This window comes from Anomaloglossus baeobatrachus, chromosome 10 (assembly GCF_048569485.1).
Source record: "Anomaloglossus baeobatrachus isolate aAnoBae1 chromosome 10, aAnoBae1.hap1, whole genome shotgun sequence".
NCBI classification, from domain to species: domain Eukaryota; kingdom Metazoa; phylum Chordata; class Amphibia; order Anura; family Aromobatidae; genus Anomaloglossus; species Anomaloglossus baeobatrachus.
Genome location: NC_134362.1, coordinates 81,459,936 through 81,604,114, shown reverse-complemented (window position 1 = coordinate 81,604,114; position 144,179 = coordinate 81,459,936). Strand labels below are relative to the sequence as shown.

At 45.5% G+C, this 144,179-nt stretch overlaps 1 protein-coding gene across 1 annotated transcript; it reads left to right on the top strand.

The window, feature by feature from the left end:
* Window positions 1-32,361: 32,361 nt before the first annotated feature.
* Window positions 32,362-132,915, top strand: LOC142254362 (uncharacterized). The gene is made up of 3 exons (XM_075325408.1): window positions 32,362-32,581; window positions 32,777-35,489; window positions 132,781-132,915. The coding sequence occupies exons 2-3, from the start codon at window positions 32,982-32,984 to the stop codon at window positions 132,913-132,915; spliced, it is 2,643 nt and encodes an 880-aa protein (XP_075181523.1). The 5' UTR covers window positions 32,362-32,581; window positions 32,777-32,981.
* Window positions 132,916-144,179: the final 11,264 nt, after the last annotated feature.

The window sequence follows — 144,179 nt, the reverse complement described above, 5'->3', positions numbered from 1 at the left end:
TGCTGGTGTAGCGCGGGCACACCTTTCTTAGAGAAGTAGTGGCGACTGGGCATCTGGTACTGGGGCACAGCGACAGACATAAGGTCTTTAAAATCCTGTGTGTCAACCAGGCGGAAAGGCAGCATTTCGGTAGCCAAGAGCTTACAGAGGGATAGAGTCAACCTCTTAGCTTTGTAATGGGTCGCAGGAAATGGCCTTTTATTTGTCCACATCTGAGGGACAGAGATCTGGCTGCTGTGTGTAGACGGTGTTGAGTAGGGTGTCCCTGGAAAAATGCAGCTTTGTGAGGAAAGTGCAGGCGTAGACATGATGTCGCCTTCATCCAACGTTGGTGCTATCGATGTCTGAGAGAGCTGTACACACGTACTTGTTTCCCCTTCCAAACCAACTGACGACCTACCAAGCAAACTGCCTGTTGCGGTTACAGTGGTGGAAGTTGTGCATGGAAAACCAGGTGTGACAGCTGTCCCCACAGTCCTAGAAGATGAAGAGCGCGCGGATGCACTAGAAGGGGCAGGCGGTGGATGGTTCGCTCCGATAGGCCGCATTGCAGCACGGTGAGCTTCCCACCGGGACATATGATATTTATTCATGTGATTTATTCATGGAAGAAGTTGTCAAACTGCTGAGGTTTTGCCCTCTACTAACAGAATCATGACAAATTTTACAGATCACATAATTTGGGCGATATTTTGCTATGTCAAAAAAGGACCAGGCTAGGCAAGGCTTAGAGGGCATGCGACCTGCTGATCCACCCCGACTAGTGCCCAGAGGCACAGTGGTGGCTGAGGATGCAGTTGTAGACGTGCTACCAGTACTCCAACTCTATCTAGGAAGGCGCAAGGTAACTTCGTCGTCAGTTGCATCCTCCTCCACCGTCTCTGTTGACCTCCTCGAGGGCCTGACTGTGGGTTGACAGTAGGTGGGATCTAGAACTTCATCAATTGTTGTGTTTGCACTCCCCTCACCCTCAGACCGAGCCTCTTCTTCCCCTGACTGAATATTTAAGTTGTCATCCCAATCTGGTATCTGCGTCTCATCGTCATCAGTATGTTCCTCATTGTCTATAACAACAGGTGTTACAGTTTGTGAAAAAGGGTCAACATTATGCTCAGAAACTTGGTCCTCACGGCCTGAATCTGAGTCACAAAGGTTCTGGGCATCACTGCAGACCATTTCCTGGTCTGTACTCACTGTAGCTTGGGAGCAGACCTCTGATTCCCAGGCTATAGTGTGACTGAACAGCTCTGCAGACTCAGACATCTCAGTTCCACCATACTGTGCAGGGCGGATGGACACTTCAGAGCTGGGAGAAAGCAAGTTTGATTGGGATGACAGCTCAGAGGACTGGTGTTTTTTGGATGCGGTAGTTGAGGTGGCAGAGAGGGAACTTATTGGACCACTTGAGATCCATTCAAGCATTTTCCTTTTTTGGCCATCATCTACCTTTGTTCCAGTTGTTCGTGTCAGTAAAAAAGGGAGCACATCGGATTGTCCACGGTAAGTAGTAGACATCTTACTTTTGCTGAAAGATGGTCTATCTTCAGCAGATGTTAATGGAGCTTTGCCACCTTCCCCACGGACAAACCCTTTTTTTCCTTTTCCAACACGCCTCTTCCCCTTTCCACCAGCATCTGTCATTTTGCCACTCATTTTGATTGCGGCAAGATTGTGCACTTAAAATGTGGTAGTAAAAATTGAGAGGTGGTGGAGATTTCAGCGGTGGTCTAGCTTTATTAACAGCAGAATAAACAACAATAATTATCCCTGACAATGCAACTACGGCCTTTAAACTGCAGCAGTGTTTGCTAGTATAATGGCTTACTAACAATGAGTTTGAGTGTGCAATGCAGGCAGACGTGCTGCAAATATCTTTGCACTAGTGGGACAATACAGAAATCCAACAGCCACCTTTATGATGCCACTAAGTTCACTCAGTGTTTGCTAGTATAATGGCTTAGTAACAATGAGTTTGAGTGTGCAATGCAGGCAGACGTGCTGCAAATATCTTTGCACTAGTGGGACAATACAGAAATCCAACAGCCACGTTTAGGATGCCACTAAGTTCACTCAGTGTTTGCTAGTATAATGGCTTAGTAACAATGAGTTTGAGTGTGCAATGCAGGCAGACGTGCTGCAAATATCTTTGCACTAGTGGGACAATACAGAAGTTCAACAGCCACTTTTAGGATGCCACTAAGTTCACTCAGTGTTTGCTAGTATAATGGCTTAGTAACAATGAGCTTGAGTGTGCAAAGGGCAGGAGTGTACAGTACCAGGGTTGTGGGTCTGGGTAGAGGAAAGGAAGCCTGCCTTTCTATCCCTCCTAATGGGGAAATGCAGCGAGGAAATCCCTGACCTTAGCTACACAGACGCTGTCATCTTGTGTAGCTGTTAAACTCTGTTTTCACGGCCCTGACTGTCACCTATGGCTCTGACCCTGCCGGTATTAGCCCTTAAAAGGACTGATAGAAACTTCTATCCCTATTCTGTACAGTGCTGTGTATAGAGCGTACACAGCAGTATCGGAGATAGGAGCTGCGCCAGCGGTGACTGACACCAAGGACGCAGAAGGCAGATAATGGCGTGCTGGAGGAAAATGTCCGTTTTTTTAATGCAGGGACATGTGACATGTCACACATGCCGTTGCTTCTCTGGCTAAAAGTCCACTTAGCTGTGTGTGTGTCTGGGATTGGCTGACATGCTGGCCCGCCCCACTACACGCGTGCGCTTAGGGAAGGAAGACAAGGAAAAAAAAAATGGCGATCGCCATTATCCATACAGCAGTGATCTGAATGCGCTGTTCCCGCACACTATACGCTGAAATTTCATAATAGTGTGAGTCACAGAGTGACTTACACTATTACAGCGGAAAGCCAGCTAGTAATTAGCTGGTCTTTTTGCTGCTAGAACCGTTCTCGAACGTATCTAGAACTATCGAGCTGTAGCAAAAAGCTCGAGTTCTAGTTCTATCTAGAACAGCCCCCAAAATCACTCGAGCCGCGAACTGGAGAACCTCGAACCGCGAACCGCGCTTAACTTTAGTTACGTTCCGTTTTTCGGGTCCGTGTTCCGTTTTTATGTCTGTTTTTATGGTACGTGTGGTATCCGTGTGAATGGCGTATGCTAGCCGTGTGTACATGTGGAATGTCCTTGTGTGCGTGAGATACGTAAGTGACATGTACGTGTTTTGCTCGTGTGGAATGTCCGTGTGTGATGCACAATGACGTTGCTATATGCCCGCTGACAGCAGACACAGCGTCGCGCGATGAGAATTAACGGGTGAACTTCATCCGACTTCATTGTCATCCCGCGGCTCTGTCTGTGTCACGTACTGATTAGCGGTCACCTGTGAAGGGCTCACCAGTGACCGCTAATCCCCAGAGTGACTGAAGAGCAGCGCGATTAGCGCTGCTGTCACTCAGGTTACCCGCGGCCAGCTGGATCCTTCACCCGAGACCGCAACTCACCTGTGACTTCATCGCTGTCACTCGGGCAACTTGCTGTCACAGTTGGAGGATCCAGCGGTGGCTGCGAGTAATCTCAGTGACAGCACAGCTGATCGCGCGGCTCACCTCAGTTGCTGCGTGGAGCTCACAGGAGCAGCGGTGCTCTACTGCAGCTCCTGTCACCTTCATGTAGCAGAGCTGAGAGCGTCGCGGGACCTTCATGGATTACGCCGGAGCTGGAGGGGTTTTCGGGGCTTAATAAAGTGGTGAACGAGGGTGTTTTTTTTGTGTGTAATATTTCAAATAAAGGATTTTTCGTTGTGTGTGCTTATTTTCTTTACCTTACAGGTTAATCATGGAAGGTATCTTGGGGGTTAATCATGTTATGATTATTCTTGGACTTAGTGGCAGCTATGGGTTGCCATTAACTCCTTATTACCCCGATTGCCAACGCACCAGGGCAAATTGGGATGAGTCGGGTACAGTCCGGGACTGTCACATCTAATGGATGCGGCCATTCCGGGCGGCTGCTGGCTGATATTTTTAGGCTGGGGGGCTCCCCATAACGTGGAGCTCCCCATCCTGAGAATACCAGCCTTCAGCCGTTTGGCTTTACCCTGGCTGTTATCAAAATTTGGGGGAACTGCACGCCGTTTTTTATTAATTATGTATTTATTTTTTTACTGCTCGATATAGACACGCCCACCGGCAGCTGTGATTGGTTGCAGTGAGACAGCTGTCACTCAGCGTGGGGGCATGTCCCACTGCAACCAATCATAGGCGCCGGTGGGCGGGGAAAGCAGGGACTACCAGATTGAATAATGAGCGGCCGGATTTTTCAAAATAGTAAAAGCCGCCAGAGTTTTTTTAACAGTTGAGCAGCGCCACGCTGGTGATCGGGGAACGGTGAGTATGAGAGAGGGGGGACACTGACCAACAGACTGAGAGAGGTACAGATAAGACAGAGAGACCAACCGACAGACAGAGAGAGGGACCGACCGACGGACTGAGGGAGATTGACTGACATACACAGAAAAAAAAAGAATGACCGACATCGCTTCAAAAAAGCACACAACGTACACGGACCATACGGAGATGCATCCATGCTCACGGACCCATAGACTTTCATTGAGTGCGTGTGTGCGTGTTCCATGCAGAAAACGGACATGCATCCGTGCAATACGGATACACAAACGTATCACGCACATGGACACATGGACCTAATGGAAAAACGCACGTGTAACTCCAAACATTGAATAACATTGGAGTACGTGTGTCCGTGTCTCCGGTACATACAGAAACGGACCAAACACGCACGTGTTTCACGGACGTGTGAAGGGGGCCTAAGCCCTATTTCACATGTCAGTGAAAAACACAGACTTTTTCACTGCTGTGTTAAAAAAGTAAATGTCCCTCCATGTGCCGTGATTCACGGCACACGTGGGTTATCCATGTGCAATCCATGATCCGTGATTGCACATAGAGATAAACTCACCTAACCCCGCTCCTGCTGTCTGTGGTGCTAAAGAGTCCAGCGATGTACCGTCCGGCCGATGCTGTCTGACCTCTGCAGCTACTTCCGGGTTGGCTGTGCCTGTATAAATGCATATGCATGACCGTAATTGGCCGGGCAGGAAGCTGCACAGCGCAGAGGCAGAACACAGCGTCGCTGGAGAGGGGTGAGTTTAAAAGGCTTTTTATTTTCGATGTCCATGTTTTTCTGTTACTTGTTTTATGGATCACACCATATAGTGGGACATCAGTGATGCCAGAAAAAGATGGATATGTCTCCGTGCGGAGCCCACGGACATGCGTTTACGCTGCATGGAGACATGGTCAGTGAAAAATCACTGATGTGTGCACAGACCCATTGATTATAATGGGCCTGCGTATCTCCATGATTCTGGTATGTATAAAAAGTAGCGCATACGTACCAGAATCACTGATGTCTGAAATAGGCCTAAGGCCTCTTTCACACATACGTGCCTCTGGTACGTGTTTGGCAGTTTTCTCACGTACCGGAGACACGTACACACGTAGACCTAGGTATTCCTATGGTTTTGGACACACGTAAGTATTTGCGCACGGAACGTGTGTCCGTTCCGTAGTTACGTTTGTCTGTGTGCTCCACACGCCGACATGTCCGTTTTCTCTCCGGCATCATGGGTGTCACACGGAACGCAAATGTGTCACACATAATGCAAACCGACCACACGGATGTGTTCCGTATGACATGCACCAGAGAAAAGACGTGTATGTGCGAAAAAAAACCAAAACTTTACTCATCTTCTCCAGCCCTGCTGTCTCTGCCGCTGCTGTCACTTGCTCATTGAATATTCACTTCACTGCGGCTGGAAGCAGCAGTAGCGGGGAGTCTGCAGAACTGGAGACCGAAGATCAGCACCACGGACAGCAACGCCAGGGACAGGTGAGTAGAAAGTTTCCATTCTCCGTGTGTTATTACGGATAACAGACGGAGAACACACGTAAGCCATAAACATGGCTCACGGAGGGCAAAAGCACCTTTGACACGTCAGTGAAAAACGTGCGTGGTTTTTAACGGACGTGTGAAAGAGGCCTAAGAAATACTTTTTAATTAGTAAATAAAAATTTGTTACTTGATATATAATTTTTGGGGACTTCACTGACGTCTATGTAGGATCTACAGTTAGATCCAGAAATATTTGGACAGTGACACAATTTTCGCGAGTTGGGCTCTGCATGCCACCACATTGGATTTGAAATGAAATCTCTACAACAGAATTCAAGTGCAGATTGTAACGTTTAATTTGAAGGTTTGAACAAAAATATCTGATAGAAATTGTAGGAATTGTACACATTTCTTTACAAACACTCCACATTTTAGGAGGTCAAAAGTAATTGGACAAATAAACCAAACCCAAACAAAATATTTTTATTTTCAATATTTTGTTGCGAATCCTTTGGAGGCAATCACTGCCTTAAGTCTGGAACCCATGGACATCACCAAACGCGGGGTTTCCTCCTTCTTAATGCTTTGCCAGGCCTTTACAGCCGCAGCGTTCAGGTCTTGCTTGTTTGTGGGTCTTTCCGTCTTAAGTCTGGATTTGAGCAAGTGAAATGCATGCTCAATTGGGTTAAGATCTGGTGATTGACTTGACCATTGCAGAATGTTCCACTTTTTTGCACTCATGAACTCCTGGGTAGCTTTCGCTGTATGCTTGGGGTCATTGTCCATCTGTACTATGAAGCGCCGTCCGATCAACTTTGCGGCATTTGGCTGAATCTGGGCTGAAAGTATATCCCGGTACACTTCAGAATTCATCCAGCTACTCTTGTCTGCTGTTATGTCATCAATAAACACAAGTGACCCAGTGCCATTGAAAGCCATGCATGCCCATGCCATCACGTTACCTCCACCATGTTTTACAGAGGATGTGGTGTGCCTTGGATCATGTGCCGTTCCCTTTCTTCTCCAAACTTTTTTCTTCCCATCATTCTGGTACAGGTTGATCTTTGTCTCATCTGTCCATAGAATACTTTTCCAGAACTGAGCTGGCTTCATGAGGTGTTTTTCAGCAAATGTAACTCTGGCCTGTCTATTTTTGGAATTGATGAATGGTTTGCATCTAGATGTGAACCCTTTGTATTTACTTTCATGGAGTCTTCTCTTTACTGTTGACATAGAGACAGATACACCTACTTCACTGAGAGTGTTCTGGACTTCAGTTGATGTTGTGAACGGGTTCTTCTTCACCAAAGAAAGTATGCGGCGATCATCCACCACTGTTGTCATCCGTGGACGCCCAGGCCTTTTTGAGTTCCCAAGCTCACCAGTCAATTCCTTTTTTCTCAGAATGTACCCGACTGTTGATTTTGCTATTCCAAGCATGTCTGCTATCTCTCTGATGGATTTTTTCTTTTTTTTCAGCCTCAGGATGTTCTGCTTCACCTCAATTGAGAGTTCCTTAGACCGCATGTTGTCTGGTCACAGCAAAAGCTTCCAAATGCAAAACCACACACCTGTAATCAACCCCAGACCTTTTAACTACTTCATTGATTACAGGTTAACGAGGGAGACGCCTTCAGAGTTAATTGCAGCCCTTAGAGTCCCTTGTCCAATTACTTTTGGTCCCTTTAAAAAGAGGAGGCTATGCATTACAGAGCTATGATTCCTAAACCCTTTCTCCGATTTGGATGAGAAAACTCTCATATTGCAGCTGGGAGTGTGCACTTTCAGCCCATATTATATATATAATTGTATTTCTGAACATGTTTTTGTAAACAGCTAAAATAACAAAACTTGTGTCACTGTCCAAATATTTCTGGACCTAACTGTATGTTGGTGTATATTGGTTCAGTGGACCTGGTGATATATTATTTGTTTTCTGGAAAGAAGCATCTAATTCTAGGTGTTCTTTGTATATTTGGTCGATTTGCCTGAACAAAATCACAAATTATTTGAGTTTGCCAGGTCATACAAATTTCTTAAAATTCAAGATGAATTTCATTGGTATGAAATTGATTTCCCTATCTTTAATTCCTTGATAATAAGCTGATCATGAAGTGTCCCCTGGGCAGCAACCAGGTGTAAATTGTGTCTAAAGGCCACTTCACACATAATGAGATCGTACAACGAGATCGTTACTACGTCACAGTTTCTGTGACGCAAGAACGACTTCAATTGCGATCTCGTCATGTTTGACACGTACCAACGATTCACCCCCTGCTGCGAAATCGCTGATCGATGCCGAACAGCTTGGGCCATTTTTGGCTCGTTGGAGTCCTGCTGGGCTGCATGAATCTGTATGTTTGACACCCTATTTACGATTTCGTTGACGACCTAGATGAGATGCACGAAGGCGTGTTGTTGCGTCCCCGTTTCCACGCCCCTTCTGCGCCCATTGGTTGGCTCTGAGAACAATAGTGTGTAGTTACGTCGCCATTTCCGCGCCCCCTCTCTGCAACGATTGGTTAGCAATGAGAACACTATTGCGCTCTGATTGGGTATCGCTTCATGCTTTGTTCCCTTTTGAGTCTTCTAGGAGCAAACCTGTGACTACACCCAGATTCATTCGTGCTTTGTTCCCGCTTGCTTGGTTTTCGGATCAAAGCTGCATCTTCCCTCATTCGTTCCCGAGCGTGTCGCTGTATTACAGATTCATTCGTGCTTTGTTCCCGCTTGCTTGGTTTTCGAATCAAAGCCGCATCTGCACTTGTATATCCCTCATTCGTTCCCGAGCGTGTCGCTGTGAGGATCGAAACTGCGATTATTAATAGATAGCATAGACGGCTGCATTTTCTGGACGTGGTAAGTCATTTTCGTAAAGTCTATGTTACTTGTTCCATGTTTTTGTTATAGTATGGAAAGTATTTGTGTTTATAGATAGTAATTATTTTTGCGGATCATGAAAGTGGTTGGTTGTTATCTGTATACATATTGCCTTTTGTGCGTCCATCGTCCTTTTATGTGTCCTTATCTAGTATTGCTGGTTATTTTGTCTCTCTGCTATAGCCGCCATTTTGTTTCTCTGACACAGTTACAGCCGCCATTTTGTTTCTCTGACACAGTTACAGCCGCCATTTTGTTTCTCTGACACAGTTACAGCCGCCATTTTGTTTCTCTGACACAGTTACAGCCGCCATTTTGTTTCTCTGACACAGTTACAGCCGCCATTTTGTTTCTCTGACACAGTTACAGCCGCCATTTTGTTTCTCTGACACAGTTACAGCCGCCATTTTGTTTCTCTGACACAGTTAGAAGTGGTGCACTTCTATGGGGGCGGCCATTTTAGTGTCTCTTTTACACCCCCCCAAAAAATGTGATTGGTTTATAGCAACTTTTCTCATCTTTACATGTTTTTTTGCAGTGTGGACAACATGAACGACATGCAGCGTGTTGTGCTGGGTGCTGCATTGATGTTTGAGGCCGGTCGGCTACGTGAAGTGGAACAGAGGCGTTCCAAACGAAAGCGCCGCATGTGGACCAGAGAGTGGCTGCAGAAGAGGTACAAATACTCCCACATGCAACTGCTAAGAGAGCTGCAGGAAAATAATCCTCAGGATTTCCGCAATTTTCTGCGGATGTCAGAAGAATCATTTAGCCTTTTACTCGAAAGAGTTACGCCAATTATTCAGCGCAAGAATACAGCGATGCGTGCTGCCATCCCGGCAGATGAAAGATTGGCAGTCACGCTGCGTTTCCTGGCCACCGGACGCTCCCTGCAAGACTTACATTTTTCTTCTGCAATTTCAAGGTCCCTGCTCAGCGCTCTTATTCCGGAGACATGTAGAGCAATTTTCCACAGTCTGCGTAACTACATTGAGTTCCCCAAAACTGTGGAGGAATGGCAGAAGATTGCCACCAATTTTGAACACCTTTGGCAGTTCCCAAACTGTGGTGGTGCTTTGGACGGGAAACATGTGCGGATCACTCAACCACTGAACAGCGGCTCCTATTTTTATAACTATAAGGGCTATTTCAGCATCATCCTAATGGCCCTTGTGAATGCCAATTACGAATTTATTGCTGTTGATGTTGGCATGAATGGCCGGGTTTCTGACGGTGGGGTTTTAGAACACACAGGCTTTGGTGAACGTTTGCAAAATGGTGAACTGCATTTGCCCCCCAACTCTGACACTACCGCAAACCTTAACTTTGTATTTGTGGGCGATGAAGCATTCCCACTTCATCCCAATCTCATGAAACCATTCCCCCAGAAAAGTCTAACAGCGGAAAGACAAAGGTTCAATTACAGATTATCAAGGGCACGCAGGGTTGTGGAAAATGCCTTTGGGATAATGGCAAATCGCTTCCGCGTTTTCCACACACCAATTAACCTGAGTCTACCATCAATAGACGCAGTTGTTTTGGCCTGTTGCGCCCTTCACAACTTTCTTCGACGGCGAGATGCTATTACGTACTGTCCAACAGGCTTTGTAGACTCTGATGACTTAAATGGCGAAGTGGTGCTTGGCGAATGGCATTCTGAAGATCCCGCAATCGCAGGACTTCAACCATTGGCGCCCGGCAGAAATACCGATGATGCGAAGGCCTGTCGAGAAAAGTACTGCCAATATTTTAATGGTCCTGGTGCAATTACGTGGCAGCATTAGATAAACTTGTATTGAGCACATTTATTATGCTGAGTTTTATTTTCTTGTATTGATTTGTTTTAGAAACTTCCCTTCTTAATTTTAAAATATATGGTTACTTGTATTATGTTCATCACATTTATACTAATTTTAAAATATATGGTTACTTGTATTGTTATGTTCATCACATTTATACTAAAATGTCATTTTTGCAAAATGATTACTTTAATAAACAGTTGTTTTAACTTTCCACAAGATTTGTTTGTCATTCATTCACTATTAAGGGCTACTGTGGGGAGCAGTACCACCATTGCTGCCGTTACATCACCCCCGGAGGCCCCATACAGCAGCGGCGGATTAAGGTGGCGTCACGAATATAAAGTACAATCACCCCCACTGAAGCCATGACTCCGGCAACCACTTACGACCCCCAGACTAGTCCGGCCCGGCACCGGGTGTCATCACCGCTATCATTGGGCCTCCTGCTCCGGATCGCACATTGAGAGTGAGCGTAGCGAACAACAGCGTGCCAAAATATGTGCCAAACCAGTTGATTTCAACCACATATTACATATGGGTGCACTAAGAAGAAATTGCACAATATATTTTATGGTGAATTTTATCTTGATACCATAGTAGAAATGCTCAATGGTATGACTAAAATTTGTTTTTGGGTTTAAAAGTAAAATGTTCACTTTTAACCTCAACATTGCTTTTCTTTAGGTAAAACCCTGCAAAGGTTTATTTACTTCCTCAATTTGGCGTCCAGCTGTATGATGAATACATCATTTAGGGCTCTTGTACAATTTTGATTTCCATGTACCAATGCAATAAAAAAAAAAAACACACAAATTATGAATATGAAGCCTTATATATTTTCATTTGGGGTTTTTAAACGGGGACGTTTGTGCGTCCCCGAAACCTTCAAACGACATCTCTTTTTCGATTTTTTATAATTGTATGTGCGCTCGCAGTGTGTGATACCACGACCCCTTGACACAGCATTTGCGTCATGGCGCGATCTCATTTCTGCAGCAAAGATCATTCTGATTTGTTAAAAGTGCGTCGCACTTTCACCTTCAAACATAGCATTTGTAATATTTCACAAATCAACAATCCAGCCATGGCCGAAGATGTAATATCGGCGGCCATTGGCTGGAGCAGGATCAACAACGTCCACCCCAATCTGATTGGAGCTAGCGTTCACGTGACGCTATCCGTCGAATCAGATGTGAAGAGGCGTTACCGCGGGTGACGCAACTGCGTTTGCTACGTAGACACACCAGCGAACAATGGCGGCACGCAGGAGGGCAACAGCTTGGGGAGAGGCGGAGGTCCGGTACCTAATTAGAGAAGTGGATGCTCGCGATTATGATTGCCGTGAGGCGCAAGAGCATCCACTTCTCCATAAGAAAGCGGTATTGCGCAGGATCCAACGTGGGTTGAGGAGGAGATTTCATTTGGAGCGCACCTGCGCCCAGATCCGCAAAAAATTAGCGGATCTGCGGTACCGCTCCAGTGCCCGGATCTCTGCCATACAAGCAGAGTTACAAAACCAAGGTAGGCGCAGATGAGTGTGCCTTGGCAACGTATAATGGTGTTCTTAAATATATATCTATTTATATATATATATATATATATATATATATATATATCTATATCTATCTATCTATCTATATATATATATATATTTATTATAAAAATAAATATATAAATATATAATACATATATAAATAATATATATATATCTATATATATATTTTTAAATTAAATATATATATAATTCATATTAATTATATATAAATATAAATATAAGAAAATATACATATATAATAAATATATAGATTTAAATGTATATATTTATGATATATATATATATCCTTTTACTTAATTAAAATTATATATATATAATTTATTTTATAGATTGATAGATTATATATATATATATATATATATATATATATAATACATATAAAATATATATATATATATATATATATATATATATATATATATATATATATATATATATATAGATAAAATTCTAAAAATATATTTAGATATATATAATAATAAAAATAAATATATACATATAATATATATATAAATAATATATATCTATATATAATTATAAAAATATATAATATATTAATTATATATATATATAATTATAAAAATAAATATATACAGATAATATTTAAATAATAAATATATATATATTTTAATGTATATATATTTATTATATATATATATTTTTTGTTTTCTTTTAAATCATTAAAAGTATTTATATAATATATCGATCTATGTAATAGATCGATAGATAGATTATATATATATAATATGTAATAGATATATATATATGAGATCTATTGCATTGAACGATAGATAGATTATATATATATATAGATTATATATATATATAGATTATATATATATATATATATATATATATATATATAATATGTAACAGATCTATAAATAGAGATCTATTGCATAGATCGATAGATACACCGACACTTGTGGTACGGGCTAATTACACTGACACTCGGGACACAGGGAAATTACGCAGACAGTAGGCTCTCTACACCAAGATTTCCCATGAACTGACAACCCTCTATCAGCACACAGTTTTCATATGTTCTGATATTCCTCTTGTCCTTGGCACCCAGCTTCGCCATGCTTGGCAAAACATCATTCCCTCACCACCCAGCTTTTCCCATATCAGAGAGAGCATGGCAAAGCCAGGTGCTGTGGGTAGTGGGTCTTTTTCCCTCAGCACAAAAAAATTCCATCTCCTGCTTGTATTTTTGTCCCCCCTCATATCTAGTTCTCCAAATACAATATTGGCCCCCACATAGCCTTCCATATAGTATAAAGGGTTCCACATAACCCTTCAGATATTAGAATGCATCCCATAGTCCTCCATGAACTGTAATGAATTTCCTAGAGTTCTCCATGAAGTTTCATTCACCCCAGAGTTCTCCATATATTATACTGCACCACATAGTCCACAATGTGTTCAAATTCACCCCCATAGTCCTTGTATAAGGTAGGCTACGTAGTCCGCCATATATTTCAATGTACCCCCCACAGTCCTATATGTATCATAACGCAACCACATTAAACTTTATATTTTCTTAAGAACCCCCAGAGGAGCAAGGGGCCGCAGAGGAGGGAGAGCATGTGCCCGAGCCCCCGGTGGATCTACAGCCACCAGAGGAGGAGGAGGAGGAGGAGGAGGAGGAGGAGTACCACCCACAGGGGCCACCGGCCGGATCGCCCCCCGGTAATTTTTTAATATAACATTAACGCCATATAAAGTACAAAACAAAAAGCTGTTGAGTACTATAAAGTGTTTTTTGTTATCATAGATGCGAGTCCAGGCTCCATAAGTGAGTCTGTATCGGACGAGGGGGATAACCGTAAGTCATGAATCTCCTACTTTGTAATAATAAGCAGAAATAAAAATTATGATTTATTAATTTTACCATTCCCTCCATAGGCATACCCACTTTGGCCGAAATCATGTCCTCCCAAAGAAGGATTATGTCGGCCCACAGGAGGCTGATGGCCAGAGTGGAGCGGCATGCGGCGCTGCTGGCCCGTTATGTGGCTGGCCAAGGGGAGGGCAGCAGCAACTAACCTTTTTTTTTTTTTTCTTGTTATTGTATACATATACATGTGTTATAAAAAATTTGAAATTGATATCTGCTGTTTGGTATGTCTCATTGCATAAAGCAAGTTAACAGCTATCACCACTCACAAACTCACCACTCACAAACATCATATTACATGTAGGCATCTGTATAGATGCACCAATCCCATTATCCACGAGGGGGTGACTAGGCTTTACTGGTTGTTTGCTGTACATGAGTGTGGGGGTTGTGTGGTGGTATGCCAATGAGGGTGGAGTATGGTACAATCTCTGTAACTACCGTGTTTTGCCAGGGCATCACAACCATATGCTGAATTAAGTAACGCAGGCAGCAAGATTGAACCAACATAAATTTATTATTACAATGAAAATATAACAATCAATTAAAATTAATCTCAAATAACAAAACAACAACAATAACAAAATTTAGTGGCCGTCTTCATATTGGTTGACATATTCAGGCCGGGTGGGAGATGACAGTTGGCTTAAAAATGAATCATTTGAATACCTGGGATAATGTTGGGGGGGGAAACTGTGGGGGGGGATACTGTGGGGGGTGGTCAAGCTGCAAGCGTGGTGGATGCATCCTGTTTGGTGTACTTTGCAGGGGCTGGCGAGGAATCCATGTCGAAGAATGATGGGGCTGGTTTAACTTGCATATCGTGTCATTGTCATCAAGTTCTCCTCGGCCTGCCTTTCTTAGGACTTCCAACATCAGTCTTTCGGCTTGCTCCCTCTGTGTGGAATCCAATTTGCAGAGTCTGTCCGATGCAAATGCGGCAAAGCTATCCACTGGAGTGCTTTTTGGCTGTGATAGCAGTTGGGTTGCCAAAGAATAAAATTCAGCCGATGTCACAGGGGTGTTGGCCTTCTTTTTGCGTAACTGTCTTCGCCGCATTTCACCAGAGGGTGCAGGTGCCTCATTATCCTCCACAATAGGCTCACTCGATGTGGTGGGGTTCTCATTCAATTGGGGCCTCACCATATCTGTCTGAGGGTTCTGCGGGAACAGAAAAATAAATGTTAATTAAAAGTCATACATTAATAGTTAGTAAATTTAATTAAAGTGTGACAAAATTGTATTGGAGTGTACTTATCTGAACTGGAAGGGATAACATTTCCAAACTGCACAATAAATCATGGTAACAATAAGTTACTATTTTGTGTTCCTCAATGGCATGTACATAATAAGTTTGAATACTATGTAACGTGAAGCAAATAAGGTACTTACATCTACAACAGCGGAGGTGTTGTCATCGATCGCGATGTCATCGTTTTCAATGTCTGCTTCCAGGTCTACGTTTCTTTGGTAGGAGCTTTCCATCATTCGTGGTAGCTCCTGGTCCCTTGTGAATTCCAGGAGATTGAAATACCACAAGGGAGAAACATATACCTGGTCAGTGCCGGCCCCTGACTTTTTTGATTTGTCCACCTTATTTGCTTCTTTCTTATATACAGTCCTCAAGCCTTGTATCTTCTTTTTTACTACTTTGACATCCACCGCCTCGCCTCCACTGTGTTTTTTAAAAAGCTCCACCAGTTGGGCATAGGCGGCTTGTTTTTTTATTCTGTCTGAATATTCTGTGCATTTGATTATACACAAGCAGGGCAGTGATTTATACAATTCCAGCAGCTCACGCACAAAGTCTTCTTTGTTATAATAAGCCATCTGAAATAAAGAATGAAAAATTTATATGTAAACATAAAAGAAGTTGCAATAAACCGATCACAATTTTTGGTTATGGTGTGGCAGAGACTAAAATGGCCGCCCCCTATGTGTGGCAGAAACACAAAATGGCGGCTGTAGCTGAGAGACAAAAGATGAAAAAAATCCAGCACTCAAAGCATTCAACTGAAATTGTTTTATATTTTATTCATGGATCTGTGTAATTATTAAAGACGTTTCGGTCATCCGACCTTCATCAGTTTACACAGAAAAGGTTCTGTAGACAGTATGTGACATTGACTGCAGACCGGGACGGGCAGCTTTTTCCTCTGGTCCAGCTTTTTCATATATTTCTACAGAACCTTTTCTGTGTAAACTGATGAAGGTCGGATGACCGAAACGTCTTTAATAATTACAGAGATCCATGAATAAAATATAAAACAATTTCAGTTAAATGCTTTGAGTGCTGGATTTTTTGCATTTTTTGATCTGGGGTGGGACCCTATCCAAGCACCAGCGACTATAGAAGGAGTGCCACATTTCTATATTTTATTTAATGAGAGACAAAAGAGCCAGCAATGCTAGGATAGGACACATTACAAACAGCACTATGGAGAGACCCCTCTTTAAAAGGCATTATACACGCACAGATAAAAGCCAGCAACTTTAATTAACTCACATAATAAATATTAACATATATCTAACAGCAATCAACTCACATAATAAATATTAACATATATCTAACAGCAAGAACATTATTCAAAAAAAAGCCCCCCCCCCCAAAAAAAAAGACCTACCTTTTCAAAGAAGTGTATATCTGTCTATCAATGTAGAATCCAAGCGGAATCGCAAATACGATCTCACCGACACTCGAGAGCACTGCAAGGATACTCCAGGTGCAACTGCGGCTTCGATCCGAAAAACACACCAACAAAGCGACCGGGTACAATGGACGAAGGAATCAGGGTGGAGACGCAGGTTCTATCTCAAAGCAAAGCGCAAAAGAAGTGACAAAGGGTGGACGCGATCCAAAATTTAACCGCTAGATACGCCCCCTGCATGCCCAATCAGAACGCAGTATTGGCCGCCAATGAAAGCGGAGGGGGGTATGGAAAAGGCGACGCAAATGCACGCCTACGTGACTCACTGCATAATGGGATTGGAATCGTTAACATAGTAGCTGTGTGTGACAGGGTCCTTATCAATCAGAGCGGAGGGGGTGGAAAAGGCGACGCCCGCCCGGCCGCCCAATCAGAACGCAGTATTGACCGCCAAAGAAAGCGGAGGGGGGTATGGAAAAGGCGACGCAAATGCACGCCTACGTGACTCACTGCATAATGGGATTGGAATCGTTAACATAGTAGCTGTGTGACAGGGTCCTTATCAATCAGAGCGGAGGGGGTGGAAAAAGCGACGCCCGCCCGGCCGCCCAATCAGAACGCAGTATTGGCCGCCAATGAAAGCGGAAAAGGCGACACAAATGCACGCCTACGTGACTCACTGCATTTTACTACGCCCCTAATGGGATTGGAATCGTTAACATAGTAGCTGTGTGACAGGGTCCCAGCGATTTGAAAGATCGTTATACGGGACGCATGCTCGTTCATAAACTCGTTATGTGTGACACCCAACATGCGATTTCAACAACGACTCATAAACGATCCAGAAAGTGTGACGTAGTAGCGATCTCGTTCACGATCTCGTTATGTGTGACTGGACCTTTAGGCTATGTGCCCATGCTGCGGAAAATTCGCGGAATTTGCCACTATTTTTTCGCAGAAATTCCACGGATTTTTCAAAAATCCACAGTACAGCGAGTCCCCAGCCATTTCTATGGCATTTGGGGACTGCTGTGCCCATGCTGCAGTTTTTTTCGCAGCGGAAATAATGCAGATTTCCCTGAGGAAAGATCTGCAGCATGTCAATTATTCCTGCAGATTTCTCCGCAGGGTGCCATACTTACCTGCCTTGATAGCAGACACCGGAGTCACTTTCTCCGTCCGGTGAACAGGAGCGCAGTGGAGCCAGGTACAAGAAGGAAGAGGTGGGTGGGGCCTGCACGAGCTCCGGTCATGTGACAGCCGGTGCTAGTTGAGGCCTGCCCACCTTTTCCTGCACAGTGCACACACGGCTGGAAAGTGAAGTGCTGCGTGATGGAGGTAAGTATGAACTCCCCGATCACTCAGCACTTGTTCTGCATTGAGGATGCAGTGCAGAAGCCATGGTACTGTATCCTCAATGCAGAATACTGCAGCATATCCGCAGGACATTCCGCAATAAAACCGCAGCATGGAAACAGACAAAGTTGTGCTGCTTTCTGGGAGCTCCTGCGGAATGTCCTGCGGATATAGCCGCAGGACACTGTCCCCGTGGGCACATAACCTTAGGGTACCGTAACACTTCAGCGATGCTCCAACGATCCTACGAGCGATCTGACCTGGTCAGGATCGCTGGTGCGTCACTACATAGTCGCTGGTGAGCTGTCAATGAGGCAGATCTCACCAGTGACAAGTGTCCAGCCACCAGCCTGCAGCGACTCGTGGAAACGATGCTGCGCTTTGTAACCAAGGTAAATATCGGGTAACTAACTAAAATGCTTTACTTGGTTACCCGATATTTATCCTGGTTACCAGCTCACACCGCTTAGCGCTGGCTCCCTGCACTCGTAGCCAGGGTACACATCATGTTACTAAGCAAAGCGCTTTGCTTGGTTACCCGATGTGTACTCTGGCTAGTGTGCAGGGAGCCAGCACTGGCAGCCTGAGAGCGGCGTACGCTAGTAACCAAGGTAAATATCGGGTAACCGAGCTAAGCGCTTCGCTTAGTTACCTGATGTGTACCTTGGTTACCAGCGTCCACAGCTTCCAGATGCTGGCTCCCTGCTCCCTGCACATACAGATTGTTGCTCTCTCGCTGTCAAACACAGCGATGTGTGCTTCACAGCGGGAGAGCAACGAGCAAAAAATGAACCAGCACTGTGTGTAACGATCAGCGATTTCACAGCAGGGGTCAGGTCGCTGCTTAGTGTCACATACAGGGAGATCGCTGATGAGGTCACTGGTACGTCACAAAACCTGTGACTCAGCAGCGATCTCGCTATGTGAGAAGTACCCCGTAAGCTAAAAAAAAGAAAACTTCCTAATCAATGTGATAAAATGAAGAATATGGCCATACTTTAGGCATTACACAGTGCCCATTTAAATTAGTGGTTAGTCTCCGTAATGCAGTAAAGAAAAGTTCCTCCAGAGATAGACAATCTTTGCAGCCACTTATCTCTGGGTGAATGATTAGAATTCTGAACAGAATATTTTCCTCCTCTATGCCTTATCTCCCTAATTGGAAAATCCACAACAGTCCCAATGGAAAGTAAATGCAGGGTAACTTCTAAGAATCTGTCTGTGACTGAGTTCAGCTACTACATGTATCCTGTATAATTTCTTTAATGATCGTAATGACAACAAATTACAATTGTAGGCTAAAAAGAGCTCCGACTAAATCATTGTAGAACAAAACAAATAAATGTAGAGCAGAATGAAGACAAAACCCTAATGTGCTATTATAGCTGAGCACATAACAATATGTATTCAATTGTAATGCACTATAATATAGCTTTATCTAAATATAACACTAAAACCTTTATAAATAACGTAATAAACCATTGTAAATAGTAAGAATGTGGCATCAAATCACACATGTTACTGCCTGGCTAATTAGTAATAGCAAGTCATCCATATCGGCTTTATTTTGTAACTATTTTCCTATTTTGACGATCTTTTCTTCTCTAATATGACATTTATACAGTGTGTCTTTACACTTTATAACATTTCAACTCTGATTTCATTGTGTAAATTAAAGCTAAATGCTTTGTCTCTTGTAAAAGACTTGAAAAGCTTAATTTGCTATTGATTTTATTGTTTTTTCATTGCAGCAATTTTCTTTACAGATACTAGAAGGAAATGGTGCTAGGCATGTTCTTTGCTAATAAATAATTGAGATGGATTCTGTTACATATGTATTGTATGCACTGGCAGACAGAGACAGAAAAGCGCCCCTGTCAGAAGCGTAGGTAGGGGTTCAGCTTGGGGGGAGAACATCTGAGTGGGCCCCTAACCAGGATTATGTGACATCACAACCTCACATGAGCCTCGGAATTTATTTGGAATAAAAGTTACATTTAAAAGAGATATAAAAAGTGTATCCAGAGACCTATCTGAATATGAGAGAGAAATATCTACCCTGTTGCAGAGGGGTGCAGAATTTAAATTAAAATAACAGTCACCAAAATGTTAGAGGGGATAGAAGATGGACAGCAACTTTCACCTGTTAATTTCTGTTTGTCCGATGTTTGTTTGGGACCCTCAAGGTCCATGTTACATACAGACGTATTTTGAAGTGGAGGAGCAGCAGCAGGTGGATGTGGAAGGGAACATAGCCTTAGCACACGTAGTAGACAAGGTTGACAGTCAGAGAAAATCATAATGACAACAATACTGGCCATGATAATCAAAAAACATAGCAAGGCAAGGGAATTGAATGAAGGGGACCCTCTGTCACATTGCCAAGCATGGCAAGCTGTGCTGGAATGCTTTTGGAATGATAGACATACTATTAAAATCAAGTGTGCCTATTGAATAGGCACCCTTTTAGCTCCTGGCTATACAGAGGAACCTTGGATTAAGAGTAACTTGGTTTGAGAGCATTTTGCAAGACAAGCAAAACTTTTTACAAATTTGTACCTTGGTTTAAGAGCAATGCTTTGCAATAAGAGCAAATACTCACTGTGCACACTTTCAGTTCTGACCCGTTCTGGAGGTAACTGTCTGTACATATGTACTGTATACAATATACCATTGTACAGTACAATATATAATATATAGCATGCCTATCAATTTGCATTTGTGGATACAGTGCTTTACTTTCTGTTAACTAGTACAGGACATTGCTTGTACTGTAATCTAAATGCCTGTGCAGTATTCCTTCCCCACATTTGGCTTAGTTCTGCCCTTATTTTGGGCAGAATTTATTTGGGGTCTGGTTTTTTTGTGTATTATACTAGAATAAAGGTGGTCATATTTCTACACCATTTTTTCTTTATAGTGTACCTACCGCACACCAACAATTGTAAGGTAGTTTGCAGTTTAATTTGTTTTATATGTTTTTTACTGAACAGTATTTTATGTTAGTGTACTGTAATTATTTTATATGAATACAGTACATTATTTTGTATTACTGTAATAAGTTTGTATTAATGCAGAAAATATTTTTGGGTTGTGGAACGAATTGTCTGTGTTTCAATTATTTGCTATGGGAAAATTTGTTTTGATATAAGAGTAATTTGGTTGAAGAGCACACTCCCAGAACAAATCATGCTCGTAATCCAAGGTTCCACTGTAAAAGCAAAACTGGAAATTTTTCTAGCTTTGGAAAGGGAGTTCAAATTGGCTTATTACCTGGATAAACTGTGTTAACTGTTCTGAAATCCTTTTGATGAGTGGATCCCTACTGCTTACATGTTTCAGCAGTAGGCAAAACACTCCCCAATCCGTGAAATAGTTGAGGCTACAAGTAATCGAGTCAGCAGCAATTACTATTGTATCTTTGACATATTTGATGAAATATTTATTCTGCCATTTTGACAACTGGACACACTTCAACAAATAGAGATACACTGGGTGAACAGCCGAGTTCAGCTATACCTAGAATGGGTCCGTTCTCAAACAGATAGCCTGAGCCCTGATTCCTTGGACCTCTAGGTCAACAAAATGGAAATGGCAAAAACTGACCAGTTTGTAAAGGGTAAACTTTCGTGTCCAGCTTACAGTGTAATGACACAGTGGATGCTCAGCTGGTAGCTTTATGACACCAAAGCAGACCAGGTTATCCACCACAAGCATTTAATATATAACATTTCTCAAACTAAATAAAGCATGGATCAGAGCTTTTATTCATCTACAGCTGATGCCAATTATTAAATCACCATACCATCTGTCCTTTGTCTGCCTTTTACACTCTTCAGCTGCCACCAGTGCTGTTAGCCCACAGTCAGCTAGGCATTTACTCTCTGTTCATCATGTCATACTGCTTCTTCTGGGGTTTCCTTTTCTGGTCCTACACTTAGGGGTACTTTGCATGCTGCGACATCACTACTGCAATATCGTCGGGGTCAAATCAAAAGTGACGGACATCCGGCGCCGGTAACGACGTTGCAACTTGTAAAGCCTAGATGCGCCGATAAACGATCGCAAAAGCGTTGAAAATCGGTGATCTGTGTAGCGTCGGTCATTTTCATAATGTCACACCAATAGGATATACGATGTTGTTCCACTTTCCTGCGGCAGCACACATCGCTGTGTGTGAAGCTTCAGGAGCGAGGAACATCTCCTTACATGCCTCCACCGGCTATGCGAAAGGAAGGAGGTGGGCGGGATGTTTACGTCCCACTCATCTCCGCCCCTTCGCTTATATTGGCTGCCTGCCGTGTGACGTCGCTGTGACGCCGCATGACCCGCACTCTTAGGAAGGAGGCGGGTCGCCGGCCAGAGCAACGTCGCAGGGCAGATAAGTGCGTGTGAAGCTGCCATAGTGATAATGTTCGCTACGGCAACTATCACAAGATATCACATGTGCGACGGGGCGGGTAATATCGTGCTCGGCATCGCTAGCCGATGCTAGCAATGTCGCAGCGTGCAAAGTACCCCTTAGACACATATTTTTGCCTGTCTCGTTTCAATTCTCTTCTGCTGCAGAACTTGTGAACTACGCTTTTCCTGGCTGTTCACTGTGTTTTATCGTGTAAGCCCTATACTGTTGCTGCTGGGGCTGCCAAATGTCACCTCTACGCTGCCACAAATCTCCTTATCTGCCTCATCCTAATTCAATACCATGTGGTTTCTGATGCTGCCATTGGCACTGCAGAATTATGTCAGCCACATATTTCCAGGCTGCCCACTGTGTTTCATAGAGCTAGACCATACGGCTGCTACCAGATCTTTCCTTACTAAACCTACACTGCTAGATATCTCCTTGCTCCTTAAAAAAGGGGGTTACATTTTGGACAAATTGATTAAAAGCGGTTGAAATTGTTTATTAATTTTGTGAAGAGCAAATTGTGTATCCCAAAAATTGGATACTTTTCTTTTCTTCTTAGTTGGCAATTCTTAAATCCTTGATGTTTTAAACAGTACTCCTGTTTTGTCTGTTTACATAAAGGGATAATTAACAAAGAACAAAGCTCTTGATACTCCCCAAACAGTGTTACTTTTTCCACCACCTCGTGTGCAAAAGCCAAGGCTTCTTCAGTATAATATTGATAGTGTATAATCACTAGCAAGGTAGGCATTGTCCCCCAGAAGGGATAATTTTGCACCATTTATACAATTTTAGTAGTCTATAAATTCTGAATCTACAGCATGTAATAGACTGCCGGTTATCACCTGTTATCCGCTTTTCCCTAGCCACGTAGGTTGAGGTCACTTTGACATTAAAAAGGCTGTGTTTGCATTACAGAACTGAAAATAGGTTCAGTATCCATCTAAGAGACCTTAGAATTTTAAACTCATATTTTCTTGCCAATTAGAGGCTCTTCAGTATTATGATTCATTGCGAATAATAATTGCCCAAGCCAGCAAATTCTAATTTCAAATGATCCGCTTATCTCTAGACATAACCTGTATTAATCGAACACACAACGCAATATGTTTGCTAGCCACAGCTTGGAAGAAGCACTAAGGAAATTCCACGTTTAGAACGCAGAGCCTAAAAGATAACTAAATATTGAAACGATTTTTTTCTGATACGTTTCATGAAGAAACCAATTAGTAGGGATGTTCATATTCACCGGTCTAGTACTCATAAACTAATTTCACAGTTGATGAAAGTTGTTAAGGTGATGTGCTCTACAATGAGCCATCCAAGTTAATAACAACATGCCAACTGCTGGCTTCTTGCCATGGTAAATTAAGAAATTATAAACACATCATAATAAGGCAATAAATGTGTAGAATTAGTAAAAATAGCAGTTTAGCGTTATTAAGATAAATGCATTCTGCACTAATTTGCACAATGAAAGTATGTCACTTGTCTTGCACCAGATGTATATGTTATAGATTTTTTGCCACACTCAACAAGAAGATTTGGCACATTAGAAAGGAACATGGTTTCTTTGCTTATTGTTTGGAAATTCTTGTAACTAAAAGTAGATTGCAATTTACACGCCATTCTGTCACTAGAATTCCTAGCAATTAGAAAAAATATCACAGAAAAAAACAGCCATTACTAACACGTGCTCAGGTTATGTTACGGGGGGCTGTCTGATAATAAAACATAAAGGAGTATCAGACAGTCAGGGTCCACCGTGCAAAGACTCTGCTGCAGACTATGGCAGAGGATAAGGGGTATATAAGTGCGCCACTGTAAATAGTAATAGCACAAGTGTAGAGTGCAATACCTCTGCTAAACTCACAGAGGAATATAATTAGGAAATAAAGCAATTCCTCCCTTACTTGGAGGGTGTGTGGTATGGTCTCTGTTAATGGTCACAGAGACAAAATCAGTGAGTGTGAAATGGCACCTACCTAGGTCCATTCCTCTAGCGGTGCCAGGAGACGGACAGCAGCGCAAGCCGCACAAAGCTCCTACCTGCGTTCGCTCCACTAGTGTGCGAGGACACGAACCCCTAGATATGGCACCTGCCTAGGTCCGCTCCACTAGTGGTGCAAAGGAGACGGACAGCAGCATAAGCCGCACAAAGCTCCTACCTACAGTTAGGTCCAGAAATATTTGGACAGTGACACAAGTTTTGTTATTTTAGCTGTTTACAAAAACATGTTCAGAAATACAATTATATATATAATATGGGCTGAAAGTGCACACTCCCAGCTACAATATGAGAGTTTTCACATCCAAATCGGAGAAAGGGTTTAGGAATCATAGCTCTGTAATGCATAGCCTCCTCTTTTTCAAGGGGCCAAAAGTAATTGGACAAGGGACTCTAAGGGCTACAATTAACTCTGAAGGCGTCTCCCTCGTTAACCTGTAATCAATGAAGTAGTTAAAAGGTCTGGGGTTGATTACAGGTGTGTGGTTTTGCATTTGGAAGCTGTTGTTGTGACCAGACAACATGCGGTCTAAGGAACTCTCAATTGAGGTGAAGCAGAACATCCTGAGGCTGAAAAAAAGAAAAAATCCATCAGAGAGATAGCAGACATGCTTGGAGTAGCAAAATCAACAGTCGGGTACATTCTGAGAAAAAACGAATTGACTGGTGAGCTTGGGAACTCAAAAAGGCCTGGGCGTCCACCGATGACAACAGTGGTGGATGATCGCCGCATACTTTCTTTGGTGAAGAAGAACCCGTTCACAACATCAACTGAAGTCCAAAACACTCTCAGTGAAGTAGGTGTATCTGTCTCTAAGTCAACAGTAAAGAGAAGACTCCATGAAAGTAAATACAGAGGGTTCACATCTAGATGCAAACCATTCATCAATTCCAAAAATAGACAGGCCAGAGTTAAATTTGCTGAAAAACACCTCATGAAGCCAGCTCAGTTCTGGAAAAGTATTCTATGGACAGATGAGACAAAGATCAACCTGTACCAGAATGATGGGAAGAAAAAAGTTTGGAGAAGAAAGGGAACGGCACATGATCCAAGGCACACCACATCCTCTGTAAAACATGGTGGAGGCAACGTGATGGCATGGGCATGCATGGCTTTCAATGGCACTGGGTCACTTGTGTTTATTGATGACATAACAGCAGACAAGAGTAGCCGGATGAATTCTGAAGTGTACCGGGATATACTTTCAGCCCAGATTCAGCCAAATGCCGCAAAGTTGATCGGACGGCGCTTCATAGTACAGATGGACAATGACCCCAAGCATACAGCCAAAGCTACCCAGGAGTTCATGAGTGCAAAAAAGTGGAACATTCTGCAATGGCCAAGTCAATCACCAGATCTTAACCCAATTGAGCATGCATTTCACTTGCTCAAATCCAGACTTAAGACGGAAAGACCCACAAACATGCAAGACCTGAAGGCTGCGGCTGTAAAGGCCTGGAAAAGCATTAAGAAGGAGGAAACCCAGCGTTTGGTGATGTCCATGGGTTCCAGACTTAAGGCAGTGATTGCCTCCAAAAGATTCGCAAGAAAATATTGAAAATAAAAATATTTTGTTTGGTTTATTTGTCCAATTACTTTTGACCTCCTAAAATGTGGAGTGTTTGTAAAGAAATGTGTACAATTCCTACAATTTCTATCAGATATTTTTGTTCAAACCTTCAAATTAAACGTTACAATCTGCACTTGAATTCTGTTGTAGAGGTTTCATTACAAATCCAATGTGGTGGCATGCAGACCCCAACTCGTGAAAATTGTGTCACTGTCCAAATATTTCTGGACCTAACTGTATGTTCGCTCCCCTAGTGTGCGAGGATACAAACAACTGCGAGACGCAGTATAAGGAACGTTACCCTAGCAACAACGTGCACCTACGAGTAGAATCACAAGGCCCAGCCAGACCACGTGCCTCAGGCACCTGCCTATGTCCGCTCCCCTAAGACGTAAGGATACGGACCGCAGCCAAAGCTGTAAGGTATAAGAACGCTACCCTACCAGTAGCGCTCACCTAGCATAGACAGAGAGATGCCTAGAGGGACGTGCACAGAGCGCCTACTCTCATGCATGAACCAAGAGGACTGAGCGCCGGGCGGCATGCGTCAGGGTCTTATATAGACTCTGTGCCTCATCTAAGATGGAGGACACCAGAGCCAATCCGCTGCCAGAACGACAGCAATGACGTCACGCTGGCCTATCACCGAGCAAAGCGTCACAAGCACATGACCAGCTACCAATCGGCATAGAAGGTGTCAGAGACATGTGACCACGTGTCACAAGCACATGACCAGCGGCCAATCAGCTTAGAAGATGTCAGAGACATGTGACCTCGTGTCAGCGATGATGTCACCCGCACATGTGCAATGGCTCCAAGATAGGACTTAGTCTCCAGCGCTTGCACATGTGCAGTAGCAAGAAATTCGAACATAGTCTCCAGTGCTCGCACATGTGCAGTAGCAAGAAATCCAAACATAGTCTCCAGTGCCACAGCAATCGTAACAGTACCTCCCCCTCAAGGGCCCCCCTCCCGGCGACGCAGGTAATCGGCAACTAAGTCGGGAGCATGGACAGCCTCCTCAGGCTCCCAAGAGCGATGTTCCGGGCTGTAGCCCTCCCAATCTATCAAGAAGAACCTGCGCCCTCTAACCATCTTAGAACCAACTATGGCTCGTACCTCATAGCTAGAGCGAGAGGAATCAGAGGCAGGAGAGTGCACTTCATGAGCATGAGGTAAAATAGCCGGCTTTAGCAGTGAGACATGGAATTTGTCATGGATCCTAAGATGGATGGGTAACTTCAATTGGTAGACTACAGGATTTACCTGTCGAAGAACCTCATAAGGACCCAGGAAGCGAGGAGCAAATTTGACAGAGCTCACTCTAAGTTTCACGTGTTTTGCAGAGAGCCACACACAGTCCCCCGGAGAAAAGACAGGAGCCGGGCGACGAAACCGATCGGACACCGTCTTCATACAGTCCTTAGCTGCTTGGATCGACTCTTGATTCCGATCCCAAACCTCTCTGGCATTAGTTGCCCAGTCGGCCACAAGAGGAGGAGGTGCAGCAGCGGGAAACTGTACCAGTACCCTAGGGTGTTGCCCATTATTGAGTATGAACGGTGTCTGCCCAGTGGCCTCAGCCAGCGAATTGTTAAGGGCAAATTCTGCCCAGGGTAGGAGGGAGGACCAGTTATCGTGGTTCTCAGCAACAAAATATCGAAGGTATATAATCATGGATTGATTGGTACGCTCAACCAAACCATTGGTCTCCGGATGGTATGCCGAAGAGAGATTCAACTCAATTTGCAGAAGGCTACAAAGATCTCGCCAGAAACGGGAAGCAAATTGCGGGCCACTATCCTAAATGATACGATCTGGCATCCCGTGAAGCCTTAAGACATGCTTGAGGAATAGTTTGGCTAGTACCCTGGAAGATGGGATTCTCGATAACGGTACGAGATGAACCATCCGGGAGAAATGGTCCGTAATGACCCACACAAATCTATGTCCCTGTGAACACGGAAGATTACCCACAAAGTCCATGCCTAATACTTCCCATGGTCTATCTGGCACTGGTAAAGGATGCAAGTGCCCAGCTGGTCTCTGCCGTAATGGACAGTTGCGAGCAAACGAGTAGCAGGAACTGACATATCTCTAGACGTGGCTGGCTAAGTGTGGCCACCAATACCACCTCTCGAGTAACTCTCGTGTCCGTCTAATACCAAAATGCCCACCCACCTTTGAGGTGTGGGCCCACGACAGTATATCATTCTGTCGATCCGGCGGAACAAAGGTCTTGCCCGGTGGGATTTGGTCTAACGTCACAGGGGAGAGCGTATGAAAAACCCTGGAGGGAAGGATAAGACGAGGTTCGTCAATCTCTTCCTGGGTAGAAACCATAGAGCGAGACAGAGCGTCTGCCTTGTTATTCTTACTCCTAGACAGATAGTTGATGGAGAAGTGAAAGCGGGAGAAAAACAAGGACCAGCGGGCTTGGCGAGGATTCAGACGCTGAGCGGTTTGTAAGTACGTCAGATTCTTATGGTCTGTATAGACCTGGAAAGGATGTTTCGCTCCTTCTAGCAAGTGACGCCACTCCTCCTAGGCTAATCTCAGGGCGAGCAGTTCCCTATCCCCAATGGTATAGTTTCTCTCTGCCGGTGAAAAGGTTTTAGCAAAGAAGAAACACGGCCTTTTTCTACCTACACCGTTCTTTTGATACAAGACCGCACCAGCACCCACTGAAGAGGCATCAACCTCCAAGAGGAAGGGCTTATTCTCATCGGGTCTTTGAAGAATGGGAGCAGTTGAAAAGTGTCTTTTTACTGCCTCAAAAGCCTGGGATGTCTCAGTAGACCAGACTTTTGGATTAGCACCTTTCTTAGTCAAGGCCACCAAAGGGGCCACCAAAGTGGAGAAATGGGATATGAACTGCCAGTAATAATTTATGAATCCTAAGAAGCGTTGCACCGCCTTCAAGGAATGAGGTTCGGACCATTCCAAGACAGCAGAGAGCTTCACAGGATCCATAGCCAGACCCTCTTGTGAGATAATGTAACCCAAAAAAGGCAAGGATGACTGCTCGAATACACACTTTTTGAGTTTAGCAAACAATGAGTGCTCCCTTAAACGGGAAAGGACACGAACGACATCCTGACGATGAGTCTCCAGATCAGGAGAAAAAATCAGGATGTCGTCCAGATACACCACGACGGAGGATAACAGTAAATCCCTGAACACATCGTCTACGAAGTCCTGAAATACTGCGGGTGCATTACATAAACCAAAAGGCATATTCATAGGTATTCATAGTAACCGTCTCGGGTGTTAAAAGCGGTCTTCCATTCGTCACCCTCTCGAATTCGTACCAAGTTATACGCACCCCGCAGATCCAACTTCGTAAAAACCTGAGCTCCCCTCAGTCTGTCAAAGAGCTCTGAAATTAAAGGTAACGGGTATTTGTTCTTTATTGTGATTGCGTTGAGACCCCTGTAATCTATGCAGGGACGCAAATCACCCTCTTTCTTCTGAACAAAGAAAAACCCAGCTCCCGCGGGAGAGACAGACTTACGAATGAAGCTCTTCTCTAAACTCTCTCTTATAAAGGTCGACATGGCCTCCGACTCAGGTATTGACAGGGGGTAAACCCTGCCCTTAGGTGGAACCAAACCTGGGATAAGGTCTATGGCACAGTCATACGGCCTATGGGGTGGAAGAACCTCAGCACCTTGTTTGCAGAACACGTCAGCGAACTCCAAAGAGGGTGTAGGTATGGGAGAGAGATCAGTTGATGCAACCGCAACAACCTTAGGTGGTAAGGGAAGACATCAGGACTGACATTTCGAATCCCAACTAATAATGCGGTCGGACTCCCAGTCAATTAGAGGAGCATGGGTCCGAAGCCATGGGAGACCCAGATGAACGTCGTCTATACCCTCAGGTAAAACAAGAAAAGAAATCTCCTCTATGTGACCCTGAGACAGGGAAAGGCGCAAGGGAACTGTCCTCAATGTAATGGAGTCAGACAACATAGTCCCATTAACAACACGGACAGGAATAGGCGCCTCTAACATGATAGAGGGAATATTGTGTCTCTTTACAAATCCTGAGGACACAAAAGTCCCGTCAGTTCCGGAATCCACAAAAGCCATAATAGGCCATGTATTCTCAGAGAATGAGAGCTGACCTGGGATACTACACTTAGAGGGTGCAGAAGACGTCTCTAGTAACCCCCCTCTAATGGCTAATGGTTACTAGGCCTGGGAGTTTCCCTGACGGCTAGGACACTTGTTGGCATAGTGCCCAGCCTGACGACATACGTAACATATAGGAGGACCAGACCTGCGTAGTCTGGAGGACATATGACCTAACTCCATAGGAGTGGGAGATGTCTCAGATGCTGAGGAAGATGGTAATGGACCCTCAACAACTGGAATAGCCCAATGCTTAGGGCGTGAGGAAGAGACCTCAAGTCTATGTTCCTTATGGCGTTCGTCGATCCTTGTTGCTACAGTGATTAAGTCCTCCAGAGAAGCAGGGACCTCACGAGTAGCAAGGGCATCCTTGACATAGCCTGCCAACCCTCTCCAGAAGATAGGAATCAACACCTTCTCTAGCCAATCTAGTTCTGCCGCCAGAGAGCTAAAAGCAATGGCATAAGAACTAGTGGATAACGAACCCTGAGATAGATCTAACAGTCTCAGGGCCACATCATGGGTAACCTGCGGACCCATGAATACCACTTTAAGAGCTTCAAGAAAGTCTTGATGTCTCAGAGTAACCACATCAGAGCGCTCCCATAGGGGAGTCGCCCATTCTAAGGCTTTGTCCTGAAGTAAGGATATGATAAAGCCTACTCTGGACCTCTCCGTAGAGAAGCGAGAAGAGTTGACCTCTAGGTGTATCTGACACTGACTAATGAAACCACGACATGATCTGGCATCGCCACAATACCTGTTTGGCAGAGCAAGTCGAGGATCATGTGCAGATGTCACCATGGTCTGAGGTTTATCCTGAATAGTCTTGAGCCGTGACTCAAGTACTTGTATGTAACGGTGTAACTGCTGATATTCTGCCATAACTGCCAGACCCTTGGATCAGTCCTAATGTAACGGGGGGCTGTCTGACAATAAAACCCAAAGGAATATCAGACAGTCAGGGTCCACCGTGCAAAGACTTTGCTGCAGACTATGGCAGAGGATAAGGGGTATATAAGTGTGCCACTGTAAATAGTAATAGCACAAGTGCAGAGTGCAATACCTCTGTTAAACTCACAGAGGAATATAATTAGGAAATAAAGTAATTCCTCCCTTACTTGGAGGGTGTGTGGTATGGTCTCTGTTAATGGTCACAGAGACAAAATCAGTGAGTGTGAAATGGCACCTACCTAGGTCCGTTCCTCTAGCAGTGCCAGGAGACGGACAGCAGCGTAAGCCGCACAAAGCTCCTACCTATGTTCGCTCCCCTAGTGTGCGAGGATACGAACAACTGCCAGACGCAGTATAAGGAACGTTACCCTAGCAGCAACGTCCACCTACGAGTAGAATCACAAGGCCCAGCCGGACCATGTGCCTCAGGCACCTGCCTATGTCCACTCCACTAAGATGTAAGGATACGGACCGCAGCCAAAGCTGTAAGGTATAAGAACGCTACCCTGCCGGTAGCGCTGACCTAGCATAGACAGAGAGATGCCTAGAGGGACGTGCACAGAGCGTCTACTCTCATGCATGAACCAAGAGGACTGAGCGCCGGGCGACATGCGTCAGGGTCTTATATAGACTCTGCGCCTCATCCAAGATGGAGGACACCAGAGCAAATCTGCTGCCAGAACGACAGCAATGATGTCACGCTGGCCTATCACCGAGCAAAGCGTCACAAGCACATGACCAGCGACCAATCGGTATAGAAGGTGTCAGAGACATGTGACCTCGTGTCAGCGATGATGTCACCCACACATGTGCAATGGCTCCAAGATAGGACTTAGTCTCCAGCGCTTTCACATGTGCAGTAGCAAGAAATCCGAACATAGTCTCCAGTGCCACAGCAACCGTAACAGGTTACCAATAGAGTTGAGCGATGTTCGAGGCTCGAGGTTCGCCAATTTCATGTTCGAGTGATTTTGGGGGGTGTTCGAGCTCGAACTCGAGCTTTTTGGTAAATGCTCGACAGTTCGAGTTACGTTTGAGAACGGTTCGATCAACAAAAAGCCTAGCTAGTTACTAGCTGGATTTTCACTGTAATAGTGTGAGTCACTGTGAATCATGCTATTACCAAATTTCAGCATATAGTGCGTGTCATGCCTTCATAGAAATGCATATAATTAGTTTATTATGCCAAGTAATAAGATTACATTTAGTAATTGACATTGATACTGTCCACTTGTCCAGTGATATCCAACAGCGCCATCTGTTGACAATGTTGTCTTACTGCAGTTAGTTTAATGTTTCACTGGTTACTGTGCAATGAACATTGTCCTACCAAGGCTTATGTAGTTACCCATCAGACCTTGCATAGGCTCTGCCCCTTCTTCTTCAGCAGCCATTTCAGTTACATGAACACACACATTCTGCATGCTGAATATCTCTCCAGATCTCTGCTCCTTATGTTTGCCTCTACATAGCACAGTCGGTGAGTTATGATCCCCTGGTTAGGGCTCATCAAAATTATAATGTAGTTGGTCTGTTCTGCAAGTATTATCCTGTCATTAGCTAATATGTATTCGCCATGTAGTGCATTTACCCTGCATGTCCTGTATCAAATGGAATGCTATGTAACTCAGATATGTTGTATGTTGTACTTAGTATTTTCATTTATTTCTTGTAGTTTTACACTGATCTCATTAATAAAAGTTGTAAAGGACCCCCAGCGTCCGAGTCAATGCATTGATGGGAAAGAGTTAAGCTGTCTGTCAACTCGTCTTCCAACGCACAGATTGAGGGTGCCAGAACAGTAAAACGACTGCTATTAACGGGGTTGAAGCATAGACGCCGACTTCTATCAGAGAGCAGTCAAGCCGCATACAGACACCATGTCAGATAGAGGATCTGAAGTTTATGTAACACGCTCCCATGTAAGCTCGTCAGCTTCAAGGAAGTCTGTGAGCAGCGCTGCAATTGCCACCGCCAGGGCGAAGGCGGAAGCCGCCAAAGTGAGAGCTGCCTTTGCTGAACAAGAGTTGAAATTAAAGACAGAAAAAGCACGTCTAGAAGCCGACCTTGCAAAACTTGCTGTAGACACAGAAGCAGCAGCAGCAGAAGCTGAAGTACAGGCTTTAGAAGAAGCAGCACGCAGCGACAGTAAAAGTTTCAGGTTAAGGCTCGGACCCGAACTCAGTCATCGGGATATCTCACAACGCACTTCAGACTACGTGCTAAAGCATACCGCATCAGACGACCGTCTACATTCAGCTCCAAGAGAGAGACTTAATCCTGCCATTCAGCCATCAACCTTCATTCAACAAACATCCCATGTTAAGCATGAAGGTAATTCCGTCCACCTAACACCATCAGTGTCACCTGCACCCAAGTTTGTAGATTCCTATTACACAGCGAACCGTCCCAAAATGGAGGACCCCGATGGTGACTATCATGGCGACAACGTATTTGATGGCAACAATAACTCACTGGGACCTCATCATAGCAACATGTATCAGGACCACCCTCTCAGAAATCAAGAGCTACCAGATTTCCTCAAGTTCTTCGCACGCCGTGAGTTACTCACCAAAGGTCTTTTAAAGTTTAACGACCGTCCTGAAAGTTACAGAGCGTGGAGAGCTTCCTTCAGAAACGCCACGGCCGGCCTGGACATCTCTGCCAATGAAGAGATCGATCTCTTGGTCAAGTGGCTAGGAAACGAATCAGCAGAACATGCAAAACGCATCAGGGATATCAGCATCAACCACCCGAGCAAAGGTTTGTGCCTGTTATGGGAGAGACTTGATGAGTGCTATGGCTCTTCAGAGAGGATAGAAGAATCCCTCTTCAAAAGGTTGGAGGACTTTCCCAAGATCTCTAATAAGAGCTTTCACATGCTAAGAGAATTGAGCGACCTCTTGGTAGAACTCCAAGTCGCCAAGTTTGAAGGAGACCTGCCAGGCCTCGCGTCCCTAGATGCAGCCAGAGGTATTAAACCCATAGTGAATAAGTTGCCTTACAGTCTGCAAGAGAAATGGTTGAACCGGGGTTCAGATTACAAACAACGTCACAACGTGCCGTTTCCTCCATTCCATGTCTTCGTAGATTTTGTGCGCCAGCAAGCCAAGATCAGGAATGATCCCAGCTTTGACCTTTCCACCGCAGATCCCATCAACCCACGAACAGGTAAGCCTGCTCCAGTACGCAACCCTCGAGGCTCACCTATCACTGTACACAAAACTAATGTGTCTGCTACAGATTCATCACGCAAGACCCACAGTACAACAGAACCTGAAGGGTCACTAACAATTGACCCAGACAAAGAGTGCCCCCTACACAAAAGGCCTCACCCACTGCAACAGTGCAGGAGTTTTAGAGGAAAATCTCTTAAAGACCGTAGAATCTTCCTCAGAGAAAACAACATATGTTACAGATGTTGTGCATCCACATCTCACTTAGCTAGAGACTGCAATGCCAGTATCACTTGTTCGGAGTGTAACAGTCAAGAGCACAGCACAGCTCTACACCCAGAACCAGCCCCACAGAATTCCACGCACATCGACCGACTTACAGAGCACGGCGGGGAGGAGACAGACAGTACACCTCCTGAAGTGTCACCCCAGTGCACTCAAGTTTGTGGAGAAGGTCTCACTAACAAATCCTGTTCAAAGATCTGTCTGGTTACAGTTTACCCTATGGGCTACAGAGAAAAAGCGGTTAAACTCTATGCTATACTCGACGACCAGAGTAATAGATCACTCGCCAGCTCAGCTTTCTTTGACATCTTTGGAATCAAGGGACTTAGCTGCTCCTACTCACTGAAAACATGTACAGGAGTGAGTGAAGAATCTGGCAGGAGGGCAACAGGTTATCAAATCGAATCCCTAGATGGGAAGACATCCTTACCCCTTCCTACATTAATCGAGTGCAATGCCATCCCGAACAATAGAGAAGAGATACCCACTCCAGAAGCGGCACTACACCATCCCCATTTGAGAAACATAGCGCATCTCATTCCTGCACTTAATTCTCAAGCCAAGTTGGTCCTTTTGCTGGGGAGAGACATCATCAGAGTTCACAAGGTGAGGAAACAGATAAACGGTCCTCATAACTCGCCCTACGCTCAGAAGCTAGATCTAGGATGGGTAGTTATAGGGGACGTCTGCCTCGGAAAAGTTCCCAAGCCGAACAACATCCAATCTCTCTACACGAACACATTGGAGAGTGGCCGTCCATCCTTTTTCCTACCCTGCCCCAACAAATTCCTAGTGAAGGAGAATCTCACCAATTCGGCACACTTAAATGGTGGGAAAGACAGATACGCCATGGATGAATTGTGCGACGGAGACAAAGATCATCTAGGGTGCGCTGTCTTTCAAAAGACCAAAGGAGATTATAAACTAGCCCATTCCATTGAAGATGAGACCTTCCTAGAGATAATGGATCAAGGATTTCACAAGGATGAAAACGACAGCTGGGTGGCTCCACTACCATTCAAGCCACAAAGACCCTGTCTTCCTAACAACAAAGAGATGGCACTAAAGCGCCTTACCTACTTAAAGCCAAGTTTCTCAAAGAAGCCAGAAATGGAGGTACATTTCTTTGCTTTCATGGACAAAATATTCAAAATACCAACCGACCAAAATCCTGCAGACCATGCGACCAGAGCGGTATCGGCACCACGCCTCAAAGACACTGACTGGCTAGTCAGACCTGCATTTCTGTATCAACCAGTACCCACTGCTCACGAGACACATACACATGAACTCTTCGAACCAGAATCAGATGTAGAGCTACGGCCTCAAGTTTCCACACTTAGCACAACGATCACCAACAGGCACCTTGATTCTCGCCGCTTCCTCAGATTCTCTACCTGTAGATCGGCCTACAGAGCCTTGACTTGCCTGATCCATGTCATTAGATCCTTTAAAAACAGACAGTCGAGACCAGCTCCATGCAAAGGCTGGCATCGTTGTCATAAAGCTTACACAGTAGAAGAGCTCACGCAAGCCAAACACGCAATCATCTGTTGTGTACAGCATGAAGCTTATACCCAGACTCTAGAGTCCCTCCGGAACCACAGAAGCGTCCCAAAAGATAGTCCCCTTAAAAAACTGGACCCGTTTGTGGATACTCAAGGACTGCTGAGAGTCGGGGGACGAATTTCAAATGCAAAGCTTGAAAATGACGAGTGTACTCCAATCATTGTTCCTCATGGCCATGTTGCTTTCCTGCTGGTTGAGCATTATCACGCACAGGTTAGACATCAAGGGCGCTTGATAACTGAAGGAGCCCTACGGGAAGCGGGTTTCTGGATAACAGGAGCTAAGCGACTTGTGAGTAGAGTCATCTTCAAATGTATCATCTGCAGGAAACTCCGTGGTTCTTGTCAATCCCAAAAAATGGCAGACCTACCAGCAGACCGTTTGAGTACCGAACCTCCTTTTACTAACGTGGGCCTCGATGTGTTTGGTCCCTGGTCAGTTGTCACACGTCAGACTAGGGGAGGACATGCAAACAGCAAGCGCTGGGCCGTCTTGTTCACATGTTTGAGTATTAGAGCCGTACACATAGAAGTCATTGAGACAATGGACACATCCAGCTTCATAAATGCCTTCAGACGATTCATTTCTCTCAGAGGACATGTAAAGCATATACGCTCTGACAGAGGATCTAACTTTGTAGGAGCATGTGGTGAACTAAAGATTCCCTCAAATCTGGACATTAACCAAGTAGAAAGACGTCTTTCAGAACTAGGTTGTACGTGGACCTTTAACCCACCGCACTCATCTCATATGGGAGGTGTGTGGGAGCGCATGATCGGCATCGCTCGCAGAATCCTCGATTCCATCTTTCTGCAACTTGGTCCTTCGAAGCTCACTCATGAGACTCTAACAACCTTCATGGCCGAGGTAGTAGCTATAATGAACGCCAGACCACTGGTTCCCATATCCAATGACCCTGATGACCTATCTCTGCTCACCCCTTCAACTCTCCTCACCCAGAAGTTTAATGTGAGTATGCCGACTTCTGGAGAGTTTACTACAAAAGACTTGTACAGATCTCAATGGAAAAGAGTTCAAATGTTAGCAGACCTTTTCTGGACTAAGTGGAGAAAACAATATCTCTCTACATTACAGACAAGAGACAAATGGCAAGATAGTAGACCCAACATGAAACCTGGGAATGTCGTCCTAGTGAAGAACACTCAGTCTAAAAGGAACGAGTGGCCTCTAGGATTGGTAACCAAGGTCTTCCCAAGTCAAGACGGACAGGTCAGGAAAGTGGAAATCAAGATTCCCAAGCAAAGTGGAAAGCTGTTTCTTAGACCTGTATCTGAACTTATTCTATTGCTCTAGTTTAAGTTTGTGGCATTCCCCCGGATGCCAGACGGGGAGTGTCATGCCTTCATAGAAATGCATATAATTAGTTTATTATGCCAAGTAATAAGATTACATTTAGTAATTGACATTGATACTGTCCACTTGTCCAGTGATATCCAACAGCGCCATCTGTTGACAATGTTGTCTTACTGCAGTTAGTTTAATGTTTCACTGGTTACTGTGCAATGAACATTGTCCTACCAAGGCTTATGTAGTTACCCATCAGACCTTGCATAGGCTCTGCCCCTTCTTCTTCAGCAGCCATTTCAGTTACATGAACACACACATTCTGCATGCTGAATATCTCTCCAGATCTCTGCTCCTTATGTTTGCCTCTACATAGCACAGTCGGTGAGTTATGATCCCCTGGTTAGGGCTCATCAAAATTATAATGTAGTTGGTCTGTTCTGCAAGTATTATCCTGTCATTAGCTAATATGTATTCGCCATGTAGTGCATTTACCCTGCATGTCCTGTATCAAATGGAATGCTATGTAACTCAGATATGTTGTATGTTGTACTTAGTATTTTCATTTATTTCTTGTAGTTTTACACTGATCTCATTAATAAAAGTTGTAAAGGACCCCCAGCGTCCGAGTCAATGCATTGATGGGAAAGAGTTAAGCTGTCTGTCAACTCGTCTTCCAACGCACAGATTGAGGGTGCCAGAACAGTGCGCGGGGGGGGACGGGGTTTAGATCTCTGCTGCTGCAGAGTGCTGATATAATGCCGATCGCCATTTTTTTATTTTTTTTTCCCTAACCACGCTTGCAGTGGGGCAGGCCAGGATGTCAGCCAATCACAGAAATATTTAAAAAAAACTGACGCGCACATCCCACAAGGGTGTATAGGTGCCAGCTGAAAAAACCTAGCAAATACAAAATGGATACAGCCGCACACTAAATGCCATCAATGTATAAGGGAACTCTGGTACTGCATTACTGCAATATGAAAAAATGAGATTTTTAGTTTATGAATTGGCCAATACATGTAAGCCCGGAAACCAACGGCAAAGTAAATCTCAATATTCCGGGTCCCTAACTAAAAAGCCACTATGTAGGTTAAAAACATCCATGTCTGGGCAGCCAATCACAGACACACACACAGCTAGGTGGATTTTTGCCAGACAAGCAAGGGCATGTGTCATAGGCTGTGCATGTCCCATGTCCTTCCCTTATAAGATACGGCCATTTTCCCCTTTGCCTCCATTACCTGTCTTCTGCGTTTTGGTGACAGTCACCGCTCACGCTGCTGCTGCTGCTGTGTGCGCTATAGAGATACAGTGCAATCTACACAGCGCTTTAGGGATTAGAGACTGTTTGTTATTTCAGCCCTTTTCAGGGCTAATTTACAGGCGTTCATAGCCATAGCTGCTAGGCAGGTCCATGCAAACGCAGTGTAGGGTTTTAGATAACAGCGTCTGCCTACCTCAGCTCAGGCAATTCCTTGCTGCATTTTTTCATTAGCAGGGATAGAAAGAGAGGCTTCCTTTGCTGTCCACTGACCCACAGCACCCGGGCAATGTACCCACTTGCCCATTGTTGCCACACTATTGTATTTGCCCAAAGAGCTGACACTTTTTGTACCATCCTAAAAGTGTCTGGAATACTAACTTAGTGTTCCTTTGCTGTCCACTGACCCACAGCACCCGGCATTGTACCCACCTGCCCATTTTTGCCACGCTATTTTATTTGCCCAAAGAGCTGACATTTTGTGCAATCCTAAAAGTGTCTGGAATACTAAGTTAGTGTTCCTTTGCTGTCATCTACCCACAGCAGCCGGGCATTGTACCCACCTGTCCATTGTTGCCACGCTATTTTATTTGCCTAAAGAGCTGACACTTTTTGTACCATCCTAAAAGTGTCTGAAATACTAACTTAGTGTTCCTTTGCTGTCTACTGACCCACAGCACCCCTGCATTGTAGCCACCTGCCCATTTTTGCCACGCTATTTTATTTGCCCAAACAGCTGACACTTTTTGTGCCATCCTAACAGTGTATGGAATAGTAACTTAGTGTTCCTTTGCTGTCCACTGACCCACAGCACCCGGGCATTGTACCCACCTGCCCATTTTTGCCACGCTATTTTATTTGCCCAAAGAGCTAACACTTTTTGTGCCATCCTAAAAGTTTCTGGAATACTAACTTAGTGTTCCTTTGCTGTCCACTGACCCACAGCACCCAGGCATTGTACCCAACTGCCCAGTTTTGCCACACTATTTTATTTCCCCAAAGAGCTGACACTTTTTCTGCCATCCTAAAAGTGTCTGCAATACTACCTTAGTGTTCCTTTGCTGGCAATCACGGTACAGCACCTGTGCATGGTACACACCTGTCCATTTTTGCTACGCAAACTGTGCTGCCACTGTTAGGGGTACTTTGCGCGCTGCGACATCGCAAGCCGATGCTGCGATGTCGAGCGTGATAGTCCCCGCCCCCGCCGCAGCAGCGATATCTTGTGATTGCTGCCGTAGCGAACATTATCGCTACGGCAGATTCACATGCACTTACCTGCCCTGCAACGTCGCTCTGGCTGGCGATCCGCCTCCTTCCTAAGGGGGCGGGTCGTGAGGCGTCACAGCGACGTCACACGGCAGGCGGCCAATAGAAGCGGAGGGGCGGAGATGAGCAGGATGTAAACATCCCGCCCACCTCCGTCCTTCCGCATTCCAGCCGGGACGCAGGTAGGAGATGTTCCTCGCTCCTGCGGCTTCACACACAGCGATGTGTGCAGCCGCAGGAACGAGAAACAACATTGTACCTGTCGCTGCACTGGCATTATGGAAATGTCGGACCCTACACTGATGATACGATAACGACACTTTTGCGCTCATTAATCGTATCAAGAAGGATTTGCACACTACGATATCGACTGCGACGCCGGATGTGCGTCACTTTCGATTTGACCCCATCAACATCGCACCTGCGATGTCGTAGTGTGCAAAGTACCCCTTAGGGGCATACTAAAATTGACTGGGATACTACCTTAGTGTTCCTTTGCTGGCAATCACGGTACAGCACCTGTGCATGGTACACACCTGTCCATTTTTGCTACGCAATTCTATTTGCAAACTGTGCTGGCACTGTTAAGGGCATACTAAAATTGACTGGGATACTACCTTAGTGATCCTTTGCTGGCAATCACGGTACAGCACCTGTGCATGGTACACACCTGTCCATTGTTGCTACGCAATTCTAATTTCAAACTGTGCTGCCACTTTTAGAGGCATACTAAAATTGACTGGGATAGTCAATGTTGGTTCTTCAGCTGTCAATAAAGTTAGACCACCTGTGCATTGTACACCACCTCTAAATTTTTGCTACCACATTTTAAGTATCCAATCTTGTTGCTAACAAAATGAGTGGCAAAAGGACAGATGCTGTTGGAAAGGGGAACAGGCGTGTTGGAAAAAGGAAAAAAAGTTTGTGTCCATGGGGTAGGTGGGAAAGCTACATTAGCATCTGCTGAAGAAAGGCCATCTTCAAGTAAAAGTAAGATGTCTACAACCTTCTGTGGACAATCGGATGTGCTACCTTTTTTACGGAACTGAACAACTGTAACAAAGGTAGATGATGCACAAAAAAAGAACATGCTAGAATGGATCTCAAGTGCTCCAACAAGTGGCCTCTCCTCCACCTCAACTTCAACATCCAAAAAACAACAGTCCTCTAAGTTGTCACCCCAATCGCACTTGCTTTCTCCCAGCTCTCAAGTCTCCACCAGCCCTGCAGAGTATGGTGTAACAGAGATGGGTGAGTCTGCAGAGCTGTTCAGTCACACTATACCATGGGAATCAGAGGTCTGCTCCCAAGCTACAATGAGTACAGACCAGGAAATAGTCTGCAGTGATGCTCAGAAGCTTTGTGACTCAGATTCAGGCCCTGATGACCAAGTTTCTGAGCATAATGTAGACCCTCATTCCCAAACTGTAACACCTGTTGGTGGAGACAATGATGAACATACTGATGATGATGAGACGAAGATACCTGTTTGGGATGACAACTTAATTATTCAGTCAGGGCAGGAAGAGGTTAGGTCTGAGGGCGAGGGGAGTGCAAACACAATGCTTGATGATGAAGTTCTAGATCCCACTTACTGTCAACCCACAGTCAGGCACTCGAGAAGATCACCAGAGGCGGTGGAGGAGGAAGCGACTGATGATGAAGTTACCTTGCGCCTTCCTGGAAAGAGTCTGAGTACTGGAAGCACGTCAACAACTGCATCCTCAGCCACAACTCTGCCTCTGAGCACAAGTCGGGGTGGCTCTGCAGGTCGCATGGGCTCTAAGTCTTGCCAAGCCTGGTCCTTTTTTGACATCGCAAATGATCTCCCAAATCATGTCATCTGTAAGACTTGTTGCCAATCTATAAGTAGAGGCGAAAACCTCACCAGTTTGACAACTTCTTTCATGTATTGTCACATGAATAACAAGCATAAGTCCCAGTGGGAAGCTCTACGTGATACAATGCGGGCTAGTGGAGTGGGCCAACCACCGTCTGCCCCTTCAAGTGCATCCACACACTCTTCATCCTCTATGACTGTGGGGACAGCTGTCACACATGTTTTTCCATGCAGACCTTCCACCTATTTAACCGCAACAGGCAGTTTGATTGGCAGGTCGTCAGTTTGTTTGGAAGGTGAAACAAGTGCTGGTGTACAGCTCCCTCAGACATCAAGAGCACCAACTTTGGATGAAGACAACATCATGTCTCCGCCTGCACTTTCCTCACAGACCTGCAGTTTTCCAGGGACACCCTACTCCACACCGTCTCCAAACACTATCCAGATATCGGTCCCTCAGATGTGGACCAATAAAAGGCCATTTCCTCCGAGCCATGACAAAGCTAAGAGGTTGACTTTCACCCTCTGTAAGCTCTTGGCTACCAAAATGCTGCCTTTCCGCCTGGTGGATACAGAGGATTTTCGAGAGGTTATGTCAGTCGCAGTGCCCCAGTACCAGATGCCCAGTCGCCATTATTTCTCCGAGAAAGGTGTGCCTGCGCTACACCAGCATGTCGCACAGAACTTCACCGCTTCCTTGAGAAACTCAGTGTGTGACAAGGTGCATTTCACCTTCGATACTTGGACCAGTAAGCATGGACAGGGGCGTTACATGTCGCTGACTGGGCACTGGGTAACTATGGTGACAGATGGAGAAGGGTCTGCTGAACAAGTCTTGCCGTCCCCACGACTTGTGCGTCAATCCTCTGTATGTAGAAGTTCCTCCACTGCTTCTGCCTCCTCAACCTCATCTGGGTCCTCCATCTCCGCCCCAAGCCTGCCTGGTCAGGCCACCCACGTTGTAACTGCACACAAGGAATCCCGCACACCTCCTTACTATGCTTGCAGCAGAGCTCAATGGCATCAGGTGGTCTTTACCTTGAAATGTCTTGGAAATAAGAGTCACACAGCTGAGGAGTTGTGGTCAGCTCTTGCAAGTGAGTTTCGTAAATGGTTGTCTCCAGTCAACCTGCAGCCAGGGAAGGCCGTGTGCGACAATGCTGCAAACCTGGGTGCGGCCCTTCATCGGGGCAAGGTGACACACGTGCCTTGTATGGCTCACGTGTTGAACCTTGTTGTCCAACACTTTTTAACCCACTATCCAAGCCTGGATGGGCTTCTGCACAGGGTACGGTCACTCTCTGCTCATTTCCGCCGTTCAACCGCCGCAGTTGACCGACTTGTATCACTCCAGAAGTCTTTCGGCCTGCCGGTTCATCGCCTGAAATGCGATGTGCCGACACACTGGAATTTGACTCTCCACATGTTGCAGCAACTGTGGCAACACCGCTGAGCCCTGGTGCAATACGTCATGATGTAAAGCCTGGGCCAATTACATGCAAAGGTGGGGCATATCACGCTGCTGGAGTGGTCTCAGATCAAGGACCTATGCACCTTTCTGCACAGTTTCGACATGGCCACGAATATGTTTAGCGCTGAAAATGCCATTATCAGCATGACAATTCCAGTCATTTACATTCTGGAGCACACGCTAAACAGTATTCGCTGTCAGGTGGTGGGACAAGAGGAAGGAGAGGAAGTACAGGAGGATTCATCTGCCCAAGGGATACCAACATCTATAAGGTCCAGAAGGTTCAGTATCACCAAGGCGGCAGGCATGGGACGGTGGGGGAGAGGGATTAACAAGGGCGCATGGTAGCAGCCGAAATGATGAGGAAGGTGCAGGAGCCCAGGAAGAAATGGAGGACGAACTCTGGATGGACATGGAAGACTCAGCAGATGAGGGAGACCTTGATCAAATTTCAGTTGAACGAGGTTGGGGGGAGATGCCAGAGGAAGAAAGCATGGTTATCACCTCACCGCCACAAACACAGCGAGGACTTGGTCCGCATGGATGCGCAAGACACATGAGCGCCTTCTTGCTGCACTACCTACAACATGACCCTCGGATTGTCCGAATTAGAAGTGATGATGACTACTGGGTTGCCACACTATTAGATCCCCGGTACAAGTCCAAATTTGGAGAAATAATTCCAGGCATAGCAAGTAACGCACGTATGCAGGAGTATCAGCAGAAGCTATTACTCAATCTTAGCTCAGCTTTTCCACCAAACACCAGTGGTGCACGGAGTGAATCTCCCAGTTGTAACTTGACAAACATGGGACTGTCTCATCATTATCAGTCAAACCGTACCAGCAACACGGTATCTGGTGCTGGTAACAGCAGTTTCATGGAATCGTTTCATAATTTTTTTAGACCATTCAATGCAAGTCCAAAAGAGACAAGAAGTCTGACACATAGTCAACGGCTGGAGAGGATGATACAGGAGTATCTCCAAATGAACATCGATGCCATGAATTTGCAACTGGAGCCTTGCTCATTTTGGGAAACAAATCTTGAAAAATGGCCTGAGCTCGCCACTTACGCCTTGGAGATTTTGTTTCCCGCGGCCAGCGTTGTCTCTGAACGTGTCTTCAGTGCTGCTGGTTGTGTGCTGACAGATAAGCGCACGCATCTGTCCAATGACAATGTGGACAGACTAATGTTCATCAAGATGAACAAGTCATGGATCCGCAAGGACTTTACTACCCCTGTGTCATCCTGGGGAGAGTAAAGGCTGGTGTATTTTGGAATGTGCTTGATGCAAATCTACCTGTCAAGTTTGCAACTGGGGCACAAGTGATGCCACTGAAGGGGTGTCTGTGGTCTTAATCTTTGGAAAAAGGGAGACTCTGCTTGGAGTCCCCTTGCTGTGTTTTTAAAAATGAGCCAAGATAAACAAGTAATGGTTCAGCAAAGACTTTGCTACCTACCCCGGTGTCATCCTGGGGACAGTTAAGGCTGGCGTATTTTTGACTGTGCTTGATGCAATTCTACCTGTCAAGTTTGCCACTGGGGCACAAGTGATGCCACTGAAGGTGTGTCTGTGGGGCCCAATTTTTGGATAAAAGGGAGACTCTGCTTGGAGTCCCCTTGCTGTGTTTTTAAAAACGAGCCAAGATGAACAAGTCATGGTTCAGCAAAGACTTAGCTACCTACCCCGGTGATAACCTGGGGACAGTTAAGGCTGGTGTATTTTTGAATGTGCTTAATGCAAATCTACCTGTCAAGTTGGCAACTGGGGCACAAGTGATGCCACTGAAGGACTGAAGGGGTGTCTGTGGGGCCCAATTTGGAAAAAAGGGAGACTCTGCTTGGAGTCCCCTTGCTGTGTTTTTAAAAAGAAGCCAAGATGAACAAGTCATGGTTCAGCAAAGACTTTGCTACCTACCCCGGTGTCATCCTGGGGACAGTTAAGGCTGGCGTATTTTTGAATGTGCTTGATGCAAATATACCTGTCAAGTTTGCAAGTGGGGCACAAGTGATGCCACTGAAGGGGTGTCTGTGGTCTTAATCTTTGGAAAAATGGAGACTCTGCTTGGAGTCCCCTTGCTGTGTTTTTAAAAACGAGCCAAGATGAACAAGTCATGGTTCAGCAAAGACTTTGCTACCTACCCCGGTGTCATCCTGGGGACAGTTAAGGCTGGCGTATTTTTGAATGTGCTTGATGCAAATCTATTTGTCGAGTTTGCAACTGGGGCACAAGTGATGCCACTGAAGGGGTGTCTGTGGGGCCCAATTTTTGGAAAAAAAGGGAGATTCTGCTTGGAGTCCCCTTGCTGTCTTTTACATGATTTTAGAAGGGCATGACATGCCTATATCTGTTTCTCCTCCTCTTTTAACTCGTCCAGTTGTTTTGTTTTCGCATGAGTTTATGTCCTTGTCACTTTCCCATGTGTTTGTGGTGTGTTGTGAGTTGTTTGTCACCTTTTGGACACCTTTGAAGGTGTTTTCTATGTGTTTTTATGTGATTGTGTTTACCTGCTATTGTTTTCAATGGGGTTCGAGAGGTTCGTTGAACGCGGCCTCCGTTCGACAAACCGAACCGAACTCGAGCCTTTAGAGGCTTGCTCATCTCTAGTTACCGTTACTCAAGCAGGTTGCAGCAGACCCCCATAATAAAGGTGGAGGCAGCACAGGTGTAAAATGCTGCTGAAACAATATTACACTCACAACATATCAATCTATGGAGGAAATAATTGCTGACATTAGGTATGGTTTGCATATGGCACCAGTCACACAGGTATGTGTGGTACACAGTGTCTGGCTTACAGCCTATTGATGACTTCCATACTGTAAGATAAGGCGGGTTGTCCATCACTAAATAAATGCACCCCATAGGACACACACCTCACTTCTCCCAGCCAACACTAAAGGGCCTGGCTGCATCCTGCATACAAATGGAAACATTTGCAAAAAAAAGATAAAAATGTATAAAATACATGACTTATTGATCCATTTATTTAATCGTATGAATGTATACCTTACCATCATATAAAAATAACGAGATAATAGACAGTGATTGAAAAATATCAAAAGGATAAAAATTAAAGTTGAATATCAAGATTTTCTATATATCCAATAGCGTTATCATTTACAATATAGAAATCATTCTTGTCACCATGGTAGGATCTCAGTGGGCACTCCTCAACAATCTGCTAGATAGTTTGACGATCTGCTCCACAGTCACAGGTCGGAGAGTCATATTTTCCCCACCTATACATAAAATCTGCACAGACGCCAAAGTTTGTTTGTTATAGTTTGATATGATTTAGAGTAACCCATGTTTTCCTTGGTAGATTGAAGCCTGGTGGAGGGTTTTGTAAATTAGGGAACATTTGGGGATCACCGTCTACTACATTGACCCAAAGTTCTTGCCATTTCTCCTCTAAATTAATGTCTTGTTCATGCAAGGTGATTGCAGTTCGAATGGGTGGGTGTCTTGATTTCAGTTGTTGTATTGTAACATCTCTGATATTTTGGTGTATTGGAAGTTTTTCATTATTCACTACTTTAGTGTATTCTTTAAGTAGGAGCTTTTGTCTTCTTAGATTTGCGGGTGCGATATGACTCAGCACAGGTAACCAGTGAACAGGTGTAGGTCTAATAGCACCAGATATTATACGCAAAGAGTTGTTCAGCTGAGTGTCAATTAAGTTTACATGACTGCTATTTAACCATGCTGGAGCACAGTATTCTGCAGCAGAGTACACCAGGGCAAGAGTAGATGTTCTCAAAACAGATGTTGCCGAGCCCCAAGAGGATCCACAAAGTTTCTGAATAATATTATTACATGCTTCCAGTTTCTGCCCCAATTTATCCAGATGGGATTTAAAAGTAAGACTTCTATCAAGGGTTACACCTAAGTACTTAGGATTGAAATTGTGTTTAACAGATTGGCCTTCAAATTGTACTTTAAGTTCAATCTTAGCACTTGCATTGTGTAAATAAAAGCAACAAACGTCTGTTTTTGATGGGTTAGGTTTTAATCTCCATTGTCGGAAGTACTTTCCCATTACACTAAGATCTTTTGTAAGAACATCCTCTGCTTCCTCCATTGTTTTGCTTACCATAGCAAGTGCCCAGTCATCGGCATATCCAAATTTCCGTGACACTGTTTTAGGAACATCAGCTAGGTACAGGGCAAACAGGAGAGGTGCCAGCACTGCTCCCTGGGCCAGCCCGTTGTTTAAAGATTTCTTACAACTGGTTGAATCGCCCATAATAAGATGAAAAGTTCGATTTGCAATCATATTGTTCAAGAGGTACATCATTTTCTTACATGGAATCACCTTCAAAAATTTATACAAAAGTCCTTCTCTCCACAAAGTATCATATGCGGCAGAAAGATCGATAAACGCCACTGAAACTTTCTTGTTCTTCTGGAATTCAGCTTCAATGAGAGTTGTCAAAACTAAGACTTGGTCACTACAGTTTCGAGCAGGTCTGAAGCCGGCTTGCTCTATAGGTATTGAGTCGAAAATCTTTAAACTGATCTTGTTATATATTAAGCGTTCTAAGAGCTTATATAAGCAACTCAACAAGGCAATGGGTCTATAGCTTGATGGATTATGTTCAGGCTTCCCAGGTTGGTCCATATTTTGCCTAAATCCCTAGCAATTAGCTATTATCTGTTAATGTACAGCCTGCAGGTATTAAGTTTTCCTGCAGTGCGACTCTTACCTGACCAAGCACAAGTACCAGACTTGGCTCTTTTCTCTTATGACTACATACATTTTTATTTCTACACACCAGGGTTCTCAGCTAACCTGATAAACTCCTCTGACTTTATCAACCTAGGTATTTCAAAGCTAGCTCTGGCAGAGACCAGATACCAAACTGCATTTACTTCTCAATTACAATGCTGCTATTACCAATTGCTCTGCTGAAAGTCACCACATCCACTGTCTTCTTGGTCCTCACTGATCCATGTGCCATCTATCAAGACCCGTTGCGCTGCACCATGATCTCCATTCATTGCTGTTCACCCAAACTTATGGTTTCGATAATCTACTTCACTAGGTGACCCCTATAACAGCCACCACAGGGAACATTGAGCAGTACATAAAGTAAAGTTTTGTCAGTGTAATATATGGACTTGGGGGGGTCATCCTGAGTATGAGCTACACTACACCTCTGTCAATAGGTAAGTATCCTGAATGTTGGACTATTCTTTAATAACTCAGAATTCAGATGGATTACATTTCGCTGCACTTTAAAGGGAACCTGTCAGATCCCGTATTCCCTCCAACCCATCAGCATTGATACCTGTATGCCCAAATTCCATCCTTAACCAGCCCTATATAATGCTATTCACTAATATGAATGTTTTTCAAAAATGACTTATTAACCTCGCTTCCTCTTTGCTAATTAGTACATTGACTAGTTGGAGTGTTACTAGTTTCCCCGACTAGTTGGCCCTTTTCCCATGTTATCACAATCCTTTGAGCATGATAACATGAATTCCATGAGACGGCATCACCACCAGATAATGGTAATAAATATTGCGCATGCTTGCGGCTCATTTCAGATGCGTCTGTTCTCTAAGGAGGCAGGGTGGACACTTCCCGGCCTCATTAGGTGCAATGTGCATGACCTGAAGTTTCAAAGATGTGTACGTGAGCCGTCTTCTGAATTTTAGGTCATGCACAGTGAGCTAATGAAGCTGGGAAGTGTACACCCGGCTTAAAAGGTGCACTTATTGCTAAAATGTGCGAGATTTCTATTAGTTGAGGTTGATTCTTGCTCTTGGAAATCAGGTTATCACGTCCATAGGGTTGTGATAACATTGAAAAAAGGCCAACTAGTCTGGGGAACTAATACCCCTTTGACTAGCCTAGGCCCTAATTAGCATAGGGAAAGTGAGGTTGATAAGTATTTTTTTAAACATTCATATTAGTAACTAGAGTTATACAGTGCTGGTTAGGGAGGGAATTTGGACATACAGGTATCAATGCTCCTGGATTGGAGGGCAAAAGGGGCCTGAAAGGTTCCCTTTAAGCCTGAATCGAAAATTCTCCCAACCCAAAGATATTTACGACTCTAAAAAATATAGTTTAAAAGTATGGATTCTGAGTTCTTTTGATGGAAGTCTTTACATTATAAAATACAGATCAATATTCTCTACTTAAGAAAAAATAGAGTTGAAATATCTGGAACGATATTATCTTTCTCATCAATACTGTTTACAATTCAGATTTGAATTTTCCAAATATTGACTTCCAGGCGTCTTGTATAAGAGGAAATTAAAAAGACAAATGCTTTGCAATATGAATGTATATATTTTTTTTTACACATCTGTAACACTCCATTCTTTTTCAACATGGATCATAATTATTAATTTCATCTGTTGTTTCCTCAACACATCAAAACTAAAGCCTGAATTTGAAAAATGAAAGGTGAATGTTACTTTTTTATCATCTTTATTTACAAATGAATGCAAATTAAAAATGCACTTTCATTAGCACACATCAAACATACAGCATCATTTAGCTATAAGCATCATTTAGCTATATTTCGGGCAATAGCTAACCTTAAACCATAAACACTGTTTTCCTGCTGTGACAAATATATTAAATAATCAAATAAACAGACAAAAGAACTTCTCCTTGGCTCCTGTTCAGTACTACAACAAAGTATAACTACAATGCTGAATCAATACAAAGAACTTTGTTCTTCAACTTATATGTTTACTGCAACTCGGTATGAGTAATAAAACTGTTTGCTGAATACCGTAATCACATACTAAAAGATGTCTGAGTTGGAACATAATAATAATCAATACTAAAATGTCAAGGGCATGACTGAATGTTTTGATACCAGTAACAAACAGAACCAACATATAGTTGTGATTGTAGGAAAAAATAACTATCTAGACTAAAGCAAGGGAAAAATGTTTTACTTTTATTGCATTGGACTTTTAAGAGTCCTAGATATTAATAAACAGCAGCCTTCCTGATAGACAGGTATAACAAAAATTACTGTTATTTGACTTGTTGAATAGGGATAAGCGGACCTGTGGATGTTCGGGTTTGATGGGTTCCGATGGGCTTTAGTTAAAAGTTTGTTTCAGTCCTCAAACATGACACAAAACCACAAACCCATAGAAATCAAGGTGGTTCCGAACTTCTGCACTATGAAATGGCTCCAAAATGGTCATAGCAAGAGTTTTGGGGCTGCAAAAGGAAGAAAAGTATGGGAAGAATAGGACAATTGTACTGCAAAAAAATATTGGTCGGGAAATGACTTAAAGGGGTTCTGTCACTATAACAATCCTGGCTAAATAGGAAGTAAATGAATAAAATAAAAATGTTGAGTGCCCCCACAGAGACTGATTTCAGAGTTACTCCACAGAGCCAACACTTTAGAAGTGCCCTTCAGAGCCTGTTTTCACAGTTCCTGCTGAGAACCAAAATTTTATTTTCAGCAACATATACTACAACTGCTGCAGCTAAAAAGCTCATAGTTGGATTTGGGATTGAGCTAACACCAGTCCCAGCCCCTTTACCTTAGGGCGCCTACTTGATGCTGTTTACTGAGTGTCTCGAGGACCTGACGTGTTTACTAGAGTTGAGCGCGGTTCGCGGTTCGAGGTTCTCCAGTACTAGGCTCGAGTGATTTTGGGGGCTGTTCTAGATCGAACTAGAACTCGAGCTTTTTGCTAAAGCTCAATAGTTCTAGATACGTTCGAGAACGGTTCTAGCAGCAAAAAGCAGGGCTTTTTACAGCTACAGTGTGCAGGAGCCATCGCTGGCAGCCTGCCAGAAGCTGGTAACCAAGATAAACATTGAGTATCCAAGCAAAGCGCTTTGGTTAGTAACCCGATGTTTTTCCTAGTTACGTGCAGGAAGCCTACACTTCCCCGCTCAGCTCACTCCGCCCCCTCCTGCACGCGGCATGTACACACACACACATTCACACTCACCTGTCCCCAGCCAAGCAGTCCACGACACTGACGTCCTCAGCGCCACCCACTTCGCACTCTGCCACCAGCACACATGGCTCCGCCCACCTGCACTCTGCACACATGGTCCTGCTCGGCTTACCTGCGGTGATGAAGTCCCGACCTCAGCACTGTCACTGTCCTCCATGGCCGCCGCTTGTCACATCACCTTCTCTTGCTTCCGACCCGAGACTGACTAGTGGTGACGTCACGGGCTGCTCGCAATACTTGGCTGTGAAGGCGGCGGTCATTGAACTCAGTGACAGGTGCTGTCAGCAGTGCAGGAGATGAGCGCAGGTAATGTACCTCGCTGACAGCAGCACTTGTCATCCCCTGCAGTGACCTGGGCTGACCCATTGATGTTAGCTCAGGTCACTGCACTGCTCTCCCAGCCAATGGGGAACATCCTGCTCTTCATTGACTGGGACAGTGTGGATAGTCATGGCAACCCCTTGGATTACACCAGACCTGGATTTGTTTTTCTTTCTAATAAATTGTTTAAAGAGGGAATGTATTGGGGAGTGTTTTTTCAAATAAAAATGTGTTTGTAGTCTATTTTTTTTTATTACTGACTAGGTTGGTGATGTCGGGTATCTGATAGACGCCTGACCTCACCAACCCCAGGGCTTGATGCCAGGTGACATTACACATCTGGTATTAACCCCATATATTACCCCGTTTGCCACTGCACCAGGGCACGGGATGAGCTGGGGCGAAGCACCAGGATTGGCACATCTAATGGATGCGCCACTTCTGGGGCGGCTGCAGCCTGCTATTTTTAGGCTGGGGAGAGTCCAATAACCATGGACCTCCCTAGTCTGAGAATATCAGACCCCAGCTGTCTGCTTTACCTTGGCTGGCGATCCAATTTTGGGGGGACCCCTACGTGTTTTTTTTTTTTAATTATTTATTTAATTTAAAATAACAGCATGGGGTGCCCTCAGGTTTGGATTAGCAGCCAAGGTGAGGCTGCCAGCTGTGGTCTGCAGGCTGCAGCCGTCTGCTTTACCCTAGCTGGCTACAAAAATAGGGGGAACTCTACGTCTTTTTTTTTCATTTTTTTGGCTAAATACAAAGCTAAGCACCCCTTAGTGCCACATGAAAGGCACCAAAGGGTGCAAAATTACAAAATGCAGGAGAGTGGGACATTCTGTGTCTTTCTGCCATTATAATGACAGAAAAGACTGATATGAAGTGCACAAGCACAAGAAAATCACCACAGCGCTCTACGCTGTGAAAAGCAGTAGAAAATGGCACTGGAGTGAACATGTGACCGCCTCATGTAGGATGAAGCTATGGATCCTGGGTAAATTTATGTATTTTCCCTCCTTCAGTTTTTATGCAGTACACAAAAAAAACGGAAGGCACACGGATGACAAACAGATGACATACGGACCGTCTACGGAACGGAAACGGATGCCACACGGATGCACCCGTGAAAAAAAACGGACTGTTTTTTGCAGACCGCAAAAATGGATCGATCGTGTTAATGTAGCCTTATTCTGATCTGCCGTTTATAAACAGCAGGCAGAAATAAGTGAATAACGCCCCCCCAGCATCAGAAAATCTCCGGGGTTTTAGGGCTAGCTGAGACCCTGCAGATCATGATTCAGGACGGTTTTTCCAGTCCCCGCTCCCGTGATCACAGGTATACACCGTACACCGATGATCACGTTACAGTAAATGACAGCACCGGTAAAAAATTATTTATCTCCCATCTGGCATGAACAAACATGATAAATCTCCTCCCCGGTCCCCTCCGGTCCCCCGGTGTCGCCAAAGTGCCCCCCTGATGCCCTCCCAGAAATCCAAGATGGCCGCGCGCACAGCAGCGTGCCGGCCGCATTCACCCTACTCCTCTGATTTCTGTCGCATGTGCCATGACACATGCGACAGAAAACTCCTCCCCAGGCCCTGCCAGGTCACCCCCTATAACCCCACCGGCGTTCCCCGGTGTCCCACGGTACCTTAGCAGCGTTGATCCCCCCACGGCCCTCTACTTCACAATAGACGCTGCCGCATGCACAAAGCGGCTGTCAGCTCAGCTTCCTGTGTTCAGACACAGTGAGTGGTGGTTATGCATCTGTAAGCTAAATGGGCGGCATGGTGGCTCAGTGGTTAGCACTGCAGTCTTGCAGCACTGAGGTCCTGGGTTCAATTCTCACCAAGGACACCGTCTGCAAGGAGTTTGTATGTTCTCCCCATGTTTGCGTGGGTTTCCTCTGGCTACTCTGGTTTCCTCCCACACTCCAAAGACATAAAGCGCTATGGAATTAATAACGCTATATAAATGAATAAATTATTATTATTACTGCAATGCCCTGCTCATGAGGTAAGGAACATAATTGATCAGGAGAGCTATATAATACATTTCCAAATGGAGGGATTTGCTTTTATAGTTTCCCTGCTGAACGACTACCAAACATGAGAGTCCGTTATACGCCACAAGAAAACACATCTAAATAGCGGGCTCTGTTGTTAAGTATTCATTCAGCTGGATAACTGGACTTAAAGGGGTATTCCATCTCCAAGATCCTATCCCCAATATATAGTAGGTGGAATAGCAATAATATCAGCAAATACCAATATTTGGAAATGTAGAATAGTTCTCCTGATTAGGCATGCCCTTACCTCATGAGCAGGGCATTGCAGCTTTGGTAGCAACCATTACGATATGGACTCTGCTGCTGTGGACCCGGGGAGAGTGAGTGCAGATTCATTGCACCCACACTCCTCACATGAAGGGTCTGCACTCCTAGAAAATGGGGGATACGTTCCCTGAGTGTCTCCCCCAATATTCTAGACGGTCCAGAGTCGTCGTGGGACCCCTTTATTTTTTTTCTTACAATAAATTGGTGAAAGAGGAAATGTTTTGGGGACTGTTTTTTCAAATAAATTTCTTTTGTCGATTTTTTTTTTTGTTAGTACTGACAGTTTATGATGTTGGGTATCTAATAGACGCCATGAAATCACAAACTGCTGGGCTTGATCTCAGGTGACTTTACAGCTAGTATCAACCCGATTTATTACCCCGTTTGCCACTGCACCAGGGCACGGGATGAGCTGGGGTGAAGCGCCAGGATTGGCGCATCTAGTGGATGCGCCACGTCTGGGGTGCCTGCGGCCTGCTATTTTTAGGCTGTGAAGGCCCAATAACTATCGACTTTCCCACCCTGAGAATACCAGACCACAGCTGTCCACTTTACCTTGGCTGGTGATCCAATTTGGGGGGGACCCTACTTTTTTGTGTAATTATTAATATTTATAATATAATTATAAAAAAAGAGCCTGGGGGGACCTCCACATTGGATCCCCAACCACGGTAAAGCTGCCAGCTGTGGTTTTCAGGCTACAGCCGTCTGCTTTACCCTAGCTGGCTATCAAAAATGGGGGGAACCAACGTCATTTTTTTTTAACTATTTTTTAAATAGAAAAAATTAATGGGCTTCCCTGTATTTTGATTGCCAACCAAGGTAACGGCAGGCAGATGGGGGTGGCAACCCATAGCTGTCTGCTTTATCTGCGCTGAGAATCAAAAATACCGTGGAGCGCTACGTCATTTTTTTTAAAGATTTATTTTTACAGCACTGTGATATCCAGCAATCAAAATACAGGGAAGCCCATTTTTTTTTAGTTATTTAAGTAAATAATTAAAAAAAATATATATGGGCTGCCGCTGCATTTTTTGTATTGCTAGCTAAGGGTAATCCAAGCAGCTACTGGCTGCTAACCCCCACTGCTTGGTGTTACCTTCTCTGGCAATGGAAAATCCAGGGAAGCATTTTTTATTTTTTTTGCCAAAAAACTACAAAAAAAGGACGTGAGCTTCGCCATATTTTTGTATGCTAGCCAGGTATAGCAGGCAGGTGCTTGAAAAGTTGGATACAGCACCAGAAGATGGCGCTTCTATGAAAGTGCCATTTTCTGAGGCGGCTGCAGACTGCAATTCGCAGCAGTGGGGCCCAGAAAGCTCAGGCCAACCTGTGCTGCGGATTCCAATCCCCAGCTGCCTATTTGTACCTGGCTGGACACAAAAATGGGGCGAAGCCTACGTCATTTTGTTTTCTAATTATTTCATGAAATTCATGAAATAATAAAAAAAGGGCTTCCCTTTATTTTTGGTTCCCAGCCAGGTACAAATAGGCAACTGGGGGTTGGGGGCAGCCGTACCTGCCTGCTGTACTTGGCTAGCATACAAAAATATGGCGAAGCCCAAATAATTTTTTCAGGGGGCAAAAAACTTCTGCATACAGTCCTGGATGGAGTATGCTGAGCTTTGTAGTTCTGCACCTGCTGTCTGTCTGTATGGAGAAGAGCAGACAGCAGCTGCAGAACTACAAGGCTCAGCATACTCCATCCAGGACTGTATGCAGAAGTTTTTTGCCCACCAAAAAAATGACGTGGGCTTCGCCATATTTTTGTATGCTAGCCAGGTACAGCAGGCAGCCACAGGCTGCCTCCAACCCACAGTTGCCTATTTGTACCCGGCTGGGAACCAAAAATATAGGGAAGCCCGTTTTTTTTTAATTATTTCACTTATTTCATGAAATAATTAAAAAACAAATGACGTGGGCTTCGCCCCATTTTTGGGTCCAGCCAGGTACAACTAGGCAGCTGGGGATTGTAATCCGCAGCACAGGTTAGCCCGAGGTTTCTGGGCGCCTCTGCTGCAAATTGCAGTCCGCAGCCGCCCCAGAAAATGGCGCTTTCATAGAAGCGCCATCATCTGGCGCTGTATCCAACTCTTCCAACAGCCCTGAAGCCGGGTGGCTTGTTGGGTAATAATGAGTTAATACTAGCTTTGTTTTACTAGCTAGTATTAAGCCAGAGATTCTTAATGTCAGGCACGTTTGACCCGGCCATTAAGAATCTCCAATAAAGGGTTAAAAAAAAGACACCACACAAAAAAAACATACTTTAATAGAAATAAATACACAGACACATTAGAGACTCCATCTTTATTACCCCCTGTCAGCCCTCCACGATAGATGGTCTTCTGTCTTTCTCGTTCAACAAATGCAGCTCTGGTCCATCACTGCTGCATGGGGGAAGACGCTGCTTCCCGTGCAGAAATCACTCTGTGAAGGCTGCACGGGAAGCAGCGTGCAGCCTTCACTCCGTGAGAGATCAGTGCCGCTGGCTGTTAGCGGTAACAGCGGTAACGCTGACAGACGGGTTACCATAGCAACGGTGCTCCGATCATGTAATTCCCAGAGCCGCGGTTAGCGGTGACGTCACCGCTAACTGCGTTGCTATGGCAACGGTGATCTCCGTTAATGACCAGCTGTGTCAGCCGGTCCCTAACGGAACGGGGAGTCGACCGTGTGCTAGAGCATGTCGCCAGTACACGTCGATACACAAATGTACACCGTGTATAGGAGAGTGCAATGACAGGACCTAGGACAGGACATGACGTCAAAGCCATGTGACCAGTCTGTAGCCAATGAGATAATAGCCACGTGACTAGTCACATGGCTATTTTGACGTCACAATGGGTCCTGCATCACTGCTGGCAGTGCTGGTCACCGGGAGGATTCAGCGATCATCGGATGGAATAGCGGCAGGAGACAGAGTGCAGGAGGGATCGCGGGGACCGGTAAGTGTTATGGCAATCTTTATTAACTGTATGTGTACATTTATAATGCGTTTTTATGTGTTTGTGATTGCCTCCCATTATTTCCTATTGGTTCGAGTTTGGTTCGTCGAACGTTCGCCGAACTGAACTCGAACGAGACCTCCGTTCGACGAACCGAACTCGAGCCGAACCACGGCCGGTTCGCTCATCTCTAGTGTTTACTTTGTAAAAATTATTGTTCAAAGCAGGCAGCCACAGCTAAATAATCCCGCTAAGAGTAAAAGAATAGAACTCCAGTTCTATTTTAATATTTTTCAAAACTGGGGCCATGATTAAGAGTGTACCAGGTGAAAGACAAAGCGAAGAAACTGAAAGCACTCTCAAGCATCCAATCTAAAACCACCAATACTTGTTCTGGCCTCACTATTTGTACAGCGGTACTTGGGCCTATGGAAGGTGTTTCCTTTGGGCACATAGCAGACACAGATAAACTCCATCCTCTCCCTGCAGCAGCTACACCACCACCAGCAGAAACACCAGGGGCAAGTCTCCAATTTTATATTCTGCTCATTCTTTGCAGCCCAAAAAAATGCACAGTAAAACAAGGCCGGTATACAGCGTGAGAGTGCCCAGCATATTAGTGCCTGTCAGCATATACTGCCTGTTTTCACAGTACTCTGGTATATGGACGCCAGTTGTTTTGTCATGTGATTTAAAATATTTATATGAGAAACGCATATGTGGCGCCCTGGAAAAGCCAGGGGCCACAGAGAACAACACCTACACATTCCCAGCAGTTCACAGCAGACATCCCCATTGAGACCTGGTTTCTTCCTCGGGCTCAGACAGACACACCAGGTGGGCGAAGTCAGGAGATGGAGACGCCCACCGAGGAGTTTGGCTGGCCTGAGGCAGGAAGCAGGTCTAGACAAGTCCAGGAGAGGAAGAGAGAGGAGGTCTGCAGGGAGACAGAAGCAGACAGGGGCCTAGGTTAGAGCCTAGGACCCTCGGGTAGAGAGTGAGGCAGACGGTAGTGGCCGTCTGCGAGAGCCGGGAAGACAGCCTGGTAGAACCGTAGGTAGCTGGGGCTGGGCGGTGGCCCACCGGTACCGAACCAAGGAGCCAGCTGGAAACCGGAGAGCAGGAGGAGCATGCACAGAGGCGAAAGAAAGGACTTACACTACCAGCCAGGGTCAGGCGAAAAACTACCACAGCCGCCTGTGGGACCCGTCCATCCAGCCGTGTGTTTTACCGAGAACTGTGTCCTCATCATTGGCTGAGTGAGTACCACCGTGCCGTGCGGCACAGTGCTGCCCCCACGACCCTGCACCTCACCAGGCCCCGTAACCCGCCTGCCATCCATCCCTACCCCCATCACCGGGCCCCGGGACAACCAACCCCCTACCCACGGAGGGGAGAAATAACAACCAAGCTGCTCCCTGTCACCGCTCCCGGTATCCCCATTTAAAGCAGTGGTGGTGTCACCAATATCACCACAACCGTGGGTGGCGTCACGGACAATAACCAAAACCCCCACAATCAAAATCCCCTTTTCACTCACGGGCGAGGAACGCCGCTTGAGTCCCCGGGATCCGGCCCACCGCTCGAGCCACCACCGAGCAGCAGCACCAGCAGCAGCCGGACCCGAGCAGTGGGAGAGCGCAGCGTCCCCTCCTCCGCCCGTGACAACTTGGGGTCACGAACAGGATCTTACCGCTCTGCTGTCTGGTAGAGGTGCGCCTTGTTACCGCCGGAGGTGTCCGGACGGAAAATTTGTGAAGCCGCCATCTTGGGCGCGAAGAATTCCCGCTCAAGCGTCTTCCCCGAGCAGGAAAGGCGCGAAAGTGGAGCCACCTTCCCTGAAGAAGGAAGTGCTAAAAAGAGACTAAGGGGGACGGGATGGCGTCCGGCCGCATGTGAACCGCGGCTGTGGAAGCAGGGACGCCAGGACTCTGACAGTGTTTGGTTCCTGGAACACCGCTGCACGAGATGTCCCGTCCGTCCGGCACCGCTGAAACCTCGGTACCCGTGCCCGCGGCCAACGCCCCGACCGACCCATTACCCCTGTCACCGGTAGCGGAGCTCGCAGCGTCTGTGAGGGAGGGCCCAGGCTTTACCATCGTCACCGCCCTGCCACCGGTCCCGGCTTAAATCCCAGCCGCACCGCCGATGACGACGGCCCCGGCAGTCCGCCCGGCCGCGACGGAGATGACGACGGCTCCGGCAGTCCGCCTGGCCGCAACGGCAGCGAAGCACCCATCCCGTTAACTATCTAGGCAGCCTGGTTCTGGACTGGGGTCAAGGGGTGCTGCCCACTTCTTAGGGGCAGCATCAGGGCCAGGTTGTTTGGGTGGGTGACTGAAGGACCCGTTCCACTGTTATTATTAAAAGTGTTTGATTGTTGTTGCAACGTTAAAGTAATGTGCATCCCGTTGTGGGAAGATTGAAAATGCCTGTTAAATGTTTTATTCTTTTGCAGTTAAAAAAGAGGAAAATAAAACCGGTGATGGACGGGCAGCCCGAGGACGGTCTGCATTTAACTAAGGGGGAATGTGGCGCCCTGGACAAGCCAGGGGCCACAGAGAACCACACCTACACACCCCCAGCAGTTCAAAGCAGACATCCCCATTGAGACCTGGTTTCTTCTTCGGGCTCAGACAGACACACCAGGTGGGCGGAGTCAGGAGATGGAGACGCCCACCGCGGAGTTTGGCTGGCCTGAGGCAGGAAGCAGGTCCAGACAAGTCCAGGAGAGGAAGAGAGAGGAGGTCTGCAGGGAGACAGAAGCAGACAGGGGCCTAGGTTGGAGCCTAGGACCCTCGGGTAGAGAGTGAGGCAGACGGTAGTGGCCGTCTGCGAGAGCCGGGAAAACAGTCTGGTAGAACTGTAGGTAGCCGGGGCTGGGCGGTGGCCCACTGGTACCGAACCGGGGAGCCAGCTGGAAACCGGAACGCAGGAGGAGCGTGCACGGAGGCAAAAGAAAGGACTTACACTACCAGCCAGGGTCAGGGGAAAAACTACCGCAGCCGCCTGTTGAGACCCGTCCATCCAGCCGTGTGTTTTACCGAGAACTGCGTCCTCATCATTGGCTGAGTGAGTACCACTGTGCCGTGCGGCACAGCGCTGACTCCGCGACTCTGCACCTCACCAGGCCCCGTAACCCGCCTGCCATCCATCCCTACCCCCATCACCGGGCCCCGGGACAACCAACCCCCTTACCCATGGAGGGGAGAAATAACAACCAAGCTGCTCCCTGTCACGGCTCCCGGTATCGCTGTCTAGAGCAGCGGTGGTGTCACCAATATCACCACAACCGTGGGTAGCGTCACGGACAATAACCAAAACCCCCACAATATAAATCCTCTTTTCACTCACAGACGAGGAACGCCGCTCGAGTCCCCGGGATCCGGCCCACCGCTCGAGCCACCACCGAGCAGCAGCACCAGCAGCAGCAGGACCCGAGCAGTGGGAGAGCGCAGCGTCCCCTCCTCCGCCCGTGACACATATTTCCATTTGGACCTTCTCACCTCCTATCACTATCCATGATGTGACTGTGGATGGACGACACTTCGGTGCTGCCGGTCTCTTTTGTATCATCATGGGAGGATTTCATGATAGTCTTGATTTATACCAAGATACACCTAATGATGACATGGGGTTACTTATTTTGCTTTAAGTTCCCATTTTCTATCCATACCTGATCAGGAGCAGAGTGATTCGGCACTGATAGTGCTGCTTCCCTCTGTTCTGAATCACAGGTGGGTCTCTTCATGACCTTATGATTGCGATATTATAATATTTAGTATCGTGTAATACCAGATTGGCCTTTTCTTCTATCACTGCCCATGTTTTCACCAGGGATAGGCAGCACTTTGATGCTGCACATCTCTGTGACTTTATCATGGGAGGACTTAACGACAGTCTTGGATTTACAACGGGATATTCTCAATGATGGTATAGGTTTACTTATTTATGTAGAGTTTCTCCCTTCTATCCATACCTATGGTGTGAGCAAAGTGATGCAGCACCTTGTGCTTCTTCCCTCTGTTCTGTATCATAGGTGGGTCATTTCATGACCTTATAATTGTGACATTATGTTATATAGTATCATACAACATCTGATTGGTTGAGTGGAATCTATAATTCTTTGTATCTATCCCTCAAAGTAGTGTAACAATTTAATGCTGCTCTTCCTTTATTTAGGGTCATAGATGGGCTTTCTTATTGACTTATGACTCCAGTGTATTGGATCCTAGTTTTTGTAACTTCATTATCTACTTGGAGTGCTCTTGAATTATATTGTTTTTATTGGTCAACATACTTACAAACTTCTATGTATACCTATGCCATGACCAAAGTGGTACAGCACATTTGTGCTGCCCCTCTCTGTTGTATTGGCATAGGTGAGTCTTCTCATGACCTTATAAGTGGGACACTGAAATTTAGTGCTTTATGATATTGGAGTTGAATTCCTGATATTCTATACTTAATGAAATGTTGTGATATGTTTATTTTATACATACTTTTTTCCTCTGAAGTTGCTCTCTCGCTGTTATCCCTATTTTTTAATTTGAGGGGATACGGGATGCTTTTTGATAGAACGCTGTGATTTATACGGCTTCCTGATGAGAATTATCTCATGTAGTGGTTGATTATATGAATGTGAATGACAATGCATGGATCTATAGGTGCATCAACTCCAACGTTATTTGTAATATCAAGTTCATGGAATGACTAATCAATAATTGATATTCTTATATGTGATATTTACAAACCCTTGAATCTCTTGATACAACGTATGTTTATGATGCTTTGTCAATCCTACCAACCAAGGATAACACAACTTAATCTTTGAGTTTGCCTTAATCTAGTAATCTAATATCTAGTAATACAGCGGCCGCCATGTTAGGGATGCCTGATAAAATCTTTGACCTACAACAATATGGCGTCAGCTCTTCTGTACTCACAGCATACCAAGCACTGACGCTGTTGTGCGCATGTGCGGCTTCCCTCCTCCTACCTCCATGGTATGGCCACGTCACGGCAATGTTGTCACATCTGGTGACGTGGCCCCGCCTCCGGGCAGGGAGGATGGCGCCGCTCGTCCGTAACAACAGATTCCAGTAAGAAAATGCTTGTTAAGTTTTATAGACACAGCTGCGTAAGGGCTACTTAAATCTGACTGATACTCCCTCACATCACTCCCTGACGAAGCTAACGAGAAACGATCGTTGGAGGGGTGTGTGGGTCTGCCTCGGCATAGGTAATACACTGTGGGTTTTTAAGGGTTTCTGCCTTGCATATAGATTATAATGTTGACTCTTTAATCCATGATTAACTTGGTTACCTCATGTGCATTATTTTTGTGGTGGTACAATTAATGCATTTTTCTTATGCACATGGGGAAATCATGGCAGAATTCTAACCCAGTATGCAGCTTGGGCTTAGTGTTAACACTGATTATCAATTTCTAGACAGCTTGATTCCATACTGATTGGATATATTGATTTATTTGGGACAATATTATGCAGATATACTTATTTCTGTTCTCTGTATATTCAATATATGAAATTTGGAATAATAAAATATTTATAATCATGCATATACTGTATAATGATATGGTTTCATAATGCCGATGTTGTACTCCTTGCAGTTAACAGAGAGTAGTAGAATGAGGGTTTCCAGGCCGCGCCAATGACCAGCCGATATTAGGATGTTAGATTAATGTTGCTTTTATTCCAATGTACAGGTCTACGCGTTTCGGAAGGCACCCCTTCCTTCTTCAGGACCACATGGCAAGAAAACATAAAATTATGTTTTCTTGCCATGTGGTCCTGAAGAAGGAAGGGGTGCCTTCCGAAACGCGTAGACCTGTACATTGGAATAAAAGCAACATTAATCTAACATCCTAATATCGGCTAGTCATTGGCGCGGCCTGGAAACCCTCATTCTACTACTCTCTGTTATCTGCCAAGGGACCGCTGCCGTGGCTTGGAATTACCTACATACATGCTGTTATAGGTGTTGTGACTGTCACAACCCCTATAGGTGAGTAATACCATATCTCTCTCTCCCCCATTGCTACTGGGGTAAGACCCTATTGCGCTTCTTTATTTCCACAGTTTATCTTCTGTACTCCTTGCAGTAGCTGGGGTAGACCCTTTATATCACACTTGATGTATTCATTTTAATCTTGTCTTTTTGTGTTTATGTTTTTAAATCATGTTAGAATAAAGATTTTGATACTTTTGTGTTAAAATTGGTCTTTGAGTGGTTTATATAGAGTTCTAGGTGTTTTACACTCACAGACCACTGATTACTTATTGACAATAGTCTGTCTCCTTGTGAATAATTATTTGTTTTCACAGTTCCAGTACAGAACCAAAATTTCAGCTCCAGTAGCATACACTATAGCTGCTGCAGTTAAGCTTGGAGTTGGATTTGGGATAGAGATGGTGGACCCGCTGCGAGGCTTGGAAGAGTACCCCCACAAATCAACAATTTTAAATATGCCCCTACGGAGCCTGTTTTCAGAGAGTTCAACCACACAGCCAATATTGGAAGAGATCCACCAAGGAGCAACAATTTTAAAAATGTGAAGCCGTGTTTTTCTAGTACAGAAAAGCTTTGATTCTGCACTTAAAAAAAAATTGCAGTTTTCTTCATACATTTTTTGAAGTTCCATAGAGAAACCTCTAGAGGAATAAAGAACACCAAAACCACAGAGTTCAGCAGTGTCTTTTCATGAAATCACATCCACTTTGCTTGGACAGTTAAACACAGCAGAATATATATGCAAAAAAAGCAGGAGAAAAAAGATGCAGCATTTACGCTACATGTGAACACAGGCTAAATGTCCAAGCAAAGATGATGTGACGTCATGAAATCTCCGCCCTTGGTGCATCTAAAGATGCCACTGAACTGTGCAGTTTTGTTGTTTTTTTTCTCTATAGGCTTTTTTGTGGAGCCTGCAAAAAAAAACACGAGAGAAAAAAGTACTGTTGCATATATAAATACAGAATCGCAGCTTTTCTGTAGTATTAAAAAGCATTAAAAACCTGGATTGACATCTGTACAAAACATGTATCTGGGAAAATGCATAAAAATGCAGCAAACACATAACACTCAGTAGATTGTTATTGCGCTCGTGGTGCGGACACCTGCAGAGAAAATGCAGCAATTTACGCTGTGTGTCAACATGGCCTCAGTCATACATTTTTATTACATTTTTTATTGGTTTCATAGAAAAAAAAAATCAATTGCACCATGTTTTTACACCATAATCCTCAGTAATCTAATTGCTATGTTGTTTGGGTCGTTATGATTACAGGGACATCAAATATATCCATGTATATATCCATGTTATTTGCTCATTTGTGATGCTTATTATTTTTTTTTTAAAAGCACAATAAAAATTAAATTATTCTATTTTTTTATTATTTTTTGTAATTTTATTACAAGAAAAAAAATGTTTCCTCTCCCTCTAGAATACAGGACACAGAGATGTTGCTCTTTCCAATGGATCGCTGTCCTGTGTAATCTGCTTCAACTATATCTAATTCTTCGACTGACCTTATCAGAGCTTGTGATTCACCAGCTAGGGCTGCAGGCACATGTTTAAAAGTTGCTGGTTTGATTTCAAGAGGGGTGAAAATAAAGATTTTTTATTTTATATATTTGTATTTTTTTCTCATTTCTTTATAGTAGTTTAAAGGGAACAAAATAATCTGACATTTTTCTTCAGCTACATAGAGATGCAGTAGATAGCTAGCTATATCTCTATGTAATGGAATAATTTACTTCTGGTTTCTCTGCCTGCAACATAGATCAAGATTACCAGATCTTTCTTTACCTTTCAAAACAGGCAGTAGCTTAATGGTAGAGCTGCTGTCTATGGACCATGAGATCATGAGTTTGAGTCTCCTCAAAATAAATCCGCGCAGATGAGAATTTAATTTATGCACTGAACTGAGAAAATGTATTCACTGTACTGAGAGGAGGAGCCGGGACAAGAGCTGTGAACAGCGGGACTGTGGGAGAGAGCCCTCAAATCAGGGTAGTTTGCTATATTCAGGACAGTTAGGAGGCATTCTATTAGGGTGTTGTGCGCAAGACTCTAATAGTGTACTGTGCACCAGGGTCTGTTAGGTCACTCTTCACCATGCTCTATTAGGACACTCTGTGGCAGGCTCTGTTAGGGTAACTTGCTCCAGACTGTTAAGGTACGCTGCACCAGGCTCAATTAGGGTTCTGTTCACAAGTCTCTGTTAGGGTATTCTGCACCTGGCTCAAAATATATTGTCATCGCCACACATGATCTAGCCTTCATACAGGACAGGTAATGTGGTGTGCCAGCCAATACTTGGCATGGCTGTGATGCCTCCAAAAGTGCCCACAACTAGAGTTGAGCAAGGTTCGAGGTTTGCCAATTTCGTGTTCGAGTGATTTTGGGGGTGCTCGAGATCGAACTCAAACTCGAGCTTTTTGCTAAAAGCTCGACAGTTCGAGTTACATTCGAGAATGGTTCGATCACCAAAAGCGTGGCTTTTTACAGCTACAGTATCCAGGAAGCCATCGCTGGCAGCCTGCAGTAAGCTGGTAACCAAGGTCAGTATCGGGTATCCAAGCAAAGCGCTTTGCTTAGTAACCCGATATTTACCCTGGCTACGTGTACAGGGAGCCGACACTTCCCCGCTCAGCTCCGCCCCCTCCTGCACTCGGCATGTACACACACTCACACTAACACTCACCTGTCCCCGCCATGCAGTCCCTGACACTGAAGTCCTCAGCGCCACATGGCCCAGCTCGGCTCCACCCACCTCGCACTCCGCCGCCCACACACATGGCCCTGCTTGGCTCCACCCACCTTGCACTCTGCCGCCCACACACATGGCCCAGCTCAGCTCCACCCACCTCGCACTCCGCCGCCCGCATACATTGCCCTGCTCGATTCCACCCACTTCACACTCTGCTGCCCGCACACATGGTCCCGCTCGGCTCCACCCACCTCGCACTTCGCTGCCCGCACACATTACCCTGCTCGGCTCCACCCATCTCACACTCAGCCACCCGCACACATGGCCTCACTCGGCTCCACCCACCTCGCACTCCGCCGCCCGCACACATGGCCCCGCTCGGCTCCACCCACCCCGCACTCCGCCGCCCGCACACATGGCCTCGCTCGGCTCCACCCACCTCGCACTCCGCCACCAGCACACATGGCCCCGCTCGGCTCCACCCACCCCGCACTCCGCTGACGCACACATGGCCCCGCTCGGCTCCACCCACCTCGCACTTCGCTGCCCGCACACATTACCCTGCTCGGCTCCACCCATCTCACACTCAGCCACCCGCACACATGGCCTCACTCGGCGCCACCCACCTCGCACTCCGCCGCCCGCACACATGGCCCCGCTCGGCTCCACCCACCTCGCACTCTGCCGCCCGCACACATGGCCTCGCTCGGCTCCACCCACCTCGCACTCCCCCACCAGCACACATGGCCCCGCTCGGCTCCACCCACCTCTCACTCTGCTGCCCGCACACATGGCCCCGCTCGGCTCCACCCACTTCGCACTCCGCTGCCCGCACACATGGCCCCGCTCGGCTCCACCCACCTTGCACTCCGCCGCCCGCACACATTACCCTGCTCGGCTCCACCCATATCGCACTTCGCCGCCCGCACACATGGCCCCGCTTGGCTCCACCCACCTCACACTCCACCGCCAGCACACGTGGCCCTGCTTGGCTCCTCCCACCTTGCACTCCGCCGCCCGCATGCATGGCCCCGCTCATCTCCACCCACCCCGCACTCCGCCGTCCGCACACATTTTTGGCGGCCGACTGCTGTGAGCGGTCAGCTGATCGCTCTCATTAGCCGGCCACCCGGAGATCATCTGTTCGTTCTCAAAAGCCGGCCGGCTAATGAGAGCGATCAGCTAATCACTCTCTCTTTTTACAACGGAGCCCGACAATGAATTCTATTCTTGTCATCCGTTGTACAACGCATCAGTCACAAGCGTCCATCAATGCATGTGACTGATGCAAAACAACGGAAATGTGAACATAGCCTTACCTGCGGTGATGAAGTCCTGCCCTCCCGACGTCAGCGCTATCACTGTCCTCCATGGCCGCCGCTTGTCACATCTCCTCTTGCTGCTGACCCGAGACTGTCACTAGCGGTGACGTCACAGGCTCCCGCAATACTTAGTTTGTGAAGGCGAAGGTCATTGAACTCAGTGACAGCTCTGCTATCAGGAGTGCAGCGATCACCGCAGGTAATGTACCTCGCTATCCTACTGACAGCAGCACTTGTCATGCCCCTTCAGTGACCTGGACTGACTTATTGATGTTAGCTCAGATCACTGCATTGCTCTCCCAGCCAATATGGAACATTCTGTTCTTCATTGACTGGGACATTGACTATGGTATGGATCGTCATGGGAACCCCTTGGATTACACCAGACCTGGATTTGATTTTCTTTCTAATAAATTGGTGAAAGAGGGAATGTTTTGGGGAGTGTTTTTTCAAATAAAAATGTGTTTGTCGTCTATTTATTTATTTTTTTTATTACTGACTGGGTTAGTAATATCGGGTATCTGATAGATGCCTGACATCACGAACCCCAGGGCTTGATGCCAGGTGACATTACACATCTGGTATTAACCCCATATATTACCCCGTTTGCCACCGCACCAGGGCAACGGGATGAGCTGGAACAAAGCACCAGGATTGGCACATCCAATGGATGCGCCACCTCTGGGGCGGCTGCGGCCTGCTATTTATAGGCTGGGGAGAGTCCAATAAACATGGACCTTCCTAGTCTGAGAATATCAGACCCCAGCTGTCTGCTTTACCTTGGCTGATGAGTCAATTTTGGGGGGACCCCCACGTGTTGTTTTTATTTTTTTATTTGTTAAAAATAGGATTTGACGTATATTATGCTTAGCCAGTATATAACAATTGAAGAGAAATAGGTGCAAACCATATATGGGTTTATTCAATAAAGGTTAAAAATGATTACAGAAAAATAATGTTTGGCTTTAGTTAGGAATTAGTTAAGAGAGAAAAAGATAGAGAAAATAGTCCATTATCTTACATAGCAGTGATGTTATGGCAAACAGTCTTCCATCTGGTTCATCTGGACTGAGAATGGTCCCATTCTAAACCCTATGAAGTGTATTCAAGCTTAAATACAATTCACCACACCCTCTTTTTCTCACTTGTCTCTTTAAATGGCTTTAAAACATGTTTTCAAGAACCCAATAAAACTCGTTTCCTATCTTAACCATGTATTAAGCCATTGTCACGTGGTCCGAAATCTGCAGACGCAGCGTCATGCGCAGTACAGTTTTCTAAAACCAGCTAATTGACCCTTGACCCTAAAAAATGTATAGAAACTCTTTGACGCTTGTTGACCTTAGACCTAATGTAATACTTAGAAGGCCTTCAATGCTATTCCTCGGCTTGTTGATCTTTTTTTTTTTTGCCCTAGTATATAGAAAAATAGCACTGAGTTGTCAGCCAGCTTTAATTTAACTTGTCAGATGCTTTGGTTTAACCATGTCAGATGCTTTTGGCCAAAAACTTCAACCTCATACACACTCTAAAAGGGATGGGCGCCTGTGATCGATACATACATTATAAGAATGCATGTAGAATTATTATGGATCAAATATTCATAATAACTCAGTATTTTTCATTATTTATTTAATTTAAAATAACAGCGTGGGGTGCCCTCAGTTTTGGATTACCAGCCAAGGTGAAGCTGCCAGCTGTGGTCTGCAGGCTGCAGCCGTCTGCTTTACCCTAGCTGGCTATCAAAAATAGGGGAAACCCCACGTCATTTTTTTTTAAATTTATTTTTTTTGGCTAAATACAAGACTAAGCACCCCTTAGTGCCACATGAAAGGCACCAAAGGGTGCAAAATTACAAAATGCAGGAGAGTGGGACATTATGTGTCTTTCTGCCATTATAATGACAGAAAAGACTGATATGAAGTGTACAAGCACAAATCACTAGAGCGCTCTACGCTGTGAAAAGCAGTAGAAAATGGCACTGGAGTGAACATGTGACCGCCTCATGTAGGTAAAAGCTATGGATCCTGGGTAAATTTATGTATTTTCCCTCCTTCAGTTTTTTGCAGTACGCAAAAAAACGGAAGGCACACGGATGACAAACGGATGACATACGGACCATATACAGAATGGAATGGAAACGGATGCACTCGTGAAAAAAATGGACCGTTTTTTGCGGACCACAAAAACGGATCAGTCATGTAAATGTAGTCTTATTCTGATCTGCCGTTTATAAACAGCAGGCAGAAATAAGTGAATAGCACCCCCCCAGCGTCAGAAAATCTCCGGGGTTTCAGGGGGTAGCTGAGACCCTGGAGATCATGATTCAGGACGTTTTTACCGGTCCCTACTCACTTGATCACCGGTATTCACTGTATACCAATGATCACGTTACAGTAAATGACAGCGCCGGTAAAAAAATTATTTATTTCCCATTTGGCATGAAAAAACATGTCAGATGGGAGAAAAATCTCCTCCCAGGTCCCCTCCGGTCCCCCGGTGTCGCCAAAGTGCCCCCCCGACCCCCTCCCGGAAATCCAAGATGGCCGCGCGCACAGCAGCGCGCCGGCCGCATTCACCCTACTCCTCTGATTTCTGTCGCATGTGCCATGACACATGCGACAGAAAACTCCTCCCCAGGCCCTGCCAGGTGACCCCCTCTAAACGAATGGGTGTTCTCCAGTGTCCCACAGTACCTGTGCAGCGTTGATCCCCCGCGGCCCCCTCCTTCACAATAGACGCTGCCGCATGCACAGAGTGTCTGTCAGCTCAGCTTCCTGTATTCAGACACAGTGAGTGGCGGTAACCATGCATCTGTAAGCTACTGCAATGCCCTGCTCATGAGGTAAGGAATATAGTTAATCAGGAGAGCTATACTACATTTCCAAATTGAGGTATTTGATTTTTTAGTTGCCCTGCTGAATGACTACCAAACATGAGAGTCCGTTATACGCCACAAGAAAGCATGTCTAAATAGCGAGCTTTGTTGTTTAGTATTCATTCAGCTGGATAACTGTACTTAAAGGGCTATTCTATCTCCAAGATCCTATCCCCAATATATAGTAGGTGGAATAGCAATAATATCATAAAATACCAATATTTGAAAATGTAGTATAGTTCTCCTGATTAGGCATGCCCTTACCTCATGAGCAGGGCATTGCAGCTTTGGTAGCAACAGTTACGACATGGACTCTGCTGCTGTGGACCCGGGGAGAGTGGGTGCAGATTCATTGCACCCACACTCCTCACATGGAGGGTCTGTACTCCTAGAAAATGGGGGATACGTTCCCTGAGCGTGTCCCCCCATATTCTACATGGTCCAGAGTCGTCGTGGGACTCCCTTATTTTTTTTCCTTACAATAAATTGGTGAAAGAGGGAATGTTTTGGGGAGTTTTTTTCAAATACATTTTTTGTTGTCTATTTGTTTTGTTAGTACTGACAGTTTGTGATGTCGGGAATCTGATAGACGCCATGACATCACAAACTGCTGGGCTTGATGTCATGTGACCTTACAGCTAGTATCAACCCCATTTATTACCCCGTTTGTCACTGCACCAGAGCACGGGATGAGCTGGGGTGAAGCGCCAGGATTGACGCATCTAGTGAATGCACCACTTCTGGAGCGCCTGCGGCCTGATATTTTTAGGCTGTGAAGTGCCAATGACTATGGACCTTCCCACCCTGAGAATACCAGACCACAGCTGTCCGCTTTACCTTGGCTGGTGATCCAATTTGGGGGGACCCTACTTTTTTTTGTCATTATTAATATTTATAAAATAATTATAAAAAAAGAGCCTGGGGTGACCTCCACATTGGCTCACCAACCACGGTAAAGCTGCCAGCTGTGGTTTTCAGGCTACAGCTGTCTGCTTTACCCTAGCTGGCTATCAAAAATGGGAGGACCCCACGTAATTTTTTTTAACTATTTTTTTAACTAAAAAAAATGAATGGGCTTCCCTGTATTTTGATTGCCAGCCAAGGTAATGCCAGGCAGATGGGGTTGGCAACCCATAGCTGTCTGCTTTATCTGCGCTGAGAATCAAAAATACCGCGGAGCGCTACGTCATTTTTTTTAATGATTTATTTTTACAGCACTATGATGTCAGGCAATCAAAATACAGGGAAGCCCATTTTTTTTTAGTTATTTAAATAAATAATTAAAAAAAATATATATGGGCTCCCGCTGCATTTTTTGTATTACTAGCTAAGGGTAATCCAAGCAGCTACTGGCTGCTAACCTACACTGCTTGGTGTTACCTTCACTGGCAATGCAAAATCCAGGGAAGCATTTTTTATTTTTTTTGCCAAAAAACTACTGAAATGATGTGAGCTTCGCCATATTTTTGTATGCTAGCCAGGTACAGCAGGCAGGTATTACTGCCCTCTACCCCCAGCTGCCTATTTGTACCCGACTGGGAACTAAAAATGTAGGGAAGCCCTTTATTTAATTATTTCATGAATTTCATGAAATAATTAAAATAAAAAAATGACATGGGCTTCGCCCCATTTTTGTGTCCAGCCGGGTAAAACTAGGCAGCTGGGGATTGGAATCTGCAGCACAGGTTAGCCCGAGGTTTTTGGGGCCCTCTGCTGCGAATAGCCACCTCAGAAAATAGCGCTTTTATAGAAACGCCATCTTTTGGTGCTGTATCCAACTCTTCCAGCTGCACTGGTGATGGTTGCTCGCTTGGTAATGATGAAATAATACTAGCTTTGTTTTACTAGCTAGTATTAAGCCAGAGATTCTTAATGTCAAGCAAGTTTGACATGGCCATTAAGAATCTCCAATAAAGGGTTAAAAAAAAAGACACCACACAGAGAAAAAATACTTTAATAGAAATAAATACACAGACACATTAGAGACTCCATGTTTATTACTCCCTGTCATCCCTCCACGATCCTGGTCTTCGGTCTTCTTTCTCCTTCAACCCATACAGCTCTGCTACATCAGACAGCACTGCATGGGAGGAAGACGCTGCTGCTTCCTGTGCAGTCTTTTCACTCCGTGAGTGATAAGAGGCTGCTGGCTGTAAGCGGTGACGTCACCGCTGACACACGGGTTACTATTGCAATGGTGCTCCAATCACGTGATTCCCGATGCCGCTATTTACCGGCTGTGACAGCTAGTCCCTGCATGTGGCTGACTCTGTAAAGAGCGTCTACATGCAGGAACGGGGAGTCGACCATGTACCAGAGCATTTCGCCGGTACACGGACATGCTCAAACGAGCACCGCGTACTGGAGAGATGCACTGACAGGACCTAGCATGACATCATAGCCATGTTACCAGTCTGTAGCCAATGAGATAATAGACATGTGGCTGGTCACATGCTATTTTGACGTCACGATAGGTCCTCCTATCATCAGTGCTGGTTACCGGGAGGACACAGCGATTATCGGAAGAAAAAGCGGCGGGAGACAGAGTGCAGGACGCTTCGCGGGGACAGGTAAGTGTTATGGCAATATTTATTAACTGAATGTGTAAATTTATAATGTGTTTTTATGTGTTTGTGTTTGCCTCCTATTGTTTTCAATGGGGATCGAGAGGTTCGTCAAACGGCTCGCCGAACCGAACTTGAACGCGGCCTCCGTTCGACGAACCGAACCGAACTCGAGCCTCTAGAGGCTGGCTCATCTCTACCCACAACTGAAAAACATGTTGATTGGCTGCGGTTTAACAACTCTTTCTATAAGCTTTTTATTCATTTGAAATAATGAAATGCCTATAGTGCACATGGTGGTTTTTTTCATGTTTCTGTAGAAAAAGATGCAATATACCAGTTTTGAGGATATTTCTACTGGCAGAAATTGCCAAAATTTGACTACTAAACCAATTGAATTAAAGGGAACCTGTCAGCAGATTTGGGGCCTATAAGCTGCAGCCACCACCAGTGGGCTCTTATATACAGCATTCTAACATGCTGTATATAAGAGACCAGGCCGCTGTGTAGAATATAAAAATCACTTTATAATACCTAAACAGTCGCTGTGGTGGAGTTGGGTCATATGGGTGTCTCCGTTCTCCGGTGTCGGCACCTCCTCTTTCGGCCATCTTTGTCGTCCTTCTTTTGAAGTCAGGTTGCATGACTCATCTTATGTCATGCACACTTGCCGACACTGAGGTACTGTGCAGGTGCACTTAGATCTGCCCTGAGCAGGGCAGATCAAAGTATTGTAGTGCACTTGCGTGGGACCGGCGAGTGTGTATGACGTAGGACACATCATGCATACAGGCTTCAGAAGGAGGACGAAGATGGCCGAAAGAGGAGGCGCCGACACCAGAGACCGGAGACACCCATATGACCCAACTCCATTACAGCAACCATTTAGGCAAGTATTATAAAGTGATTTTTACATTCTATACAAAGGCCTGGGCTCTTATATACAGCATGTTAGAATGCTGTATATAAGAGCCCAGTGGTGGTGGCCGCAACTTATAGTCACCAAATCCAGTGACAGGTTCCCTTTAACCAATCATATGCAAAAACCATACAAAAAGAAAACCAACAAAATTTGTTTGGTTTTTGGTTTAGATTTTCAGCCAGAAAAATCAACATCAAGAAACCTTAGGCTATGTGTCCACGGTAGAATGTACCTGCGGATTTTTCTGCATAAAAATCCGCACCCGCGGATTTGCCGCAGATTTACCGCGGATTTACCGCGGATTTGCCGCGGATTTTGATGCGGATTTTTTTTTTTTCCCCCCATTCTATACCCAAAATCCGCACCAAAATCCGCAACAATAATTGACATGCTGCAGATTTTTCTGGATCAAAATCCGCGGCAAATCCGCCACGGAAAAATCCGCAGCATGGACACAGAATTTCCAAAATGCCATTGAAATGGCTTGGAAGTGCCGTTGCTGCAGATTTTCGGGAAATCCGCGGTAAATCCGCGGCAAATCCGCGGCAAAATCCGCGGTAAATCCGCAGCGTGGGCACATAGCCTTAGGGTGTTTAAAAGGAGAGATTAGATCCCGTGATCCCAACGTATTGTTACCCCTCTATAAATCACTTGTAAGGCCACATCTGGAATATGGGATCCAGTTTTGGGCTCCACATTTTAAAAAGAACATTTAGAAGTTAGAGTCAGTTCAAAGGCAGGCAACTAGACCACTACAAGGAATGGAAGGCCTAACATATGATGACAGGTTGAAAAAACTAGATATGTTTAGCTTAGAAAAAAGACTTCTCAGAGGAGATCTCATTTATATGTATAAATAGAAGTGTGTTTAATTTAAAGGACTGGCACTTATTCAACAGAGTATTATAAATGTTTCTAATGTGAATCTGCTCCAAAATCCACATAAACTCTGTGAATAAAATTAAGGAGAGCATAATATAGCTAAGAACAGGTACTCCAAATCAACCAGTAGCAGGAGCCTGGGATTATATGTCGACCAATTTGCGGTCCTGCTGTGTGTGTCTGCAGGTTCACCTGAGCTGCAGTGATAGGGCAGCAATAGTGACATTACACCGTTTGTTAACTTATGCTCCAATTGGAAGTTTGCTTGGCAGTAACAATATAGAACCTCACATGTGATGATATACTTGCAATGCATGTAATCCCAGGCTCCTGCTATATCTGGCTGTTTCCCATAGATCACCTTATATAGGACACTGGATACAATACCCAGGTCCTATCCTGCTGACCACACATCTATAGGACAAACAGGAATCTAAATTGTGACCCTAATTTCCACATGCATATGCAAATTAGCGACTAAAGCGGGCTTTACACGCTGCGACATCGCTAATGCGGAGTCGTTGGGGTCACGGATTTTGTGACGCACATCCGGCCGAATTAGCGATGCCGTTGCGTGTGACACCGATAAGCGATTTTGCATCGTTGCAAAAACGTGCAAAATCGCTAATCGGCGACATGGGGGTCCATTCTTAAAAATCGTTACTGCAGTAGTAACGAAGTTGTTCCTCGTTCCTGCGGCAGCACACAACGCTGCGTGTGACGCCGCAGGAACGAGGAAGCTCTCCTTACCTGCCTCCCGGCCGCTATGAGGAAGGAAGGAGGTGGGCGGGATGTTACGTCCCTCTCATCTCCGCCCCTCCGCTGCTATTGGGCGGCGGTTCAGTGACGCTTCAGTGACGTCGCTGTGACGCCGCACGGACCGCCCCCTTAGAAAGGAGGCGGTTCGCCCGTCACAGCGACGTCGCCGGACAGGTAAGTATGTGTGACGGCTGTTGTGCGGCACGGGCAGCGATTTGCCCGTGTCGCGCAACAGATGGGGGCGGGTACCCACACTAGCAATATCGGGACCGATATCGCAGTGTGTAAAGTAGCCTTTAGGCTAGGTTCACATTTCCGTCAATTTGTATCAGTCACAATCTGCGCTCTGGTAAACAACGGAATCCGTTTGGAGGATTCCGTTGTTCCCATATACTTGTATGAGCGGCGGATTGTGACTGATGATGCTGCGTTGCATCCTCCTCCCGACTGATCAGTCGTGGAATGACTGACCGTCGGGCAGCAGGAACGCAGCATGTAGCGCTTTTTGAGCAACGGAATCCTTTTGATTCCGCTGCGCATGCTCTCTCTCGGCGGCCGAACGATCAGTTGATCGCCTGGCAGTTGCCTCTGTGAGTGATCGGCTGAGCACCCAGCGTCCGGCTTCTGTGAGCAATCAGCTGATAACCCGGCGGCTGGCTGCTGTGAGCAATCGGCTGTTCACCCGGCAGCCGCCTTCTGTGAGCGATCGGCTGATCACCCGGCAGCTGGCTGCTGTGAGTGATCAGCTGTTCACCCGGCGGCCGGCTGCTGTGAGCGATTAGCTGGTCACCCGGCGGCTAGCTAATGAGAGCGATCAGCTGATCGCTCTCTCTCTCACGTATTACAACAGAGTCCGACAATGAATTCTTATTTTTGTCATTCGTTGTACAACGCATCAGTCACAAGCGTCAAGCAAGTTACGTCAGTAACCGGCTAATCCTGCTGAGGTGTAATAAGGAAAAATATAGGAAATCATTTGTGCCAATGTGAAGCCCCACAGGTGTTGTGTCGGTGTGCATTACCTTCAGGGACTCCATGTGGCGGAACGGTCTGGTCACAGGTAAGATGTCTTCTTAGGATTGTCGTGACGCCACTCTCGGTATTACGGTCAGTGGGGACCGCCACTGCAGATTAAGGGGTGCCTGTGGCTGATGGTGGGTACAGTCAGTTGTAGTGGCCTCCCGAGAGTGAGGCAAGCTCCAGGACCCTGTGTAGGTGTGTGGAACCACAAGGTGCAGAATGACTCAGGCACAGTCCAAACAGTCTTTCAGGGATTTTACTCACATTAGGTGGCAGGGTGAGTAACCTGGGCGTAGCTGGGATGAACCAGGCTGGAACCAGGTGTCCTTCAGGCTGACTTGTGAGGATGGCTACTGACTCGCCTTCTCTAGCCCTTCTGTTGTTTGTGATGACCCTGACTTGCAGTCCCTACGGGGGTCACCCAGGGAAGTTGCTGCTCCCCTCGTTTCGGCCCGTTTGCTTGTAGCCTGGACCAGGTCACTCCGGCTGCTTGCCTCTTGTGAACTATGGGCCCTCACTTTGCTATGTGGCTGCGGACTCTGTGGTGTTGTCTTGGGGGTTTGAAGTGCCCCCTCAAGCAGGTTTGGCAGAAGAAAGGTGAATCTATCTCTGCACTGGGACCAGTTACCCGTGCGGGCCTGGTACCTCCCTGGCAGTCCCCTTTTTTTGCCACCCCGTTGCTCTCTCTAGCCATGGGTGGATTTCGGGTGGCACTACCAGGTGACCGATCTCCCCCCGTCAGTATTCACTGCGCGTACGCTGTTAGATTGCAGCAGCTCCAGGGCCCTCCGTCTGCTCTCCCTGAGCTCCACACTAAACTGGCTCACTGCTCCTCCTCTCCTGTTCTTGCCTACGCAACCTAGCAAGCAGGCTCTCTACCACACCCCTTGAGTGGACATGGAGGCCACGCCCCCTCCTGGAAGCTCTCAGGAGTCCTCCCAAAGGTACATGTGTGAGACCTGATTACTATACGCCTGTGTAGTCACACCTCGGTCAGCCTTCTGGATTACCTGTATTGTACTGCCCCCAGAATGGGTGCAGTACTCAGTGGTGCCTGACCAGGTTAGGGGCGCCACACCAACTGCTATGGGAATGTACAACAATCACGTTAGTGTTAAATCTTCAAGGTGAATGTCTATTTTATTTTTTCTACTTTCATTTCACCCGCTGTGTATGTCCTAATCTAATGTATAATATTCTACTGTCAACTCTACTGTCTCGTCAATTATGTAATTCATGTTATGATTTAAGTTGTGCTGCTGTGATACCATAATTTCCCACTGGATCAATAAAGTGTATCGTATCGTATGTGACTGATGAAAAACAATGGAAATGTGAACCTAGCCTAATTGTGACCAAGTGCAGGAGGACCGAAACGTCAATTGCTCAATTGTCGCTATTACATTAAAATCCACGTTTGTTTTGCATCAAATTGACTTGCCTTCTTGCCAATTCATTCTTAAAAGGAGTGTGCAGTGTTATACCTACACTAATCTACAGAACTGATGCAGTGGTAGAGGTGTCGACGCATGCACAGGGCATTAGATTCTAAGGGCAGTGATGTTATAGCGCTGCACCAGGACTCTGATGTCTTATATGTAACTCCGCGCTATAATATTAGTGCTTTCTGGATCAGGTGAGTATATGATTGTTTTTATTTAAATAAAACTTATGGTATGACTATGGGGACATCATAAACAATGGAGGACCCTCATACAGTATGGGACTTACTGTGGGGAACTCTGAAACAGTATTGGGAGCCCCTCATACATTGTTAGGACTACTATGAGAGATGTCAAAGTGTCGAGGCCATTATACATATCGGAGGATAATCTGGGAGCTATTTTTCATTTTGGGAGCTAATGCAAGGAAAATATAGAGTTTGGGGCCTAAACAGGGGAGCCTTATAAAGTTTGGGGGTCTACTATGAAGGTTCCTCAAATAGTGTAGGGGGCTCTTATACTGTGTATAGGAAATCTGTGGGCCCATCTTACTGTTTATAGGGAAGCTGTAGGCCCAACATACTATATATTGGGTAGCTGTGTGCACACCATACTGTTTATAGGAGAGCTGGGGACATCATACTATGTATATGGTAGGTATGGGGGTGTTGTGTCCCATGAATGGGAACAACGTGTTGTATATAATTCTTGCATTGCATATTTTTCCTCCTATCAGGAAATTCCTTTATTGTTGCTAGGTAGATTACACTGTATGAAGTTTGTCCCTATGTACCTCCCTTAGTTGGCTTCTGTATAGAAAGCTCCTCCCTTCTCCTTCAGTTTAGTCTAGAAGAACCATTGCTGAAGAGACATGTCTGCAACCCTGTACAGATTATTCCTTTTCACCTGCCTTTTCTTTGTACTTAATACAAGATTCTAGAAGAAAACTACAGCGTTTCTCCTTGTCTTCCTACAAGTCATCGTTTGGGCTAAGTTAACACTATCTGTGGAAGCCGGTAGAGTGAGTAAAATCATACAGTTATCTAAGGGACTGATAATTAGAGCGGTTGGATTCATTGCTGCTAGGAAGAGACAGAATAGGGGGTTTTAAAAGAAGTAAAAAAAAAACCCTCACCAAAAACAGTTATTAGTCATCAAGGGTCAAATAGTAAATACACTAGCAGGATGCAACAGGCCCCCTATGATAAAGGTGGGGGCAACATAAGGGCAGAATACCAATAAGACAACCACTCACAGCCTACCATTTTGTGGAGGGGGTTGATGCTGGTATTAAAGATGCACACATGAGATTTGCATAGGGCATACATACTTGTAATGCACAGCGTCTGGCTTACAACCTATTGATGACGCCCATACCATTAGATTTGGAGGGCTGCCCAGTGCTATATAAGTGCATTGACACACAGAACAGACACCCCAAAGAACTTGGCTGTATCCTGCATACCAATTATAAATGTGGAATTAAAAAATTGAATTAAAAAAACTGCTAATAAATAAAGTCAGGTATTGGTCCATATTTTGACCAAAATACATGAGCTCGTAACCCAACGTCAAGAGTCCTCACACTTACGAGTCCCTACACTATATTCAAAATGATTCACAGAATAAAAAATAAATTCAAAAGAAGTAAAAGAAATAATCTGTTGCCGTAGATTCTCGCATGACAGAATCTACGGCCATGTGAGTGAGCCCTTAATATGATAGATTTACTTTAGGCCAAATTTAGACATACATGAAACCTTGTCTCTGTACAATATGTAATGTGTATACTGGTCGTGGGTCTCCCTATCTAATCTTAGGAGCCTCATTTAGGTATATAAGGCTGTGGAGTTTGGTTTGGGAGAACAGCAGTCAGTTTGTACACCATAATCTATACATAAACTGTTTTCCTAGAAAATCTGAATTCAGCTCTAAGGACATGTGGTTTTCCAAGATTTTCACATTGTCAAAATAGGTTTGTTTTACAACAGTTTGTATTAAGTGTAAGGGCTTGTGCGCACACTGCAGAAGTTCGGACAGAAAAATGCACCAAAAATGCACCAAAAAATGTGTGCATTTTTGTAGCATTTTTGGGGGGTTTTGTGAGCGTTAGGCTAAGTTCACACTTCCGTTGTTTTGCATCAGTCACAATCCGTCGCCTTGAGGAATTATGGTATCCTGCAAAATATTTTGCAGGAATCCAGTTTTTCCCCATAGACTTACATTAGTGACGGATTGCGACTGATGCTGCGTTGCTCTGCTGCGTCGCGGTCAGTAATTTTTTAACTGACCGCCGGGCAGGAGCAACACAGCCTGTAACGTTTTTTGAGCAGCGCGATCCGTAGGATTTTGCTGCGCATGCTCTCTCTGGCTCCCTGCACCCGTAACCAGGATACACATCAGGTAACCAAGCAATGCGCTTTGGTTAGTTACCCGATATTTACACTGGTTATGGGTGCAGGGAGCCAGCGCTAAGCGGTGTACACTGGTATCCAAGATAAATATCGGGTAACCAAGCAAAAAGTGTTTTGCCTATACCCGATATTTACCCTGGCTGTGCAGGGAGCCCGACACTTCCCCGCTCGGCTCCGCCCCCTCCCGCACTCAGCATGTACTCAAACACTCTCACGCACACACGCGCACACACACACACTCACCTGTCCCCAGCCCTGCAGTTCCCGCGGCACTGATGTCCTCAGTGCCACGGCTTCGCTCGGCTCCACTTACCCCAAACTCCACCCCCTCATGCTCCGCCCCCCCCGCACACAACGGAGTCCGACAAAGAATTCTGTTCTTTGTCATCCATTGTACAGCGCATCAGTCACATGCGTCAAGCAACGCATGTGACTGATGCAAAACAACGGAAATGTGAACTTAGCCTTATTTTGCCATGCAATGCTAAAAAATGCAGGAAAAATTGCACAAACAATTGACACAGTGCAGATTTTTTCTGCACCCAAAAGGGCAAGGAAAATAGAAGCAATGTGCGCACAGCACTTCAGAATTCTCATTGGCTTCACTGGCATAAGGATAGACATGCAGATTTGGGCAACAAACTGAAGGATAAACTGCACTTGTTTGTGCGTCACGGGCAAATCGCTGCCCGTAGCGCACAATATTGTTAGTCCCTGTCACACATACCTACCTGCCTAGCGATGTCGCTGTGGCCAGCAAACTGCCTCTTTTCTCAGGGGGGCGGTTCGTGCGGCGTCACAGCGACGTCACACGGCAGGCGTCCAATATAAGCGGAGGGGCGGAGAGCAGCCGAAGGAAAGACACGCCCAGTCCGGTGTTGTTCGTCGTTCCCGGGGTGTCACACGTAGCGATGTGTGCTGCCTCAGGAACGATGAAAAGCCTATGTCCACAACGAGCAACGATATTATGAAAATGAACGACGTGTCAACGATCAACGATTAGGTGAGTGTTTTTGATCGCTAACACTCACTCATAGGTGTTACACGCAACGACGTCACTAATTCCGTGACCCCAACGACATCTCGTTAGCGATGTCATTGCGTGTAAATGGGCCTTAAGTGTATGTACCCACGATCAGGACTCACTGTGTCCTGGATGTAGTGGGTCCTGACCTGCGGGGCCACGACTCTCCTCAGCAGGAGAACAAAGGGGACCGCAGCTGCTTGTACCCATGATCAGGGTTCAGTGCGCTGCCGTTTCTTGCTTGTGTTTTCCCTACGGAGGATGCATGTGAATCCGCAGCAAACAATTGACATGCTGCAGTCAGTGTTTGCTGTGGAAAAAACAAGCACAGTGGGCATGGGATTTCTAGAAATCCTATCCACTGAGCTTGTACTTGTAACGCCTGCCTGGATCAACAGACTCAGGTGAAATGTAATGAACAGACTAGAGGGAAGCCACTCACCAAGCAGGACCCCCAGAACCCTGAAACCCTTTAACCCCTATACAGGGATTTGGATGTACACAGGGCCCTAGAGATCACTACCTGTGGAAGGCTGCAGTCTGATGAGAGTAGTCACCAGGCAGGGTCAAAACAGGAATAGCAGAACAGGGACAGAATCGGCAGACAAGGACGTAATCAGAAAATGTAGCAGAGGTCAAATCCGGATCGGGCAGCGAGGTACAAAAACAGCAGGCAGAAGGGTAGTCAGAAAACACGCAGAAGTCAGCACTTAGGAATCACAAAACATTACAGGGCAGACCAGGAGCCAGGAAATCAGAATTATCTCTGGCAGAGGTGAGCAGACAGGAGGGGAGCTAAGAAGGGTGTGGTGTCTTCCCATTGCCTGTAGCTGAATGCTGGCAATTTCAGCTGGAAGGCACATGGCCACAGTCAGCCAGTGGTACTGCAGATCCCAAGATAACCCAGCCCAGTGGATGATCGGAGCCTGTACCCACCAGTGCCGTTGGCATCGACTCCTCTCCCATCAACAGCACCATCCATGCCAGGAACATGGCGTCGCCTGGCGATCAGAGCAGAAGTCGCTGGAGCGGACTCCGGTGGTGACGTAACAGTACTGTACAACACAACGTTTTGAATGTAGCTGAAGCATGCTCCATCCAAAATACTGCAAACATTGATCATGGGCACACACCCTAAGAATTAGCTTTGGAAATCGCAACGTATCGAGTGGAGGTCTTGTTGTAATGTTGATGCCGGCTGCTCTTTCCAGACACTGAACCTGTGTAGCAGGACTGAAAATAAGAGCTTATTTTCACAAAGCAGGAAACAAATTTAAGCTGACAGATGGGTTATGGCTAACTGTATCTGCTTGGCCTGTGGTAAACAGTCAAGAGCCAAGCAAGTCATTCCTTTTGGCTTAAAGAGAGTTTTCATCATATTTTGGAAATTTGTTCTTTTCCAGGGCACTACAGTCATTTCACAAGCATTCAAAATCATATTAATTATGCTGTTTCTTAAAAAAAAAAAACTTCTATAAAATTAAGACTATAAAGTTAGTATTATGCGAAGGCTTTTTTCCCTATCACTTTGCTTGGTCCGGCTATTTGGTTATGGGGCTAAGAAAATAAACTAAACCATTGGTCTTGTAAGGGGAAGCCTGATTCTGCTGACCCTAAATAATTATTAATGAGGTAGGTAATAATAAACACTAGTTAATAAAAATCTCTTCCTGACATCCACAGAAGATATACTGTACGCCTGTACGCGTTATTCATGCAATTACAGTCATCAAAAGAAGCCCCTCTACTGTATGTGATATTTAACTTCATAGAGGTTACTGTCAATTCTGATGATTAATTGCATTTTTAGATCTAGGGGAGACATGGACAAATGGACAAAGTGAGAACTGTGGGCCAGATCTGGCCCCTTGGCTGCTTCTGTCTGGCACATGGACCTGGACAGCTAAAGGGCTGAAAAAATTGGCGTCCTGCACCATGTGGCTGCTCTTTGCCTGACATCTTAAATTCACCAGTATCTATATCCTCAGGCTGCAGATAGTGATGAATACAATGGTCTTCCACCATTGAGAACATTTGCATGTGAGAACGGAGCAGGTGCAATGACGTCCCTACATCATGGCAGCTATGTGGAGCCTCAGTACACAGCATGAACAGAAACAGCAGGTCAATGTAGTTAGATTTGTGAGGAGCTGTGTGGGGACATCATACTGCGTGAGAGGCTCTGTGAGGGCATCATATTGTGAGAGGGGCTGTGTGACACTATCATACTGTGTGAGGACACTATATACACACTATATACACACTGACACTATATACAGAGCTCCTGTGTATAATGGCACTGATGGTAATAGTTGTGTTATTAGTATTGTGGTTTCTATTCATGATGATTATTGATCAAAAACCTTGCTCAAAGAAGGCCAATGACAATTTGGCGAAACGCCAAAAAACAGTACAAGACCTGCATCAGAGCAATAATACAGAAATCATATAGAAAAAAATGCGCATGAAAACATCTAGACAAAAAAAATTGTTTATTAATGATCTGGTTAACCCCTTCAGCCCCCAGCTTGTTTTCACCTTAAAGACCTGGCCATTTTTTGCAATTTTGACCAGTGTCACTTTATGAGGTTATAACTCCGGAACACTTCAACGGATCCTGGCAATTCTGACATTGTTTTTTCGTGATATATTGTACTTCATGTAAGTGGTAAATTTTTGCGTTTATTTGTGAAAATTTCAGAAATTTGGGAAAATTTTGAAAATTTCGCAATTTTCAAAACTTAAAATTTTATGCCCATAAATCTGAGAGATATGTCACACAAAATAGTTATTAAATAACATTTCCCACATGTCTACTTTACATCAGCGCAATTTTCGAAACAAATTTTATTTCCGTTAGGAAGTTAGCAGAGTTAAAAGTTCATCAGCAATTTCTCATTTTTCCAACTAAATTTACAAAAAACATTTTTTTATGTACCACATCACATCTGGAGTATTTGAGAAACCTAGGCGACAGAAAATACCCAAAAGTAATGCTATTCTAAAATCTGCAACCCTCACTCTGCTCAAAACCACATCCGAGAAGTTTATTAACGCTTTAGGATCTTCACAGCAACCAAAGCAATGTAGAAGGAAAAAATGAAAATTTTACTTTTTTACACAAAAATGTTACTTTAGCCATAAAATGTAACATTTTCACAAGGGTATCAGGAAAAAATGCACCATAAAATTAATTGTGCAATTTCTCCTGAGTACACCGATATCTCATATGTGGTGGAAATCAATTGTTTGGGTGCACGGTAGGACTCGGAAGAGAAGGAGCATCATTTGATTTTTTGAAAATTTTGATTTTTTTCTGGAATCATTAGCAGACGCCATGTTGCGTTTAGAGACCCCCTGAGGTGCCTAAACAATGGAGCTCTCCCACATGTGACCCCATTTTGGAAACTGGATCCCGCTTCATACAAAAAAATTAGTTTGGCGAAATAAAAAATAAGGACGTCAGTAAAAAAAAAAAAAAGTAAAAATATGAGCGCCTGCAACTGACACTAAAGGGGGCTTTACACGCTACGACATCGCTAATGCAAACTCGTTGGGGTCACGGAATTGGTGACGCACATCTGGCCGCATTAGTGATGCCGTTGCGTATGACACCTATGAGTGAGTGTTAGCGATCAAAAACACTCACCAAAAACATGCAAAATCGCTCATCGGTGACATGGGGATCCATTCTCAAAAATCGTTACTGCAGCAGTAACGAAGTTGTTCCTCGTTCCTGCGGCAGCACACATCGCTCCGTGTGACACCGCAGGAACGAGGAACCTCTCCTTACCTGCCGCTATGCTGAAGGAAGGAAGTGGCGGGATGTTACGTCCCGCTCATCTCCGCCCCTCCGCTTCTATTGGGTGGCGGTTCAGTGACGCAGCTGTGACGTCGCTGTGACGCTGAACGAACCGCCCCCTTAGAAAGGAGGCGGTTCACCGGTCACAGCGACGTCGCCGGGCAGGTAAGTAGTGTGACGGGTCTAGGCGATGTTGTGCGGCACGGGCAGTGATTTGCCCGAGTCGCACAACAGATGGGAGCGGGTACCCACGCTAGCGATATCGATACCGATATCTCAGCGTGTAAAGCGGCCTTAAGGCAAGTACCACACGTGAGAGCGATGCATGAATCTCGCATCGCATCATCTGGCACAGCCTCACACACCTGTCTGGAAGAGAGCGACCATGCTGGATGATGCGATGGGAGACTTGAGCATCACTCTCATGTGTGGCACTGGGCTGACCCTTAAAATATTCAGTAAAAAATACTGTAGTTGACGATTACTACAGTATAATTTTACTGGCCCTAAACTAAGTTTATTTGTATTCCTTTCTTAGTTTACAGAAAAAAAAATCAGAATGCACGCACGGATGTGCTGCAAAAAGGGGGGGGGACTAGGTGGCATGAAAAAAAAGATGGATGGAGGATGGGAGAGTGCGCAGTGGATGGAGGCACGGTGAAGGATGGGACAGTGCGCAGTGGAGGATGGGAGAGGGCATGGCGGATGATAGGAGAGGGCACAGAGGAGGATGGGAGAAGGCGCGGCGAAGGTTGGGAGAGGGCGCGGCGGAGGATGGGAGAGGGCGCGGCGGAGGATGGGAGAAGGCGCGGCGGAGGATGGGAGAGGGCGCGGCGGAGGATGGGAGAGGACACGGCAGAGGATGGGAGAGGGCGCGGCGGATGGAGCAGCGGTGGAGGTTGGGAGAGGGGGGGCCAGAAGATCAGGGTGAGAGGTGGTGGAGAGGGCATCAGATCAGGGAGGGTGAGAGTTGGTGGAGGGGGCAGCCGATCGGGGAGAGTGAAAGGGGGTGGAAGGGGCAGCAGATCAGGGAAGGTGAGAGGTGGGGGAGGGGGCAGCAGATGAAGAGGATGGGAGAGAGCAGGCAGCAGATCAGGGAGGGTAAGAGAGGGGGTAGCCGTTCAGGGAGGGGGTCACTAGCTGATGAGTGAGAGCAGGCAGCAGATCAGTGAGGGTGAGAGAGGGGGCAACAGATCAGGGAAGGGCGCAGCGGCTGATGAGGGAGAGCAGGCAGCAGATCAGGGAGGGTGAGAGATGAGAGAGAGTAGGCAGCAGATGAGGGAGGGTGAGAGATGAGAGAGAGCGGGCAGCAGATCAGGCAGGGTGAAATGAAAGAGAGCGGGCAGCAGATCGGGGAGGGTGAGAGATGGGAGAGAGCGAGCAGCAGATCGGGGAGGGTGAGACATGGTTTGGGGGCAGCAGATCGGGGAGGGTGAGATGAGAGAGAGCGGGCAGCAGATCGGGGAGGGTGAGATGAGAGAGAGCGGGCAGCAGATCGGGGAGGGTGAGATGGGAGAGAGCGGACAGCAGATCAGGGAGGGTGAGAGATGGTGGAGGGGGCAGCAGATGAGGATGGGAGAGAACTGGCAGCAGCTCATGGAGGGGGACAGCGGCTGATGGGGGAGAGCAGTGGGAGATGGAGGGGGCTGCAGCAGATAGAGGAGATTGGCAATGGATCGGCGACGGTGGTAGCAGATAGGGTGCAGGGGCGGACGATTGGGGGGGCAGGGGCTTACCAGGGCACTTGCAGGGATCACTCTCCTCAGCTTCCACAGATACCGGAGTATAGCTGAGGGGAGCGGTCTCCGGCCCCAGATCCATGGTGATTGGAGAGATTGGTCACAAGGCCAATCTCTCCAATCAGAGCTAGGGGCGGGTGAAGCAGCGATCACCCAGCTCCAGCCAATGATCATTGCTATAGCTGCACTGATCATGGCTGGATTTCAATGTTTCAACCATTTTCAATGGCTGAAACATTACAGTGGCTGTGATTGGCTGAGCTGCGTTCGTCAGCCAATCACAGCCTCCGTAGGCCCGGGGAGGAGGCACCACCCCTCCTTAGGTCAGGCAGAGGTCCCCTCCTTCCCGAATCTAAGGTTTATGTGAACTGATCGCACTCACCGGGGCTCCGGGGCAGCGATTTCTCCATGACGTACTGGGTACGTCATGGGTCGTTAAGTACCACCATGTCACCATGACATACCAAGTACATCATGGGTCGTTAAGGGGTTAAACAATCAAAACATGTTTAGTAATGATAATAATTTCTCTTTTGTATGTGGTATTATTTGGTCATTTATATGGTCTGGTCATAGTGTTGAGGTATTTCTTCCTTGTATGTGATAATATTCTCCCTTGTATGTGATAATATTCAGTGATTTTGCGCTCTGTTTTTGGTGTGATGGTCTTTCTCTCTTGTATGTGGTTGTATTTGGTTACTATGTGGTGGTAATATGTTATTGGTCACGGAATGGCAGTATTTCTCCCTTATATGTGGTATTATTGATCTTGGTATAGTGGATTGTGTTGTGTCTGGAGGTCACTTTTTCTCTCTATCAATAAAGGGAAGATTATTTCCAGTAGAGATTAAATACATGCATGTTTAACCCCTTCCTGTCCTGTGACTATTACACTGTAGCAAATATGCTAAGTAATTGTCTATTCTAAGGCCATGTGCCCATGTTGATTATTTGGTCAGTATTTTACATCAGTATTTGTAGCCAAAACCAGGAGTGGTAAAATCAGAGGAAAAGTCTATTAGAAAAACCTCTGCATTTTTAACCCACTTCTAGTTTTGGCTTAGAAATACTGATGTAACATTCTGACCAAATACTGAACGTGTGAACGTGGCCTAAGGATAAGTGATAACTTATTCATCTGTGGGGACCGATTGCTGGGACCAGCACCGATCGTTTAACTTTTATTCCCTAGAAAGTGGAGCTCACTCGTCCCCTGATCCATTCATTCAATAAGTTATCACCTACCTTACCTGTGGATCGGCAATAACTTGTTTGCCCCAAAGACCCCCCTTACTGCAAACTACTGTAATTGTACATTAGTTATGGAGCACAGTAGATGTGCAGGAGCCTCCTGTGTTAGTCAATGCTCCAATATAACGGGGATAACGGCTAACAGGTATTTGCATATTGCTGTAGGGTGGGACCCTGGAGTCAATTCCTCTGGTGGGCCCCAGACACCCCAGTTCGACGCTGTGTGTGTGCGCGATCTGATGTGTGTCTGTGTGCGATCTGATATATATGAGTGTGTGATCTGATGTGTGTGGGTGTGCGTTCCATTGCAGGTCCTTGATGTGTTCCACTGCAGGTCCTCCTATTTGGAGTCTGGTGAGTATGATCGCGGAGTCTTCTTTCTTCTCTCTTTTGGGTGTGTCTGCTTTCTATAATGAAGTTTGCTGCAGGATTCTTTAACTTTCTGAGCTGCACGGACATTTCATTATTCAACCGCGACAGGGATTTATTTTCGGGATAGGGCTTATATTTAAGCATTACTCCGAAAATGCCAAAAATTCTTGCTAGGACTTATTTTCAGAGTAGGACTTATTTTTGGGGAAACACAGTATTAGCAATAGCAGCTAGACCTTTCACTAATTTTTTTTGTGTTGAACTGGACACAGGATGTAGTAGTGACTGCACAGCGGAATAAAACTTTTCTTTGTTTTGTTTACCTCTCTGTTGTAGAGATATTAGCTATCAAATTATTTGGCTTCTAATAAGTACATTTTTGTTAATTCCAAGAGGATGTTATCAGAAAGTTTTCACCGAAGCATCTACTTCCCTCTGTATGATGCTGATCAATTATAAGCAGGCAACAATACTCAAAGGAGAGAAGAACACACTCCTATCATAATTCGGAACAGGCTTCTCAGTGTGTGAGATATACAATGTCACACCGCCTTATTTCCTTGTGTAACCTCCTGTATGAGATAGTTTGAAGCGATGGTTAGGGAAGCTGATCTTAACTTTGTCACATAACACACCTCTCTACCAGCTACTTTCATAGTTTGTCTCTGCCTCGTGCAGGGTGAGCTCTGACCTCATTTCTTTCAGTTTTTCACCTGTTGTTTGATGCTGTGGTGTGCAAGCCTTCTACTTCATCCAACAAGACGGACACAGGTCATTATGGGCTGGCATCATCAATTTTGTTGGTAGGCGTAGTGTCTGTGGGCTGGTCTGATTTTTATGCCCTTCCTCTCCATTGCTGCCAACAAGTTGGGTGTTTTGTTGAAGCTGTGCAACCATCTTGAAGACACGGTTCACTGCAATCTTTAACCTCATCGCGGTCGCCATCTTCAACTTAGCCCTTGCCTTCCCCACAACATTTGGATCTTCAATCAGCATCAAGGCTTGATCCTGCCAACTACGCAAAATGTAGAGTGGCGCAAGGCGATAAGTAAGGGTGAGATTTTGATTCCGAAAGCCCTGACACACTTTATGTATTACCTGGCTCTGACTGGGTGTGTTGACTGCAGTTGTGTTGGCTGGGAACCCATTTAGGCTGTATTCTTCTGCTGATGACAGCTGGCCAGGACCAGATGACAACTCACATGTACAAAGAGACCAACTGTTCACCGTAAACCCCAACTCTTTACTAGACAGTTCATTGGCGTTAATAACTTTACACTCCAAAACAATACATTTTCACTTTGCATTAGCCATCACAGTTAAGATTTTGTTGGGTTGTGTCCTATCTAACTGGGCCAGTGAGTTCTGGCCAGATAAATTGGATGCAAGAATCAGCTGTGATCCCGTGCTGTAATGTCTGTTTGCTCTTTTGCCCCCCGTGACCAGAAGATGTGGTATGATCACACTATATCATTGTATGGTCAGACACGGCCATCGCACAGTACATAGCAAGGACACATACAGTATATAACATTATTTCAGCACAGGAACATTTTTTTATCACATCCAATTGTGGAAACTATTATTCCAAGATCTATAGATTAAATTGAACATTAAAAGTAACTATGTAGGAAAACGCTTTTAATGTATTGAGAAATGATTAGCGGGTCTTATTTTGTTACTGTCTACCTTCACTAATTGACATGTATTTATACTGTGTAAGGGATTTGCCTTTTTCTGCCTGTGCTTCATGCATTTTTTTTGTTTTATTAGTATTAACATTTCAATAATTGTTCATATTTACCATACAGGCAACTCTTTTTTAATATATTAATGGGTTTTCTTTTAAATGGAATGTATGTTGAAAATATGATCCAATTGCTGGGCATTTCTTGGTGTGTTGTAGTCAACATGGGTGACTTAGGGGTACTTTGCACGTTGCGACATCGCTACTGCGATATCGTCAGGGTCAAATCGAAAGTGACGCACATCCGGCGCCGGTAATGACGTCGCAACGTGTAAAGCCTAGATGCGCCGATAAATGATCTCAAAAGCGTCGTAGATCGGTGATCTGTGTAGCGTTGGACATTTCCATAATGTCGCACCAATAGGAGATACGATGTTTTTCCTCGTTCCTGCGGCAGCACACATCGCTGTGTGTGAAGCCGCAGGAGCAAGGAACATCTCCTTACCTGCCTCCACCGCCAATGCGGAAGGAAGGAGGTGGGCGGGATGTTTACGTCCTGCTCATCTCCGCTCCTCCGCTTCTATTGGCCGCCTGCCGTGTGACGTCGCTGTGACGCTGCATGACCCGCCCCCTTAGGAAGGAGTCGGGTCGCCGGCCAGAGCAACGTCGCAGGGCAGGTAAGTGAGTGTGAAGCTGCCATAGCGATAATGTTCGCTATGGCAGCTATCACAAGATATCGCATGTGCGACAGGGGCGGGTACTATTGCGCTCGGCATCGCCATCATCGGCTAGCGATGTCGCAGCGTGCAAAGTACCCCTAAGTCTTATTCAATTGAATATGATTAGGGTATCTGGCACAGCAACAACCAAATGTAAAGCATTGTCCTTGTACACAATACTAGAGACACCACTTGCGAAATGGTAGCCATCTCAAGGTGCTGATCAGCCGGTGTCCAAGAGGTCTTCACCTCCATGATCAAATCTTGCAAGGATCCAAGAGGTCCTCATCTCCATGATCAAATCTTGCAAGGATCCAATAGGTCTTCACCTCCATGACCAAATCTCACCTTAGAGATGGTGCATCATTATTAAATTTATAATATTTAACAATAGAAAATGGCATAATTTCTGAATGCAAAATTGCTACACGCCTCTCGATACATTTATACTTCGGAATCTGGATCCTTCCTTAAACATTTCACATGCTTTTGGAGCATCCCTGAGCTGAAATAGTAAATTCTAAAATGAATGATAAAAAACAAGGAATACAGATTGGGGATATCAGCAAAGAGAACTGTGAGAAGGAATTGACAATTCTTGAAGTTTAAGTGATGCTTTTTGACAGCTCTGAGAGATAGAATACTGGAAAATGTGCAATAAGCAACATATGTAGTTGTGATTACACTTTTCCTTTAGAAGATGTTTCACACTGAACCTCGGTGTCAGCATCATGAAAAATAGATTTCATGTGGGACTGCAAAACTGATTTTATTTAACCCTTTATGAAAAAGCTTTAGATGCCGGCAAAAGTAAGATGTATAAACAATTTGTATTCAGTTTCAATAGAGGTTAACTCCGTCATTCTTTGGTCAACCTACACTCGTCTCAAGTAGAAATGCACAGTACATGTCTTAATCCTATATTCTCCCTGGATCACATTCTTCTGGAATTCCAATATAAATATGTATGAATTTTAAAAAGTTGTAGGATGATTTTACTTCTTCTACTTCTTTGCTGTTATCTCGGGATCTCTGCTGTGTGACTTAACTGTGAATAGTGTGACTCTGTGGGCTGGAAACAACAAGTGACTTTGTTTTTTTCACATTTATCTTTGAAATATTCTTATCTGCAGAATTGTGAGGTCTGCACTTCGAGTCAGCATCTGCTGTATGATATATATAAGCAGTCATATGATAGTGTAAATCAATAATTACAGATAAGTGTATAGACATAAAAATGACATTAGTCACTGTACTGGTCTCAGCTTATCTTGGTAATACATCAGTCATCAATTTACCCCCAAAAAATCATTAATTATTTTAACAAACATTGAGATGTTTAATAAAGTATATTTCATTTAGAGAATGCTAAGAACTTTTGATGCTGAGTTAAACTTTGCTGAATCTATGTTTATGCAAATAAAAAAAAATCTGCATTTTGAAAAATGAACATTTTTGAAAAATTCACCTCTAGTTGTAACAAAAGGCACTTTTTTCACTGGAGGTCTAAAAAGCAGTACAATACTGAGTTTCTGAAGGCAACAATAAAGCATGGTTAAGGGTCCTCACAAGTTTAACGCTTTATTTAATCAAATAGATTTTAGGATTTGGTCAGGAGTAATGGATTGTTCAACACTGAGAAATACAGTCAGATACTTATCCATCATGTAATACAATCAAAGAGGTATCTGATTGGCTCCAAATTTATTCTGCAGTAGGACAAAACCCCCAAATATACAGCCAATGTCAAAAAGAACTATCTTCAGCATAAAGAAGAGCAAAGTCCTGATACGACCTTACAGAGCCTTGCTCTTATCATTTTCGAGTCTGTCTGGGATTATGTGAAAATTGAAAAGGATTTCCACAAGTTGACATTAATAGAAGATCTGTGGTTAGTTCTCTATGATGTTTGAGACTTGTGCGTAAGTGTACCCAGAAGAATTGATGATATTTTAAGGGTAAGTCATATAAAAGATTAATTTAAATTTCCCTTTTGTCCACTCACTTTTCATTTGGTTTATTAATAAACATAAACATACATGTAAATTTTTGAAAGCATTTCTACTCCTTTCTCAACTTTGGACGTACCGTTACGTCCTATATTGCAATGCATTCCTGAAAATAGTCATACCAGTATGTCCTGGCAATTTTTCTGGCACAAGAGCTGCGCACGTGCAATTACTGCCAGTATCTCGGTGTAAGTGATAGTAGCCAAGACCTGGATGTCTCAGACTGGGCTGGTGCCTGCACCATCCTTGACCGTTTAACTGTTTTTCTTTGACTTCAAAAAAGCAAGATTGGAGAAAATTTTGTGAGCTTCTGAAAAGATGACAAGAAGGTGTCTCCGGTATGTGTTTGGTCCTTTTCCTCACCTACCGGAGACACGGGCACACGTAGACCCATTAAAATCAATGGGTCTACAGTCACGTGCGTGTTTTGCCGAGGACCGTGTTTACATGTGGAGCATACGTGTGTCCGTGTGCTCTACACGTCAACATGTCTGTTTTTCTCCGGCATCACGGGTGTCACATGGAACGCAAACGGACCACACGGAGGTGTTCCGTGTGACATGTGCCGGAGAAAACACACGTGTTTGAGAAAATAAAAAAAAAAACTTGACTCACCTTCTCCAGCCCTCCTGTCTCTGCCGCTGCTGTCAGTTGCTTCCGACCGCCACTCATTATGCTCATTGAATATTCACTTAACTGCTGCCAGAAGCTGCAGCAGCGGGGAGTCTGCGGGACCGGAGACCGTAGAGCAATACCACAGACAGCGACGCCAGGGACAGGTGAGCAGAAAGTTCCCGTTCTCCATGTGTTATCACGGATAACACATGGAGAACACACGTAGGCCATAAACACGGCTCACGGAGGGCAAAACGCACCTCTGACACATCCGTGAAAAACGTGCGTGGTTTTTCACGAACGTGTGAAAGAGGCCTAACAGAGGCCAGATGGAGTCCAGGGTAACTCTGCTGCCTCGATATAATTAATAGATCCCTCAGCGGTGTCATCTGAATCATGTCATTCAGAGAATTAAATGTAAATCTTAAAGTAAGTGCTCAGCATAGAGAACAGGATAAATGTGATCCAAAATGTCATGTAAAATTTTCCCAATAAAAGATTCAACTCATTACACAAAAAACTGCCCACTCAGTTCCATCATCTGTCAATGAAAATATAGGGGGCTTCAAAGTTACAGGTAACCTCAAGGCTCTGAAAAAGTGCATTGGCTTCCCCAAAAAGAAATCCAGCAACATCTGCACTCCCAAATCAAAATGCTTTCCTCCCTTCTGAGACCCTGAATGTGTCTTAATCACAACTAGCTTCCAATTGTTTTGTATTTCTGGAGTGAGGAGAATCCACTTACTTTACTGGGTGTGTGGCTCCAGAAGCACGAGCTTGGTACAATGTATGGACACTACAACATTCAATGCTGCTTGTTTCTGGAAAAAACTCATAAAATCAAAATAGCCACTATACCTGTGGATATATTCACAGATTTTGCCATTTCCAAATATGGGTACACTTTAGAGAGTTTCTGCTTTAATTGGCACTTAGGGGCCCTGTGTATGGAGTTCAAAAACTATTTTTGGAAAGTCTGTGCTTCAAGGGTCAAATAGCGCTCTGTCCCTCCCTCGCAAGTCTTGCCATGTAGCTCAGCAGTACTGTACAGCAACATATCGTGTATTGCCATGCTCAGCAGAAATTATGTGACACATTTTGGTGCTATTGCTACCCATTATCCAATGTGAAAATGTAAAATCTGGGGCTAAAACAATATTTTTCTTTTACAAATGCAATTACATTTTCTTCAGTGCCAATGGTATAAAAATCTGTGACACACCTGTGGTGTCAATATGATCACTGCAACCCTAGATGAATTCATTGAGGGGTGCATTTTCTAAAATTAGGTCATTTATGGGGTGTTATGCTATTCTGGTACCTCAGGGGATCTGCAAATGTGACATGGCACTTGCAAACCATTCCAGCAAAATCTTCACTGACATATGACGTTGATCAAGCCTGAGCTTTCCACTGTGCCTTAAAATGAGTCCCTGATTAACTGTATAGTCCATTTTTTCTATTGGTCATTATAAAAAAGAAAAATTTGGGGCTAAACAATTTTAGTGGTAAAAATGTGATTATTATTCTTTTTCACCACCCAATGGTATAAAGTCTGTAAGACACATGTGGTGTCCATGTAGTGTGGCGTGAAGTGGTGGTTGCAGGAGTGGGATTGACTCTGAATGCACTGGCACGCTATGTGAAAGATGTGGTACTGGCTGGGTGTGTGGAATTTTACCAGTGGGGCCATATGTCCTTGTAGACCAAAAGGTGCCATTGCCTCAGCTGGCTAGGAGCAGATGTTAACCACTTTGAGGAAGAAAACCACCACTTCATAAAAATAACACTGTTTACTGGACAGGAGGCTAATGGATGGCAACTATATACACACGATAGTGGGCACATTTCTTCTCCTATGTTCCTTCTGCATTACAGAGTAACTCCATTTTGATACAGGTAAAATATATCTTTGTACCGTGTTAGCCAGTAGAGATAAAAAAATTGTTTAAAAAAACTGAGAGTCCTCAGTGGACAGTGGTTGATACCTTTTAATGGCTAACTCAAAAGATGGTAATAATAGCAAGATTTCGAGACTACATACAGTTAGGTCCAGAAATATTTGGACAGTGACACAATTTTCGCGAGTTGGGCTCTGCATGCCACCACATTGGATTTGAAATGAAACCTCTACAACAGAATTCAAGTGCAGATTGTAACGTTTAATTTGAAGGTTTGAACAAAAATATCTGATAGAAATTGTGGGAATTGTACACATTTCTTTACAAACACTCCACATTTTAGGAGGTCAAAAGTAATTGGACAAATAAACCAAACCCAAACAAAATATTTTTATTTTCAATATTTTGTTGTGAATCCTTTGGAGGCAATCACTGCCTTAAGTCTGGAACCCATGGACATCACCAAACGCTGGGTTTCCTCCTTCTTAATGCTTTGCCAGGCCTTTACAGCCGCAGCCTTCAGGTCTTGCTTGTTTGTGGGTCTTTCCGTCTTAAGTCTGGATTTGAGCAAGTGAGATGCATGCTCAATTGGGTTAAGATCTGGTGATTGACTTGGCCAATGCAGAATGTTCCACTTTTTTGCACTCATGAACTCCTGGGTAGCTTTGGCTGTATGCTTGGGGTCATTTTCCATCTGTACTATGAAGCGCCGTCCGATCAACTTTGCGGCATTTGGCTGAATCTGGGCTGAAAGTATATCCCGGTACACTTCAGAATTCATCCAGCTACTCTTGTTTGCTGTTATGTCATCAATAAACACAAGTGACCCAGTGCCATTGAAAGCCATGCATGCCCATGCCATCACGTTGCCTCCACCATGTTTTACAGAGGATGTGGTGTGCCTAGGATCATGTGCCGTTCCCTTTCTTCTCCAAACTTTTTTCTTCCCATCATTCTGGTACACGTTGATCTTTGTCTCATCTGTCCATAGAATACTTTTTCAGAACTGAGCTGGCTTCATGAGGTGTTTTTCAGCAAATTTAACTCTGGCCTGTTTATTTTTGGAATTAATGAATGGTTTTCATCTAGATGTGAACCCTTTGTATTTACTTTCATGGAGTCTTCTCTTTACTGTTGACTTAGAGACAGATACACCTACTTCACTGAGAGTGTTCTGGACTTCAGTTGATGTTGTGAACGGGTTCTTCTTCACCAAAGAAAGTATGCGGCGATCATCCACCACTGTTGTCATCCGTGGACGCCCAGGCCTTTTTGAGTTCCCAAGCTCACCAGTCAATTCCTTTTTTCTCAGAATGTACCCGACTGTTGATTTTGCTACTCCAAGCATGTCTGCTATCTCTCTGATGGATTTTTTCTTTTTTTTCAGCCTCAGGATGTTCTGCTTCACCTCAATTGAGAGTTCCTTAGACCGCATGTTGTCTGGTCACAGCAACAGCTTCCAAATGCAAAACCACACACCTGTAATCAACCCCAGACCTTTTAACTACTTCATTGATTACAGGTTAACAAGGGAGACGCCTTCAGAGTTAATTGCAGCCCTTAGAGTTCCTTGTTCAATTACTTTTGGTCCCTTGAAAAAGAGGAGGCTATACATTACAGAGCTATGATTCCTAAACCCTTTCTCCGATTTGGATGTGAAAACTCTCATATTGCAGCTGGGAGTGTGCACTTTCAGCCCATATTATATATATAATTGTATTTCTGAACATGTTTTTGTAAACAGATAAAATAACAAAACTTGTGTCACTGTCCAAATATTTCTGGACCTAACTGTAGGTCTCTTCTTCAGGCTCAGAGTAAAGGCCCCGTTACACGCAATGACGTATCTAATGATATATCGCCGAGGTTACAGATTCCGTGATGCACATACGGCGTCGTTAGCGACGTCGTTGTGTGTAACAGCTCCGAGCGAGTGTTAGCGATCAAAAATACTCACCTTATCGTTGATCGTTGACACGTCATTCATTTTCATAAAATCATTGCTGTTGCAGGACGCTGGTTGTTTGTCGTTCCTGCGGCAGCACACATCGCTACACATTACATCACACACACATCGGTGTGACACCGCAGGAACGAAGAACAACCTCGTACCTGCGGCCGCCCGCAATGAGGAAGGAGGTGGGCGGGATTTTATGTCCCGCTCATCTCTGCCCCTCCACTTCTATTGGGCGGCCGCTTAGTGACACCGATGTGACGCCACACGGACCGACCCCTTAGAAAGGAGGCGGTTCGCCAGCAACATTGACGTTGCTAGGCAGGTAAGTCCGTGTGATGGGTCCAACCGATTTTGTGCGCCACGGGCAGCGATTTGCCCATGACGCACAAACGATGGGGGCGGGTGCTTTCACCAGTGATATCGCTAGCGATATCGCTGTGTGTAACACCTACTTAACTCCAGACATATTCTTTCAGTATGTCTCATCTCACCAGTTTCTATTGTTTCAAATAAGCCTGAACAATTCCCCACCACCCAGCTCAACTTGACATCTTAGTCCTCTAGAGTCATTCTGTCTGCACCATTATTCTCCATCAGGTTCACTTACGGATGGAAGCAATGTAACCAAACTAGGCTTGTCATCTACGTATGCCTGAGGACTTTCATCTGGGAGTACTCTTCTTATCTATTGCACTTCTGGGCTTGTCATGTTTTGACTTATAAGCTACTAAGGGCCACACTGCTGAGTGTCCTCTCTAGGGATCAGTCACTCCTGGTCACTCGCTGTCTTAATCTGTTCAGATCCTTCTCCAGACACTCTGTCTGCAGTGCGGATGGCTTTGTTCACTGGTCAGCATTAATTTAAAAACCATAAAAAGGTCTGTCAGTGTGCTTTGATATTTAATGAACTGTTGATTACTACTTTTTAAGATTAATTAGTAAAGTGACGTCACTTTCACATTATTAATGTTGTTTTTCTGTTAAAGATTTTGAAAGGGGTTGTACAGCTCTTGGAGACCTCCGAGTCTTACACACATGTTTCCAGGGAAATTGGAGACTTTAAAGTACCGTATTTTTCGGACTATAAGACGCACCGGACTATAAGACGCACCCTGGTTTTAGAGGAGGAAAATGGGAAAATAAAACTTTAAGCAAAAAATGTGGTCATGACACACTGTTATGGGGCGAGGATCTGCTGCTGACACTGTTATGGGGGTAATGTCCCCAAATTCTCTACTAAGGTACCCCATCCTGGTAATGATCCTCCTGCCTTGTATATGATCCTGCTATAAACCCCCATCCAGCCTGTTCACATACCCCCCCCATCCAGCCTGTTCACATACCCTCCCATCCAGCCTGTTCACATACTCCCCCCCATCCAGCCTGTTCACATACCCCCCCATCCAGCCTGTTCACATACCCCCCCCCATCCAGCCTGTTCACATACCCCCCCATCCAGCCTGTTCACATACCCCCCATCCAGCCTGTTCACATACCCCCCCATCCAGCCTGTTCACATACCCCCCCATCCAGCCTGTTCACATACCCCCCATCCAGCCTGTTCACATCCCCCCCCATCCAGCCTGTTCACATACCCCCCCATCCAGCCTGTTCACATACCCCCCCATCCAGCCTGTTCACATACCCCCCCATCCAGCCTGTTCACATACCCCCCCATCCAGCCTGTTCACATACCCCCCCATCCAGCCTGTTCACATACCCCCCCCCATCCAGCCTGTTCACATACCCCCCCCATCCAGCCTGTTCACATACCCCCCCCATCCAGCCTGTTCACATACCCCCCCATCCAGCCTGTTCACATACCCCCCCATCCAGCCTGTTCACATACCCCCCCATCCAGCCTGTTCACATACCCCCCCATCCAGCCTGTTCACATACCCCCCCATCCAGCCTGTTCACATACCCCCCCATCCAGCCTGTTCACATACCCCCCCATCCGGCCTGTTCACATACCCCCCCCCCCCATCCAGCCTGTTCACATACCCCCCCATCCAGCCTGTTCACATACCCCCCCCCATCCAGCCTGTTCACATACCCCCCATCCAGCCTGTTCACATACCCCCCCATCCAGCCTGTTCACATACCCCCCCCCATCCAGCCTGTTCACATACCCCCCCCCCATCCAGCCTGTTCACATACCCCCCAATCCCTCCTGCTCATATACTCCCATCCTGCTATATGCCCCCATCGTGCTCATATACCATCCTGGTATATGGCCTGTATCCTATAGCACAGAGAAAAAAATAAACGTTTATACTCACCTTTTCCTCACTCCCTGCAGCACCGATCACATCTTCCTCTCTGGCACACTGACCTGTGTGTGTGGAGCCGTTCCCCTGCTGCATCGCGATGTCTTCCTGTCTGTGCCGATCAGCTGACCGGCTCAGCACAGATCAGCTGACCGAGTGAGTGTACTGATTCACTGCACCCCGCGCTGGTAATGACGCGCGGGGGGCAGTGAATACAGCCGCACATGATCACTCCAGGCTGTAATTGCCAGGGGTGATCATGCGGCCGGCTCTTTGCTATGCGCGCGTCCCCGCTCGTCCTCCCGCCCACCTGTCAGTGCCGGCTTCAGCGCTGAGAAATGGGCGGGAGGATGGGCGTGCATATGTAATGAGCGGGCCCACGTGGTCACGGCAGGCGCTGCTGCTGCCTGCTCGTGCCCCCGCTGACCTGCAGCACCCTCATTCCCAGCCGCAGCCCTATAGTCAGACCATAAGACGCACCCCCAACTTTCCCCCAACATTTGGGGGAAAAAAAGTGCGTCTTATGGTCCGAAAAATACGGTATTATGATTTAAGGAAAATAACATTTTGGGGAAAAAATTTTGGAACCTAGTGCATTGGAATTTAAATAGATTTGTTCATCGCTATTTGCTGAGCATAAAGACAAGCTCCCACAATTTATGAAGCTACTATATGGATTGTTCCTTTCCATTTTAGCGAGAAAAGGATGATTATAAACTGAAAGCATCTAAAGTTCTAGTAAGGAGAGTGCAGTGAATTGCTATACTTATATCTGAGCAATCAAGAAGTAAATGGAAAAAAATGCATCCTAAAGATGTCCTCCCTTACAGGACTTTAAATATCTGTTACTTAAGCGTATTACAACAGGGGAAATCATAGGCTCATTTTATATAACTGATAGTAAGGGACATTCTGATGGCAGAGCATGATCCAATCAACTGTAGAAATGTAATTGAATCAATTAACATAATTAAATTCAATCATGTAGGCTGGAATCTTGAAATCAAACCCAACTCAATGCATCTGCCATGACAATATAGACAGTGATTGCTGACTTTTAATAATATGGAATGATGTATTTAACTTAACCCCTTCACTTCTGAGCTTGTTTCCACCTTTTTTTCAATTCTGACCAGTGTCTCGTTATAAAATAATTACTTTGGAATGCTTTTGTACTTATTGTACTTCGTCTTAGTGGTAAACTTATGATGATCATTTTTAGTTTATTTTGGCTAAAATCTGAATTTTTATGCCCTTTATGTCACAAAAAATAGTTAATAAATAACTTTTCCCACATGTCTAAAAAAGAAAGAAATCAATCAGAGAGATAGCAGAAATATAAGTGTGGGCATATGAACAGTTTGGTTCATCCTAAAAAAAAAGGAATGCACTGGTGAGCTTGGGAAATCAAAACGGCTTGAACATCCACAGAAGACAATAGTGGTGGATTACTGCAGAATCCATCCCATGGCAAAGGGAAAACCCATTTAAACATTGACCCAAGTAAAAAAAAACTCTCTGGGAAATATGAGTTACAGTATCTAAGTCTACCATAAAGAGAGGACTTCATGAGACAAATATAGAGGGTTTATCACAAGGTGCAAAACATTATTCAGCCTTTAAAATAGAAAAGCCAGATTAGACTTTGCCAAAAAAAATGTAAAGAAGCCCCCCAGTTCTGGAAAAGCATTGTATGGACAGATAAATTTACAATTTACCTGTACCGGAATGATGGGAAGAAGAAAGTATGGAGATTGCTTTGAATGGCTCATGATCTAAAGCCAAGAACATCCTCTGTAAAACATGGTGTGATGGTTGCGCATGCATGGCTTCCAATGGCTCTGGGTCACTAGTGTTTATCGATGATGTGACTGAAGAAAGAAGCAGCCGGATCAACTCTGAAATGTACAGGGAGATACATTCTTCTCAGATTCAACCAAATGCAGCAACATTTATTGGACGGCGCTTCACAGTACAGATAGAAAATGACCCAAAACATACCATGAATTCAACCCAGGAGTTTTTTAAGGCAAAGAAGTGGAATATTCTCCAATGGCCGAGTCAATCACAAGATCTCAACCACATCAAGCTGCATTTCACATACTTAACACAAAACTTAAGGCAGAAAGATCCACAAATAAACAACAATTGAAGTCAGCCGCAGTAAAGTCCGGCAAAGCATCACAAAGGAGCAACCCCAGCATTTGCTGACATCCATGGCTTCCAGTCTTCAGGCAGTCATTGTCTGTAAAATATTCTCCATAAAGTATTAAAAATGAACTTTTTTTATTTATGACAATATAAATTTGCACAATTACATTTGAGCCTCTGACATGAAGAGCCTTTGAAGAATAATGGTTGCAAAGGTGTAGACTTTTCACAGGAAATTTTTCCTCAACCTCTTTAATTAAACCTGAAAGTCTGCACTTCAGGTGCATCTCAGTTGTTTCTTTTCAAATAAAAACTAATGGCCTGCAGAGCTGAAATCACAAAGATTCGGTCACTTTCCAAATATTTCTGGACCAAACTGAATGTTGGAAATAGTTTCCAATTTATTTGTCAAGATTGTCATAAAAATATATTTATTGATTCATTGGATCCATATTGGCCAAAGTGCATTTGTTGGTGATAGGGACACTGAGCATCTTATTGGGGACAAGGAGCTATGATCATTTCTGTTCAAAGTAGATGAATTTATTATTATACAAATTGTCTCTCCAGGAAAGGAGACAAGCGCCACATATTGGAAGTAGCAATCCTACAGGTCAAAAGTGGCCCTTTAAACAAACCTTTTCATATGACCTAGGATTTATGCCAGATCAGAATCCCAATTTCCAGACACGGTGTTTCGGGGTGATTGCCCCTCGTCAGTGCAAAGTATGGGTGTCTGATCTGGCTTATGAGAAGCTATGTGGGGACCACAGGGGGAAGACTATTCTCCTTATGAAGACCTGACAAACCAGTCTGGCTGCCAGTGAGGGGGACTTATAGCTGCAATGCCCCTCTGTGAAATATTCAAATTGTCTCTCCAGGATAGGAGACAAACTCTAGTGCCACCTAATGGAAGTGGCAATCCTACAGGTCAAAAGTGGCCCTTTAAACAAGCCTTTTCATATGACCTAGGATTTATGCCAGTTCAGAATCCTAATTTGCAGACACAGTGTTTATGGATGCTTTCCCCTCATCAGTGCAAAGTATGGGTGTCTGATCTGGCTTATGAGAAGCGATGTGGGGACCACGGGGGGAAGACTATTCTCCTTATGGAGACCTGACAAACCAGTATTATACTATTTTTTAGTTGACTGTTTTTCCATACAAATGAGACATCCCAAACACATTATATATATACTAGGGCAATATATCCTGGTTTTTAAACAATGCTGGACAATGACAGACATACAGACATACAGCTCCATTTATTTAAAGCATATATTCAGCCACTTAACAAACACTCCAAATGTAGTTCCAGAACACAATGTGAATAGAAAAATGAATATTTACTTCAGTATTTGCCCTACATGAAATCTATAACAACATTCTATTCACAATGTTTCATACAAATTTTTAAAGCCTGGAGAGCATTTTATCAGTTTCCTCTCATCCCCGATTATTTGGTCATTCTACCGCTCTCCTTACAGTTTCCAATAAAGAGATATTCTTTCTCAGTTGAGCATCCATTGTTATCATTATACAGCAAGTGACATTGAGAAACTGTTTTCCTGCCGTCCCTTAAAAAAAGGAGAGTTTAAAGAGGATTATGAATTTATTCACTAGGTGAGAATCTGTTGAATATATGCATGAAGTCTCCTTGCAAAAATGGCAGAAAAGTTCCATGAATCTCCTTCTGTCAAACATTAGGAATCCAAAAGAAACAATATTAAAACTCTATAAAAATATTTTTAATCTAGGTTTTCTGGATAGCTTTTATCTTCCTGAGACTGTTGTCGAGTAATAAATCATCTTAGATTACTTGTCCTATAAAAAATATCAAACAGCTGCAGTACAAATGTTATGTTATTCTGCCAAAATGTGTATAAAAGGTCGGTCATATGGGTTAGGTGAAACCAAGCTTATCAGTATTTACATTTGGGGATATAATTTGGCATAATATGTTGCCTGCTCATCAGATATGGCTCTATACTGACCCCATTATACAGTACTTGTACATTAAATATGACAAGTAGGCTGTAGACATTGCTCAGTATTAGATAACACTGGCCCATATTATCATATATAAACATGGAAACAATAAGAAATAACAATATTTCTTATTTCATGTCTCATTGTAATAAAAACTATAATTTAGGGTTTATCCGAAATGCGTAAGAATTATGTTTTTTTAAATGTGAAATAAGTGCACATTCTGCCAATTTTTTTTATCCTATAAGATTAAAGGCTAAATTGTAACTACTTTTTATCACATGGAGTTTTACTCAAACGTAGCCGACTGGCATGGCGGCATTGGATTCTGACACTTCACCCGATGGTTTCTCTGGTGTCTGAGATCAACACAGGCAGACTTAAGGCCACTTTACACGCTACAATATATATTACGATGTGTCGGCGGGGTCACGTTGTAAGTGACGGACATCCGGCATCGTAAGGTACATTGTAGCATGTAACAGCTACGTGCGATTGCGATTGAACGGTAAAACATTCATTGCATGCACGTCGTTCAATTCCTAAATATTCAACGTTAGGTATTCATCGTACCCGGGGTAGCACACATCGCAGTGTGTGACACCCCGGGAACAATGAACAGATCTTACCTGCGTCCAGCGGCTCCCGGCCTCCAATGCGGAAGGAAGGAGGTGGGTGGGATGTTTACGTCCCGCTCATCTCCGCCCCTCCGCTTCTATTGGCCGGCTACTGTGTGACGTCGATGTGATGCCGAACGTCCCTCCCACTCCAGGAAGTGGATGTTCACCGCCCACATCGAGGTCGTATGGAAGGGTAAGTACGTGTGATGGGGGGGGTTCATCGTTTTTGCGACACGTTCAACAAATTGAACGTGCTGCACATACGATGGGGGCAGGTACGATCGCATACGATATCGTATGCTGGATCGTATGGTGTAAAGCAGGCTTTAGGCATCGACCTGCTGTGTGCTGATTCATAGACAGGCTAGCAAGAGGTAATCTCTGTTAGCCTGCTTTCTCTTTTAATCACATGTTGGGAGGAGACCTATCACATCTACTTCCCTCCTTTTTATACTGTCGGAATCATTGTTTCCATGCCAGCTATAGTTTACTCTATGTTCGTCTGTGAAGGTGAAGTGTGGTGTCTCAGACTGTCTCTGGTGAAAGTTGTGCTTTTTCCTTGGTGCGGTTATGAAGCTTACCCCTGTTGTTTTTTACTTCCTTCCTGCTCTTGTTTTACTCCTGAATCTGTTATTGTCTTATTCTGTTTGTGTACATGCTGTGTGACAAAGTTTTAGTTTTTTCCCTTGTCTGTCTTTAACTATAGTTTTAACACACTCCTGCCGCCGTCCTCCCTCAGGGAGGGTGAATTAGATCAGAACTGGTAAGAAGCAAGTCCAGGACAGAGACTCAGGCCTCTTCATCATTTCGAGTATCCCTGAGGTTAGGGATATTGAAGAGTCTCCTAATATGAGGAGTCATGTCTCAAAGTCATAGTGACATTTTTCTTTTTTTGTGGTGGGGAATATCCATTTTTGGACCATCTAGATAGAATTACAATAAAATGCTTGGTTCCACCAGTAAAAAAAAGTACAAATAAAACAGTGAGAAACAAATACTACTAATCAGGATGAAATTAAACAATTTTCTTAAATAAAATGAGTATCTGGCTGTACATGTGAGAGTTTCAGACTCAATGTCACTGCATCCTCTGTAGTCCTTAATGAGCCCCAAAAAAGAGACCAAGCAATAGGAACTGTTCTATTTGACAGTATTTACCACTTCTATGTTAAAAATTGCACAAAAACAGAGCTCTTTCAAAGATACATATAGCGTTAAATTAATCAAGAGCGAGATTGTTCACATCGGTCTTGATGAAGAGACATGGTGTAGTCAGACACTCCTGATTCATGAAGAAGTGCATTTTTCTCTGAACGTCATGAAATATATATTCAATATATCACACATTGCTAGCAAAACTCTTTACAGATTGCAATTTACAACACCTAGATGGCCACATAATGGCAGATGTAGTTAAAACATCATGAATGGGGGACATGGTCTGGCCATGGAGGAGTGAGGATGCACTTTAGCTCTGCTCCTTTTCCTAGATCGGTAATCAGCAATCGGTGTTGACCAAAAGTGGGACTCCACTGGATTATGAGCCAGAGGAGAGGTAGGAGAACACAGGGGAGCAGTGCCCAGGACCCTCAGTCAGCCGGAAGAGGCATACAGCGCTTCTCCAGAGGAGCACAGACCATGGCCTCTCAGAGCCCTTCAAAGATGGCCACCGGAGCTTCATGAAGTGCTGGAGTGGCATCTTTCAGGAGAGAGATGAATGCATCACTGCGAGGTGACGACCCTAGGCAGCTTACTCCCCTCAGAAATGCAGGAGCAATGACAAGAGGCTCCAGCAAGCAGCAGGATGATCTGGTGGACCTGGAGCAGACACAAGCCCCCCTGCTTGGCTGAGGGAGCTGTCTCCATGCCATGCAGCCCAGCTCTGCAAGACAATAGAATAAAAAAGGAAGAATCCCCCTCCCCTTGCACACGAAGCTTCAGCAAGTTGAGGGCCGCAGGGCCTGGTGAGTCCCCAAGACGGAGGGGAACAGGCACTTGTGGGAGCTAAAACGTGAGAACAATAGGGGTGCAGAGCACTCCAGTAATAAAACAACCCCAGAGGTAATAGGGGTTCTGGCCGAATTACAGGAGCTGCACACCCATATTACAGCTATCTCTATCAGGGAGGACATGGAAGAGGATATAGACAGGATGGAATCAGCCTATAGAGCTGAACTGTCAGCTTTACGAGATGTGGAGAAGGTGGAGGCCCAGGGCCAGGCACTTGATGGGAGACTTCAGGCCCTGCAAACAGCCTCACAGCATCAACATAATATGGTTGAACATGTCCCAACTGCCCTATATCATAGAGGCAATGGACGATGCGGAAAACAGAGGGAGAAGAAAAAACATTAGAATCCGGGGGTTACTTGAGTCTATTGAATCTAAAGACCTCCCCCGCACACTGCAAACTATCTTTAAGGAGATACTTGGAGAACCCCCTGACAAAGCACTGGAAATTGACAGAGTCCATAGGGCTTTGGGTCCTAAATCCATATAGCAGGATCGTCCAAGGGATGTGATTTGCAGAGTGCACTGTTATGTCCTGAAAGAAGCTATCATGCATACAATCCATAATGGGGCTTCAGTGTCTTCTCAGGATAGAAAGCTTCTCATCCTGCCTGACTTATCTCAACTCACACTACAAAGGCCCTGATGAAGCCCCTCCCGGATATGCTCCATGTGTACAAGTTCCCTTAAAGTTGGGGCTTTCCATTCCGTCTCCAGGTCCATCATGCGGGGCGCCTACACCTCCTTCGGTCCCTAGCCGACCTGGCATCATTCACCATGGCTCTGGAAATCTCTATAGTTAATATCGAGGACTGGCCTGTCTTCCTATTTGGTCCATGGAATGGTGCACCCCAGAAAATTCAGTGGCTGTGGCCCAAAGAGGAGGGAAAGAACGGGTGACTCCTCATCCTCCTTGAGAAGGGGGCTGTCTGGGGCGGCAGGCCTCGGGCTATGCATAGTCCGTGATGCCCAGAGGGGCTTTTGTTACTGCTCTGGAATCTGTAATATTGGGGCTCTGTTAAGGGATGGGGGGGTTTCGGGCATGGACACTTTGGTTATGATTCACTTAAACCGTTAATGTCGGACTCCTCCCACCCCCCCTTGGGTGTCTTATTGGATTAATGTGGGGGATGTAGTATGCTCCTACCCGGATATGTGTAGCCGTTACTGTTATAATGGTGTTATATGTTCCCCCTTTATCCGTAAATTTTAGATTGACGCGCTTTGGGACCATACTTGTTCTTTTGTTTTCCAATCCAGGTCGAATAGCTCCGAACTGTAAAGCACTCCCCGACTGGGAGTACATGTTCCTTCCCAGTGAAGTCCGTGTTTTATCCCTTGTCTAAATATCTTAAGTGTACGTTAGTCTAATTTTCTAAAATGACTTCGGGGTTTGTGATACCCTTTAGTGTTATGCGTTTTTCTTTCTACCATCTGTACTTTTCCTTGGCATTTCTATTCTTTCCTTTTCTTCTCCCCTCTTTTTCCCCCTTCCTTTTTTTTTCCCCTTTTTTTAGATTATATCACAAAGCAGCCGTCCTGACACGGTTGCTGGACTGGCAGTTCCATCAAGCTTCTAAGCAGTGAGTGAGTTTGGAACAAGCCATCTCTAAACTACCTTTACAATATCTCCCTGACTTAGTGAGTGTTATTTAGATATAAAAGAATAAATGTACAGAACGGTTCTTTTACGAACTTTATTTCCTGTATTTGCTGATATCTGCCACAAAGCTTTAATTTGTATTGAAAAATGTAATGAACACAGTTTAAACATAAAACATCATGAACAAAACATTTGTGAAACACGTCATGTTTGCTTTCTGGGTGAGCCTCTATACCTGGACTGCCATGATACATGCTAACATACATTATCTTTGATCTACATTATATTAATTTTTTTTTTTGGTATTTTTTTGGTATGTCATTGTGCTCCCATTATACATAAGTTACTACCCATTAATTATGTGTTGGCTGGGCTCACATGACCATATTTTCTTCATCCGAGAAAAACAGTATGGTTATGCTAACCAGACTCTGCTCAGATTCTAATGAGTTTGATCAGAGTAGGATCCATTATTCTTGGATGTCAAGAGAAAACAAGTAGGTTCCCCACTTTTTTCCATTCTGTCAGTCCATAAAAATCGGACCACAATTGAATGTCACCCTAATGTGGTATGATTTTTTTTGCAAAGACCCATGGACTTGAAAGGCCAAGTGCCATCCGATTCTTGGAGGCAAAACGTGCATATGTGACGCCCTGGACTAGTCAGGTCGTCACAAGGTTCTGCAAATCTTTCTCTCCCCGTGCAGGGCTCAACCCCCATGGTTCTGGGTCCCTATCTTGCAGTACTGCCTCCATCAGCATTCACAAATCCTAGTAACACCACACACCACACCTGTCAGGCACACCAATGGGCTGCTTAAGCTGGAATAGAGCCGCCCATCTAGGGATCAGACAGGGAGGTGGGAGGTTACAAATCAGTTCAGTTGTAGCCCTCAAGCAGTGAGGAGCTCGAGGAAGCTGGCAGTTGGAGCTCCCAGGGGAGAAGTATCCTAGGTTGCAGACAGTGGTCTGGACCCGGAGGAGTCGGAGACCCGGTCGCGGGAGGTTGTGACTGGGTGCTGGGCTAATCACGGAGGATAGCCAACAGTCACAGTTCAACAGCTGGGCTGGGACCGAGGCGCGTCTGGGTCAATGGACCCTAGGTGGGGAGAAGCTGCAAGCAACCCGGCAAGCTCCTTTCCTAGCCACAGCAGGGAGCGGGGCCCGGAAAGCTCCAGGCTGACGGGCCACAAGAGACCATCTAAATTCAGGTGTCAGGAGAGAGGCGACAGACCACTAGGCAGTGCTGCAAGGGACGGGACCCGGACGAGCTCCCCTCAGGAGACAGTGGCAGTCAGAGACTTGGTTTACTACATTGTCAGTGTCTGTATTCTTCTGAGTGAGTACCTGATTAACCCCTGTAATCGGCGAGCCTGTGATCCCTGCATTCCCAAAGCACCATCCAAAGTCCCGGGGTAATCCCCTACCCATGGAGGGTTGCATCACCTGGCTGCCCCACTCCATCACCCCGGGTACTCCCAATGGCAGCGGCGGTACTCCCCATTATCGCACACCACGGGTGGCGTCACAAACTATATCTCCCCTGTAAATAGCCCCTTCTTCATTTGAGTGTGGCCCTTAGCCCCCCGGGTCCAGAGACCCTCGAGCCAAGAGCAATCACCCCCAGATCCGAGCGGTTCCACCGCTGCACAGGGGCGGCACACCTCTAAATTTCTGGCGTCACGAACCGGATCCGAACAAGACCCACTAACCTGGGTGACGTGTGCCTTAAGGCCCCGTAACACGCAACAACATCGCTAACATATCGCTGGGGTCACGGAATTCGTGACGCACATCTGGCATCGTTAGCGACATCGTGGCGTGTGACACCTACGAGCGACCGCTAACGATACAAAATATGTCAAAAATTGTTGATTTTTGACACGTCATTCCTTTCCCAAATATTGTTGCTCATTTTGGACACAGGTTGTTCGTCGTTCCTGAGGCAGCACACATCGCTACATGTGACACCCCGTGAACAACGAACAACAGTGTTCCTGCATCCTCCAGCAACGAGGTGGGAGTGACGTTAATGCGGCTGCTCTCTGCCCCTCCGCTTCTATTGGTAGCCCGCTGTGTGACCTCGCTGTGACGCCAAACGAACCTCCCCCCTTAAAAAAGAGTTTGTTTGCTGGCCACAGCGATATCGTTAGGAAGGTATGTGCGTGTGACGTGTGCTAGCGATATTGTTCACCACGGGCAGCGATTTGCCAGTGACGCATGCACGACGGGGGTGGGTGCGATCGCTAGCGACATCGCTAAAGATGTTGCAGCATGTAAAGCGGTCTTTAGAATCCAAGCAGCGGTGTCGAAGTCCCGTTCCCGCCATTTTCCACCATCTTTGGTGCCAAAACACCATCTTCCAGGCCAAAAGCGCGCAAAATTGAAGCCCCGCCCTTTCTCCTGAGAGTGTGGCCAGAACCGGAAGTTCCCAGAGTGCCCCAGCGCAAAAGTGAGTGGCCAGCGAAAACCAAGGTGGCGTGATGGGTAGTGATGAGCGAGTACTAAAAAGCTCGGGTGCTCGAGGCTCGGGCCGAGCATCCCAAGATACTCGTGTACTCGGCCCGAGCACCGAGCCCAATGTTATCCTATGGGAGACCCGAGTATTTTTATGAAATGACCCCCGACAGCATGTAGAAACCCTAAAAATGTCACAAAAGTCTCAGAAGAGTGCTCAAATGACATGGCAACAGCATGGGGAAGACCCCTTGAAGCATTTATCACTCAAAAGTCACAGCTGTGAACAATTTTGTCCGCGTTTTGCGCCATTTTTACGGACTCACCAGAAAACCTTCCAAAATGACACCAAAATGAATTTTCATGGCGGAAATGTTAAGGGAACATACCCAATAGTGAGATAGAGCTAATGTATGTTACTTTTTGAGATCAATACATGAAAGATTTTACGTAAAACATTGTGTGGCACTCCGATGTCCCTGAGAAGAGACGTACATAAAGGCCTCTGAGTCTAATGTGCCCATTTTGAGGAAGTGAGTCTTTGTAGTATTTTCCTTTGCCAGGGCAGTCCAAAATTGTGAGGTTCACCAATGCCCCTGGATAGAGACGTGCATAAGGGCCTCAAAACATTAAGTGTCCATTGTCAGGAAGTGGGTGTATTATAGTATAGCCCTTAGGCAGGGCAGCCAAAAATTGGGAGGCTCCACGTTGTCCCTGGATAGAGACGTGCATGAGGGCCTCAAAACATTAAGTGTCCATTGTCAGGAAGTGGGTGTATTATAGTATAGCCCTTAGGCAGGGCAGCCAAAAATTGGGAGGCTCCACGTTGTCCCTGGGTAGAGACGTGCATGAGGGCCTGAAAACATTGTGTCCATTGTCAGGAAGTGGGTGTATTATAGTATAGCCTTTAGGCAGGGCAGCCAAAAATTGGGAGGCTCCACGTTGTCCCTGGATAGAGTCGTGCATGAGGGCCTCAAAACATTAAGTGTCCATTGTCAGGAAGTGGGTGTATTATAGTATAGCCCTTAGGCAGGACAGCCAAAAATTGGGAGGCTCCACGTTGTCCCTGGATAGAGACATGCATGAGGGCCTCAAAACATTAAGTGTCCATTGTCAGGAAGTGGGTGTATTATAGTATAGCCCTTTGGCAGGGCAGCCAAAAATTGGGAGGCTCCACGTTGTCCCTGGATAGAGACGTGCATGAGGGCCTCAAAACATTAAGTGTCCATTGTCAGGAAGTGGGTGTATTATAGTATAGCCCTTAGGCAGGGCAGCCAAAAATTGGGAGGCTCCACGTTGTCCCTGGATAGAGACGTGCATGAGGGCCTCAAAACATTGTGTCCATTGTCAGGAAGTGGGTGTATTATAGTATAGCCCTTAGGCAGGGCAGCCAAAAATTGGGAGGCTCCACGTTGTCCCTGGATAGAGACGTGCATGAGGGCCTCAAAACATTAAGTGTCCATTGTCAGGAAGTGGGTGTATTATAGTATAGCCCTTTGGCAGGGCAGCCAAAAATTGGGAGGCTCCACGTTGTCCCTGGATAGAGACGTGCATGAGGGTCTCAAAACATTAAGTGTCCATTGTCAGGAAGTGGGTGTATTATAGTATAGCCCTTAGGCAGGGCAGCCAAAAATTGGGAGGCTCCACGTTGTCCCTGGATAGAGACGTGCATGAGGGCCTCAAAACATTGTTCCCATTGCAAAGGAGCGGGTCTCCTGTCGTTGTAATGTCCATTCTGCAAAGAATGGGCGAAAAAATTTACCACTGGGGGTATACCTGAAACAAAGGCCTAAGTATTGTAACGGTCATCATGGTGGCGCATGAGGAGAAGGAGGAGCAGTTCAGCAATTATCCAAAGTCCAGAAGTGGGTACCCATGGGTGACTGGAGGTACATGGCAAATTCCCGTTACAAACTTTAAATTCCGCTCTCATTTGCTGGTGGTGTGGTGAAGTCTGGCCCAATCCAACCCTTGTTCATCTTGATCAGAGTCAGCCTGTCAGCATTTTCAGTTGACAGGCGGGTGCGTTTATCTGTAATGATTCCACCTGCGGCACTAAAAACACGCTCTGACAAAACGCTAGCGGCAGGGCAGGCCAGGACTTCCAAGGCGTAGAGAGCCAATTCATGCCATGTGTCCACCTTGGATACCCAATAATTGTAAGGCACAGAGGAATGTCGGAGTACAGTTGTTCGATCTGCAAGGTACTCCTTGAGCATCTGGGCAAACTTAGGATTTCTTGTGGCACTACCCCGCACCTCAGGGGCTGTGGTACGTGAGGGGCTGAGAAAACTGTCCCACATCGTAAAGACTGTTCCCCTACCTCTGGCGGATTTGACTTGTGCCTCTCTCGGCTGTACGCCTTGGTTGTCCACTGATTCCTGACCTATGCCGCTAGCGTTTTGTGAGGGGAATGCTTTGCCTACTTCCGTGACTATGGCCTTCCGGAACTGCTGCATTTTGGTTGACCTCTCCGCCTCGGGAATAAGAGACATAAAGTTCTCCTTGTAGCGTGGGTCTAACAGTGTTACCAACCAGTAATAATTGTCGGCCAAGATGTTCTTAACGCGAGGGTCACGAGACAGGCAGCTTACCATAAAGTCAGCCATGTGCGCCAGACTCTTAACAGCCAGGACTTCAGTAGCCTGACCAACACGATGACTGAACATGCTGTCCTCCTCCTCCTCCTCCTCCTCCTCATCTACCCTGTCCTCTGGCCAGCCACGCTGAACCGAGGATATGACTGGTGTGCATGTCATATCCTCAATTTGGCCGGAGAGTTGCTCCATGTCTTCATCCTCCTCCTCGTCATAGTCCTCCACTGCACGTTGTGATGAGACGAGGCTGGGCTGTGTGTTATCACCCACACCCACTACTGTTTCTTGCTGCAACTCATCGCGCTCCGCCTGCAATGCATCATGTTTGTTTTTGAGCAGAGACCATTTTAGAAGGCAGAGTAGCGGTATGGTGATGCTAATAATGGCGTCATCACCACTCACCATCTTGGTGGAGTCCTCAAAGTTTTGGAGGATGGTACATAGGTCGGACATCCATCTCCACTCCTCAGGTGTTATGTGTGGAGTTTGACCCATTTCCCGATGGCTTAGGTGATGCAGGTACTCAACAACTGCCCTCTTCTGCTCACATATCCTGACCAACATGTGCAGAGTTGAATTCCAACGCGTGGGGACATCACACACCAGTCTGTGAGCCGGAAGATGCAAACGGCGCTGAAAGCCGGCAAGGCCGGCTGAAGCAGTAGGTGACTTTCGAAAATGTGCAGACAGGCGGCGAACTTTTACCAGCAGATCAGACAGCTCTGGGTATGACATTAGAAACCGCTGAACCATGAGGTTGAGCACATGGGCCACGCATGGAACACGTGTCAGCTGGCCTCGCCTCAAAGCCGCCACCAGGTTCCGGCCATTGTCACACACGACCTTTCCTGGCTTTAGGTTCAGAGGTGTGAGCCAGTGATCTGCCTGCTGTTTCAGAGCTGTCCACACCTCTTCTGCATTGTGGGGTTTGTCACCTATGCAGATTAGCTTCAGCACAGCCTGTTGCCGCTTCGCCGAGGCAGTGCTGCAGTGCTTCCAGCTTGGGACTGGTGTGGAGGGTAAAGTGGATGAGGATGCGCAGGAGGAGGAGGAGGCATTCCGGAGCTGTAGAGTGTGGGTGAAACCCTGACTGAGGTAGGACCAGCAAACCTTGGTGTGGGAAGGACATGTTCCATCCCTCGCTCAGACTGGGTCCCAGCTTCCACAATATTAACCCAGTGTGCCGTCAACGAGATGTAGTGGCCTTGCCCACAAGCACTTGTCCACGTGTCTGTGGTTAGGTGGACTTTGGGTGAAACAGCGTTGTTCAGGGCACGTGTGATGTTTTGTGACACGTGGTTATGCAACGCGGTGACAGCACACCGGGAGAAATAGTGGCGGCTGGGGACCGAGTAACGTGGGACAGCTGCCGCCATCAGGTCGCGGAATGCTTCTGTCTCCACCAGCCTAAAAGGCAACATTTCCAGCGCAAGCAGTCGCGAAATGTTAGCATTTAGAACTGTGGCATGTGGGGTGTTGGCAGTGTATTTGCGCCTGCGTTCAAAGGTTTGCTGAATGGATAACTGAACGCTGTGCTGGGACAAGGACGTGCTTGATGATGGTGTTATTTCTGCGTAGGCAACTGCAGGTGCAGGACCGGAGGAGGCTTGTTCGCAGGCAGCATGGACAGGGGATTGGCTTGCATGCACAACCAGCGAAGACGTAGCAGTGAAATCAGCAAGCACTGCTCCTCGACTCTGTTGTACTTCCCACAAAGTCGGGTGCTTGGCTGACATGTGCCTGATCATGCTGGTGGTGGTCAGGCTGCTAGTTTTGGTACCCCTGCTGATGCTGGCACGGCAGGTGTTGCAAATGGCCTTTTTAGGATCATCTGGAGCCAACTTAAAAAACTGCCAGACTCGGGAAGACCTAACATTTGTACAGGCACCTTGTGTCGTGTTGTTGTTCCGGGGAACGGTTGCCTGACTTCTGCCTGGAGCCACCACCCTGCTTCTTACTGCCTGTTGGGATGCTACGCCTCCCTCCCCCTGTGCACTGCTGTCCTCGCTCTGCATATCCTCCTGCCAGGTTGGGTCAGTTACTGGATCATCCACCACGTCGTCTTCCTCTTCCGCACCCTGCTCCTCCTCCTGACTTCCTGACAATTGTGTCTCATCATCATCCACCCCTTGTTGAGACACGTTGCCAACTTCGTGAGAACGTGGCTGCTCACATATTTGGGCATCTGTACATTCAATCTCCTCATGACCCACTTCAACATGAGCTGGCGAGAGGCCAGAATGTGCGAATTGATACGTGAACAGCTCTTCCGAGTGTCCAAGTTTGGGATCATTAATGTCCGAGGACGTGTACTCAGCCTTGTGGTAGGAAGGAGGATCAGGTTCTGAAATGTGCGGTGCAGTATCACGGCTACTGAAACTTGACCGTGTGGAAGACAGAGTGTTTGTGGTGGTGCCAATCTGACTGGAAGCATTATCCGCTATCCAACTAACAACCTGTTGACACTGGTCTTGGTTCAAGAGCGGTGTACTGCTGCGGTCCCCAAGAATTTGGGACAGGACGTGCGAGCGACTAGATGTGGCCCTTTGTTGTGGCGAAATTAGAGCTTGCCCACGACCTCGGCCTCTGCCTGCACCACCATCACGTCCACTTCCTTGTTCTTTGCCAACGCCCTTGCGCATTTTGCAATGCTGTGCTGACGTGTATTCACTAGACTTGTGCGTTATATCCAAGTTTGTGCAAATCGTGCACCTGTACGCTGCCACCGACAGGCACACACGTGCGGTTTTTAAATGCAAGCACGGACGCACTAAGAACCTAACAGGTTTTTAGGAGCAAAAATTAATGAGAACTCTGACACTATCAGCCACTGCTGACTGACGTGTATTATACTCTACACTTGTGCGTTATATAATAGTTTGGTAAAAACGCACACAAGTGCACCTGTACGCTGCCACCGACAGGCACACACGTGCGGTTTTTAAATGCAAGCACGGACGCACTAAGAACCTAACAGGGTTTTAGGAGCGACAATTACTGAGAAGTCTGACACTATCTGGACTGTTTTAGACTGTGTACACCAGCCCCAGATATGATGAAGGCTGGTATACGGTCACCACTAGGAATGGCTATATACCCTGCCTGCCTGCCTGCCTGCCTGTATACTGCTACAATAGTCCTGACAAGGACTCTTCTGGTCACTAGCCTGTATTCCGACCTGGCTATACCCTGCCTGTATACAGCAACAATAGTCCTGAGAAGGACTCTGCTACTGTACTCCGACCTGGCTATACCCTGCCTGCCTGTATACAACTAGAATAGTCATGAGAAGGACTTTTGGTCACACTGTTTGCAGCCCTGCTACGGAAATAGCTATAAAGGGCCGCAAACCTTTCTTTGTAGCAGCGACACTCTCCCTGCACTGACTGTCTGGATGGCTGTGAGCAGAGCACAGCGCGCCCGCCGGTATAAAGGCTCGGTCACGCTGTGCGGGCCGGCCAATCACTGCAATTCCACAACTAACAGGGCTGTGGCATTCCAGTGGTCTGCCAGCCAATCCCTGCATGAGGGCTGGCTCTCAAAAGAGCGCCAACATGCAGGGATGAAGACCACGAGTACAGCACGAGTATCGCGAGATTACTCGGTCCCCGCCGAGTAGCCCGAGTACAGTGATACTCGTGCGAGTACCGAGTAGTAACAAGCATGCTCGCTCATCACTAGTGATGGGATGTAGCAGCGGAAGTGAAGCAGGGACGCCAGGACTCTGCGATAAAGTTCCTGGGTACCGCAGAGGCAAGATGGCAGCAGCACGAGACTGGTCACCGGAGCATGCTGCTCCTGGGACCGCGGCCTGGATCGAGCAGGAACAACTCTGCAGGAAGATGCGGACGCAATTCCTCTTTATTTTGAATCACTAGAGTAGGAGATGAGGAGCCTGGCCATGGCGGTGCAAGCCCGTGGGATTGAATTCCCACGCGAGGCGCTGGTAAGCAGCTACCCAGTCCCGGTTGACCCGGCATATGAGGCTGCAGGATCCGGCCTGCCCCCGCCCGCTGCAAGCACACAGCCACCGCCATCCTCGTCCTCGGCGGATGCCGAGCTGCCAACCCCAACATCGGCAGCGGAACCTCCAGCCCCTATTTGTATATGTACCGCCCTGGAGGCTCGGCTGCCTGCCAAGCCGCTCGTATCCGGGCTCAGGTTGTCGGTGGCTTGAGCGCCTCCGGACCGGGGGTCACGACGCTCCGAAAAGGGGGGTGATCTTGCTGGCTCTACAGGTAGGGGTGGTGTGGTGGACGGTTCACGGCCGAAGCCACAGTGTTGGTAAAGTTCGTGACTCCACCCACGGGTCGTGGTGATTGTAGACACCACCGCTGCAGTGAAAGAATGGGGGCTCCCGGGAGCGGTGTGATGGCGCAGCTAGGTGTTGACCCCTCCGTGGGTAGGAGATGTTGGTCCCGGGGCCCGGTTGGCAAGGGCCGGGGTGTGGTGTGGTGCCTGATTGCACTGTTGTACTCAAGATTATAATCACACATAGAGTCACTGGTAAACCAAGTTCGGTGATGATCGGTGCCCGCAGCCGGCTGCGTGTTCTCCTAGTAAGGTTGGTAATACCCACCTTTCTCCTGCACCTCTGTGCAGTGATTTTTGACTCCTATGCCTACGCAATGGTAGTCCACTTCCCGACTGTGTACGTCGGAGGAGCCTTTTTGCCCGCAGGTGCTGGCCCTTTGGATCTCTGGCCCTTGGCGGTGGCAGTTATCCGTACTGGTTGAGCTGTTGCCTTCAATTGGGACTTAGGTGGGAAAGGACCCTGAGGTCCAGACCGCAATCAGTTAATTTGACTAAGATCCAGTGGCTTCTGGACTAGTTCGGGGTCTGAGTACCCTGCCTGGTGCTCCGGTATCCAGTTGGCTCCCCAGCTTGGTTCCGGTGGCCCACTACCCTGTCCTGGTCCCTTATGGTTCCGCCGGTCGTCTTCCCGGTCTCCTGCAGGCGGCACTACCGTCTGCCTTCTGGCCCACAAGGGTACCTAGGCTCCTACCCAGGCCCCTGACAGTTCCTAGTTCTCAACTCCTCTGTCAACTGTCAACACCGATCTGACTTGTGTTCCCACCCCAGTTGGAGCTCCCTCGAGCCAGCTACGACCAGCACCTCATCTGGGGAGCCCCGCTGTGTAGCGGCCTGGATCACTGCCTTGAAGCAACAGCCCTGCACCACCTCAGCTGAGGCCTGGAGTCGGAATGCGGTCACCTTCGGCTGTCAGGCGGGCCTCCGGTTCACAGTAGCCTCCCTCTTGGCCGGGCGGATGGCCGGGGCCGGGACCTCTCGGGGCGCTGGTTTCTCCGTGACTGGTGGGACTGCTTCTGGGATGGGCACCTTCCAGGGTAGCGGGGTCGGTGCGGGCCAAACATACGGCCATCCGCGGGCTTCCTCTATGGGTGGGTCCTCGCGGGCAGGCGGGGCGGTTTCAGTCACCAATGTTGGTTGTTGCTGACCGGGCGGGGAAGCGGCAACAACCGGTATGGGCGGCGGAGGGGGCGACAGGTGGAGCGGGGGCAGACCGGGTCCCTCAGCCGCAGCGGCCGGTCCCTCGGGGACACAGGGGCATGAGTCGCTTGCCCTCTCCTCCAAGTTTGCCTCCATCTCGCGTGCCCGCACGGCCGCAGCTATCTCCCCCATCTCAGCTGCCCACTGCTTCATCAGGTACCTCACCTGGACTTGTAGACAGCAGCACATCAGGGTCGTCCGGGCTTCCACCCATGCTGCTGTGCCGGGCGCGGGCTCCGGGAACTCGGGCTTGTCTGATGGGGCGGACATGCAGTAACTTGTGCTTCCAGGAACCAGACGGGTGGCAAAGTCCTGGTGTCCCTGCCCTTTATCCATGCGGTCACATGACAAACAGTCCTCACCCGCCCCCCTTGGTCTTTTCGGGGCACTCTGCTTGCTTTCTGCAACGCCGCTCTGTTCCCAGGGGGCGGGGCCTCACCTTTGCGCCCTTTCTCTCGGGGAAGATGATGGAGGTGGGAATTTTTCGCGTACAAGATGGCGGATCTTCAGATTTTTCAGTGGAACGCCGCTGACTGGGATATCCAAAAAATGGCTGCTATACTACATTGTTGTCCCACTGGTGCCAAGCAATTTCCAGCACCTCTGCATTCAACCCTCATGCACATTTTGCTACGCTATTTTTATAGCAAACAGTGCTGAAAATTAGTGGCATCCACAAAGTGTCTGCTATACTAATTTTGTGTCCCACTGGTGCCAAGCAATTTCCAGCACCTCTGCATTCAACCCTCATGCACATTTTGCTACGCTATTTTTATAGCAAACATTGCTGAAACTTAGTGGCATCCAAAAAGTGGCTGCTATACTCCACTGTTATCCCACTGGGGCCAAGCAATTTCCAACACCTCTGCATTCTACCCTCATGCACATTTTGCTACGCTATTTTTTTTATAGGAAACAGTGCTGAAAATTAGTGGCATCCAAAAAGTGGCTGCTATACTAATTTTGTGTCCCACTTGTGAGAAGCAAGTCTCAGCACCTCTGCATTCAACACTCATGCACATTTTGCTATGCTATTTTTATAGCAAACTCTGGGAATTCCTTGCTGCATTTCATCATTAGGAGGGATAGAAAGTGAGGCTTCCTTTACTGTCCTGGTACACACAGAACACAGCCACTGTACCCACCTGTCCACTTTTGACACGTTACTTAATTTGCCCAAAGAGCTGACACTTTTTCTGCCATCTTAAAATTGTCTGGAATACTAATTTAGTGTTCCTTTGCTGCCAAGCAAGGTACAACACATGTGCATTCTACACTCCTTTCCATTTCTGGAATGCAATTATTAACTGCAGGCAGTCCAGCCAATCTGTGACGAAGGTGCAGGCGTGCATATAATGTTGCCTTTATCCAATGGTGGTTCTCTCGATGTCTGACAGCTCTACAATACCATCTGTTTCCACTTCCAAAACAAGTGACGACCTGCCAATCACACTCCCGCTTAAGGGTAAAGGGGTGGAATTTCAGCGTGAAAAAGCATGTGTGACTGCTGTCCCCACAGACACAGAGGATGAAGAGCACGCAGATGCACTTGATGGGGCAGGCGGTGGTTGCAAAGCCCCGCTAGTCCGCATTGTAGCACAGTGAAATTCCCATTGCGACATATGCTTCATTTGAAGTCTTGTACTTGGTGGGCTCCCCAGTATGCAGCAAAACCACGCAACAGGAAAAGGACTCTAGGCAGTTGGGTTGATAAATGATTGTTTAACTTTCCCAAAACAAACAATAATAACCATGCATAAAATTGAAAAAATAGAACAATCTATTCCGTTGCCTACTACCTGCTAATCCCTATGCGTAGCAGCAGTAATTGTGTGTTTGTGTGTGTGTGTGTGTGCGAACACGACTTACCAGTGTCGCATCCCAAGAGCTTCAAAGTTATCTACCTAAACATAGACAAAACACATCACCCCCCCTGAATACCCTTGTTAGCGGAAGCCTCACAGATAAGGCAGATGATAACAGTGTGAATGCAAACCACACAGCTCTGCAACACAGTCATGGAAATCTTGAAAAGCAACAGTCAATGAAAACATGTGTCGCTGTCCCTCTATGATTTAAACTGTACGTGACAATTTGACAGTGCAGAGGCAGCAAGTCTTATTGTCTATATAGTCGGCCTACCCAGAACAGATATGTGTTTTGCTAATAAAACAAAGTGTTGTGTGCACGCATTACTGTCTGGGCACAGCCTACCGTACCCGGGTGCTGTGATGTCCAGTTGCCATAAATACAGACTTTACGCTCCTCTCACGGTAAACAGTATAGACAGCACCGGAAGAATGTTGGTCTGTGGCACAGGATGCTGCTCACTGGCGTTATGGTACTCCTCACCAAACTCCAAAATGACTCCCCTCACAATTGAACGAAGTGTTTCCGCAGTGGCTCCTTGCTGTAACACACACCTTTAGCTTTTCCTTCTGTTTATAGACAGAATCTCCAAGTCCACACCCGAAGACCAATTTGCTATTGCTATAGTGACCAAACAGACAAAGGCAGATCCAAAAAAACAGCAGCCCCTTGTTTGTAGTCTGCAACAATGCATGCAATGAACTGCAAATAAGCATGTTGCATTGACAGTGGCTAAAGCTGAGCAATACACCTTCACGCTATCAATTCATATCCATGTGACACTTCATGGTAGAAGTACTCAAAGTTATTGGTTGTTGCCTTCTACTTAGAGATTGTTGACAAATCTTACAGATTACATGACTTGGGTGATCCTTTGCGATGTCCAAAAAGTCCCAGGCTAGGCAAGACTTACAGCCCATGTGACCTGCATAGCCAACATGACTTATGCTCAGAGGCAGAGTTGTGGCCGAGGATTCAGTTGTTGACGTGCTTCCAGTACTTTGTCTCTGTCCAGGAAGACACAACGTAAACTCGTCGTCAGTAGCATCCTCCTCCACCTCCTCTGCTGACGTCATCGACTGGCTGACTTTGGTTTGACAGTAAGTGGGGGCTCCAACCTCATCATCACCCTGTGTGTTTTCATTCCCCTCGTCCTGAGTCCTCCGTGACAACCTCTTCCTGCCCTGACCGAATAGCAAAGTTGTCGTTACAATCAGGTATCTGAGTCTCCTCATCATGTTCCCCATTGTCTCCCCCAGGATGATGTACGGTTTTGAAATGAGAGTGTACATTATGCTCAGCACCTTTACATCAGGGCCTGGATCCGACTCACAAAGCTTCTGGCCATCTGTGCAGATCATTTTCCCTGTCTTCTGGAATTCGCTGCCTCAACACGTCAGATTATCTGCTACACCCGCAAGCTTCAAACGGAACCTGAAAAATCATCTGTTCAGAAATGACTATATCCTTCAATGACACCACCACCGTGCGTAGCTACCGCCCAACCCACACCACACCTACTGTTTCCTCCCCAAAATACTTTACAATGTAATCCCGCAAGGGCTGGGCCCTCTTTCCTCTATACCAGTCTGTCTATTGTTACTTGTATATGTATTGTGTATGCAACCCCCTTCTCATGTACAGCACCATGGAATCAATGGTGCTCTATAAATAAATAATAATAATAATAATAATAATAATAATAGTAATAACTTCTTTGTCTGTACTCACTGCAGCTTTACAGCAGTCTCTGAATCACAGGCTATAGTGTGACTGAACAGCTCTGCAGACTCAACCATCTCCAGTCATGTCCATGAAAAAAGGATCATATCAGATTATCCACGGGAAGAAGTACACCTGTTACGAATCGGTGCCGCCGTAAACGCAAGCAACCTGCTGCGGTTCCAGTTGCGCCCAGGCGTCAGCTGCCATTTAGGGCTGTGCCTTGGGTTGTCCAGCTGGCTGCTTTCTCCTCCACATCTAAGTGTGGAGAGGCGGCTAGTGCGCATGCGTGTGCCGATTTACCCCAGCCGCAGCCTAACTCCAGTGTTTCGCTTACTGAGTATGCTCAGCCTGACTGTGCCATTGCTGAGGCTAAGTCTTCATTTCGGGCTACAGCGCATGCTCGTTTGAACTGTTCCTGAGTCATTCTGCGACCTGTGGTTCTACACACTTACACAGGGCCCTGGGGCTTGCCTCACTCTTGGGAGGCCACTACAACTAACTGCACCCAACATCAGCCCCAGCTGTCCCCTTACACTGCAGTGTCGGTCCCCACTGACCGCAATACAGAGAATGGCGTCACGAAACTACATATAAAGAAGCAACCTACCTGTGACCAGACTGTTCTTCTACGTGGAGTCCCTGAAGGTAATGCACTGACACAACACCTGTGGGGCTTCACACTTTGTGCGAAAAGCCTCTTTACACAGGTACTTGCACTCCGTGCCGGGTCTAAGTCCTGTGTTGTGCCTAGACAGCATGCTGAAGTGGATAGTCTTTTTTTGGAGACTGTATTTCATGCTACTTAGCATGCTCAGGCACTTACTGCATCAGAGGCTAGGTCCAGTAATGAACTCTTTGGCCCTGCCCCAGATGTTAGGGGGTCCATATAGACCACAGGGCATCAGGTGTCCTGACAATTTGGCCAGGCTACTCCCAACTGGCTTGCAGAGGCCCGCCCCTATGACTTGTCACCTCATTATTGTTGGTCAGACGATGACTGGTGAGGTGTTTGGGTCGTGGCAGCCATGATGTCATCATTGAAGTGGCGGTTCCGAATAGGACGCTAGTTATGCCATTCATGACATGTCACTCTGCTTTTGTCTCCAGGAGGTGCATTGTGGTCCACCCTGGTTTGGGGCGGACCCAGGTTATAAAAGGGGCTGGAGCCAACAAGGAGGTGTGCAGTCTTCTATTATGCTCCGAAAGAGCACACCTCCATGTGTTGAACCCATTGCGGCTTTAGGCCAGAGGTAGGCAGAGAAAGGGCGTCGATGCAGGCCGCCACCACAGTTGTTATCGCAGAACGGTTAAGACCAGCTCCTGCGGTAACATAGTATATACCACCTTATCCAAATCTGCCAGTCCCACCATAACAGATGTTGTTTCTTCAGCAAATGTTACTGTTGCTTAACCACCAAACCCACGGATATAAACTTTTTTCCCCTTTCCAGCACACCTGTTCCCCTTTCCACCAGCATCTGTCCTTTTCAACTCAGTTTGTATATGACAAAAAGTGCAACTCTGCGGGGACACCGTACTCAACGCCGTCTTAGCACAGCAGCCAGCCCTCGGTCCCTCAGATGTGGACAAGTAAAAGACCATTTCCTCCTATTCATGGCAAAAGCGTTGAGATTCACTCTGTGCAGCACAGGTGTTTAGTGGAAAAGCAGATCTAAGATTGCGTACCACCTTCTGCTGATACTCCTGCATACGTGCGTCCCTTTCTATGGCAGGAATTATTTCGCAAAATTTTGCGTTGTACCGGGGATCTAACAGTGTGGCAACCCAGTAGTCAGCATTACTTCGAATTCGTACAATCCGAGGGTCATGTTGTAGGTAGTCCAGCAAGAAGGCGCTCATGTGTCTTGTGCATCCAGGAGGACCAAGTCCTTGGTGTGTTGGTGGCGGAGAGGTGAAAATCGTGCCTCATTCCTCTGCCCTCTCCCCCCAACCTTGCACAACCAAAATGTGAGCAAGCTCTCACTCATCTGCTGAGTCTTCCATGCCCATCGCCAGTTCGTCATCCATTTCTTCATGGGCTCATGCACCTTCCTCAACAGTTTTGCTGATACTATGCGCCCTTGTTAATCCCTCTCCCCCACCGTCCCATGACTGCCGCCTAGGTGCCGCTGACCGTCTGGACCTTGTAGATCTTGTTATCCCTTCCGCATATGATTCCTCCTGTACTTCCTCCCCTTCCTCTTGTCCCAACACCTGACTCCGAATAATGCTTACAGTGTGCTCCATCATGTAGATGACCAGAATTGTCATGCTGAGAATGGCATCGCCAGTGCTAAACATCTTCGTTGACATTTGTAAACTGTGTAGAAGGGTGCATAGGTCCTTGATTTGAAACCACTCCAGCAGCGTGATCTGCAGCACCTCTGGATCAAGTTAGCCCAGGCTATACGTCATAACATATTTCATCAGGGCTCGGCGGTGCTGCCACAGATGCTGCAACATGTGCAGATTCAAATTCCTGTGTGTCAGCACATCGCATTTCAGGCGTTGAACAGCCAGACCGAAAGACTTCTGGAATGATGAAAGTTGTTGTGCTGCTGGGTGTCAACGATGGAAGTGAGCACATAGCGAGCATGCCCGCTGCACAAGGCCATGTAGGCCGGGATGGGGGTTTAAAAATTGCTGGAGAATCAGATTCAACACGTGAGCCATACAAGGCACGTGTGTCACATTGCCCTGATGAAGGCCCGCAGCCAGGTTTGCATCATTGCTGCACACGGCTGTGAAGTCACCACCGGAGTCTGCTCCATCAATTTGTACTCCGGTTTGCCAGGTGACGTGTTCCTTTCGTGCATAGTGCTGATGATGGGAGAGGAGTCGATGCCAGTGGCGCAGGTGGACACAGGTTATGCTCACCCATTGGGCTGTGTTACCTTGACAGATGCAGAATCACTGGCTGAATGTAGGTGGTGGGTGTCTCACAGATAAAGTACCATCATTCAGCTACAACCAATGGGAAGACACCCCACCCTTTTTTAGGCCCATCCTGTCTGCTGACCACTGCCAGACATAGCTATGAACCTCTGGTTACTGTTACCCCCAGTTCTGTTTTGTGATTTTGTGTGCTTGTTTCCTGACTACTTTTCCTGCCTGCTATTTATGTACCTCGTTGGCTGATCCGCATTTCACCTCTGCTTGTTTTCTGATTAAGTCCTGGCTGTCCCATTCTGTTCCTCTTCCTCAATTAATGTTTTGACCCTGCCTGACTACTATTCTCTGGAACTGCAGCCTTGCAAGGGTATTAATCACCTTGAGCCCTGTGTAATTCCAAATCCCTGTATAGGGTTTAAAGGGTTTCAGGGTTCTGGGGGTCTTGCTTGGTGAGTGGCTTCCCTCTAGCCTATCCTTTACAGCCCGTCTGAGTGTGTGAATCAAGGAAGGCATTACACCATGCTCTCTGCAGGAGGCCATGTAGGCTAGGATAGTGCTTTAAAAATTGCTGGAAAACCAGGTTCAACACGTGAGCCACACAAGGCATGTTTGTCACATTGTCACGGCGAAGGGCCGCACCCAGGTTTGCATCATTGTCGCACCCAGTTTTCCCTGGCTGCTGGTTGAGTGGAGACAATCATTGAGGAAACTCGGCCTCACTTTCCAGAGCTTACCGTCCACAACTCCACAGCAGTGTGACTCACAATTCACAGACATTTCAAAGAAAAGAGTCGACCGCCTCATGCTGTTGAGCTCTGCTGCCAGCATAGTAAGGAGGTGTGTGGTATTCCTTGTGTGCAGTTACAACGTGGGTAGCCTGACCACACAAGGTTTGGGCCAAGGTGGAGGACCCACACGAGGTTGAGGAAGCAGAAGAAGTGGAGGAACTTCTACATACAGAGGAAGGATTGACACACAACTCGTGTGGACGGCAAGACTTGTACAGCAGACCCTTCTCCATCTCTCACCATAGTTACCCAGTGCCCAGTCAGCGACATGTAACTCCCCTGTCCATGCTTACTGGTGTAAGTATCTGTGGTGAAATGCACCCTGTCACACACAGAGTTTCTCAAGGAAGTGTTGATGTTGTGTGCAACCTGCTGTGGTAGCGCGGGCACGCCTTTCTTGGAGAAGTGGCGAATGGGCATCGGCTCTTGGGCCACTGCGATGTGCATAAGGTCTCGAAAATCCTCGGTCTCAAAATGGTGTAAAGGCAGCCTTTCTGTAGCCAACAAGTTGCAGATGCTGAAACTCAACCTCTTAAGCATGTCATGCCGTTCGAAAATCATGTAAAACACAGCGAGGGGACTCCAACCACAGTCTCCTTCGTTTCCACTAAATTGGCCACACACACCCCGCTTGACTGGCATCAGTTGACCCCCATTTTCAAAATGAAAAAGATGCTTTGCATGAAGCACTCTCAAAAATATGTGTGCCTTTCACCTCCCCTGGATGACCCAGGGGAAGAAAAGTCCTCTGTGAGGCATGACTTGTTCATTTTGGTTCTTTTAAACACAGCGAGGGGACTCCAACCACAGTCTCCCTCGTTGCCACTAATTGGGCCACACACACCCCACTTGATTGGCATCAGTTGACCCCCATTTTCAAAATGAAAAACATGCTTTGCATGAAGCACTCTCAAAAATACACGTGCCTTTCGCCTCCACTGGATGACCCAGGGAAAGAAAAGTCCTCTTTGATCCATGTCCACATTGTCAGTGGACAGACGCATGTGCTTATCTGTCAGCAAACCCCCAGCAGCACTGAAGACAGGTTCCGAGAGAACGCTGGCTGCGGGACACGACAAGATCCCCAAGGTGTACGTGGCGAGCTCAGGTAATTTATCCAGATTGGAAGCCTAAAATGAGCAAGGCTCAAGTTGCACAGCAATGGCATCGATGTTCCCTTGAATATACTTATATATCTGTGTCTACTCCTCTTTTTCCTCGTCCAGCTGTTTAGTTTTCGCATGAGTATTTGTCCTTGTCACTTTCCCATGTGTTTGTGCTGTCTTGGGAGTTGTTTGTCACCTTTTGGACACCTTTGAGGGTGTTTTCCAGGTGTTTTTAGGTGTTTGTGATTGCCTCCCATTGCTTTCAATGGGGTTCGAGAGCTTCGTCGAACGGTTCGTCGAACGGCTCGTTGAACGGGGCACCGTTCGTGGAACCGAACCGAACTTGAACTCTAGGGGGGTGGCTCATCTCTAACAATGACATCACGGAGCTGGTAAATGTCAGAGACCCTGCGCTCCTCTACTTTCGATTTGAGGATGCCCACAGATGCCTAATAGGGTTTGGGTCTGTAGACGTGCTTGGCCAATCAGCACCTTTACCCTCAGTTTTGTTTTAGCAAGACAAAGGTCGTCTTGGAGGTGTGTTTGGGATTGTTATTATGTTAGAATACTGTCCTGCAGCCGAGTTTCCAAAGGGAGGGGATCATCTGCTTCAGTATGTCACAGTATATGTTGTCATTCATGGTTTCCAAATGAACTGTAGCTCACCACACCTGGCAGCACTCATGCAACCCCAAACCATGACACTCCTACAACCATTGCAACAAAATTCCACATCAACATGACTAAATTGTCATAGCCATGTAAAAATGAAAACATCAAAGGACATTGAGAGTAACATACAACTCTATGTAATAATAATAATAATAATAATAATAATAATAATAATTTGGAGGAAAAGCACCACAAAAAGAGAATGAATCAATTTAGTGAAAAATTACAAAGGCGTTTATTCATTAAAAATACAATCAATACTAAATTGTTGATCCATGAAAATGACCACATTCAGTAGTAATTGGAATAACACAATGCTGTACATCAATTTATACCCATGGAGTGCTGGAAAAGACAAACCATTGAAAATCAGGGAATGTATAACACCAAATATGGTAGTAGTGAGTTCCTCACAAGGCCTATATAATCTGATTACTGGTCAGGCGAAGGTCTAAGGGGTGCTTCACACACAGCGAGCTCGCTGCCGAGATCGCTGCTGAGTCACGGTTTTTGTGACGCAGCAGTGACCTCATTAGCGATCTCGCTGTGTGTGACACTGAGCAGCGATCTGGCCCCTGCTGCGAGATCGCTGCTCGTTACACACAGCCCTGGTTCGTTTTCTTCAAAGCCGCTCTCCTGCTGTGACACACAGATCGCTGTGTGTGACAGCAAGAGAGCGACAAATGAAGCGAGCAGGGAGCAGGAGCCGGCATCTGACAGCTGAGGTAAGCTGTATCCAAGATAAACATCGGGTAACCAAGGTGGTTACCCGATATTTACCTTAGTTACCAGCATCTGCAGCTCTCACGCTGCCTGTGCTGCCGGCTCCGGCTCTCTGCACATGTAGCTGCTGTACACATCGGGTTAATTAACCCGATGTGTACAGCAGCTAGGAGAGCAAGGAGCCAGCGCTAAGCAGTGTGCGCGGCTCCCTGCTCTCTGCACATGTAGCTGCATTACACATCGGGTTAATTAACCCGATGTGTACTGTAGCTATGGTAGGAGAGCAAGGAGCCAGCGCTCAGTGTGCGCGGCTCCCTGCACACACAGCTGTGCGCTGGTAACTAATGTAAACATCGGGTAACCATACCCGATGTTTACCTTAGTTACCAGTCTCCGCAGCTTCCAGACGGCAGCTCCGTGCAAGCGCAGCGTCGCTTGCACGTCGCTGCTGGCTGGGGGCTGTTCACTGGTCGCTGGTGAGATCTGCCTGTTTGACAGCTCACCAGCGACCATGTAGCGATGCAGCAGCGATCCTGACCAGGTCAGATCGCTGGTCGGATCGCTGCTGCATCGCTAAGTGTGAAGGTACCCTAACAATAGCCCAGGTAAACATGTAGCCAAAACTGTAGGGTAAATCAGGAGATCACATTACCACAAAAAGATTGTTAAATGTACATAACTGAAGTAACGGTTCTATATATTGTGCTTATCTATGTAAACTGACCAGGAATCAGAAAATCAGGAGAAATTCAGGCATTGTTGAGGCATACTCACATTGTGCAAGGTGGCAATACCGACAGGTCACAAAGAGACGAAGAGAGGACCTAACGTACGTTTCGCATACACAGATTAATAAGTATGTGGCTTCATCAGAGGTTATGACACTCATAGACCAGGGTTTTTATAATGGAGCATGAGGATCACGTGACCGGTGTCCGGGCATGTGACCGCTACAACAGGAAAGGATGAAACAACTGTTTTGGAAGTCACGAGTCACATGGAGAACTATGTCACCGTGATGCTGGTCACATGACCGCTACAAAAGAAATGATGAAACAACTGTTTTTTGTTTCTGCTGTAGCGGTCATATGACCAGCATCACGATCACATGGTTCTCCATGTGACTCATGACTTCCAAAACAGTTGTTTCATCATTTCCTCTTGCACAACCACTAGTGCTGTCAATGTTTCTCAATTAGCTCTTTTAAAAATTAAAAACTTTGGGCTAAAAGAACATGCTTCTGAAAAGATGTAATTATTTTTTTCACCTTCCAATGGTACAAATTCAGTGAAGTATATGGGGTGATAATTTCCTCTCTGCACCCATCAATTAATTCTTTGAGAGATGCAGGAGGGGATCTGCTGTTCTGGCACATCAGGGTCTCTGCCAATGTGATATGGAACCTTTGTAGCAAAATCTGAACTCCTATGTGGTGTTCCTTCCCTTCTGAGTTTTGCAATGTGCATCATATGTAATTTTTGACTATATTTTGGGTATATGCGTGGTCTGGAGAAATTGCAAAATTTGTATCATTTATTATAATACTGTAGGAGAACTATTAAATCTTTTGAAATTTTTGAACATAGGGCCAAAACAACTTTTGACTGAAAAAAATATTAATATACAATTCTGTGAATCACCAGAGGGTTAAAAAGGCTTAATATACCCCTCAATTAATTCCTAAAGAGGTGAAGGTTCCAAAATTGGGTCAGTTGAACTGTTTTCCACCATATATTAGGTATCAGTGGACACATGAGAAATTGCCCAACAAATTGCACAGTCCACTTCCTCCTGTTACCCTTGTGAAAATGAAAAATTTGGTATAAAGCAACATTTTTGTGTGAAATATTTTATATTTTAATTTTCATGGCTCATCGTTATAACATTTTGTGAAGCACCTGTGGATCAAGGCGTTCACCACACTCTATATAAATTCCTTGAGGTGTGTGGTTTCTAAAATGGGGACACTTGTGGGGAGTTTTCCCTCTTTCGGCACATTAGGGAATTTGTAAACTTGCCATGTCATCCGCTATGTATTCAGCCAATTTTGTACTCCAAAAGTTAAATGGTGCTCCTTCCCTTCTGAGCCTTGCTGTGTGCACAAACAGTAGTTTTCAACCATACGCTGGAGTCCTCAGGCCTCTCAAGCTTAGCTAGTATTTTTGGCTTTCATGGGGCCCAGGAGAGTTGAGAGCATCCACTGGGCATGGGGCACATCTTGACATCTTGATGTTGTTATTTTCCTTGCACTTGCAAGGAATCAAGCATGAGTGGCAGGAGATCAAAATATGTGGTGAAGACTGGATGGGTGGAGGTGAGTAATGGAGTGGCTGGAGAAATGAGCGGTAAGCTGAATAGAAGGATTTTTTTTTAACATTTTTCATTTACTATGGTTTAAGGAGACTCCACAGCATAAGAATGTACATTAAATTTGCAGAGAATAACGTCTTGGTGAATTGAATTTCCCAGGAAAAAAAATTAGTTAAAGGGCAAATTTAAAATTTGCCTGGTTCGCTCAGCTGTAGTAATTAATAATCAGTAATTAGTTCTTTAAAATGACTATTATCTGGCTGCTATGGTCATACATATAGACAACATGTCAATCTTGTAAAGCAATGTTAGCAGAATTTTTTACTGAACAAAAATGTATTACCTCTTCATGACACATGATGTACTGAGTATATCATGGATCGTGTCAGGGTAATCACCGCTGGCTGCTGTGCTGAGCCGGCGGTGAATCATGCACTTATCAGCTGATTTGAACAGCTGACATGTGCAGCTATCAGGTCCGGGTGGATTCACGATCCACTCGCGCCTGTTAAACCCTTAGATCACACTGTCAAAATGGAAAAGCGCGATGTAAATCCCCGCTGCAGTAAGCGCGCAATCACCCGCCACCATCGGAAGTCACGTCACGTGATCCCGTGAAGCCGATGGTTGCCATGCTAGCACAGGGTCATGTGATGACTCCTGTAGCTATCATGACTCACTTTCTCTTACTGCCGGGAAAGCGCTGGCTGTGGGAGGAAATCAGCATTTCAGCATATCAGAGCTGTGCAGCTGCCATGTACAGAAATGCACAAGTGATCAGACTGCTGATCCTTATAGCCCTCTACGAGGACTAGTAAAATAAAAAAAAGTTAAAAAAAAGTTTAAAAAAAAATAAAAAAAACCAAAAGTTCAAATCACACCCCATTCGCCCCATTGAAAATTAAAGGGTTAAAAAATAAAAAAATATACACATATTTGGTATTGTCGCCTTCAGAAATGCCAGATCTTTCAAAATATAAAATCAATCATCTGATCGGTAAACGGCGTAGCAGCAAAAAAATTCCAAATGCCAAAATTAAGTTTTTTGGTTGCCAAAACTTTTGCGCAAAATGCAATAACAGATGATCCAAATATAGCACATGTACAAAAATGGTACCATTAAAATCATCAGCTCAAGATACAAAAAATAAGCCATCACTGAGCCCCAGTTCCCAAAAAATGAGAACGCTACGGGTTTCAGAAAATGGCGCAAAAAGAGCGCCACTTTTTTTAACAAACTTGAAATTTTTTTAACTCCTTAGGTAAAAGTAAACTCATACATGTTTAATGTCTACAAACTCGTACTGACCTGGGGCATCACACGGACACATCGGTTTTACCATATAGTGAAAACAGTGAATACAATATCCAAAAAACTATTGTGGAATCACATTTTTTTTTGCAATTTTTCCCCACTTGGAATTTTTTTGCCATTTTCCAGTACACTATATGGTAAAACTCATGGCCTCATTTAAAAGTACAACTCTTCCCGCAAACAATAAGTCCTTATATGGCAAGATTGACTAAAAAATAAAAAAGTTACGGCTTTCGAAAAAGGGGAGCAAAAACAAAACAAACGGAAAAATGGAAAATTGCCTGGCTGTGAAGCGGTTAAAATACCCCTTGCACACAAAGTCCTTGTAAAAGCAACATTTTTTGAAAATAACTGACATTCTTAATCGTTCGTGATCATGAACACAAGTCACATTCAAATGCATTGAATTTTTTTCTAAACATTGTGTGCAATTGGAATATTATAATATTTTCCTAATATAGTATTGGTAGTTTCACCCTTAAGGTCTGGAAACATTTGGTTGGAATGGCTTTCGTGCACCAGGAAAGTTGGAATACATGGGACCATTATCATGGGTCTTTTCTACAATATTTACAATGTATAAAGTAGCTGGCCTGGAAAGCTGTATAGTGGTAACAAGTAATATACTGCTACCAACATTTTTATCTCTTTTATGGAATCAGTTAAATAATATTGGTGATTTGTTTTATTTTTCCATTACATGCTATAGGTGCGCATATTTATATTGTTTTGTTATTTTTAAACGGTAATATTTACAATTGTGCTACTTTGTGAACACATTTTTCTAGCAAGAAACTTTCAGTAGAAGTAGAATATATCATGCTGAGTAAGTTGTATACTGATTGAAGAATATTCTACTTAACCTCTAGCCAATTCAATGCTTCAAAGTCAAAAGGCATCCAGAACATCTAAACATGCACTGCAACAGCAAAGTATTTATACTATTGAGAATTCCAAAACTTTTTCCTAGATTAACATGTTACAATCCATCTTTGCCTCTTTTGCTTAGTGTTCTGAATGCAGCCTGTCAAAAATTTTGATTTTACCTGAACTCTCAATATCAAACGTAAATCCATGTTGTAGTGCTTTGTACGGATTAGAGTCTGCAACTCTCTGAGCCTGAAGGTTATCTCAGCCTTTGCTGCTTTGATAGGTTTATCTACCATTGACACACTTGGTAATTGCCAACAAGTTGATAATCTCTAAACTCAATGAGAATTATTTAAAGGACACATATCACCAAGATTATAAAGCAGATAATGAAACTTATTCTTTTATTCACCTATTTATTTTAGTTTCCTATTTGCAGATTTTTCTGTACATGATTACAAAAGTGGCTATTTTGGCTGAGCTGCTTTTAACAGTATTTAGACATATACTTTCAGAGCAGGAACATGACCTGTATTATGGAAATGTTACCGACTTCTTTGAAAAATTCTTCTAGGCATGTTCTCTGACCTGAGCAGAGCTTGTTGTACAAGACCATGATATGTACAGTCTTTATTTATTTTGTTTCTGTCTTTCTTTCATTCTGTTTCAATTCTTTATTTCTCTTTATCTTTCTTTCTTTCTCTTTCTTTCTTTCTTTCTATTTTCTTTTTTACTTATTTTTCTCCTTCCTTTCCTCCTCTCCTAGTCTCACCTTCATTTCCTTCCTTCTTCTTCCATTCCCTTCCATTCTTCATTCCTTTCTTCCATGTTTCCTTCATTCTTTCCTTCACTTAATCCTTCCTTCCTATGTTTCTTTTTCTTTCCTTACACTCAATTCTTCCTTCCTTCCTTCCTTCCTTCCATCCTTCCTTTCTTCCCTCCTTTCTTTCTTTATTATTTCTTTCCTTCCTTCCCTCTTCCCCTATTCCCACCTTCCTTTCTTTCATCTTCAAATTCCTTCCTTCCTTCCTCTCCCATTCCCTTCCATCCTTCCTTCATTCCTTCCTTCCTTCCCTCCTTCCTTCCTTCCTTCAATTCTTCCTTCCTTTACTCCTTCCTTCCTTCTTCCCTTCCAACCTCCCTATTTTCTTTCTTTGCTTTCTGTCTTCCTTCTTCCCTCCACTCCAATTTCCTTCCTTCCTTTCTTCCTTCCTACCCTCCATCCTTCTTTCTTTCTTTCTTTCTTTCTTTCTTTCTTTCTTTCTTTCTTTCTTTCTTTCCCCTCAATTCCTTCTTTCTTTTTTTTATTTCCTCCCTACATTCTTTTACTCTCCTACCTTCTTCCTTTTTAATCCCCTCCATACTTCCAAAACACATGGCTGCATGCAATTCTATATCTGGTTTGGGTATCAGTTTTACACACATAGGCATGCTTTTGTTTTACAAATGGAAAACAAGATCAATGATCTTATCTACTCCAAACTTAACAATTAGGAGTAGATATAAGATTGAAATCTAACATAAGAATGTTATTACTTAAATGGGGGTTCTGTGTCATTGAGATACACCCATGAAATCCAACATAAAATTGATTTTGTGGATACATTTCAAAACCTGTTATTGTCAGAAAAATATTCAAACAGAACATTACAATGAAAGTCAGTTGTAAGGCTCTTGTATATTGTGATCTATATTTTTTCTGTACAGAAAGCATTTCCATGAGCAAGTAATAAAACAGCTTTTGGATGGCTATGTAAATCTAATACATTTCGATAAAGTACAGGGTGAGTGATGCATAATTCATTTTGTATAGATTAGGACTGCAGTACTATCTTCCATTCCCCAATGCAAAAAAAATCAGCCCAGCTTTTCCTGTTTGGGTTGCTTCCTTCTTACACAATGCATTTATATTTGACAAAAACTCAATATCTTCACAAAATAGTGTAACAGTATATGATCCTGAGCTCTTATCAATTATTATTTGAGTTAATCTTATATGTTGTCATACTCAAAAGAGAAAAGAACAAAATATATGCTTAAAGCAAACCTACTATTAAGAAATTCTAAATCATGGTTAATGGGAATCTATCAGTAGTGATTCACTTCCCAAACTATTTATTTGCACATGCAGATTTTTTAAAGATAATTAACGCAATGTTATTACTAGGCCAGTGAGTTCCTCCATTTCTGAGCAATTTCTAATGCTTTCAGCATTAGCCTCTGCCACTCCAGCTCTGTTCCCTGCACATTGTGAGTCATCTTCTGCTTGACTGACTGCTCCTTTGCTTAAAGTGAATTAGCAAATGGGCTTTCAGACAGCCAGGAGGAGGCTATGCTTGGTATGGAGTAGAACTGGAGTGGCAGAGGCTCAGGAACAGCGTCCATGTGCCAATATCATTTCCGTGTCATTTGCATATCATATCTTACTCTGATTTCTATGTAATGTGGCTACGAGCTGGCTAAGTAATGGTATGTCTTGACATGTCTTTATAAGAGTTATATACACTTATGAGTAGACATGAGCGAACCGGCCGTGGTTCGGCTCGAGTTCGGTTCGCCGAACGGAGGTCCCGTTCGAGTTCGGTTCGGCGAACCACTCGAACCCCATAGAAAACAATGGCAGGCAATCACAAACACATAAAAACACCTAGAAAACACCCTCAAAGGTGTCCAAAAGGTGACAAACAACTCACAACACAACACAAACACATGGGAAAGTGACAAGGACAAATACTCATGCGAAAACAAAACAGCTGGACAAGGAAAAAGAGGAGGAGACACAGATATATGAGTATATGCAAGGAAACATCGATGACATTACTGTGCAACTTGAGCCCTGCTCATTTTAGGCTTCCAATCTGGATAAATTGCCTGAGCTCGCCACGTACGCCTTGGGGATCTTGTCGTGTCCTGCAGCCAGCGTTCTCTCGGAACCTGTCTTCAGTGCTGCTGGGGGTCTGTTGGCAGATAAGCACACGCGTCTGTCCACTGACAATGTGGACATGGCTCTCAGAGGACTTTTCTTCCCCTGGGTCAGCCAGGGGAGGCGAAAGGCACGCGTATTTTTGAGAGTGCTTCATGCAAAGCATCTGTTTCATTTTGAAAAGGGGCATCAACTGATGCCAGTCAAGTGGGGTGTGTGTGGACCAATTAGTGGCAACGAGGGAGACTGTGGTTGGAGTCCCCTCGCTGTGTTTCTAAAAGAACCAAGATGAACAAGTCATGGCTCTCAGAGGACTTTTGTTCCCCTGGGTCATCCAGGGGAGGCGAAAGGCACACATTTTTTTTTGAGAGTGCTTCATGCAAAGCATCTTTTTCATTTTGAAAACTGGCATCAACTGATGTCAGTCAAGTGGGGTGTGTGTGGCCTAATTAGTGGCAACGAGGGAGACCATGGTTGGAGTCCCCTCGCTGTGTTTCTAAAAGAATCAAGAGGAACAAGTCATGGCTCTCAGAGGACTTTTCTTTCCCTGGGTCAGCCAGGGGAGGCGAAAGGCACGCGTATTTTTGAGAGTGCTTCATGCAAAGCATCTGTTTCATTTTGAAAAGGGGCATCAACTGATGCCAGTCAAGTGGGGTGTGTGTGGTCCATTTAGTGGCAATGAGGGAGACTGTGGTTGGAGTCCCCTCGCTGTTTTTTACATGATTTTCGAAGTGCATGACATGCCTAAGAGGTTTAGTTTCAGCATCTCAAACTTGTTGGCTACAGAAAGGCTGCCTTTACACCCTTTTGTCACCGAGGATTTTCAAGACGTTATGCCCATTGCAGTGCCCCAAGAGCTGATGGCCATTTGCCACTCCTTCTCCAAGAAAGGGGAGCCCGCGCTAACACAGCAGGTCGCACACAACATCACCACTTTTTTGAGAAACTCTGTTTGTGACAGGGTGCATTTCACCACAGATACTTGGAACAGTAAGCATGGACAGGGGCGTTACATGCCGCTGACTGGGCACTGGGTAACTATGGTGATAGATGGAGAAGTGTCTGCTGTACAAGTCTTTTCGTCCCCACGAGTTGTGTGTTTCAATTCTCCCTCTGTATGTACAAGTTCCTCCACTGCTTCTGCCTCATCAACCTCGTGTTGTTCCTGCACCTCAGCCCAAACCCTGTGTGGTCAGGCCACCCTTCCTTGTAACTGCGCCCAAGGATTCCCACACACCTCCTTACTATGCTCGCAGCAGAGGTCAAGGCCATCAGGCGGTCAAATGTTTACTTTGAAATGTAGGGGAAATGTGAGACACCGCTGAGGAGTTGTGGATGGTTAGCTCTGTAGAGTGAGACCGAGTTTCATCAATGGTTGTCTTCAATCAACCAGCAGCCAGGGAATGCCGGGTGCGACAATGATGCTAAACAGTCTGCGGCCCTTCTTCAGGGCAATGTGACACACGTGCCTTGTATGGCTCACGTGTTGAATCCAAATCTCCAGCAAATTTTAAAACACTATCCCGGCGTACATGTCCTTCTGTCAAGGGCACGGTGTAACGCCTGCCTGGATCGACACACTCAGACGGGCTGTAAAGGATAGGCTAGAGGGAACCCGCTCACCAAGCTGGACTACCAGAACCCTGAAACCCTTTAATCCCTATGCAGTGATGTTGAATGACACAGGGCCCAAGTTGATCAATACCTGTGGAAGGCTGCAGTTCCAGAGAATAGTAGTCATGCAGGGTCAAAACATTAATTGAGGAAGAGGAACAGAATGGGAGGGACAGGACTTAATCAGAAAACAAGCAGACGTGAAATGCAAATCGGCCAACGAGGTACATAAACAGCAAGCAGGAAAAGCAGTCAGGTAACAAGCACACAAACTCTTAAAACTAAACTGGGGGTAACAGTAACCGGAGGTTCATAGCTATGTCTGGCAGTGGTCTTCAGACAGGAGGGGCCTAAAAAAGGGTGTTGTGTCTTCCCATTGGTTGTAGCTGAATGATGGTACTTCATCTGTGAGATACCCACCACCTGCATTCAGCCATTGGTTCTGCATATGTCAAGGTAACGCATCCCAGTGGGTGAGCATAACCTGCGTCCACTTGCGCCGCTGGCATCAACTCCTCTCCCATCATCAGCACTATGCACGAAAGGAACACATTGTCACCTTGCGACAGGAGTACAAATTGACGGAGCGGACTACGGTGGTGACTTAACAGCCGTGTGCGGCAATGATGCAAACATGGCAGCGTGCCTTCGTCAGGCCAATGTGACACACGTGACTTGTATGCCTCACGTGTTTAATGTGATTCTCCAGCAATTTTTAAAACACCATCCCGGCCTACATGGCCTTGTGCAGCGGGCACGCTCACTATGTGCTCACTTCCATCGTTCGCACCCAGCAGCTCAACAACTTTCATCGCTCCTGAAGTCTTAAGGTCTGGCGGTTAAACGTCAGAAATGCGACGTTCCAAATAGAGTTGAGCGCGGTTCGTGGTTCGAGGTTCTCCAGTTCTAGGCTCGAGTGATTTTGGGGCCTGTTCTAGATCGAACTAGAACTCGAGCTTTTTGCAAAAGCTCGATAGTTCTAGAAACGTTCGAGAACGGTTCTAGCAGCAAAAAAACAGCTAATTCCTAGCTTGGTTTCCGCTGTAATAGTGTAAGTCACTCTGTGAATCACACTATTATGACATTTCAGTGTATAGTGTGCGGGAACAGCGCCTTCAGATCACTGCTGTTTGTATAATGGCGATCGCCATTTTTTTTTCCTTGTCTTCCTTCCCTAAGCGCGCGCCTCTTGTGGGGCGGGCCAGCATGTCAGCCAATCACAGACACACACACAGCTAAGTGGACTTTTAGCCAGAGAAGCAATGGCATGTGTGATAGGATGTCCATGTCACATGTCCCTGCATTATAAAACTGGACATTTTCCTCCAGGACGCCATTATCTCTTCTGCGTCTTTGGTGTCAGACATCACTGTCGCAGCTCCGTCCTTTGTCCTATCGCCGATACAGCTGTATGCGCTCCATACACAGCGCTGGACAGCTTAGGGAGAGCACTTTCTATCAGTCCTTTTAAGGGCTCAAACCGGCAGGGTCAGAGCCATAGGTGACAGGTCCTGAAAACAGCGACAGCGTCTGTGTAGCAAAGGTCAGGGATTTCCTCCCTGCATTTCCCCATTAGGAGGGAATAGAAAGCCAGGCTTCCTTTCCTCTACCCAGAGCCCCACAATCCTGGCACTGTACCCTCCTGTCCTCTGCACACTCCAACTCATTATAACTAAGCCATTATACTAGCAAACACTCAGTGTACCTAGTGGCATCCTATCTGTGGCTATTGGACTTTGCTATAGTCCCACTAGTGCAAAGACATTTGCAGCACCTCTGCCTGCATTGCACAATCCAACTCATTATAACTAAGCCATTATACTAGCAAACACTCAGTGTACCTAGTGGCATCCTAGTGGTCCCCCACGGTATTCTCTGTCCCCTGTGTACCTCCTTTGGCCTTGCTTATTTGCCTCGCTTACTTGCACATGGTATAGTTCTTTGCCATTATCTGGCTGCCACATTTTATATAGTGGTTGCCTGTGGAGGGATAACTGCATGTCTTATATGTGGTCTGGGAGGTGATACTGCTCCCCTGACATATATTGGTACTGTCTGCCGTCTATATATATATATATATATTTTCCTTTGGGATATGACTGTTTTTCATGGCCAGTGGGCACTGTTACTATATGGTTATATATATCTTCTAAGCAGTTTTTTCTGATTGTGTACAAGCCAGTTGGCATTGTGCATTTATGTGAGATATTTCATCAGCCTTTATACAATTTTGCATCATTTATAGGTTATATGTATGACGTCTTCATTATCGCATATTATTGCACATGCTGTGTACATGATGGGGGTCACAAGGGGTTTCAGGCCGTGTTATCTTGTGTGTCACATTTTTTAGTGTTTTTATTCTTGCTGTTACAATAAAGACTGCCTTTTATATATATATATATATATATATATATATATATATATATATACTATTGTGGGTGTGCTCCCTGTTATATGTAGCTCTTTTCTTTATACATTGTTCAGCCCTTTCCGCTACATGGGTGAGCACCTAACTATTTATTACTCTTAGGATGGTGCACCTGCCTTATTTATTTCCCCTAGTGGCATCCTAAACGTGGCTATTGGACTTTGCTATAGTCCCACTAGTGCAAAGACATTTGCAGCACGTCTGCCTGCATTGCACACTCCAACTCATTATAACTAAGCCATTATACTAGCAAACACTCAGTGTACCTAGTGGCATCCTAAACGTGGCTATTGGACTTTGCTATAGTCCCACTAGTGCAAAGACATTTGCAGCACCTCTGCCTGCATTGCACACTCCAACTCATTATAACTAAGCCATTATACTAGCAAACACTCAGTGTACCTAGTGGCATCCTAAACGTGGCTATAGGACTTTGCTATAGTCCCACTAGTGCAAAGACATTTGCAGCACCTTTTCCTGCATTGCACACTCCAACTCATTATAACTAAGCCATTATACTAGCAAACACTCAGTGTACCTAGTGGCATCCTAAACGTGGCTATTGGACTTTGCTATAGTCCCACTAGTGCAAAGACATTTGCAGCACCTCTGCCTGCATTGCACACTCCAACTCATTATAACTAAGCCGTTATACTAGCAAACACTCAGTGTACCTAGTGGCATCCTAAACGTGGCTATTGGACTTTGCTATAGTCCCACTAGTGCAAAGACATTTGCAGCACCTCTGCCTGCATTGCACACTCCAACTCATTATAACTAAGCCATTATACTAGCAAACACTCAGTGTACCTAGTGGCATTCTAAACGTGGCTATTGAACTTTGCTATAGTTCCACTAGTGCAAAGACATTTGCAGCACCTCTGCCTGCATTGCACACTACAACTCATTATAACTAAGCCATTATACTAGCAAACACTCAGTGTACCTAGTGGCGTCCTAAACGTGGCTATTGGACTTTGCTATAGTCCCACTAGTGCAAAGACATTTGCAGCACCTCTGCCTGCATTGCACACTTCAACTCATTATAACTAAGCCATTATACTAGCAAACACTCAGTGTACCTAGTGGCATCCTAAACGTGGCTATTGGACTTTGCTATAGTCCCACTAGTGCAAAGACATTTGCAGAGCGCGTCTGCCTGCATTGCACACTCCAACTCATTATAACTAAGCCATTATACTAGCAAACACTCAGTGTACCTAGTGGCATCCTAAACGTTGCTATTGGACTTTGCTATAGTCCCACTAGTGCAAAGACATTTGCAGCACCTCTGCCTGCATTGCACACTCCAACTCATTATAACTAAGCCATTATACTAGCAAACACTCAGTGTACCTAGTGGCATCCTAAACGTGGCTATTGGACTTTGCTATAGTCCCACTAGTGCAAAGACATTTGCAGCGCCTCTGCCTGCATTGCACACTCCAACTCATTATAACTAAGCCATTATACTAGCAAACACTCAGTGTACCTAGTGGCATCCTAAACGTTGCTATTGGACTTTGCTATAGTCCCACTAGTGCAAAGACATTTGCAGCACCTCTGCCTGCATTGCACACTCCAACTCATTATAACTAAGCCATTATACTAGCAAACACTCAGTGTACCTAGTGGCATCCTAAACGTGGCTATTGGACTTTGCTATAGTCCCACTAGTGCAAAGACATTTGCAGCACCTCTGCCTGCATTGCACACTCCAACTCATTATAACTAAGCCATTATACTAGCAAACACTCAGTGTACCTAGTGGCATCCTAAACGTGGCTATTGGACTTTGCTATAGTCCCACTAGTGCAAAGACATTTGCAGCACCTCTGCCTGCATTGCACACTCCAACTCATTATAACTAAGCCATTATACTAGCAAACACTCAGTGTACCTAGTGGCATCCTAAACGTGGCTTTTGGACTTTGCTATAGTCCCACTAGTGCAAAGACATTTGCAGCACCTCTGCCTGCATTGCACACTCCACCTCATTATAACTAAGCCATTATACTAGCAAACACTCAGTGTACCTAGTGGCATCCTAAACGTGGCTATTGGACTTTGCTATAGTCCCACTAGTGCAAAGACATTTGCAGCACCTCTGCCTGCATTGCACACTCCAACTCATTATAACTAAGCCATTATACTAGCAAACACTCAGTGTACCTAGTGGCATCCTAAACGTGGCTATTGGACTTTGCTATAGTCCCACTAGTGCAAAGACATTTGCAGCACCTCTTCCTGCATTTCACACTCCAACTCATTATAACTAAGCCATTATACTAGCAAACACTCAGTGTACCTAATGGCATCCTAAACGTGGCTATTGGACTTTGCTATAGTCCCACTAGTGCAAAGACATTTGCAGCACCTCTGCCTGCATTGCACACTCCAACACATTATAACTAAGCCATTATACTAGCAAACACTCAGTGTACCTAGTGGCATCCTAAACGTGGCTATTGGACTTTGCTATAGTCCCACTAGTGCAAAGACATTTGCAGCACCTCTGCCTGCATTGCACACTCCAACTCATTATAACTAAGCCATTATACTAGCAAACACTCAGTGTACCTAGTGGCAACCTAAACGTGGCTATTGGACTTTGCTATAGTCCCACTAGTGCAAAGACATTTGCAGCACCTCTTCCTGCATTGCACACTCCAACTCATTATAACTAAGCCATTATACTAGCAAACACTCAGTGTACCTAGTGGCATCCTAAACGTGGCTATTGGACTTTGCTATAGTCCCACTAGTGCAAAGACATTTGCAGCACCTCTGCCTGCATTGCACACTCCAACACATTATAACTAAGCCATTATACTAGCAAACACTCAGTGTACCTAGTGGCATCCTAAACGTTGCTATTGGACTTTGCTATAGTCCCACTAGTGCAAAGACATTTGCAGCACCTCTGCCTGCATTGCACACTCTAACTCATTATAACTAAGCCATTATACTAGCAAACACTCAGTGTACCTAGTGGCATCTTAAACGTGGCTATTGGACTTTGCTATAGTCCCACTAGTGCAAAGACATTTGCAGCACCTCTGCCTGCATTGCACACTCCAACTCATTATAACTAAGCCATTATACTAGCAAACACTCAGTGTACCTAGTGGCATCCTAAACGTGGCTATTGGACTTTGCTATAGTCCCACTAGTGCAAAGACATTTGCAGCACCTCTGCCTGCATTGCACACTCCACCTCATTATAACTAAGCCATTATACTAGCAAACACTCAGTGTACCTAGTGGCATCCTAAACGTGGCTATTGGACTTTGCTATAGTCCCACTAGTGCAAAGACATTTGCAGCACCTCTGCCTGCATTGCACACTCCAACTCATTATAACTAAGCCATTATACTAGCAAACACTCAGTGTACCTAGTGGCATCCTAAACGTGGCTATTGGACTTTGCTATAGTCCCACTAGTGCAAAGACATTTGCAGCACCTCTTCCTGCATTGCACACTCCAACTCATTATAACTAAGCCATTATACTAGCAAACACTCAGTGTACCTAATGGCATCCTAAACGTGGCTATTGGACTTTGCTATAGTCCCACTAGTGCAAAGACATTTGCAGCACCTCTGCCTGCATTGCACACTCCAACTCATTATAACTAAGCCATTATACTAGCAAACACTCAGTGTACCTAGTGGCATCCTAAACGTGGCTATTGGACTTTGCTATAGTCCCACTAGTGCAAAGACATTTGCAGCACCTCTGCCTGCATTGCACACTCCAACTCATTATAACTAAGCTATTATACTAGCAAACACTCAGTGTACCTAGTGGCATCCTAAACGTGGCTATTGGACTTTGCGATAGTCCCACTAGTGCAAAGACATTTGCAGCACCTCTTCCTGCATTGCACACTCCAACTCATTATAACTAAGCCATTATACTAGCAAACACTCAGTGTACCTAGTGGCATCCTAAACGTGGCTATTGGACTTTGCTATAGTCCCACTAGTGCAAAGACATTTGCAGCACCTCTGCCTGCATTGCACACTCCAACTCATTATAACTAAGCCATTATACTAGCAAACACTCAGTGTACCTAGTGGCATCCTAAACGTGGCTATTGGACTTTGCTATAGTCCCACTAGTGCAAAGACATTTGCAGCACCTCTGCCTGCATTGCACACTCTAACTCATTATAACTAAGCCATTATACTAGCAAACACTCAGTGTACCTAGTGGCATCTTAAACGTGGCTATTGGACTTTGCTATAGTCCCACTAGTGCAAAGACATTTGCAGCACCTCTGCCTGCATTGCACACTCCAACTCATTATAACTAAGCCATTATACTAGCAAACACTCAGTGTACCTAGTGGCATCCTAAACGTGGCTATTGGACTTTGCTATAGTCCCACTAGTGCAAAGACATTTGCAGCACCTCTGCCTGCATTGCACACTCCAACTCATTATAACTAAGCCATTATACTAGCAAACACTCAGTGTACCTAGTGGCATCCTAAACGTGGCTATTGGACTTTGCTATAGTCCCACTAGTGCAAAGACATTTGCAGCACCTCTGCCTGCATTGCACACTCCAACTCATTATAACTAAGCCATTATACTAGCAAACACTCAGTGTACCTAGTGGCATCCTAAACGTGGCTATTGGACTTTGCTATAGTCCCACTAGTGCAAAGACATTTGCAGCACCTCTGCCTGCATTGCACACTCCAACTCATTATAACTAAGCCATTATACTAGCAAACACTCAGTGTACCTAGTGGCATCCTAAACGTGGCTATTGGACTTTGCTATAGTCCCACTAGTGCAAAGACATTTGCAGCACCTCGTCCTGCATTGCACACTCCAACTCATTATAACTAAGCCATTA

Coding starts and splice junctions, on each gene's coding strand:
- LOC142254362 (XM_075325408.1), top strand. CDS start 32,982: ATGTCAGATAGAGGATCTGAAGTTTATGTAACACGCTCCCATGTAAGC. Junction 35,490..132,780: donor CCAAAGGAGATTATAAACTA/GCCCATTCCATT, acceptor TCCTATTTGCAG/ATTTTTCTGTACATGATTAC.